Source organism: Cupressus sempervirens, chromosome 1 (genome assembly GCF_028749045.1).
Source record: "Cupressus sempervirens isolate cs-2001-9-10 chromosome 1, ASM2874904v1, whole genome shotgun sequence".
Lineage (NCBI taxonomy): Eukaryota > Viridiplantae > Streptophyta > Pinopsida > Cupressales > Cupressaceae > Cupressus > Cupressus sempervirens.
In genome coordinates, this window is record NC_143118.1 from 45,865,418 (window position 1) to 46,009,596 (window position 144,179).

Here is a 144,179-nt window from a genome sequence, read left to right on the forward strand (position 1 = left end):
AGTATGTGTAGGGAGATTTACTTCCCATGCAAGTGTGGCAGTTGATACCAAAACTTGTGTATGACTATTAGCAAAAAGCTCTTCTACTAGAGTTTGATCTACCTTGGCCATCCGTGCATGATGTATTGTGAATCCATAAGGCAATTATGATTCTAATGTAAAAAAGGGGGAATAACATGACTATATAGGATGTACATTTTTTCAACTTATTGGAACCCATGCATGCTATGATCAAAACTTAGAGCTTCCCTAACTAGTATATTACAACCTAATGCATGAGTAGAGAATAACACAGAAACTGCCGCTAAGGCCTTTTCAACCACAAATCAAGTAATTTGTTTCAATGTTCAATTTGACAACAAATCCAAGTGGCAACATGAGTGTTATGGTCAGCATCAACCACAAACATATTATCCTAGAATGCAACTATCTAATGATCCAGATACTGGTCCAAGCACTAACTCCAAAAAATTGTTCTATGGAAAAATACTCTAGAGGTGGCATTTTTTATGACATTAGAGACTGATAGTAGCATCTTGAGGACCAAATGGCCAAATACTAACCATTGCAATATGATAGAAAGGTTTTTACTATGACTTTCTTCATGAAAATTGCATAGATATGTCATAGATGTCCTAGTGAACTCAAAATTCTATCCTAGAATTAGTATCATGCATGTTCACATCTATATCTTATGTGGCTTTTGTAGAGAATTAGTCTCATCAAAATAATATAAAAAATTATTGCAGTCCAAAATAACTCCTAGACAAAAATTTTGCATTATTAATTTTTTTATTCTCTAAAAACTAAATAGAAAAGAAAATTTAAATTATTTGTCTAGGAAATCATAGAAGAACTCCTGGAAGCATCATTATTTGGCCTAACCAGTTAATTTAGAATGTTGCACTCTTAAGAAAAGAATGGATGCAAGCTATAAACATGGGAAAATGCTAAAAGATGAAAATGCCATATTGTATACATAGACAAGAAAGCACTTATAGAAGGAGTTCCTATCATATAATGTGCTAGCACATAACTAGTAGGATAGATAGCTCTATGACAATCTTCAAATTTGCAAAAGAGAATAAAACACTGCTAAACAATAAATGCTGCCTTTTAGAAGATCAATAGTATTCAATTCTAAATAACAAGGAGAAACAACAAATATCCTACAAAAGAAACATACTCAAACCTTATGATATTCAGATTAGGATTCAATTGTATAAGTTCTAAGTTAGCTCATTGTAGTAGACCATTCATTCTCATCCCATGAGCTATGGTCCAACTAAATGACTTGTACTTTAGTGAGAATGAATAAAATACCACTAATAAAACATGGGTCTAAGGAGTTTGCCTCAAAAACCTATGCCATTGAATCCTAATTTTAATATTAGAATTTGAGACACAATAAAGAATACTCCTTATAAGTTTACAAACCTTCCTTTCTTAGAAACTTTAAACTTAGAACAAATTTCCTGAATCAAAATAGATGATGAAGAAGAAGATAAGGCTAAGCATGCAATCCCCACTAAATGAGCTATAGACTCACAAGAGTCCATGTCTATGTGACCTATATATTGTTTCAGCCATGGAAAACATTCAACATATCTTGATACAAGTATCTTCACCTCAAGAAAAAAATAACAGCTCAAATGTGTTAGCAACTTCATTTAGTTTTACATTTTATAAATTTAGAGATCAAAATACTAAAACAACAGTGTTCACTATAGTTGGAGAATGGTTTTGGAGGGTTAAGTTAGAAGTTGTGAGGAAATGTGTGCAATTTATCACTTAAACATGTTTAGTATTGTGGAAAAGAGAGCTGGGGATTATACAATGTAGACTTTTGAAAAACGATTTCACCACTTAAAATGGGGAATATATCAAGGCTAGGTGTTTTGGAGCCAAAGGAAATGGTGCTTCTCCCTATGGAACATCTAGGGACAAATTGAGAAGTTGTGGAGGAGTATAAGAAGTGGAAGTGGAAAAGTGATAATTATGTTGCCTTCTCATAAGAATGTTTCATTAGGGATTAGGCAAAGCTCAGGAACAAAATTCCTCAAGTAATGGAAGTTGATTAGATGCTTATTTTCCAATCTGGTAAAGGAAGTTAATATATTTTTACATCATCTCTTTATAGGTAAAGAAATAAGCAAGTAATAATCATCATCTTATCCATGTCATCATGAATATTGACTTTTAAACAAAACACAACTCTTCAATGTACAACTGTGACATATGAAAAAATAATAGTAATTTCATCCAGCTTCCCCCCTTTATACCAATATCCTACTCTTTGATTAGCATAAGAAAAAGGAGTATCTTTATCTTTGTCTAGTGTATGCTACCTTGCAGATACAATAATTTTTTTGGCAGTTGTCTGAGGTCCAAAGTTATCTCCTACTACTTCAATGACTAGTACATTCAATTCACCATCATACAACTTGTCAAATAGTCCATCCATACCAACAATTATAACATCTCCATGTGTCACATTAATGGTGAAGGTCTGCAAGCATGCTTCCCAAATATGTTAAATTAGTGTAATTAAATATTAGGTATACAAGTAGAGCTGCAAGTCTAATACAGTGAATCAAAAGGCAAATAATATATGCTTCCATTACCTGAGCAAAACTTGGAAGATAAAAACAAAAATTAAAGCCATGTTGTTGAATAGGGGACTTTAATAGTGTATGCCCACCTCTTATTATGATGAATTCGCTATCACCTAGATTCGCTGCACAAAGTCCTTGGAAATGAAAATTAATGAATATATATATATATATATATATATATATATATATATATAGGTATAAAAGAAAACTTACTTAGAACCATGAAGAAGTAAATAAGTCTATATCAATAAATCTAGTTGTGAGCAATTTTTTCTTTACAAGAATCTTAGAGATTCTAATCTACAAATAATTTTATAATAAAAGATGCGAAGCATTTATGACAAAAACTAAAAAGGATATGTAGGATAATATAACAAATAAAATAAAAAAATGTAGGATACTTGGGAATTTTTTGTTACCTTATCTAAAAGTACTAAAATACAAGCAGTAGAGGATCCTTGTGAATTTGTACTCAAATAGGCCTTCTCTAACACCTTAATAGGATCAATTGAATTTTGAGGCTCCCCTTCAATGGAATCAATAGCATTTGCCATGAGTTCTCTAGCATAATCTCCTACATTATTGTCCACTTCTGCACACCCTCCCACTCCATCAGCAACCCCAATAGCTTGTTCCTCTATAAGGATAAAGTGAGCATCTGCTCCACCTCTATCCTCTTTGTTTGGATGTGGAAGGTGGTGTGATCTAGAAACCAATTTCAAAACTTTATTGTCCACAGATGCCCCGAATATTAAGCATAAGAGACCATGAACAAGACTACAACATAGTAATGCATATTTACAATTTTTTTTGAAACTTTATCAAGAAACATGTCATTTGATACTCAGATCTAATACAAAAAAATGATATATAAATGAAGGTGCAAAAATACAGAACACAAGGACTACTCTACTAAGAAATATTTTTGTTATTTGAATAGCTAACAGATAAGATCAATATCTGGAAAGCTTTTATCTAGGGCATATATATTGCATGTAATGTATCAACAAGTAGGGAATTTCTAAAAGCATCCCAAAAATATATGAAACCATCCAATAGAAGTTGAAAAACACCACAACTTGAAGACCAATTTGATCACAAATAATCTATGTGTCCAACAAAAATAAATAAGCTTAAGTTTCATATGTGAATAATAATTTTGTAAAAATAATATACATGCCTTATCTACTCTCAAGCTATGCCACAATTCATAGTGATTATAAAATAACAAAGCTTTTGGAAAATGTGCATAGGGATTAAGAAGACTAATATTTTAGATGATACTCTACCATTTTTCATCGAGACTATAGTGTTTAATTTACTCTATTTTTATTACTAAAAGCATGTAATTCAATTAGACATCACAGAATGAAGAAATCATATATGAATTGATGTCTTTTAAGAAAGGGCATGATTTAAATAAAACCCCATGGGAAAGGATGTGCCTCTTCCCCAACCAAGGGCAACTATAAATGCATTGGAAATATCCAACTCTATTAGCATCAAAGGAAGTTGGTAGTAGACCATGGCATGAAATGGTGAGGAAGTCTAAGGAAGATCACTGAAAGGTATCATGACTTTAGAAAGGAAGTTAAGACTAATTCATTGATTTCACAGCACAAGATCTTCATTTTTCTATTTAAAAGTTTGAACAGAAGTTATTCAAATTGTTGTTTATAAGTAGGGTTGTACATAAATGTATCTAGTTGGTAAATTATTTTTCTTGATATGATATCAATCTAGATAAAATGTATGAAAATTAAAGTTTGTTTGTGCACTAATCAAATGGAATACACACACACATCTAGAAGATAGACATAAAGACACAAAGGGCTCTATGTTAGATATTCATGGTATACAGTAAGACCATAATTCACATACTATAATTAGATCTATGTTACTATATTCAACATTTGTAATCTATACCGGTATGATGTGAAAGCATGTTTATCAATCCAATGACAATAATCATGGGGTGGGAGAAAAGGGTAGTAAGGGAGAATGGAGGGGCTTCACTAGGTACACCACTTCATTAAAATATGAGGCTGAGAGGAATAAGAGGTTCCACTCCTGGGCCTAGAATTGAGTTAGGGCACCCTATTGTAGTCTTTCCCCAACCTATATGGTAGGGTTTATACAATAGCTAAAGGACCTTAGCCGTGGTGGAGGGACTAAGATAGAATGATGAAGGAGAATGGCATAATGATTCTACTAGGTACACCAACCTAATTAGGTATGGGGCCAAGGGACATAGAATCCACCTTGGGGCCTAGAGCTGTGACAAAAAGGGCACCTCATCATATCTTGCTATTCATCCCTTACTATAGTTATGGCCCATAAAAGTTAATATGCTACAAATTTTTTCTTACCATATTTCTAAGTATATAATACATCTACATGTCTTTTTATTAATTCATGAGTTATTAACAATATATATATATATATATATATATATACACATATATATATGTATATACTTATTTCATGGTTATATATATATATATATATATATATATATATGTATATATATATATATATATATATATATATGTATATATATATATACATATATATATATACATATATATACATATACATATATAGATATACATATATATACATATATATACATACATATATATACATATATATACATACATATATATATACATATATATATATATATATGTATATATATGTATATGTATATATATGTATATATATGTATGTATATATATGTATATATATGTATGTATATATATGTATATATATATGTATGTATATATATGTATATATATATATATGTATATGTATATATATGTATATATATATATGTATATATATATATATATACATATATATGTATATACTTATTTCATTGTTGTAGTATTAATATTCAAGCATAGTGCAAGGGATTTAATACTCGGTAAGATAACTTCCTAACCCTAGTTTTTGTAATGGTCTTGTAGAATCTTAACTTGGCTATGTTTTAGAAGAAATATTATAGTTTGCCACTACAAATGATTCTCTCCATCCTCTTTGTTTTCACCTTTGTATAGCTAATTTGAGATCCCTTTGAGGACACCTATTTCCATCTTCTGTGAACTTAAATTCTATACTTTAATATTTCTTTTGAATACTCCTCTAGAGAATGCAAACATTATAATGTTGAGTTTCTTGATAATTTTGGTGCATGGAATGACTAGCATTTAAACTTTCAAATTCTTCTATCTTCAAGCTTTTCTTCCTCGCCAAGCCTTTTATTGTCATAAATTGTATACCCTTCACAACTTTACACTTAGCTTGGAACCTGCTTTAGTGTTCTTTCCTCTATAGATCATTTTAAAACTTCTTATCATCTATGTTACCTTTTAATTTTATTGTTAAACCTGCAACTTTATCATCATCAAAAGTTAATTATGTGCCTAAGTCTTCTATTTCTCACCCTGACACATCATTTCCCATTTTGTTGGTTCATTTCCCTCCAAAAGGGCCCCTAATTACTAGATTTGTGAGTTTCAACCTCCACCATTCATGATCTTGTCTCAATCTTTGCATTAGATTGTTAGTTGTTAACATACATTTGAAAATACCTTATCATCTCTATATAAAAGAAAAACTTCTATTATTCATGATGTCTAAGAAATTCTAAAGAGTTTATTAATCTAATACAACATTCTAATTCTAAGCTATCAACATATTCTGCAACAAGCTACAAGCATTCTCCATTTTAAGCATGGACTCATGTTTGACATGCTATTGCATTTACACTTGGAGGGCTTCCATAAAAAGCATTATATCCACAAATTTAGGTAAAATTTCATGGGGAGGTTCCATATCTATGGTATAATCATTTCATTTCAATATTTCATTATTTCTCTATCACCATCCTCCCTACGACACACATTTTCATCATAATAGTTGTTGTGGAGGTGGGAACACCAACATTGGATTTGACTTAGGCAAGCCCCCATACATCACAACTATATTTCCCCTTTTTTTGTGAGTGCAGGTTCAAATCCGACAACAAAAATAGTACAACACAAAGAAGATTGTTACAATTTGCAATAGACTTTGAACAAGCCAAAAAGCTTGAACTAATTTACTTAGAATCTCCATCCTAGGGTGTCAAACATAATAACCCAGCCAAAATAACCCTAGACACAATAACCCCACCATAATAACCCAAGGACATGATAACCTAGGGTCACAATAACCCATGGTCAAAATAACCCATGGACAAAATAACACATAGTCATTCTAGATCAAGATAGTATGCTTAAAAAGGGATTGTAAGGCACCATAGAGGATATTTAGGTCATTTTTAGACCATATCTCCATTATATACCCCTAAAATAGCCTTAAAACATCTTTAATATGCTTAAATAACTTATAAAATGGTAAATAATTATAAAAATAAAGACAAATTCTTGAGAATAAGCTAAATAAGAGTTATTATGAAAAGATGTAAGTCAAAAGGCATTATGAAGAGGCATTAAGAGGATATATAAAGTGGTAAAATTAAGAACTTAGAGAAGTAGAGGAAGGAAGAAGGGGAGAAGAATGAAGAGTGTGTGGAGTGATAAGAAAAAGAGAAATCAAAATTCATAAATAAAAAAAATTAAAAATTAATATAATGTTTTAAACATTATATTAAATTTTGCTAGGGGTTTCTATAAATTATACAAAATTAAATATACTTTTAGGGAATCAAAAAATTCTTCATAATTTTTAATATATACAATGCCTCTTCAATTTTTAACAAGTCAAAAAAAAAGAAATTACTCATTTTAAATGGTTACACATATTTGCTTCATCAAGAAGGTATCAATAAAATGATCTGGTGTTGTGCAGAATATTTTACAAATAAATGTTCAAGTCGGTGCTATACTACAACACAAACAAAATATGGTGATGTGATTAGCAGTACAAGACATAATCATGCTCCAAAAATTGAGATGATCACGGTGAAATAGAAGTTGAATGAAATGAAAGACATGGCATGCTTGACTCAAGACTCTACAAGAAATATCATTTCTACTACATGTTCCAATATTTCATTACTAGTAGCAGGAGTAATACCATCAACCAATGCATTATCCAAAATTATTTGAAGGAAAATAATAAGTTTTGAAGCACCACCACCAAATCCTCGAACATCGAGAGATCTTATCTTACCAATTGAATATACAATTACCAATAGAGGGGAAAAGATTCTTTATCATGATAGTAATTATGAGTATCATTTTTTAATATTCACCACCACACAAAATTTACAACTACTAAAAGAATCATAAAATTGGTTTAGTGATGGTACATTTAAAATGGTACCAAGTAATTTTCAGCAGTTGTACACAATTCATGGCTTGAAAAATGATGCAATATTTCCACTCATCTATATTCTTATGACCAACAAAACAAGATCCACTTATACACAAGTACTTTGAATTAGGTTTCAAGGGAGCTATTTCTGAAATTTTTCCAAATATCACTATTCAAGGATGTCTTTTCCATTTCTCTTAGTGCTTATGGAGGAAAGTTTAAGAAGTAGGTCTATAAATACATTATAGTGTCGATAAAGTATTTTCATTTGAGATCAAAAAAATGGTTGTATTAGATTTTGTGCCTCAAATATATGTAATCAACACATTTGAAATACTTCTACAATATCCTTATTATATAGAACATGAGGAGACTTTGCAACCCATAATTGATTATTTTGAAGACACATGGATTGGAAGACTAACTAGAAAAGACAATAGACGATCACCCAAGTTTCCAATCACAATGTGGAACTACTATTTGATGCAGGCGCATCTCATTACTAAATGATTTCAAAGGTCCAAGATTCTCCATATATTTTAAATGGTCAATTTTAATAATTTAGGATTATGTCTTAGTGGATAGAATTAGGTGTTTTATTAAATAAATGTTATAGTTTTTAGTCGGATATGTTAGAGAGTTAGAGGAAAGGGTTAATGATGTTAGTGTCGGTTTTAGAAAGGATAAAATTAGTAATAGAAATGCCATGTGGTCAATAATTCAAAGAATCTCATTAGAAAGTTGGTGGCAATTTTAGGAGTGTTCATAATGACGAAAAATGGCTATGGAATAAAATAAACCATTTCATATTCCTTCTATTTGGAGGAAAGTCGGTTTTCTTTAAAAAGCCAATCTGATATGTAAGAAGATCTTCCATGATTGCTGCATGGTATTGATGGTAAAGCATCTTTCAGATTCCTATTCTTACCAGTTACAAGAATATCCATGATTGCTACATGGTATTGATGGTAAAATGTCTTTTAGATTCCTATTCTTAGATGGAAAAGAAAACGTTTTTATTACTACTGGATAGCAAGACCAGTCAAACTTTGGTTATTAAAAAAAGTCAATCTTTTATGTAAAAAATGATTCAAACTTGGGGAGGAATGGGAAGTTTTATGTATCCTTTGGTCTCCTGTGTTTTTTTTTCAAGATTATGGTTCTACTGTTATGCTTCATATATTTCTCATGGCAATCAGTTTAGGGAATAACAATTGCAGAAAAATGTACTCTGATGTGGGGTCAATATCTCAGGTTTGAACCGTTGGATTTCTCTCAAATTTTTATATGTTGTTTGAAACCTAGTTATGCCAAAGATCAATGGTTGGATTGAGTAAATATTTTCTGTTTCGAAAGCTATTCATGTCTGAGTGCGGGTCTATCTGAAGGCAGCAAGAAGATATTTTCGGGGATTTATTTTCAAAAAAAATGTACTCTAATGCAGGGTCAATATCTCGGGTTTGAACAATTAGATTTCTCTCAAATTTTTATATGTTGTTTGAAACCTAGTTATGCCAAATATCAATGGTTCGATTGAGTAAATATTTTTTGGTTTGAAAGTTATTCATATCTAAGTGCGGGTCTATCTGAAGGCAGAAAGAAGATATTTTGGGGATTTTATTTTCAAAGTTTTGTTTATTGAATCTGGTTTTAGTGTGTGATCCTGAAGGTTGTTGATGCCCCTTGAAGCAACTCAGTTGAGTGACTGATTCCTCCTGAGTTTTCCAAGGTGTGGCTCTGCATCACTATTTAGCTATTCAGGATGATCTTCCCAAAACTAATAATTATATTCAGGGATGGCATAGAGGATTTAGTGAATCACTTCATAGGTTATTTTGACTCTAGGTTATTTTGGATTGGGTTACTATGACCCTGGGTTATTTTGTCCTTGGGTTATTATGGCTAGATTATTTTGTCTAGGGTTATTTTGGCTGGGTTATTATGTCCTATAATCATTTTGGATAAGTGAAGTTTGGCAAGTTGCATACTACATCATACCAATTTGGTTTTTTGATTTGGTATGATTTTTCAACAGTCAACTACATATATTTTGGTTAATTTACATTTTCCCACATTTCATTGGATCAAATAAACATGGTTAATATAGATGGAACATAGTTCATAGATATTCTCTTATGCTTTAACTTTTTAAGGGAATATAGATAAACATTTGCCTTTGAGTACTTGAAACTAATTGAATTGATGTGAAGTCATACTAAATCTTGTTTAGCATACAAACCAACTTGGGATTATTGAATACATACAACCACTACATATAATTATCTTCTAGACATGCCATAAAATTTTGATATGGAAACTATAAAGAAAATTTATGCCAAGAATGTACCACTGGTATGCATCAGAAATCTTCTCAACCTAACACATTACCTCCAAAACCAAGCAACATTGAAGATTGAACAAATGAACATTGGAGAAAGAAGTTATGCTTCCTTTGTGAAGAGCCATGAACTCTTGGACCATACATCCTTGGGTGAAGGACAGATACATTACATTGAAGTGGTGTTAGATAAAAATTTCAAATGCCACAACTTCATCCTATGAGTCCAAGTCTTTATCTAACACCACTTCAATGTAATATATCTGTCCTTCACCCAAGCATATATGGTCCAAGAGTTCATGGCCCTTCACAAAGGAAGCATAAATTCTTGCTCCAATGTTCATTTGTTCAATCTTCAATTTTTCTTGGTTTTGGAGGTAATGTGTTAGGTTGAGAAGATTTCTAATGCATACCAGTGGTGAATTATTGGCATAATTTTTTCTTTTAGTTTCTATATCAAATTTTTATGGCATGTCTAGAAGACAATTATATGCAGTGGTTGTATGTATTCAATAATCCCAAGTTGTTCTGTATGCTAAGCAAGATTTAGTATGAATTCATATTAATTCAATTAGTTTCAAGTATTTAAAGGCAAATGTTTATCTATATTCCCTTAAAAAGTTAAAGCATAAGAGAATATATATGAACAATGTTCCATCTGGATTAACCATGTTTATTTGATCCAATGAAATGTGGGAAAATGTAAATTAACCAAAATCTATGCAGTTGACTGCTGAAAAATCATACCAAATCAAAAAACTAAATTGGTATGATGTAGTCTGCAACTTGCCAAACTTCACTTATCCAAAATGATACCTATAATATCTTAAATTATATGTTGATAAAATTAAAAGTCATACCTGTAATCTAGTTTTCCTAAACACCACTAGCTTGTCTATTTGCAAATGCTACCAATGGAGCCATTAGTTTCCCTTTGTCATCATAGACAACATGCTGGCCAACTAGTTTATTGACATTAATCTTGAGTTTCTTTTTCTTTGAGACCCTTGTTGCTAGACTATAAAATATTTAAGAAAAATTTTAAGTGCCAAAGTATAAATAAAAATTGCAAATGCAATTCCCTAACCTAAAATATATCCATTTTTGATGGGGACACAACCCAAGAACAGAATGGACACAACAGAAAAGGGAAATTATATTAATTGAGAAAATAAGCTGGTACAAATAGTACAGAGAAAATAAACTTTAGAACATGCCCTAAGGGCTTACAATAGCATAAATCTAGAGAATATTTCTCCTTTTAGCACCTCCTCTCAAACTCCACTCCGAACTGCCTTTTACAATGCCAGAAATCTCCTTAAATAGACCCCGGAGGGTTAAGGACTAGGAGTACATTCTAGAAAGTGCTAGTAGGCATCCACCGACAAAATAGAAGGTTTCGAAAGCTGCATTAGAAGTCGGTGCAAATCTAGAAGAATCCAGAAACGGTAATCGAACTTCTGGGAGGTATAACTTTTGAACCGTAGCTCCGATTGACGAACCGTTTACATTTTCAGAAAGCTCTCAAAGTGCTCTATAGCCCTATGGACCAGCTTTGATCATCCCCCATTTTTTGACCCTTTTTGAGGTCATTTAATGCCCCAAACCTGACTTTGAAGCATTCTTAGGAGGTCTCCAAAACCCAAAAAATTGCAATAACTTTCAAACCGTTGGGCCTATTGACCTGATTCTTTTTCTGGAATGCTCTAAATCATGAGTACATTCATCTAGCCAATTCAAACCTTCTATTTTACCAAAATGATTGCCCAAATACATTCTCCTATTTTTTTGGGATTTTCAAACGCACTGATAGTTGAACTATGATAGTTGGAACCTTTATTTGAGCCAAATGGGTATCCAAAAATGTAAAGACATGAAATAGAAACTAAGTCTAAGTACATTTTTTTGGGTGACACAAGATTGCCCTTATACCTCTAGATGCTCCTACATCAGACACCCAGGGTAGATTGAAAAGTGACCCTGTCACTTTATGGATGGTAGAGGAAATCCCAAATGGGAAACCTCAACAGCTGAAATCCAAGTTGAGTCCTCGATCAGCCGTCCTTTCCATTTGACCAAATACTCTTCATACTGACTATTTTTGGTACTCCTACCCACACGATGATCTAAAATGTCTTCTATCTCCTCCTTCATAGAAGTAGGAATTGGACATGGCTCTAAAACCAGCTCCTCATCTGCACCATCATCATGATACTATGTTAAATCTGCAATGTTGAAAATGGGAGAAATGTGAATACCATCTAGCAGCTGCACCTCATATGCATTTCCTGAGTCATGTTTCTTCAAAACTTTGCAGGGGCCAAATTTTTTCATTTTCAGCTTGTTGTAAGTACCAACTAGAAATCTTTCTTTTTGTAAGTGCACCATGACTAGATCCCCTACTTGGAATTCCTTATGTCTTCTCCTTTGATCAGCCCTAGCTTTATACTCTTGATTCATCTTGATAATGTGTGCTTGAACCTCCTCATGTAAACACTTGATGTGTTCAGAAAATTCCTTAGCTTCAACACTTGTCCTCTCCCCTTGTTCTATCTTCCTCAATTCTGGTGCAGTCCTTGGGCTATTCCCATATACAATTTGAAATGGTGATTTTCCAGTACTCCTATTTACAGAGTTATTATAAGCAAACTCTGCCTGTGGTAGAATCAAATCCCATCCCTTGGGCTTATCTCCAACTAAACATCTCAGCAAATTGCCCAGACTTCTATTTACCACTTTTGTTTGGTCATCAGTCTGTGGGTGATGCATTGAACTGAATTTCAAGTCTGTTCTCAACTTCTTCCACAATGTCCTCTAGAAATACCCCACAAATTTAGTATCTCTATCAGAAACTATACTCCTTGGAAGACCATGTAGTCTTACCACCTCTTTGAAAAACAAGTCTGCAATATGGACAGCATCATGAGTTTTGTGGCATGGAATGAAATGTGCCATTTTGGAGAACCTATCAACCACCACGAATACTGAGTCATTACCCCTTTGTGTCCTTGGCAATCCAAGAACAAAATCCATACTTATGTCCTCCCATGGCCTTGATGGAATAGACAATGGCTGATATAGGCCAGTATTTTGACTAAACCCCTTGGCAACTTGACAAACCTGGAAACTCTGTACAAAATTCTTCACATCCTATGTAATTTGAGGCCAAAAATAATGTTCTCTAAGAATGGCAATGGTCTTATCCTGACCAAAATGTCCTGCCATCCCTCCACTGTGTTTCTCCTTAATAAGATTTTCCCTCATGGAACTCCTTGGAATGCACAATTGACTACCTTTGAACAACATGCCATCTTGAATCAAATAGTCTAACCACTTGGTTCTATCTACAGCAACAGGTTCTTTACAAGCTTTCCATGCTTCAGCAAAATCAGGATCCTCGGGGTACAAATTCTTGAGTTCATCAAACCCAACTACTTCAACCTGCAATTTTGTAAGCAACAACTGTCTCCTACTTAGTGCATCTGCAACCCTGTTAGATTTTCCACTTCTATGCCTCAACACGAATGTATAACTCTGCAAGAATTCTACCCACTTCATATGCCTTTGATTCAATTTACCTTGGCTATTTAGGTACTGTAATGCCTAATGATTAGTATACAAAAAAAATTCCTTTGGCAATAAATAATGCCTCCATTTCTTTAAGGCCTGAACTATTGCATAGAACTCTTGATCATAAACAAAATACTTCTTCTTTGCATCATTCAATTTTTCACTAAAATAAGAAATAGGCTTACCTTCTTGGCTTAATACAGCCCCAATAGCACTACCACTAGCATCACAATCCACCTGGAATACTTTTCTAAAATTTGGAAGTGCCAACACAGGCTGTTCAGTCACCTTCTTCTTCAGTAATTCAAAACTTCTCGCAGCTACTGCAATCCATTTGAACTCTTTTCTATCCCCTCTTATTGTATCAGTTAAGGGTGCACATATGCCACTGAAATTCTTAATAAACTTCCTGTAAAAACTAACCAGACCATGAAATGATCTTACCTCAGTAGTAGACCTTCGAGTAGGCCATTCCAAGATGGCTTTTACCTTCTCTAGATCCATTTTGAGACCTTCAGGTGATATAACAAATCCCAAATAGACTAACTCCCTTTTTGCAAAGACACACTTCTTTAGATTAATTAACAGTTTCTCTTCCCTTAGCCTTTCAAGGACACTACGAATATGCAGCAAATGTTCTTCCAAAGTCTTGCTGAAAATTAAAATATCATCCAAATAGACAATAACAAATTTTCCCAAGAACTTCTTAAGTACCTCATTCATGAGCCGTATGAAGGTGCTTGGGGCATTCGTCAACCCAAAGGGCATGACTAACAACTCATAAAGACCCTCCTTGGTCTTGAAGGCTATTTTCCACTCATCTCCTTCTCAAATTCGTATCTGATGATAGCCACTCTTCAGATCTATCTTTGTGAAGTATTGAGCTCCACTCAAGCAATCCATAAGATCATCCATCCTTGGTAAAGGAAACCGGCACTTGATGGTTATCCTATTTATAGCTCGAGAATTTGTACACATCCTCCACACTCCATCCTTCTTTGGTGCAAGTACTGTAGGTACTACACATGGACTCAGGCTCTCTCGAATCAAGCCCTTCCTCAACAACTCCTAAACCTGTCTATTTAGCTCCTCTATTTCAGTAGGAGTCATCCTGTGAGCAGCCTTGTTAGGCAAACTAGCTCCTGGAATCAGATCTATCTGATGACTGATTTGCCTTACTGGTGGCAATCCATCTGGAACATTATCAGATATAATATCTCCAAATTCCCCTAGTAAATTTGAAACTTCAAATGGTATTTCACTACTACCTTCTTTATCTTTTGTAGGAATCAAAGCATAGCACATATGCTAATGTTTCATGCTATCTAAAAAATTCCTTCCATCAACAAGACAAATCCTAGCACTGCTACATACCTTTTCACCTTCCTTTTTCATGGGCTTCAATTTGTGGCAAACTCCATCCTTTGTCAGAGAGTATGTGTTTGCATGTCCATCATGTATTGCATGTCTATCAAACTGCCATGGTCTACCCAACAATAGATGGCAAACATCCATCGAAATAGCATCATAGAGAACTTCATCATGGTAACTCCCAATTTTGAATTTTACTAAACATTGTTCACTTACCAGGACCTTATGATCATCTTTTACCCAAGAAATCCGATAGGGTTGGGGATGTTTCTCCCTCTTAAGCTTTAACTTAGAGACCATCTCTTCTGATACCAGGTTATCAGTGCTACCACCATCAATGATCACGTCACAACATTTACCCTCACACTTGCATCTGGTATGAAACAAACTCCTTCGTTGTCATGGTTCATTCTCACCATTTAGTAGGAATCTTTCATTTACCAAGGTCTCTCCTCTTTCTGCATCCTCTAAATGTGATGATTGTGCATCCTCATCCACATGAGCAACCCTAGCTTTGCCCTCAGCTCTCCTATCTGTCCTTCCTTGTCATTGAGGGCATTCAAAGGCATGATGACCTTCTTCATTGCAATGGAAACAGGTACCATGGAAGCCTCCTCTTCCTTGTCCATGTCCTCTACCTCTTCCTCTTTGATTTCCAAAGTCTTGATCATGGGAGCGATTGAAACCCTCATTCCTTTGGTTTTTTCTAGTACCCACATCTTCATCTTTCTTTTGAGTTTCATTGCGGCCTCTAGATGATCTACCGCTTCCCCTTCCTCCTTGACCGCACCCTCTTTGTCTTCCTTCAAACCTTTTATTCAGCTTCTCTTCAACTCGTAGGGCAAACTGGTATGCCTCTTCAACGCTGGTCATTCTTACCAGACTTAATTCCTCCTGGATGCTAGGTCGCAACCTATTGATATAATGAGAAACCTTCTCCTTATTTACTTCTGCATGCCCTGCTCTAATCAAGAGTCGATAAAACTCCTCTGTATATTCTTGGACTGATCTTCTTGCTTGCTTTAACCCATGCATCTTCTTAACCAGATCAAGCTCGTAGTCCACAGGAATGAACTGCTTCTTCAATTTGTCCACCATGCAATCCCATCTTGTGATGTTCTCCTTTCCTCTTCTAAGTCTTTCCAGTTGAACCTCTTGCCACCAAATTTTGGCATGGCCTTTCAGTTTGGCCTTTGCAAACTTAACCCTATCTGAGTCCCTTATATCCTCATACTCAAAGTATTCTTCCAGTTCATTGATCCAATCGATCAACTCATCTGGTTTCAGATTTCCTGAAAATATACCCACTTCAATTGTAGGTCTTTTCCCAAACTTAGTAATGGCCCTAAAAAGCCTTTCCTCTACAAGATTCAAAACTTCCCCATCAACTTCCTCTTCTAGTCCCATTACTTCCTCTTCATTGTCATCCTCACTATTGTCACCTGCGGCAACATTTTCTCCTCTATGAAGCTCCTCTTGCAATGCTTGTACCTACCTCTGGAGGGCTCTAACCTCCTCAGGATCAATAGCTCTAGCCCTTTCACCATGCTCTCTTCGTGGAGGCATCTTCTAACTTGAACCCACAACCACACAGTCCTAGTGCAAACTGCCTCACAGTCGGCGCTCTATCTACACACTCAGGAATACCCGCTCTGATACCACTTGATGGAGACACAACCCAAGAATAGAATGGACACAACAGAAAAGGGAAATTATATTAACTGAGAAAATAAGCTGGTACAAATAGTATAGAGAAAATAAACTTCAGAACATGCCCTAAGGGCTTACAATAGCATAAATCTGGAGAATATTTCTCCTTTTAGCACCTCCTCTCAAACTCCACTCCGAACTGCCTTTTACAATGCCAGAAATCTCCTTAAATAGACCCCAAAGGGTTAAGGACTAGGAGTACATTCTAGAAAGTGCTAGTAGGCATCCACCGACGAAATAGAAGGTTTCGGAAGCTACATTAGAAGTCGGTGCAAATCTAGAAGAATCCAAAAACGGTAACCGAACTTCCGGGAGGCATAACTTTTGAACTGTAGCTCTGATTGACAAACCGTTTACATTTTTGGAAAGCTCTCGAAGTGCTCTATAGCCCTATGGACCAGCTTCACTCATCCCCCATTTTTTGACCCTTTTTGAGGTCATTTAATGCCCCAAATCTGACTTTGAAGCATTCTTAGGAGGTCTCCAAAACTTGAAAAACTGCTATAACTTTCAAATCGTGGGGCTTATTGACCTTATTCTTTTTCTAGAATGCTCTAAATCATGAGTACATTCATCTGGCCAATTCACACCTTCTAGTTTACCAAAATGATGGCCCAAATACATGCTCCTATTTTTTTGGGATTTTCAAACACACTGGTAGTTGAACTATGAGATTTGGAACCTTTATTTGAGCCAAATGGGCATCCAAAAATGTAAAGACATGAAACAGAAACTAAGTCTAAGTAGATTTTTTTTGGGTGACCCAGGATTGCCCTAATACCTCTGGATGCTCCTGCATCAATTTTACATACCTTGTAGCCTTGGTGTCGCTATCTTCAACTACTCTCTTTTGGGTCAAAAAAATATTTTTTCCCCTTTATCCTCATTTTTGGACATCAATTTATCATACTCTATAGATGGAATATCAACATCCTTATCCCTAAAAAACTTAGAATGATTTTTTTTTAATTTTTGGGTTTCCACTTGCTACCTTTACTAAGACCTCTTCATTGTCATCATCTACACTGCCATAATCATCACTAATTCCCTCTCCCTCTTAAATCTCTTTTTTAGGTTCAGCCCCCATGTTTGTTCGTTTCTTTCCATGTCTTTTTAAGAAATAAATTTGAGGAGTAGTTGGGAGACCTAAAGAGACAAAGTAGTCCTCTATGGGTAATTTAGAGACATAAAAAAGTTCCTTATTAGAATGCAAATGGATTGACCATAAATATGTCACAAATTCCCATTGTGCCATGTATTTTAGATCTTGATCTTTTGATAGATTTCCTACTAGTGGACCTGATATAGATTGCAACTTGCTTTCATTTAGCTGCGTGGTCACCCAAAATAGATAAACAACACATTATCTTCGATATGACGTATAACATTGAAAATATTATGTAGAAATTTGAAAAATGAAGTGTAATAATGAATTCTATGGGAAACTGCTTTCATCTTTCCATCATAAACAATGCACTTTAATCACTTTAATTGGTATTTTAGCTACTTGGATCTTGTTCAACATTTTCAATTTTGAAGGCATTAGGAATGCAACAGAATGACCTCTAGCTATAAAACAAGTTGTATGACCAACACGATGAATTTAAGATGGTACATCTTCTAGGAAATCCACCTTAAATTTACAAATGAAAAACTAGAAATTAGTGCCATAGAATGCAACATACAAGAATAGTTTTTTTTTCTCATGTAGAATTGTCATATAATTCAAGCATTCACTTCAGCACACATAAATGGTAGAAAGGCATTTATGCCTCTACCTTAAAGTTAACTAAACAACCCAATCAATAGATGGAAAGTCCAAGCCTCTTGAAGCAATATCAATTGCAAAAATAATAGATTGTTGTTCCTTTGTATACTTGTAGAGTACCAATAATCATTGAGTCTATTTCATGTGCCCATGAAGGTATTTTATTGGGACATCGAGATGTAACTTCTTAAAAGCTTCATAAACAAACTTAACTTGTACCAAATATCAAATTATTGGAATAGAATCACATCATTTATTGTTACCTATATTAAGCTCTCATACTCTATCCCAGACAAATATTTAGGTAACCGAATATTACAAAAGTGGTGCAAGGAGTTATCCAATCTAACCTGCTTACAACTTGAAAGGAAAACCAATATCTTTGAATTAAGATGGCTCTTAATGAAACTCTATAGCATATCAAGTTTTTTTGAGAGAGGAATAATTATTCCAGTTTTTTGTAGGTATGTTAGAGTAGCTACTATAGACTTAGCATGGATAGCTATATACTTTGGATCTTTTAAGCTAAGTCTTGCTAGATTTTGGACTGATTTTGTCTGGGTTGTAGAGAATAGAAAATTTTGCATTTTCTTGGTAGTTGTGACAAGATTGCATTCAATGATTTTGAGAATCCCAAATCCAAAATGCGATCTACCTCATCAAGCACCAACACCTGTTGTTAACCACAAATAGTATAGTGTATATCAAAATAGGCTCATCGTAAAGATAAAGAGATATTAGGTAAAATTATAACATTTTCCTGTCTGCTTTTCTTAAAGTTAAGCAATTAGAAACCAAGTCGTATAATTCCTAAATTCAACAAGTTATCATGCAACTTGTTCATTACACACATACAGTGAGCCTTCACATCTTTGCTACACAAGTATAACCCTACCTAGAATTACACATACAATATTTTTAATTCTTTAAAATTCATCCCCATTATAGTGATATAACAACTTGCAAATCAAGTATTTTTTCTTATCCTTTATAATTTGCAAACTTTTCATAAATAGTCTAAAGAGAACTTACAAATTGTAACTTGGAGCTATGAATAGTCAAAGAGGAGAGTTTCATCCATATGCTGAAGAAAATGCCCTGGTGTGTAGACCAAGATGTTGAGGGCATTAACCCTTTCCTTTTTGATGCGTACATCTTTTTTCCAACCAATTAAAAGGCCTCTACTTATAGTATGGTGCTTTCCCACTTTCCATAACACCTTAAACATTTGAAGTGCTAGCTCTCTTGTTAGTGAGATAATAGTAGCACCAACACCATCAACAGGAAACCACCTTAATCGGTAAAGTTTTTCAATCACTTGAAACAAAGATGAGAATCATAATTATGGAAAAGAATCCCCAACAAAACTACTACCTGATGCGTGCAAGAAGCCTCGAAAAAACTACCCATGCAAATGAAGCCCCAACAAAATTGTGATTTTCAACATAAGGTCTTTTTTTGTTATAATTACATAATGTAATTTTCAAGTTGGCCAAAATTTTGACCAACTTGGGAAAACTTAAGTTGGTTGAAATTTTGACCAAATTGGGCATATAATTTTTATTTTCAACCAACATGGGAATCAAATTTTTTTTAAAAAGAATTCATAGCTTTGGTTGAAAATTTTGGTAGAAAAACAAGTGCAAATGTACTAGTGCCTTAATTATTTACTAAAATAGGGAGCTAAAATAGAATGGGTTCCCAAGATTAAGAAGCCATTCGAGGATATCAAAGTGGCCATTTCCATGGCCCCAATACTAGTGAGTCCTAACTATGGACTACTTTCAAAATATACTCTTTTTCTTTAGAACACTCATGTGTTGGGATTCTAATGCATAAGAAAGAAAAGAAAGATGAAAGACCTATTGCCTTTATGAGTTACCTTCTAAAGTGCTGAGTTAAACTATTCTAACTTCAATAAATAGTATTTTTCTCTAATCAATGTGGTAAAGAAGTTTTGCCATTATATTCTAAGGAGCAAGGTATATTAGATTGTTCCTAATCCAACAGTTAAGACGTTATTGATGCAAAATAAACTTGGTGAAAGATGAGGGAAATGGATGGCAGTACTTCAAGAATTTGAATTAGAAATTCAACCCATAAAGTTGGTAAGAGGCCAAGGATTATCAAAAATGATATTGGATAACCAAATCAAAGATGAAAATAAATTTAGATTTGACAGTGAAATAGATATGGAAGATCAGAAGAACATTGAAGTATCTCAAGTGGATATTGATCAAGGAGTAATAACAGATGTCTAGTACCAATATATTTTTTATTATCTTTTACAAAATTAGTACCCCGATTGAATGAAATATTCATAGCATAGGGGACTTGAAGTGAAAATCCTACATGTTGCATGATAGAAAATTATACAAAAAGAACTATGAAGGAATTTACCTAAAATATTTGGCACATGAGGATGTAAAAGAAGTTCTGGAATAGTTTCACAATAAGTATGGTATAGGACATGGTTCAACAAAAGCAACTACTCATATGATTTTAAGATCAAGTTATTTTTGGCCCATGATATTCAAAGATACTTTTAAACATGTGCTTAGTTGTCATATTTTTTAGACTAGTGCTAACAGAGAAAGACATCTTGCAATGCCATTACAACCAGTATTTGAGATATGCCCCTTTTCAAAGTGAGGGTTGTATTTTATTAGTCTAGTCAATCCACCATCGTCAACTAGACACACTTTTATTCTCATAGCTACTGATTACTGTACACATTGGATAGAAGTAGAGACATTTAGAAATTGCAAGGCTAAGGTGGTTACGAACTTCCTGGAAGAACATGTTGTCACTAGATTTGGGATACCATTCTCCCTAGTATGCAATAATGGATCAACTTTTGTATCAGTATTCATAACTCAATGGGCACTAGAAATTCAAGTCATTATCAAGTTCTCTTCAAATTATTATCCAAAAGGAATGGTGTGGCTAAATCTACAAACAAGAACTTGATCATGGTAATAAGAGGTTTGTTGAAGTAGAATCCTAAAGATTGGCATACACAACTAAAATATGCTCTATGGACAAACCAAGTTAGGGTCAAGAACACTTTGGGGATATCTTCATAGCTGCTTGTCTATGGACAAGAGACAATATTTCCACTTAACCTCAAGATTCCTATTTTGAAATTCATGAGTGGGTATGACGAAGATGCTAATAGAGTACAAATTAGGTTGATGAATCTTTTAGAAATTGATGAAAAATGGATAGCTACTTTGGAGCATATGCAAAAACATCAAGCTATCATCAAGAGGTGGTTTGGAAAGAGGGCCAAGATAAAGTCTTTTAGAATATGCAACCTTGTTCTACTTTGGGACAAGGCAAAAGAAAAGCCAAGCAGCCACACTAAGTTTTGATGCTTGTGGATTGTTCCTTATCAGAACGTAGAAATTCTGGGAGAAAACACTTTTAGGTTGAGTTCCTTATAGGGGGAATTGGTTTTGTTTCTAGTCAATGGGAAATTTTTGAAGTGTTACTTTGAAGCCTAAAAGAACACAAAAAAAAAAAACTTTATTTTCTGCAAGTGTATTTATTTCTACATGTGTGCTTCATTTTGGTTGCTTGTTTTCTTTCAGTCATGTGTTTGTTTTGAAAGTTGCATCAATCTAGGGGCTAGGTGTACTTGATATTTTATCTTGATGTATCTTACTAATTACTCTTTTGGTTCTAATTTTTGGGAAGAGGTATTTCTTTGTCAAAATATTTTTTATGATTTTGTGTCCTTTACCAACTAACGAAAGGATGTTACTTGTAATAATAGGGGACTTTCAATCTTGAATTTAGAATTGCAGATCAACAAGTCCTCAACACTTTGTAAATTTAAAGATCAATTATCTTAGGTTTTTTTGGACCAAGGTTGAAGGTAGCAAGGGACAGTCCAAATCCTACTAGTTCAAATAGAAGGATCTTCTCGAAGGAATTGCTAAGATCATTATTTGGCATGCGAGTTTTAAAAAAGTTCTTAAAAGAGGAACACAAGGGATGTTCACAAAAAATTGAATCTAAAATGACACCAATGTCTTGGCCATATAGTCTAAGCATGGTCAGGATACAAAAAGAAAATAAAAAAGAAAGAAAAGTTTTAAGAATGAAGGATTCAGCAAAGTCTGAGAATGGTAATCTGACTATAGGGATATGCTATCAACTTCAGACTAACATGCACTCTTTTTGTGCAAATTCAATGGTTTCTCCATCATCCTCCCTTGGAGAAAAGATGGTTACGAATCCTGTAGTGTTTAAGTTTCAAGGTGATCCAACCAAGTTAGGCTTTTAAGATGACTATTTAGAAATCTTGAACATTGAACTAGGCCACACAAATTTGGGAGCATTCCTAACATTATGCAATAAACCCACAGAAAGGTCTTCAATGATATCTGCCTTAATCTGACCAGGACTAGTTAATGCAATATCCCATCTAGTTTTAATATAGTCCTTATAATTGGTCATGACATTAGTAGAGAAATATGTTCCCAAAGAAAGGGTTGTGAAGAGCATAATTGGAGAGATCATCCTAGATCTCCAACCCAAAAATATAGAGAAGGTGTTCCATCTTCCAAGGGTAGAGTAGTTTATTAAATTAACTTATCACCTAGCCAAGAGATGGTACAGGGAACATGTGGATGAAGCTTTTGAAATCATTCATTCATCATACCTCATCAAGAAGAATCCTCTAGGGTGAAAAGAAAGAAAAAAGGATATGACAAGAGGTTACATGAAAGAGGATATTGGATATTCAATCATACTCTTGAGTAGAGTCATGGGTTTTCCCACTTCTAGAAATTTGAATATATGGATGGTCCATTTCATTTAGACTATCAAGATGGAAAAGATGCCAATTGATTGGGCTTCTATTATTAGTGAGAACTTGGGTGAGCATCTAGTGGTAGTGAAGAATAAGAGAAAATTTTACATGAAATCATACTTGGTGTGCTTTTTAGCTACAAGGGTGAAAAATTATCCAAGGCTCTATAAGAAGGGTAGCATGCAAGATGAAAATGCATGGCCCTACATAGTATATCCTTAGCTAGTAAGGAAGAAGCTTTTAGAGAAAAATAAGAAATATAGGATTGTGAATGATGCAGTTATATTTGCAACAATCTAGTTCATTGAAGGGGATTATGTGAGGAGGATGTTAAGAGAGGCAACTACTAAGATATCAGTGGTTGGAGCCTACTACATCTAGTTCTGAACATTTATATATTTGAGGCTAGTGGGTACAACAATTGACCCTAAAAGCTCCCTAGGTATCCTAGTGATAGACTCATTCTACTAGAGATCACTCGACAACTCTTGTCCATGTATGAAAAAATTAGGAAGCAACACAAAATATGTTGGATATGGCCTATTATTGTAGGACCTTTAAATGTGGTTTGAAGGAAAGACATTTTATCTTTTGAGTGTGAATGGGATCAATATCTTTTAGAAGAATATAATTCCCCTTGGCCCTATTTTGATAACATTAGAAGAGTGTAACAACTAGCTGGAAAGATATTTTAGCATGAGGATATGGTTGAGGATCACTGGATGAATGCACCAGATGACTATGATGTCTACATAAGCAATTACTGTAGGATGACTCTATATCTAGCAGAGAGTTCTTTGAAGATAAATATTACATTGAAGATCATCCAACAAGATACAAAGAATCTTCTCGATCCATTGTTTAATAGGCATAATATTGGTGACCAGCCTATCATGAATGTCAAGATTGATAAAGAAGAGAACTTAGACACTAATCATAGGGTGAGGTACATCATTAAACTAAAAAAGGATTGGATCAAGAGACCTTTCAAACATGATCCAATTTCTCAAATGGTGGTCTTTCACATGCAAGCCCACCCAGCTAAAGGTTGAGGAGCTAATGTGACAGTACCTACATTCATAACTCAATCCCTAGTAAGACCAGCGATAGTACACCAAACTTAATAGACCTATTGGGTATTATAGGGCTCAAAAGGGTAAAGGAAAGAGGAAGAGAAATTTTTCTCAATAGGCCAAGCCAGAAGAGGAAGTGACTTAGGCACCTCCATAGTAGGAAGAAGAAAATAGACAAGGGCTAGAGAATGTGGAAGCTACACAAGCCCAAGATGATCCTCTAGTACTACCAACTAAACAAGGCCAAGGAGAAGTAGAAACTAAAGTACAAGAAGTGTCTCCACCCCAAAAATAGGTAAAAGTGTCTCCCTCCTCTCCTAAGAAAAGAAAAGTGAAGACTTTAGTAAATAGGAGACAAAAGGTCATTAGCAAAGTGATTCCTTTCCCATTAGTCCTTGAATCTATCCTAGAAGAAGTAGAAGAAGAGGACAATAAGCAGGAAGAGGATAATTTATCTTTGACCTAGAGGACTCATCTCATAAGAACCACAGATTTGAAAAGGAGAAGAAGCTCCACAATCACACTGACATCTATTCTTGAGCAATCAATTTAGACCACAACATTATAAAATGAAATGCAATAGTGTATAGATGAGTAGGATGTGGAGGGCACTAATGTCTTTCATATGTCATAATTTGATTTCATGCTCCTAGGTACTAAATTGGTTGAGGATAAAATTAGAGATATTCTAACCAGTCAAACTCTATAGGAGGATTGGAGTTAGCTACTATCCAAACCAGAAGGACCCAAGGTAGCTCCATCATCCCCAATGCAAGTCACATTTTGTGTAGACAAGGGATTGGCTACCCCTCTTCCTCCAAGCACCAAAGGAGAATAGGTTCAGCCAGAACAAGAGGAAGAGCCACAAAAAGCATCCACTGAGGAAGTGTTAGAGGAATGGTAAATAAGTGAACAACCTTAGAAAACTTCCCAGGACACCGAGGTAAGGACTATGGACTCTACAAACATAGAGACTCCTAGTGTAGATCTCATATAAAAGGAGAGGACTCTAGAAAGGGGAGATAAGGGAAAGAGTATAGTTGAGCAAACTCTTTCATCCTCAAAAGGAAAATCTTCATTGAAACATATCCCAAGGTGGCTGAGGAATGAAGTAATAACAAATAAGAAGTAGCAATTCACCATAGAGGAAGAGGATAGGATGGAATTAATTGAAGTCCTAAGGAAGCATAAATCATCCCCAAAAGGTGCATGGGCATTAGCCTTCATTATGAGTGATCAGAACAAAGACTTATTTTCTCACATGGCTATCCCTCCTCTACATTCAAACGTTGAACAATTAACTCTATGGGATTATCAAATTAGGGAGGTTATGCTTGGGAAACCTACCTTGTATACTGTTAAGTTGATGGTTACAATAGGAATTAAAGAAGTATTCAGGATCTTGGAATAGGACGGGGCAGAATTAATAACACTTCAGCAACAAAATAAGATCCTAAAAGGATATTTAAGTGAATTTGTTGGTCCCTTAGAACCCACAAACCCTAAGGAAACCTTGAACATAGAAATTGAGAGGACAGATAGGGGTATATGCCAATTACATCCATTTTTGAAAGCTTGTCAGCAATGGCGAGAAAGTTTTGAGGAGAGAGGTGTACAAATTATACAAGGAAATCTAAAGTTGCTACATCACATGCAAGATAATATGGATAGGCTGGTTGCCATTTTGAATCAAGATTTTAGTCTAATGGATGAAGTACATACCTAGGGCAAAGATTTGCAAACATTACAATCTACCAAAGAACAAAGGTATCAGATGTTGGTGGAAGCGTATACAGTTGAGGAGTTGGATAAAATAGATGATTGGATAGAGAAAATTGTGGATGGCAATAATGTAATGGAAACATTACACTCAAAGATTCTCAAGCTCAAGGATCAAACCCAAGAGTGAATTTTGGAGGCAGAGAGGCATTATAGTGATGCATGTTTAGACATTTTTTAGGATGATTCTAGTGAGAAGTTAATACTAGTAGAGGTAGTAGTGGAGCAATTTTGAAAAACTTTTAAGGAAGCTGCCAATGATGATGACATTAGACAAACATTTAGAACAGAAGAGGCATTGTTAGAGTTGGATGTAAAACTCAGAGATTTTGCAAAGACTCATATTGACATAGGCAACTACACGTAGAAATTTAAAGACAAATATGAAACATTAGATTTTCTAGATGCATCTCAAGTCTCTAAGATCATCAAGAAATTCAAGGGTAAAATACCTAGACATAGCTCTAGTATAAAGGGGAACAAAATCCAAAAGCTAGAATTTCAATTTTGACACTTAGTAAAATTTTGCAATTTTTAGAACTTTATTTTGAGGTGCATTGGTGTGCCAAGTGTGTAGGTGCACTTTTTTAGTGGTGTTCTAGAAGATTTTGAAGAATTTAGAGCTGCACTAAAAGTTAACTTCTAGCTCTAAAACTAGAGCTTCCCATGCATCAAAAACACATTTTGATTGTAGTTAAACTTTGACAGATGCCTAGTGAAGATGGAGCTTTTATTTTTGGCAATTCCAAACACTCCTACATCGACCGTTGTCTCTCTCTTTCTTATTTTCTCATTCTTTTTCTTTTTTAAGACATGTAAAGGCTCATGCATCCAATTAATTATGTAAATATGGATGAAGTCATACTTAGCACCAATTAGAGAGTCAGTTTGTACATAAATAGATTTGTTTTATTAGTTTAGAAGCATATGATTGCATAAAGATATCTCTCACTCTCAACACAAATTGAGGAGAAGATTTCTTATAAATTCAGGAATGTAATATGTATTCAAGGATGCCATTATTTTGATGCAATAATATATGTTGTTCATGCTCGCATTTGGAGTGTAGTGATTCTTGCTTAAATGTGTTATATTTTGTGAATGTATGTTCATGAAGTGTAATTGAACCAATAGTTTTATTGTGTTGTTCTAGTTATGTGATCTTTTAATTCTGGTGTTTGCTATAGGTCTACAAATTCTACTGATGTACTTAGTTCGAGAAGAGATCATCATTTTGTTCCCACATAGCTTTTTGTCTCACATGAGTGCACTTTATGTGCCCTTACAATTTGATGAAAAGTGAAACATCTTATGATTACTAAATTCCCATCAACGATTGCATCAGTGGAATTAAGGAAGCACTACTCCTATTTTCATTGGTTACCTACTAATCTTTTCGAAAGCTTAACTTGCAAATGCATTATTTCCATGGGTTATCTTCATTAGGAATTTACTGTCATGTTATTTTCTTAAACTTCTTGTTACCCTATATTCATTTTTTTCTTTACTAATCCATTGGTTAATTTAGGAATTCATATAGTTGCATTGTTATATTGCATTCATCATAAAAATAGAAAAATAGAAAAATATATTTCTTTTTGTGTGTTTATTCTTTTGAAGTAAAAAGCTGATTCAAAATCTTATCTGAATTGTTAAATGAACTAGAAAAGGCCTCATCATGAACACTCACATTTATCTTCAACTAAGAGGATTCTAGTAGGTTACAAGATCACCTGGAACCTTAGAGTTGATCCTAGACCAGTTTTTCAAGAGATGAGTTCAAAAGGATTCCTTTTGTTAAGAATTGTGCAAAAAAAAAGCTCAACAATTTGTACATTACTAATTCACCCACCCCTCCCCCCACTCTCAGTAAGCCCTATTTCTAATGGGTCAAGATCTTCTTCTACCTATTTGCAAAACATACATCTTGTTGGCCCTTCATAGCCTAGCTTTATAAATCTATCTTTAGTAAGGATCTTGTTTTGTATCGATGGCCAGGAAAAGATTTCTGCTTTTGGAAGACATAATGAGTTCCAACAAAGGTCAATTGGAAAGGATTTGAGTGTGTTAGACCTGAGATTGGCTAAATACTTATAACCTTCTTTAGACTTATATTCTCCTATCTAGGAGCTAATCTAAACAAGTTTGTCCTCAACAGAAGAGAGTGTGAATGATCTTGTTGATAGCGAGGCTTTAAGGATTTATAGTTCACTATTTTGAATGTCATATCTATCCAAGTTTTTCCATTTCCATGTTCTACTTGTGGATGGATCTTCTTCCTAGTAATTGGCTAAAAAGATCCCTAGTTTGTTTGAAAGAATTATTTGAGCTTGGGAAAGATTTCCTATTTTATTTAGGGGTGGGAATCCTTCCGAGGAATCCATCTAGAATCTAACACTTTTTCCATTTGCTACTTGCCAAGATACTTTGTTGAAAATGATGTGTTAGAATTTTAACATGAAATTCTAAACTATCAACCCTTGAGGGGGGGACCTAGTTCTAAGGATACTAAGAGGATCATCTGAGTATAACTATTTTTTAGAGAGGGCTCATACCCAAGACAATTCAGGATTGTAGATCATCCTCCATATTAGCCTTGCCCCTAAAGCTAGGGCTTGGAATTTTATATTTTGGATTCCAAAGCCACCTTGCTCCCTAACTTGACAAATTTTGTTCAAAGTCATAAGGTTGAATTTTCTCTTATTATCAGTGCCTTGCTAGAAAAGATCTGTAAAGGTTTAATTTAAGGCATTGTCTATATAGGCAGGAGGATTATATAGTGATAATTGGTAGATAAGCATAATAGACAGGGCTGATTTGACCATTATTGTTCTTCCTACCAAGGATAGCCATTTTCCTTTCCAAGATTGAAATTTTTTTTTTCGGGTTTTGTTTACTAGGGGATCTCATAATCTAGCTTGCTTAGAAGATTCATTTAGTTGGAAACCTAGGTATTTACAAGGAAAGGATCATATTGAAATGTTAAGAATGTATCTAATTTTATATTGTAATGCTACCTTAGTGTTGAAAAAGAAAATTTTGGATTTTTCCCTATTAATTTCTTGTCTTGTGGCTAGGGAATAATCAAATAAGTGTTGAGTTTATAATTTCAACTTCTTTTTATTTTGCTTCTTCATAGAGAAGGTGTCATCTACAAATTGTTGATGAGTTTCTAGTTTGCTATTATTAGCAATCTTAAGCCCTTTAAGGGAAGAGTCTACTCATTTTTGTGGAGAGATCTACCTAGTGCCTCTAAAAGTAGGATAAAAAGAACTAGGATATAAGATCACCCTGTATAATGCCTCTTGAAGGAGAGAAGAATCCTTTAGGTGGGCCATTAATAAGGATTGAGAATTTACGTGTAGAAATACAATTATAGATTAAATTAATCCATGATTTTGTAAATCCAAAGGCTTGAAGCCTTTTACATAAAAATCCCCAATTGACTTTATCATAGGCCCTGTTGATATCAAGTTTGATCAGCATCCCCAGGTACTTGATAAGCTTTAATGAGTGAATTATTTCTTGATTTATTATTATACCATCATAAATAGATCTACCTTTGAAAAATCTAGATTGCTCCTTGCTTATGAGTCTAGGGAGGATGGTTTGGAGTCTTGAAGCTAATGTTTTAGTAAATAGCTTGTAGAGTGTATTACAGAGGGAAATAGGTAGAAAATCCCCAAAATTGTTGCAAAGCTCTAATTTTGGGATGAGTACCAAGAAGGTGCTATTAATTTCTTTAAGTAAATTACCAAAATTCCTCATACTTTCTAAAGCCTCAATAATTTCTTCCCCCATGAATTGTCAACATTTCTAATAAAAGAATGTTGGAAAAGAATCAAGTCCTAGGGCTTTGTTCGAGTTCATCTAAAAAAGGACTTTAGTTACTTCTTCCTTTGTAAGTTTGTTCATTAAATTTGTTCCCTCATCATTGATTATCTTGGGGATGGCTAATAAAAAATTGGACTGATCCAAAATTGATGATTCATCACTAAGAATGGATTTAAAGTAATCTAGGGCTTCGTTCAATATTTCTTCTTTATTCTCTAAACATTGTCCATATTTTGAATTTATTTTAGTAATATAGTTAACTAATCTCTTAATTTTAGTACAATTGTGAAAGAATTTGGTATTCTTATCCCCTTCTCTAAGCTAATCCTCTCTTTTTTTTTGTTTCCAATAAACTTCCTCCTTTGCTAGGATATCTTCTAATTTTAATCTAAGGTTTTTTCCTATGTATAAGTTTCTTCATTTATCTCCTTTCTATTACTATTTGGTTGAATTTGTCTAAAGCTTCCTCAATACCCCTTTTGGTATTAAAAATATTTCCAAATTGGGTTTTGTTCCATTGAATCAAGTTTTCTTTAATTGTTTTAAGTTTCTAGGCAACTTTGAATATTTTTTAGCCTTCAATTTTGGCATTGTTCCACCAAATTGCTAGATGTTCCATAAGATGGTCATATTTGAACCACATTTTCTCTACTCTAAAAGGGACTCTTTTAGGTTTCGCTTCCCATTCCATTGTTAAGAAAATGGGGAAGTGATCTAATCCAAAAAAAGGGATGGTCTCCAAAGTGAGTTTTGATATACTAGTGGGGAGATTACCATTATAAAAAAATTGATCTAGTCATTCAAGAATTGGGTCACTTCCTTGTCTCTTATTGGACCAAGTGAATGCATTATTTTTTGATGAGATTTTAGTTAGTACATTAGATTGAATCTAGTGGTTAAAGTTAGTTACTGCCTGTGGTAATTTCCTTGAGCCTCATAATTTCTCTTTTAGGGATGTTATAGCATTAAAGTCTCCTCCTAAAATGGAGGTGGTCTTGTCTTGCTGAATATGCATGCCTATATGTTCAAAAAAAAAAAAACTTTTATGACTTGTCATTTGGTCCATAGACATGGATAAGTCTAAAGGAGAGAGAGTTGTTCCAATCTACTACTTTCAAGCTAAGCCAATACTTTTCAGCACTTAAGGTTTCTACTTGAAAATGTTTTGGGTTCTAGATAATGATCAATCCACCAGAAGACCCTTTAGAAGGGACTCTAGTTAGTTTCCTCCAACCCATTATTTTTCTAAGCTTATCTAGTTCTAGGTTACCTAATTTAGTTTCTTGAATAAAAGAAAATTTTGGATGAAATTTACTAACACAATTTTTAAAAATTGTTCCTTGCTAGGGCCATTTAGGCCACTAACATTCTAGGAAAGGATATTCATACCTCTTAGGGAAGGATCTTCCCCTTCCCAGTGTTGAGAATGTTGGTTAGCTTTGTCTACCCTTCTATTGTGTTAGCTTTTTTTTGTAGTTCCTATTGAGATTTTCTCCCTCTCTTTTTGTAATTTTGTGTGACTTGTGGGACTTCAAAGGTCAGTTCTAACTATTCTATGCCCCCAATATCTAAATCTAGCTCAAAAGCTTCAACATCTCTCCTAAGGTCTTCAAAAGTATAGTTCTCTCCACCCATTTCAAGAATCTTTTTAACTAGCTCCTCTTTGTATTTATCCAAGCCTTCCTCATCCAATTCTTCACAAAAAGCATCATTGAGGTATGCTCTAAGTTGATCTAGGTAGTCAATCTAATCTCTTTTCTCTTCTAATATCTCCTAAATGTGTAGAATGTCCTTCATTTTTTCATCCTTCTTTAGTTCATCAGTAATTTCCTTCTCAGTTATTTTTGGTCTAGGTGTTTTCCAAAATTTTGAGTCTTTTCCCTCCAGTAATTGTTCTTGTTTCTTCTTGGTTCTTAATCATACTGTCCTCAGGCCTTTCCACTATCATTTGTGGAGCTACTACTTAAAAGAGGCACTCATTCTCCATTTCTTTAATGGTGGCTATGTTTGTATTTTTCCTTCCTTCCCAGTGTCTGAGTATTTCTCTTCTAGTGCTTCTTTTTCTTGGTTGACTACTTCTTTTGGGATTCACTCTTGTTCTTTTGAGTGCATTGTTGAGATAATATAATTTGATCAATAGTATTATTTATTATTAGTTCAATCTCTACCTCTAGAGATTTAATGTGTGCCAAGCTCTCTATTATATCAAATATCTTTGTTGATATATCATTCTTATCTACTCTTAGGAGTGAAACTTGTTGCTTCAGATGCTTCATAAGTTCTGAATATTTTTATACCTCTCTTGTGCCAGTTGGTAAACTTCATCTAGATTCATAATCATGGGCTCCTTGTTTTCCTCTTTTTGATTGTTCTATAGAATAGGTTCCATAACTTCTCCATCTTCTAGTGCATCCTTGATAATGATTGAACTAAGAACTATTGTAATTTCTTTTGTAGGGTTCTCTGTAGGTTTCCTACAGGGTGGAATATATGTGTTAGAATTCTTTAGAATAATTGAGGGGGGGGAGGTGAATTAGTTATTCAAGGTCCAATAATGTCCAATCAAAACTTTCTAATAAAATAAGAGTGAATTAAAAGTACTATCCTTTTTACTTTCTTATCATGTATGCAATTAAACATTAAAAAATCATGAAAAGAAAACATGCATCACACCATAACACAAATGATTTTGGTGACTTGGAAACCCTCCAAGAATAAGAAGGTAAAATTGGGGTGGGGATGATAGCCACAAAATAACTGCACAATTAATTTTAACCACTTTTGATGGTTTGCCCTATTAAAGGCCCGCCCTGTTAAAGGCTTTACACACTATCAGATGTGACCCTGTTAAAGGATTTCTACACCCTGTTAGGAGTGTGCCCTGTTAGAGGACTTAAGAACATTCAACTTAGAATGCCACCCTGTTAAAGGATTTACATAGAGCTATTAGGCCCACCCAAGTCCATGGGATTTACAGTTACATTCTCAAAAGAATTTTTAATCCCTCTCTAAGGATCTCCTATCCTCCTCCTAAGGATCACCTATCCTTCTCCTAAGGATTTCTTATCCTCCTCCTAAGGATCACCTATCCTTCTCCTAAGGATCTCTTTATCCTTCTCCTAGGGATCTTCTATCCTTTTCCTAAGGCTTATCCACCTAGCTGTTAAGCTAACCTAGCAATGTAGGATTTCAATATCTAATACAATGGTAAGAAAGTATTAGAAAGGTTTTGACATGATAAAGATTGCAATTTTAACCTTGTAGATTTCAAATCACTCTTCAGTTCTTTCTTTGCTTGGATTTTCTCCCTTGCAGTGCTGACAACTTGTTCACCCTTCAAGATCTATCTCCTTGAGTTATTCCACTCGTTATGCTAATGCACTCTATGGTCACTTAATCAACTCAGAGTCTTGATGCTCTGTTCTTACTCCTCACTGTGTCCTCTTCTTAACACTTCACACTAGCCTTCTCTTGGCTTCTTCACATGACCACACTTATGACCAACTCCCTCTCACATGCTTTTGATCTCTGACCTGTAACTCCTTATAAAGAAGTTTTGTTCTTCATTTCCTGCTCAAATTATGATTTGATATTGAGAAAATGGTATTATTTTCCCTCCATTAGCATTTGCCTTGAATTGGTTTGCATGGTTTACATAAAATTCTGTGACATCTACTCATCATCCTCATCATCCAACTAATTCACAAAATTTAATGTAACAAACTTATCGTCACTGATCTAGTGAATCTTTTGACTTAACAAATAATGCAGCAACTAGACATTATTGGTTTACTGATCCTCGACACCTTCTATGTTACTCGGCTTCTATTGTTTTTTTACTAGCACTCGAAACCTATAGCATTTTTTCTTTTCTCGGTACTTGAAGACTTACTCGACATCCATTACCTTTTTTTGATGCTCAGCACTTAAACAATTCTGTGTTACTCGGCACCTAAAGGATGTCTTGGCACACACTAAAGTTGAACTTTCTTGGCACTAACTAGCTAGCTCAGCTCTCTCCAAGGAACTTAGTTAGGATTTACAAATGACTTAGTTAATCCTTACATCTTTGATGTGTCTTGATGTGTCCATTCCCTGTGTCTTAGAGTATTTCATCAATACACTATTTCATTAATGACTTAGCTGATCCTTATAATTCTTTATAGCATCATAACTTCAACCTTTCTCTAGGTGCTCTAGTTACATCTTATTGATTTCCTCCTTGTCAATCAACCAATTGATAGTACTTGGATCACTAAAGCTATTGTCATTCCTACAAGTAGCAAGTTTGACATCAATGAAAAAATAATGATTGAAAACATTCTTTACCAATTCCATTCTTCATTCATGATCTTTTCAATTATTTTCAACAATCTTCCTCCTTGGCATTGATGGCAAACCAAATTGATCAATTGATTGAGCTGATCAACTTAGTTACCACCAAAATTAGATATGTTTTTTTTTGGTATATAACTTCTTCTTTTTCTGATACAAACTAAATCCTTTGTTCTGCTTCTCCCTCTTGACTATTGCATCCTTACTATTGATCTCATATATCTCCATATCTTTTCTTTTCATTGATCAATTTTTCATAAATCTCCCTCTTTGACATAAATGCGAAAGATGTAGCATCTTCAACATGCTAATTATAAGCTTTGCATCTTCATGTTTTCTCCTTTATCACCATGCTTGTGACTGATCTAGAATTTTTGTTCTTGTTGTCATCCTCTACATCATTCTTCTAATATTTCAATGATCTATTCCTGTTGATGTAGGGCAGCTTCTTTGTTACTTTAGACTGGTTGAGTTAGGGGCATTACCCCCAAATTGCCTCTAAGATATTCATAAGGATCCTTGGGCAATGGTTTGGTGAAGATATTTTTAGTTTGTTCCTTTGTGTGAATGTACTCCATCTTCACTTGTTTGTCTTCCACCAATTCTCTTACATAGTGATACTTGATTGCAATATGCTTGGTTTTTGCATGCATTACTAGATTCTTGGATATGTTTATAGCACTCGTATTATCACAATACAGTATCATAGGTTTGATTACATGTTCTTTCATTCCTTTCAATAGATGTTTAAGCCATGGAATGTTTGTGCAATTGACTGTTGCTGCCACATATTTTGCTTCTGTTGTGGACTGAGATGTGCATGTTTGTTTCTTGCTAGTCCAAGTAACTAGCCTTTTACCTAAGAATAATGCTCCTCCACTTGTGATTTTCTTGTCATCAATATTTCCTCCCCAATCTATGTCTATGTATGCATTGAGCTCAAACTTCTCATTCTTTTTGTAATATAGGCCAAAATCATCAGTTCCTTTGAGATACCTCATTATCCTTTTTATTGTCATGAGATGATTTTCTCTAGGATTAGCAGAGAATCTAGCCACTATTCCAATTGCTAGTGCTATGTTTGGTCTTCTATGTACAACATATTGTAGTTTTCCAATCATGGATTTGTATATTGTTTGATTGACTTTAGCTAATTCATCATTTTTGGATAGCTTATGTCCTGTTGCCATTGGTGTGCTGACTAGTTTGGAGTCTTCCAATCCAAACGTCCTAAGTATCTCTTTGATGTAATTTAATTGTGTCATGAATATACCATGTTTTAGTTGATGTACTTGCAATCCAACAAAGAACTTGATTTCTGTAAACATAGACATTTCAAACTCATGTTCCATTTTGTCAACAAAACTCTTCCAAAGCGCTTCCTTTCCTCCGAAAACTATGTCATCCACAAAGATTTTAGATACAAGGATATCCTTACCTTCTTCTGATTTGGTGTATATGTTGTTATCATCAGTTCTTTCAAATCCTATTTGCACTAGATACTTGTGAAGTCTCTCATACCATGCTCTAGGGGCTTGTTTTAATCTATATAGAGCCTTATGTAATTTGCATACCTTATTTTTGTTATTTTCATCAACAAATCCTTTTGATTTCTCTACATAGACTTCCTCTTCAAGTATACCATTCAGAAATGCAGACTTATCATCCATTTGGTAGACTTTAAATCCTTTGAAGGCTACATATACCAGTAAGGTCATTACTCCTTCCATTCTGGCAACTAGAGCAAAAGTTTCTCCATGGTCTAGTCCTTCTTCTTGTGCATACCCTTTACAGACTAGTCTTGCCTTGTTCCTTGTGATTTCACCATTCTCATCTAACTTGTTTCTAAACATCCACTTGGTTCCAATTACATTCTTGTCAGCTGGTCTTGAGACTAAGGTCCATGTCTTATTCTTCTCAATTTGTTCTATTTCTTCTTTCATAGCATTGTACCAGTCATCATCTTTTATGGCTTCACTTACTATTTTTGGTTCCATTTTGTTGAGTAGACATGTCTCAAATCTGAGTCTATTCCTTGTCATTAGTCCTACCTCTTTCTTTCCAATAATTTGATCTGCAGGACGATGTCTTCTTACATACCTTTCCAATATTGGTTTTTTCCTTGTTTGCATGTTGTCTCTTTAAAAATTTGAATCCTTGTGCATATTTTCATCAAGTATTTGTTCATTTCCTTCATTTTGGCTATTCTCAAAATCTGAATGAACATTCTCTGTATTCTACAGCTCAAGTTTTAAATGTGTCTACTACTCAAAATTCACCATCTGTGACTCAACAGATGCTAGATTTTGTTTTTGATTATCATTATGAGTTGCAACTTCACCATTATTAGGTATACCTTCATAAAAGTATACAAAAGGTCTTGTATTCTTCTTCTTTCTTGGTGTTCTCAACACTTTGAACTTCTGCAAGCTCATCAAATTTCACATTTGTGCTTTCTACTACTTTGTTAGTGTTAACATTCAAACACTTATAATCTTTTCTTCGAGTAGAATAACCAAGAAATGTGCCTTCCTCACTTTTTGCATCAAATTTTTTGTTTCTAGATTCTTTATTTATATAGCATTTGCATCCAAATATTTTGAAATGTTTTACATTAGGAGAATGCCCATATCATAATTCAAAAGGTGTTGCATTTGTACTTTTCTTGACTTAAACTCTGTTGAGTGTGTAGATTGTAGTACTTATAGCTTCGCTCCAGTACTTGAGTGTAACATTTTTTTCCATCATTAAGGTCCTGGCACAGTCAATAATTGATCTATTCCTTCTTTCTACTATACCATTCTAAGGTGGAGTCCTAGGTGCTAATGTCTGCCTTTTGATTCCTCTTTCATTGTAGAATTCTTCAAATTCTCTTGATGTGAATTCACCTCCTCTATTAGATCTGAGACATTTTAAGCTCTTCCCAGTCTCTTTCTCAACTTTGGCCAAGTACCATTTGAACATTTGGAATGCATCTAATTTTTGTTTCAGGAACATGACTTTCATCATCCTTGAATAGTCATCTACAAATAGCATTATGTATCTATCACCTTTGTAGCTTCGTACTTCAATAGGACCACACAAGTTAGTCTGAACTAGCTCTAATACTTCATTAGAAGTATAAGCCTTTCTTTTGAAAGTTGACTTGGTCATCTTCCCTAGTTGGCATTGTTTGAAAATGGTGTTATCAGGCATTTTCAACTTTGGTAGACCTCTGACTTTCTTCATTTTGCTGATGCTTATCAAATTTTCAAAATTTACATGACATAGCCTCTTGTGCCATAACCATACATCATCAGTTTGAACAACGAGACAAGAAGCATCTTCCATGTCTACATAAAAAAAATCACTCCTAGTCTAATCACCTTTTCCTAATTGACTTCCTTGGGAATCATAAATCTTGGCAACTCTATTTTCAAATTCAACCTTCCATCCTATGTTTCCTAACTGTGAGACAATTAATAAGTTATAATTTAGGCCTTCAACATAGTATGCATTATCACATGTTATCTTTTTAGTAAGCTTGATACTACCTTTCCCTTTGATCTAACATAGTGCATTGTTACCAAATCTAACACTATTTCCTTCATATTGAGTAAAGGAAATAAAGTTACTTTTATCTCCAATCATGTGATGAGAGCATCCACTATCTATGATCCATTTATCATTCTTGTTCATGCAGGTTACTAGGGCAGTTGCTTCATCTTCATCTGATTCATCTTTCATAGCCACATAGACTACTTCATCATCATTCTCATCAGAGTCTTCTTCAACAATGTAGCATCTTTTGCCTTTACCTTTGTAGTCCTTGTTGTCCTCCCTTTTATTCTTGAAGTTGCCTCCATCCTTGTAATTTTTCTTTTTGTGCATCTGGCTGCAATGTGACCAACTTCATTAAAATTGAAGCAAATGATTGGAAGCTTGCCTTTGAATTTTCCTCTTCCTCTATAAAATCTTCTTGCTAGTAATTCCTCCATTTGATCTACATCATCTTCATCAGTGCTACTGTCAAAGTTGGATAGCTCAAAGGGAGTGAGTCTTCCAATTATTCCTTCAAATGACAATGCATTTCCCGGTACACACCTTAGCTCTTGGATGGATGATACTCTTATAGCATAGATAGGAAGCAAATTTTTCAGGTATTTTCTACATACTATTTCTTCTACTAACTTTCCTCCTAGGCTTCTTATGGCACTTACCACTTCCTTCATCTTTGCACCATATTGAGCAACATTCTCTCCTTCTTCCATTTTCATGTCATCAAACTTTCCTCTTAGGGTCTCTCTTTTGGCTCTCTTGAAATTATCGTCTCCCCCATAGATTCTTGATAATGTTTCCCACATCTGATGTGTAGTATCACATTCTTTGATGTCATCATACTTAGCATAGCTTAGTGCTGAAGCAATATCTAGCATCACTTGATTATGTTCTTCTTCTTACTCATATCATCTGCAGTGAGGGGTCTTGTAGGGTCTACATGATCAACTATGATTGAGGTCTATGCATGGCCATCTATTGATCCAATGTGTAGCTTCATCAAACTTTGCCATGCAAAAAAGTTGTCTTTGTTTAGCTTGGGAACTTCTCTCTTACACATTTTGATCTTCCTGCTACTAGTACCTTGAAACAAATCAGCAGTGTGCTCTGATACCAATTGTTAGAATTCTTTAGAATAACTGGGGGGGGGGGGAATCAATTATTCAAGGTCCAATAATGTCCAATCAAAAATTTCTAATAAAATGAGACTGAATTAGAAGTATTATCCTTTTTACTTTCTTATCATGCATGCAATTAAACATTAAATAATCATGAAAAGTAAACATGCATCACACCATAACACAAAGGATTTTGGTGACCCAAAAACCCTCTAGGAATAAGAAGATAAAACTAGGGTGGGGATGATACCCATAAAATAACTATGCAATTAATTTCAACCACTTCTGATGGTTTACCCTATTAAAGGCATGCAATGTTAAAGGCTTTACACACTGTCAGATGTGACCTTGTTAAAGGATTTCTACACCTTGTTTGGAGTGTTCCCTATTAGAGGACTTAAGAACATTCAACTTAGAATGCCACTCTATTAATTGATTTACATAGAGCTATTAGGCCCACCTAAGTCCATGGGATTTATAGTTACCTTCTCAGAAGAATCTTTTATCCCTCTCTAAGGATCTCCTATCCCCCTCCTAAGGATCACCTATCCTTCTCCTAAGGATCTATTTATCCTTCACCTGAGGATCTCTTTATCCTTCTCTTGGGGATCTTCTATCCTTTTCCTGAGGCTTATCCACCTAGCTGTTAAGTTAACCTAGCAATGTAGGATTTCAATATATAATACAATGGTAAGAAAGTATTAGAAAGTTTTTGACCTGATAAAGATTGCAACTTTAACCTTGCAGATTTCAGATCACTCTTCAGTTCCTTTCTTTACTTAGCTTTTCTACCTTGCAGTGCTGATAGCTTGTTCACCCTTCAAGATCTGTCTCCTTGAGTTCTTCCACTCATTATGCCATGCACTCTATGGTCATTTGATCAACTCAAAGTCTTGATGCTCTGTTCTTACTCCTCACTATGTCCTCTTCTTGACACTTCACACTAGCCATCTCTTCGGTTCTTCACATGACCGCACTTATGACCAACTCCCTCTCATACACTTTTGATCTTTGACCTATAACTCCTTATAAAGAAGTTATGTTCTTCATTTCCAGCTCAAATCTTGATTTCATCTTTAGAAAATGGTATTATTTTCCCTCCAAATTGCTTCTTCTAGAACCTTCATGATAAATCTATTAGCATTCACCTTGAATTGGTTTGCATGGTTTACATAAAATTTTGTGACATCTACTCATCATCCAACTAATTCAGAAAATTTGATGTAACAAACTTATTGTCACTAATCTGGCGAATCTTTTGACTTAACAAATAATGCAGCAACTCGGCATTATTGGTTTACTAATCCTCAACACCTTTTGTGTTACTCGGCTTCTATTGTTGTTTTACTAGCACTCGAAACCTATAACATTTCTTCTATTCTCGACACTTGAAGACTTACTCGGCATCCATTACCTTTTTTTGATTCTCGGTACTTGAACAATTCTATGTTACTCAACACCTGAAGGATTGCGTGGCACACACTAAAGTTGAACTTTCTCAGCACTAACTAGCTAGCTCGGCTCTCTCCAATGAACTTAGTTAGGCTTTACAAATGACTTAGTTAATCCTTACATCTTTGAGGTGTCTTGATGTGTCCATTCTCTATGTCTTAGAGTATTCCATCAATACACTATTTCATCAATGGCTTAGCTGATCCTTATACTTCTTTACAACATCATAACTTCAACCTTTCTCTACATGCTCTAGTTACATCTTATTGATTGCCTCCTCCTTGTCAATCAACCAATTGATAGTACTTGGATCACTAAAGCAATTTTCATTCTTGCAAGTAGCAAGTTTGACATCAATGACAAAATAATGATTGAAAACATTCTTTACCAGTTCCATTCTTTATTCATGATCTTTTCAATCATTTTCAACAATATGCTCCTCCTTCTATATCTAGCTATTGTTTTGCCATATTAGTATGCAAATCCTGTTCTTTGAAATATGAGGTGTTGATTGCCTCTTTTGTTTATCTCGAAGGATCTTAATGTTATCAATTGAATGTTTGTAGAGTGAGTAATTGATTCTATATATGGATCTATTAGAAATGATTTTGATGAAGTTTTGGCCATAGAATTATGGTTGTAGACACACCAATAGTTTAATTGAATTCATATTGACATTATGGGCTTCATATCCCCATAAGCCACCAAGAGCTTCCACAATTTTGATGAATAAATTTATATCAATAAGCTCTGCTAGGGTATTTTCTAATGTAATCTAGACTAGAAACCTATAGGGTGTTAGTGAATCTACATTACAATTTGGGAACCACTTCATAAAATTCAAGCTATGCCCTTTATGAAAATAGAGGGGATTTTTTAGTAGAGACCTACTATATTTTGCATCCTTACTCTCTAGATAAAGTAGATTATCTAAGAGAGAGGTTATACTTAACTATTTGCTGAAGAGGGTGTTAGAATAAATTATTATTATTTATGCTTTTACTTAAGTTTACTTAGGTTAATGCTTTTATTTAATATTTGTAGTCTAGGACTTGGTGACAACATGGGAGTTTGTTCCTATCGAAGTCATACTTATCTCCTCACCTTGATCGAGGACATTCTACCTTTTGTGGATGTAGGCTTAGCTATCATTCTCATCTCCTAGCATCATCTAGCTTGTTCTAGAAGTCTCCTAGAGGCCTTTATATTTGGTCTCTCTCATTTTATTTCTCAACTCATTTTCAAGTCATATTGTATAGCAATACATTTTTCTTTGTTGCAATATTTTCTCTCTTAGTCCATTTAGTTTCTCCAAGCTCCACCCTTCCTTCTTTGGTTTCCCTTTAGTAGGTTATTTGCATGCAAGTGATCTTGGTGAGCTGTGAAGTTGGATTTCATCAACTTCTACATGGTATCAGAGCCTCCCTATTGCTTTCAGGTTGAAGGATTTTTAAATCCATGATTCGAAGACACAAACCCTAGTTTGCTTGTGATTTTTTTCTTCAATCCAGGGGAAGAGCATTTTTTGGAGCACTTTGGACCTAAATGGACACTGTCATTGAGTTTAGAATATTTTTTATAGTCAAGATCCATATAAAATTTGTCCATTTTAGACATAGTTGATCTAGGAGGAAAAAAAATTTGTCTGGGAGGCCATACAGGCCATATGGACATGATTTTTCACAAAAAAAAAAAATTTAAATTATTTTGCATAGGGCCATCACAGAAAAAAAAAAGTGCAATGTGGCATGCCACATGGTAGTGCCATGTGGTAGTAAGCATATGTAGCAGGGGCCATGTGGCAAGTGAGCTGGAAAAATCTGACGTGGATGTTCTTCAGATCAGCAGTTTCTTTCTAATAGAGTTTGTGGCTTCTTCATGCTTCAGTGATGCTCTTCATGATCTTCTCTTTGTTCCTATTTTCTGGGACATTCCACTAGTTTGAGGCTTCCTCAGTCCTTCACTAGGTTTTCTTATCTCTTTTTGGGGGAGGGTTTTTCCCATGTGGTTTTCTCTCTTTCCCCATTTTTAGAGGTTGCATTTCTTTGCATTGTACATGGGTACCTAACATGGCCTAGTTTCCAAGACCCATTCTTTGTTTCATCTTAGCTTTTGTCAGCTTAAGTGCATTCCCCTATGTTTCACTTAAGGGGGGGTGTTAGAGTAAATAATTATTATTTTCACTTTTAGTTAAGTTTACTTAGGTTAATGCTTTTATTTAATAGTTGTAGTCTAGGAGTTATTGAATACAGGGGAGTTTGTTCCTATCTAAGTCATACTTATCTCCTCACCTTGATCAAGGACATTCCACTTTTTGTGGATGTATGCTTAGTTGTCATTCTTATCTCCTAGCATCTTCTAGCTTGTTCTAGAAGTCTCCTAGAGGCCTTTATATTTAGGCTCTCTCATTGTATTTCTCAACTCATTTTTAAGTAATATTGTATAGCAATACATTTTTTATTGTTGTAATATTTTCTCTCTCAGTTTGTTTAGTTTCTCCAAGCTCCACCCTTCCTTCTTTGGTTTCTCTTTAGCAGGTTATTTGCATGTAGGTGATCTTTGTGAGCTGTGGAGTTGGCTTTTATCAAATTCTACAAAGGGACTTTAGTTTCTTCAATAAATTCTTGTTATCAGATTTAGGGCCCATCCCAAAAGTCTAAACCCCTTTCTACTCACAATTAACCCACATTTGTTCACATATCTTGTTGCTAAATATGATCATCAGTGCTTTGACTCTATCATTTTGTCTTTGAGAGACTTGGTTACTATAATTTTTCCTAGGAAAACTTCCAAATTGGAAAATAGGTTTTGATAATGCTTCTAGACTTGGATGTGGCACCTAGCAGAGAATTCTGTTAATAGGGCTAGAAAGGATGTGCTGGGAAGATTTAAGGCACACATCCTGCCTTTTTTTTTGCTATGTTTGATGGCATTGCATCTCTCCAATGGTCTTGTCTTTATTTTTAAAATCTTTTCCTTGTGGATTAAGACCTAGAGGTATGTTGTTCACATTAGAAATTATATACGGCTTTAGGTTGTCAGTAGCCTTACTAATTTTCAATTGTTTTCTTGATTGTATAGAGATTCCCCTTGCACATTTATTTTGAGCATACTATGTTCTATTGAAGAAGACCTCTTATCTATGGATTACCTCCTTGGAGGTGATTTCCACAAGCCTCACTCTGGTTCTTTGTGGGGGTTTCTTCTCTTTCTTCTTTCTTGTTACAAGATCCTAGTTCCTTCCATCCTATTTAAAACTTCTTGTGTTTGTGATGTGCTAGGCAATTGTTGTTTGTTTGATTTCATGTGCCCAAAAGAATGATTTGAAATTTTTGTATGATTCACCTCCTTGTAACACTTCCAACTAATTTATCTTCTATAGGGGAAGGAGACCTAATTTCTTGCCCTTGATGGGGATGCTTGGAATTGATCATTTGGCAAGGATTTTTGTCTACGCCTTTAAATGTTCGATGTTTAAATTTTTGGTCTTCTTCATTCTATCTACATTTTTTATGTTATTTGCATTTCCTTCCATTTTTTTCTTGTAGAATTTTAGAGTTATTTACAATCATTATATTGAGGAAAATATAAATTATGTATTTTTTAAGATTTTAAAATTGTTGTTAATTTTTGTGATATATTTTTTTTGATAGGCAATGAGCCAAATCATAGATTAATTATTATTTATTGATCTTAATTATTATCATGTGTTAATTCAAGTGGATTTGAACCCAAGACCACATCGATGAGATGCTCACAAGTTATTGTTGTGTTATAGGCTCTTCCTAGTTTGGTTTTGTAATTTATAAGTTTTGTAATTATTTTTAAAAACTTTTAATATAGATGCATAAGGAATCCAAGAAAACAAGTGAGAGAAGAAAGACCACCTTGTACACAATCAAACCCTCCACCCATCATGACACAACCACAAAACACTCCCCCTATTGTGACACAACCACAAAACCCTCCACTCAATGTTCTTGTTCAACAACCACCACCTCCTATAAACCCTCTACACATACAATTACATAATTTAACTACAACACAAGAGGACCTCATAAACCACCTCTCACAAAATAGTACTAGCATTACTCAAATGGTCAATAGATTGCAGTCATCTACACTTGATCACCACTCAACCTAGCGAATACATTTGAATAAATCACCCAAAATGAAAATGATGTGTCTAGGGAGGTTATAAAATGGGGTACATGGAGGGATAGGTGTTGTGCATTTTATGCCAATGGATTATCATATTATCAAGTGAAAGATAAAGACATAATAAAAGGTACCATATGTTCTCTTTTTATTGATCCTATATTTGGCAACTCCCTATTACATGCAACCAAAACTTTTCCTATTCATCGGTGCACTCATACTAGGATGGGATCATGTTTTTGGGATAGGTGGTATATGGTATTTGTGTTGGAATTTACAAGTGGGAAGATTTACTTTTGAGAGGGGGGGTGAATAAGAAGTGACTAACTTTAACCTTTTCAAAACCTTTTAGCTAAAATCATTGGCATGCATCTAATTCATCTAATAAATATGAAAGTAAGGACATGCATGAAAATAGATAAAACAAGAATTTGGTAACCTAAAAACCTTCCAAAATGAGAAGGTAAAATTAGGGTGGGGATGACACCCAAAAAGTATCATTGCAGAAATATGTAACTATTTAAGATTACAAATTTTGACCACTTCCAATGGTCTGCCTTGTGAAAGGCCTATCTTGTTAAATACTTTACACCTTATTAAAAGAAACCTGGTTAAAGGATTTAAAAACACTCACTTGGAATGTTACCCTATTAAAAGATTTAGCACCTTGTTGAAAGGCTTACAACATGGCTATTAAACCAACCTATCATCATGGGAATTTCATTCCTAATACAATGGCTACAGAGTGTTAGACAGTCTTGACTTGATGACTTGCAATCTTCAATTGTTGATTCTAGATCCTAATTCTACTCTATTTTCTTTTATCCTTGCTTGATCTAATATGTCTCTCTTCAAAATTATGATACTCTATCCTTGATCAACTAAATTCTACAATGCTATTTTGTTCTTTCTAAGTCTTTACACCCCTCTACACTTCACTAACATTCTACCATAAAATGTTACTAATGCATACACACAATGGGGTTTTGTCCTCCTTTTAAAGGATTCGAAGACTTAGGGTTAGGTATGAATCTACAATCAATATTCATTCTTCATTTCTCACTCAATTCTTTCACTTTTCCTATTGGTTGCATGCCTTCTCCATTTTTCTTATTGGCTACATGTTGATTACATAGGTAATGCAAAATATTTGATCTTATCTTCAAGATCCTTCAAGATTCATCCTAAGTCAGCTCAAAAAATTGTTTATATCTGAGTTTATGAAGGCACAAACTCATATGTTGATTATGTGTTACTCGAAACTTACTAATTAGTGATGCTCGAGTTATATAAGAATTCTTTCTAACTCGACTCCTATAGTGATTCTGTTTCACTCAACATCTATACTTTGTTCAACACCTATAGTGACTCAGCATCACTTATCACTCAGCACTTGAACTTCACTCAGCACCTATTGAATCTCTAGATCGACACACATTGTAGCTCAACTTCTACATTATACTTGGAATCGACTTAAGAATTGGTTAAGTCTATTGACACTCAATTTTCAAAACTAATCTGAGAGAAACAATCTCCCCCTTTAACATGAGTGGAAATAACACTCAACTAAACATTATGAGCTTATCAATTGTCAAAAATAATTATCTCCTACTTATCAATTAATGAGCTTAAGGGACTTTCTAATGAATGGTTCATAAGGCACAACACTTGGTGAAGGTTTTGCAAATAGGGTTGTAAGCTTTGGGTTTAAACATTGAGGAAACTCCATAGTTAAGTGCACTAAGGCTAGAGTAGTACTGGGATGGGTGACTTCTCAGGAAGTCCCAGTGCTTCATCCCTGTGAGCATCACCTAGATCCAATGAGTGCTAATTGTTCCATTTATTCTCATGAGAGATGGATTCATGTTGAATCACTTCTCATGAAACATGGGTCAATGAGTTTAACTCAAAAATCACACAGTTAAATCCTAATAGCAATATCACAATAAACATTAAGAATCTTATTTCTATGAGTATACTACATATTCTATTTGGTATATGTATAAAACTTCAAAAACTTGTTTAAAATTTTGTAGAAGACTATATACCTCAAAAATTTGTAACTCCCCCTAAGCTGATGTGCTAATTTTGTAACCAAAAACTCCCTTAAGCTGAATTTGTCTCATGCTAGTATTTCATTATCTAGCTTATTATTCATTTGCCTCTATTTTTGTATACTTTGTTTCTGCTTTGTTTGTACTCCCCCTTTTTTTCTACTTTCCTTATTACATTTTCATGCACTTTTTGCATCCTTTTGGCTTTATTCCCTTATTTCTTCTTCAAAATTGTGTTACATGAATATCTCCCCCTTTGGATATTCTTTATTACCTCCATCAAAGAATGCATTATCTCCCCCATTCTTATTATATGCATTAATGAATATCTCCCCCTTTTGACACTTATGCCAAAGGGTCCTAAGAATGAAGAGAATATTTAGTCAAAAATGTTTTATTTACCTCCATTATCATCTTTAGAGAAGCATCCCAATTGTCCAATGCTATTTTTAGTGCTTTGAGTTGGATGGTTGTCCTTGCTACAAGATTTACTAGGCCTTATAAGGTACAAAGATTAGGGTCTTTCTTTAAAACATTTTTTTTGCATAGGCCACTTCTTTATGCAGTAGTTCCACATGTGGGGTAATAGCAGATTGAATTTGTATTAATTTGGCCTTAACATTGGCCTCTTCTGCTATCAATATAGCTAACTCCTTCTGAGTGTAAAGTGTTTTTGCAAAATACTTCTCGCTTTGAGCTGGATCTTTATGTAGCTTTGTGCTAGATATCTTAAGATTACATTCCAAACTCAGTATTCTCTAGCTAGTTTCTTGTGTCAAGTATGATGAGTAACACAATTTGGAGTACAATGAGAATATGTTCTCAAGTATTGTTTTCCCTTTCTCAACCTTCTTAGCTAGTTCAACTTGTGACAATGCTATCTCACTAGATATCTTCTCATTAACTGTCATTTGAAAATTCTTTTCAGACCACTCTAATAACTTGACATTTGTATCAAGGTCTTTATTTTGTACCTAGTCCACTATGTTCGATAGTTGCTCCACGATGGGATTTGTTTCATCAGGTAAATGCAAGCTAAATGCATCAAGGAATATTTCTTTGATTTCTACCAATTCTTGCTTTTGTCTATTCTCATTTTTGAGTATCTCATGCTTCTTCTTTCTCTCCAGTGCCTCTTGCACTTCATTTATCTATGCCAGGTTCATTGTTTTGTAGTCATAACTAGGTATGACTATTTCCTCATCAATTTTACGATATCCATAGTGAAGTGCCCTTGCTACCTTGGTGGAGCTCAAGCCTGGTGCTGAAATTTGTATTGGTACTACATCAGTGCTTGGCTACTTGGTAGGAGTCCCTGAGGTAGGCAAATTTACCAGTGTCTATATTGCCTCTTGCTCTCTTTCTTTGGGGGTTTTCCCCTCTTCTTTTTCTTCTTCTCTACTACCTTGATCAATGATAATTATTTGAGGAGGTGCACCTTGGCTTTGTGCTGTAGGAACATCTTGTCCTATCTACTCCTTTGTTGGCTCCTCAGTAGTTGTTGTTGCTATTACTATGGGATGAACCTTAGCAGTTGTGTCTTGTGCTACTTGCTCTTTTGGTTGATCATCTATAGTTGTGGGAGGTTGTGAAGGTGGTTCTTGTGTGTTCACCTTATCCTTAGTAATCTCTACTATAGCTTTTTGCAATTCTTCCAACTCACCTAAACAGGATTTGTACATAACTATGATTGCAATGTTGTTTGCTGAAGGATCCTTTTGAGATCCCCTACAGTTAGTGGATTGACATTCTGACCTGAGGTGTCAAGAACATCCTTGACAATTATAGTTTCTATAGGTGCTATATGTGGAGGACTTGGTGGTGGCAATTAGGTATCTTGGACACTCTATTCTGATTGTTGCTCCTTAGCTATTGCCTCTTCACCTTGTTGTGTCTTCTCCATTGTTACCTCTTCTTTTTCTTTCTCTCCCTCTTCATTCTTTTCATTCTCTTCTTCTTCCTCATCATTTATTCCCTCAAAGGGATCTTTTATCCCTTCCTTGAAAGTAGTCAATCTATAAATCAATTTCCATATTTGTGTAGATTTCTTTACAAAATCCTATATTTTATTCTATAAGATTATAAAGGCTCTATATTTGGGTCCAAATTTACTCCCATGTTTCTTACTGGCCTTGCTTATTTGACCTTGAGTAAGCTTTTCCATCACATGAGCCAATGTTGACTCCCTTATTTCCTTCTCCATATTAAGGTAGTAATGCCATTTATTTTCTAAAATGGAGCTTGCTACTTAGGCATAGAATTTTAAAGTTCAAGTGGGGTAGTCTTGAACTTGCCCATCATAGTGTAGATAGACTCTTCCACTATTTTTGTTCTTCTCTTAAAAATTTATTAAAATCAATTCCTTTTAATCCGATTAGATTTGCATTATCCCTAATGTTATCACAAATATTTTCTAGATTTGATTTGGTAGAATGTCTTACCAATCTAAATTGATCATTGTCAAACTCTATCTTTTCTTCATTTGACTCTAGGGGTGCAACATATTTTCTTCGTTTCCTTTTTTTCTATAGGCCCTCCTTGCTCTATGGCTTTTTGCTTCCCCTATTCCTTTGCAAATTTTGTTTTTTTCCTAGTATGTGCCCTTGTAGTTGGCTTGACTGGGCTTGGCTTTGTTGCTTTCTTCTTCCTCTTGGGTTTTGCAGCAGGCAATTTTCTTTTCTTTTCTCTTCTTAATTTTTGGCTTTGGTGCTTCCTACTTTGCATCTGCTTCTTTTTCTGCATCCTCACCCATGCCTTGGGTCAAAGAAATTTTTTCCTATCCTTGTTCTTCATCATCATCTTTTTCTTCTTCACCTTCTTCTTCTTCTTCTACAGTGCCCTCACAAAATTTTGCCTTTAACTTCTTTACAAGTTTTTCCTTCTTCTTTAGTATGGATGTAGTTTTCAACTCCATATTCACCTTTGATCTAACCACATCAAATGTACCAAAATGTGGTGTACTCTTGTCCACTTTCTTAGCTAGTAGTGCAGTTATAGCTGGTTATGCCTTATCTATATTTATTTCATAGCTAAGAGGTCTTAACCATCTAACTCTTGGTGTAGCAGCTTGAATATAGGTGTATTCAATATCTACAAGAAAGCATACATCATTTGCATGCTTTTCTATCAATGAAACTAGTATTCTTAACATCTACTTCATGGTCTTCTTGAAGTCTTCAAAATAGCTAGTCATAAGGGTCTCAAAATTAGCTCCCATTTGTTCGGTGTATTCATTTACTTGAGCTATTATAGACCTATTTTATTTCAAAAAAAAATTACCAAAAGATGGAAATTCATTTTGTACATAGAAGAATATGAAAATCAAAATTGCACCAAACTATTAGAAATACTTTAGAATAACTAAGAGGGGGGAGGGGGGGGGGGTGTTTGGTGAATCAATTATTCAAGGTCCAACATGTCCAATTCAAAATTTTTCACTATGTGTAGTGAGCCCATTCAACCTTTCATTCATCCAAGCTTTAACCTTCCTATTTAGCAAGTTACTATAAATCAACATGCAAGCATAACACATAAAAGATCAACTCATAACACAGTGATTTACGTGGAAACCCAATTCGGAAAAAACCACTAGTAACATGCTACTCAATTCTCACTCTTCTAAAGTGATACCCTATGAAAGGCCTACCCTGTTAAACACTACAACACACTATTAAATGCAACCTTGTTAGAGGATTTAACCACCCTATTAGAAGTGGGTTTGGTTAGAGGACTTTAGAACATTCACTTGGAATGCCACCCTATTAAAGGATTTACAAATGGTTGTTAGGCCAACCTAAGTCCATAGAATTTTCCTTCTATCCTAACTCATACAATTGCTAGAGAGTAACAATTAGGGATTTTGACCTAATTACAGCATACAACTCAACTTGCAAATCTCAAATCACTCTTAGGCTATTCTCATTGCCTGGCCTTCAATCTTTACAACTCTTGACAACTTGCCCTCCTTTCAAGATTTGTCTTCTTGAGTCTCCATGCTCAATGTACTAGTGCAATCATCTCTTCTTGACCACTTGTAGAAGTACAACCTCTTTGCTCTTCCTTCTCCTAGATGGCTTTGCCTTGACACCCTTCTAATCACTTCACAATTTGGCACTTTAGCAGTAACAACATTAGCAACATTTGCTTCCTAGTCTATGAATCCTTAAATAGAAGTCTTGGAGTTCCTTTCCCCCTTGATCCTTCCATTCTTTAATTTTAATTCATATGGATTAATTAGGATTCATTGTATCTAACCCATATTTTGTTTCCTCTAGAAACTTCTTGAATAATCCTTTTGAATTCGCCCATAAAATGGTGTACAAAGAATTCTGTGCCATAAACTCATCATCCTTATCCTCCAATCGGTTCACAAAATTTAAGATAACAACTATGTAAGCTCAGATTTGGTGAATCTTCATCATTTAAAATAATGCAGCAACTTGGCACTATTGAAATAGTAGTGCTTGGCACATACTATGTTACTCAGCATCAACTGTGTTTTTATTGATGCTCAACACTTGAAGTTCACTTGGCACCAACTAAGATTTTCTAATGCTTGGCACTTGATACTTTTCTCAGCACTTGAACTTCACTCATAACCTAAAGATCACTGGACACATAGTAGATTTTCTTTTGCTCAGCTCCAACTAAGAATTTGCTTGGCTTCAACTAGCTTGCTCGGCACCCACTAATGAACTTAGTTTAAGCTTCGTAGTCAACCTTATTACAACTTATGCTTCTAATGTTTCTAAGTGTGACCGACCTCTATAACTTTGAGTATGTTATCAATACATCATTTAACTATTGTCTTAACTGATCCTTTCACTTCATTACAACATCATAACTCAACCTTTCCCTTAGGTACTCTTGTTACATCTTGTTGATCAAATCCTCTTCATCAATCAACTAAGTGATAGTGCTTGGATCTTATAAGTAAATGGCATTCCTACAAATATTAGGTTTGACATCAATGACAAAACAATGATTGAAAATATACTTTTAACAATAGACTTCCTTCTTTGCAACAATCTCCCTCTTTGATCTTTAACAATGAGCTTTTCAATTAGATTTCCAACAATCTCCCTCTTTGGCATTGATGGCAAACTAAACTGATCAACCATTAGATTAAACTATTCAACCATAAGGTAACTAGGTTAGAATAGTAAGTCAAATGCCAAAAAGTAAATTGTGTTACCATTAGTTCTCACATCTCCCTCTTTTGATCTACTATCCTAATTGCTTCATTTCTATTTCTCTCTTAGCTACTGTATCTTTTTTTTATTTTTTTCCTGTTTACATTTTCTCCCTCTATATGCATTGCTCATCTTCTGCTATTTTCTAATTAGCTTCTTCATCTTCTCTAACCAATTGTTGATCATCTATGTCTACTTCTCCCTCTATCTTTATTTGATCAATTTCTGCATTTTCTTGGCATTTCTCCCTCATACTTTTGATCAAATGTTGTTGATTAGTTTCTTTGACATTTTTCCCTCTTTGACAACAATGCCAAAGACATATTAACATCTTACCATGCAAGTGTAGCATTTTCAAATTCATTGAATTTCTCCCTCTATCACCTTGCTTGTGATTGATTTGTAACTTCTACACTTTGATTACTTTAGGCATGAATCCTAAAGTAAACATCCTCTGCATCAATGTATAAAATCTTCAACAAACAGCTCATTTGATGTAGGCCAGTCTTTCTTTTTCTTAAGTAGCCTTGGCTAGGGGTATCACCCCTAACTTACCTCTAAGATACTCAAAATCATCTTTAGGTAGTGCTTTTGTGAATACATCATCAATTTGTTCCTTTGAGCTTACATATTCCATCTTCACTTTTTTATTTTCCACCAATTCTCCTACATAGTGATACTTTATTACAATATGCTTGGTTTTAGCATGCATTAAAGGGTTCTTTGATATGTCGATAGCACTTGTATTATCACAATAAAGTATCATAGGCTCATTCACCTCTTCCTTCATACCTTGCAAAAAATGTTTGATCCATACAATATTGGTGCAATTGATAGTAGTTGCAACATATTCAACTTCTGCTATGGATTGTGAAGTGCAACTTTTCTTTTTGCTAGTCCATGTAATCAATGTTTTTCCCAAGAAAAGTGCTCCTCCACTGGTGCTTTTTCTATCATCAATGTTACCTCCCCAATTTTCATCAGTGTAGGCTTTTAGCTCAAACTTTTCACTTATCTTGTAATACAAACAAAAGTCATTAGTTCCTTTTAGGTACCTTAGTATTCTCTTCATTGACATCAGATAATTTTCTCTTGGATTTGTAGAAAACCTTGCCACTATTCCAATACTAATGCAATGTCTGGCCTACTATGTACAACATATTGCAGCTTTCCAATCATTGATTTATACAATGTCTGATTTATTTTAGTAGACTCATCATTCTTGGATAGCTTATGTCCAATTGCCATTGGTGTGTTGACTGGTTTTGAATCTTCTAATCCAAATATCTTAAGTATCTCCTTGATGTATTTTGATTGGGTCACAAATATGCCATGCTTCAATTGATGTACTTGCAATCCAACAAAGAATTTGATTTCTCCAAACATTGACATCTCAAACTCATGATTCATTTGATCAGCAAAATCTTTGCATAGAACATCTATTCCTCCAAATATTATATCATCAACAAAGATTTTAGATATCAAAATATCTTTACCCTTTTCAAATTTGATATACAAGTTGTTGTTGTCATCTATTCTCTCAAATCCTATCTTCACAAGATATTTATGTAGTCTCTCATACCATGCTCTTGGTGCTTGCTTCAAGTCATAAAGTGCCTTGTGCAGCTTGCAGACTATATCCTTGTTCTTCTCATCAATAAATCCCTCAGGTTGTTCTATGTAGACTTTCTCTTCTAGTATACCATTTACAAAATTAGATTTCATATTCATTTGGTAGAATTTGAAACCTTTATATGTAGGATATGCAAGTAGCGTTCTTACTCCTTCCATTCTTACAATAGGGGCAAATGTTTCCCCATAATCTAGTCCTTCTTCTTGTACATAGCCTTTGCAAACTAGTCTGGCTTTATTTCTTGTTATCTCACCATTCTCATCAAGTTTGTTTCTAAACACCCATTTTGTACCAACTACATTCTTATCAATTGATCTAGGAACTAGGGTTCAAGTTTTGTTCTTTTCAATCTGATCTATCTCCTCTTTTATAGCTTTATACTAGTCATCATCTTGTAATGCATCATTCACTATTTTGAGCTCAACCCTTCTCAATATTCATGATTCATTTCTGAGCCTATTCCTTTTCATGGGTCTAGCATCCTTGTCACTAATGGTTTGATCCGCAAGGTGATGTCTTCTTACATACTTGTCTAACCTTGGTTCTATCATTCTTTCTATGTTTGGTCCTTTAGCTTCAAAGTCATTTTGTTATTCTTCATCTGGTACTTCATCATTTCTCTCATGTATAGTATTTTTAGAGTCAAAATGTGCATTTTCCTCATTCTGCAATTCAGCTTCTGAATGTAGCTTGGCATTCACTCACTGTGACTTAGCTGATACTAAATTTTTTTGCTGATTCCCAACTTGATTAGTAGCATTGTCTTTAGAAGTCATTCCTTCATAGAAGTATACAAAGGATCTATAATCCTTTGATTGCTTAGTTCCATCAACCTGAATTTTTTCATGCTCATCAAAATTTATATTTGCACTCTCTACAATTTTGTTAGTGTTAGTATTCAAACACTTATATGCTTTGCTTCTAGTGGAGTATCCAAGGAATATGCCTTCATCACTTTTTTCATCAAACTTACCATTTCTAGTATCTTTAAGAATATAGCATTTACAACCAAATACTTTAAAATATTTTACATTAGGTGAGTAACCATACCACAATTTAAAAGCTCTTGCATTTGTACCTTTCTTGACTTGGACTCTATTCAGTGTGTAAACACTAGTGCTTACAGCTTCTCTCTAGTACTTTAGAGCAACATTTTTCTCCATCATCAAGGTTATAGCATAGTCAATCACTAATCTATTCCTTCTTTAACCAATATCATTCTATGGTGGATTTCTTGGTGTTGATGTTTGCCTTTTAGTACCTTTATGATTGGAGAACATCTCAAATTCTTTTGATGTAAACTCACCTCCTCTGTTTGACCTTAGGCATTTCAAATTCTTCCATGTTTCCTTCTCAACTCTGGCCAAATACCATTTGAACATTTGAAATGCATTAGATTTTTTCTTCAAGAACATAATAGTCATCATCCTTGAATATTCATCTACAAATAGCATTATGTATATGTCTCCTAGGTAACTTTGTACTTCTATTGGACCACATAAGTCTATATGGACTAACTCTAGTACTTTTTTGGAATTGTATGTTTTTCTTTTGAAACTAGAATTAGTCATCTTCCCTAGTTGACATTGTTTCCACATTATGTTTTTAGGTTTCTTCAATTTGGGCAACCCTCTGACCTTCTTCTTTTTGCTGATGCTAATAAGATTGTCAAAGTTAACATGACACAATCTTTTATACCACAACCATACATCATCAAGTCTAAAAACAAGATAGGTTGCATCTTCCATATCCAGGTAAAACAAATTACTCCTAGTTTGTTCACCTTTTCCTATCAGATCTCCATCAGTGTCATAGATCTTGGCAGTGTTGTTTCCAAACTCTACTTTGCAACCTATATTGTCTAACTGTGATACACTCAACAAGTTGTAATTCAATCCTTCAACATAGTATTCATTATCACATGAAATTTTCTTACTAAGTTTAATTGAGCCTTTTCCTTTGATTTGACATGGAGCATCATTACCAAATCTAACACTATTTCCATCATATTGAGTAAAGGTAATGAACTTACTTTTATCTCCTATCATGTGATGTGAGCACCCACTGTCTATGATCCACTTGGCATTCTTGTTCACACAAGTAACTAATATTGTTGCTTCATCTTCATCTTTATCAGATTCATCCTTCATGGCCACATAGACTACTTCATCATCATTCTCATCAGAATCTTCTTCAACAATGTATCATCTTTTTCCTTTTTCCTTGTAGTCTTTGCTATCATCTTCTCTTTTGTTCTTGTACTTGTTTCCTTTTTTGTAATTCTTCTTTTGTGTACACCTTGTAGCAATATGACCTACTTCATTAAAATTAAAATATATAATGGAGAGCTTACCTTTGAATTTACCTTTGCCTCTATGGAATCTTCTAGCCAGTAATGCTTCCAACTATTCCACATCTTCCTCATTTGTGCTACTATCATTGGATGCATGCTTTCCTTTTCTTCTCTTCTTGCTTGATTTCTCCTCCTTACTATCTTTTATTGTCAACTTGGCCTTGAAAGTAGATTCAAGGTTCTCAGGTCTATTGTTATCAAAGTTGGATAACTCAATTGTAGTAAGTCTTCCCAATATACTTTCAAAGGTTAGTGTCTTTCCTTGTACACACCTTAGCTCTTGGATGGCTGAAACTCTAATAGCATAGATAGGGAGTAGAGTTCTTAAGTATTTTTTGTTGAAAATTTCTTCTTCCAGTTGGCCACCAAGACTTCTTATTACACTTACCACTTCTTACCACTTCTTTCATTCTAGTAGCATATTGAGTAGCATTTTCTCCTTCCTCTATTTTCATGTCATCAAACTTCCCTCTGAGGCTTTCTCTCTTTTCTCTTTGAACATTTTGATCTCCTGCATAGATATCTAATAGGGCTTTCCACATCTTGAATGTAGTGTCACAATCTTTAATGTCATCATATTCTGCATAGCTAAGTGCAGAGGCAATCTCTAGTATTTCTTGATTGTGCTCCTTTCTTTTGCTCAAATCATCTACAGTAAGAGGTCCAGCTAGATTTACATGTTCTTTTCCAAGTGAGGTTTGTGCATATTCACCTATTGATCCAAGGTGCAATTTCATCAGACTTTACCATGCAACAAATTTATCTTTCTTGTGCTTGAGAACTTCTCTCTTAGACATCTTGATCTTCCTACTTCTAGTACATTGAAACTAAATCAGCAGATGTCTTTGATACAAATTGTTAGAAATGCTTCAGAATAACTAAGGGGGGGAGGGGAGGTGGATGAATCAATTATTCAAGGTCCAACATGTCCAATTCAAACTTTTTCACAAAGTGTAGTGAGTCCATTCAACCATTCATTCATCCAAGTTTTAACCTTCCTATTTAGCAAGTTACTATAAATCAACATGCAAGCATAACACACACAAAATTAGCTCATAACACAGTGATTTACGTGGAAACCCAATTTGGAAAAAACCACTAGTAACATGCTACTCAATTCTCACTCTTCTAAAGTGATACCCTATGAAAGGCCTACCCTGTTAAACACTACAACACACTATTAAATGCGACCTTGTTAGAGGATTTAACCAACCTATTAGAAGTGGGCTTGGTTAGAGGACTTTAGAACATTCACTTGGAATGCCACCCTATTAAAGGATTTACAAATGGTTGTTAGGCCAACCTAAGTCCATAGAATTTTCCTTCTATCCTAACTCATACAATTGCTAGAGAGTAACAATTAGGGATTTTGACCTAATTACAGCATACAACTCAACTTGCAGATCTCAAATCACTTTTAAGCTCTTCTCATTGCCTGGCCTTCAATCTTTGCAACTCTTGACAACTTTCCCTCCTTTCAAGCTTTGTCTTCTTGATTCTCCATGCTCAATGTACTAGTGTAATCATCTCTTCTTGACCACTTGTAGAAGTACAACCTCTTTGCTCTTCCTTCTCCTAGATGGATTTTCCTTGACACCCTTCTAATCACTTCACAATTTGGTACTTTAGCAGTAGCAACATTAGTAACATTTTCTTCCTTGTCTATGAATCTTTAAATAGAAGTCTTGGAGTTCCTTTCCCCCTCGATCCTTCCATTCTTTAATTTTAATTCATATGGATTAAGTAGGATTCATTGTATCTAACCCATATTTTGTTTCCTCTAGAAACTTCTTGAATAATCCTTTTGAATTCACCCAAAAATGGTTTACATAGAATTTTGTGCCACTAGCTCATCATCCTTATCCTCCAACTGGTTCAAAAAATTCAAGATAACAACTATGTTGGTTTAGATTTGGCAAATCTTTATCATTTAAAATAATGCAGCAGCTCGGCACTATTGAAATATTTGTGCTCAGCACATACTATGTTACTTGGCATCAACTGTGTTTTTAATGATGCTCAACACCAACTAAGATTTTTTGATGCTCAACACCTGATACTTTGCTTGGCACTCGAACTTCACTCGACACTTGAAGATCACTTGGTACACACTAGATTTTCTTTTTCTCACTCCAACTAAGAATTTTCTTGGCTTCACCTAGTTTTCTTGGCACCCACTAATGAACTTAGTTTAAGCTTTTTAGTCAACCTTATTACAACTTATACTTCTAATATTTCTAACTGTCACCAACCTTTGTATCTTTGAGTATGTTATCAATACATCATTTAACCATTGTCATAACTAATCCTTGCACTTCATTACAACATCATAACTCGACCTTTCCCTTAGGTACTCTTGTTACATATTGTTGACCAAATCCTCTTCATCAATAAACTAAGTGATAGTGCTTGGATCTTATAAGTAAATGTCATTCCTACAAATAGTAGGTTTGAAATTAATGACAAAACAATGATTGAAAATATTCTTTTAACAAGAGACTTCCTTCTTTGCAATAATCTCCCTCTTTGATCTTCAACAATGAGCTTTTTAATCAAATTTCCAACACAAACTTGCACTATGCTCCCTTGGTTCACCTTATAGCTACTTAATTTTCATTGATTTTTTGCAGTCGTAATTTTTCAAGATCATAAGTATGATCCTTTTTCACTAATTTGTAACCCACATCCACTGCAATGGATGGTACATTGTTAAGTTTGCTGAATTGGTAAAAAATTTGTGTAATAACCCTAACAGAAAAGTCAACAATAAGGTCTTGGATGGTGTCTATTGTCATTCCTCTCTTGTTCCACTTGGTGCCAATGTTCTTTTCACTTTCTTCCTTAGAATCACTCCTAAGGGTCTTTGGCCAATCTAGGGTTGGGTACCCTATCACTCTATGTGCAATTCTCTTTGTTATTTTTACTAGAATATCTTCTAACCATAAACTTCCATCATGTATCATGCTAAGCACTATCCTGATGAATTCAATTTTGAAAACTATGGAGAATTCTAGGGAACATGTTAAACCCTTCTTCTCAATAATTTGATATTCTTCTTTTAAAACTCCATTTTTACACAATTTTTCATAGGCTTCCCTCATCTCCATATTTCCTATTGCTCCAATTTTTCAATTGTAACATCTTCTAACATCCTAACCATAACTACCTGAGGGGGTATAATAGATAGGGCTCCAGTTGGGCTGTTTTTGTATGCCACTTTAGGGATTGGCCAAAAATCTAGTTGTTTCACTTCATTTGATACTAGTCATACCTCAAATGGCTCTTTCTCCTATGTTTTCCTAGAGCTAGAAGTCATTTGTGTGATCTAGGGTTTTAGCACAAAGAAAATATGAAACTACATAACTCAACACATATGTAAATACCTTGAATTCAATGAAACTATGTTGAATCACTGTTGAAATTAGCTCAAATGTTGGATTCTCTACTTTGAAGTCATTTTGCACTCTTCTTCATATTTTATCTTCATTCACAATGAAGAAAAATGATTCAAAATGCTATAATATAACCTATTTTCATAGCATTTAATGCTTAGTGTGTTTATAGTTGTCCACTTGGCTTCTTAAGTATTTTTGCATTGCTCAATTTCTATTGTCTTTCCACCACATGGAATCCACAAAAGTATCCCTCACTCAGCTTCAACTAAAATTTCTTTTTACTTGCTTTCCACTACCAACTTGGCTGCAACCAATTATTCAGCTTCTACTAATTTTGACTGTCAACTCAACTTGTATTGGAGTTTTACTTAGCATCTAAGGGAAACTTTTCTAACTCGGCAACACTTATGAAATCTTGAAATTTTAACTTTTGCATCTATATTCATGTTGATCTCTTCTTTTCAGTACTTGCTTGTTTAGGAACTGATGTATGATAAATATTTTTATATCAGTCACTCATAACTTCTTGTACTTAGTTTGATGAAGTGTGATCACTTGACCTTTTAGGTGAAGTGATCCCTTCATGTGCTGTGCTACTCCCATCTATCTTCTTCCATGTCCTATTCATTTTTACTATGATGTGGTCAACATCTACCTTCTCTTTACTTTGTTGTTTTGTGAATTGGGTGCCTTTGACCTTGTTGGGCAATTCCTACTAATATGACTAGTCTTCAAACAACCAAAACATATGATTTGACTCAACCATCTACCGTAAATTCTACTGAAATGTGTTCTTATGCAATTTTTAGGAATGTGTCCATATTCCTAATAGTAATGATAGCTATACTTGGTGTTGTGGTCCCAATTGTAGTGATGTCCATGGTTATTTCCCTTTGCTAACTAATTAGGTATCCACATAGGCTTTGATCTGCACTCAAAAGCTCTATATCCATATATTTTTTCAATTGTAGCAGTGACCTTCAAATCTTGGTGTTCTAATAGTCCTAGTTTTGTAGTCATGTGCTTGATGTCCTTACTTTTTGCACTTATGACAATGACTCACATTCTTAGGTTTGTCATGTTGATGGACATTCTTGATCCTACATACATTAGAGGTATGTCATTTTTTACCACAGAAATGACAAGTAGGTTTAGTGTTCTTACCTTTGTTACTCCTTTCTTCTATAGTCTGGGATGACTCTCCTTATTCAGTGCTAGTGTATCCTAGTCCTGAAGTATCATTGCTAGCCCTTGGTGATTTCAATAGCTACTCAAAGTACTTGATGGCCTCATTGGGTTTTTCGAAGCTCTCTGTAATCTTCTTCTATTTTTTCAAGTCATTTTGTATTTTTTCATTTTGCATCTTCAGTTTCAAGATCTCAATGTCCTTGACATTTAGTTCATGATGTGCATTCATCATCTAGCTTAGGGTGTCTAGTTACATGTTTGAAATTCTTGCAAGCTCAATTGAATTTTCTTTCAATCTATTAGCAAGGTTTCTCTTGTCTTCTTCTAGCATAGCCTTATCTTCAATGGCTCTTTTCTTCTGTTTAGTTGCTTCACAAAGCATCATGGATTGTAATTCTTGTTCATGTTTGAGTGTTGTAATTTCTTCTACTTGGGCTCTATTTTTCTCTATTAGGTCTTTTATTTCTACATAAACTCTTTGGAATCTCTATTTGCAAACAATTTTAGGTGTCAATCTCCTTGTATTCCATATCATTCTCAGCTATGGCAATCTCTCTTCTTCTCTTTAAGGATTTTCTCAACTCCTTCATGGCTTCTTCCTAAGTGTGTAAAGAAAGTAGTATATTAATTGCCTGATTCTCTATGATCTTCCCAAGTTTATAGACTTCCATTTCTATATCTTTTTGCCAAGTTGTAAAGCTCCTTCTTGTGAGAACTTGGCTCTAATACCAATTATTGGAATTTACAAGTGGGAAGATTTACTTCTAAAAGGCACGCGGGGGGTGGTGAATTAGAAGTAACTAACTTTAACCTTTTAGCTGAAGTGATTCACATGAATCTAATTCATCTAATAAACATGAAAGTAAGGACATGCATGAAAATAGATAACACAGGAATTTGGTAACTCAAAAACCCTCTAAAATGAGAAGGTAAAACTGGGGTGGGGATGACACCCACAAAGTATCACTATAGCAATATGTAACTATTTAAGGTTAGAAAGTTTGACCACTTCTAATGGTCTACTCTATGAAAGGCATGTCTTGATAAAGACTTTACACCATGTTAAAAGTGACCTGGTTAAAGGGTTTAAAAACACTCACTTGGAATGTTACCCTATTAAAGGATTTAGCACCTTGTTGAAAGGCTTACAACATGGCTATTAAACCAACTTGTCATCATAGGATTTTCATTTCTAATAAAATGGCTAGAGAGTATTAGAAAGCCTTGACATGATGACTTGTAATCTTCAATTGTTGATTCTAGATCCTCATTCTACTTTTTCTATTCTGATCCTTGCTTGATGTGATATGTCTCTCTTCAAAATTTTGATACTTTTTCTTGATCAACTAAATTCTGCAATGGTGTTTTGTTCTTTCTAAGTCTTTACACCCCTCTACACTTTGCTAGAATTCTCCCATAAACTCTTACTCATGCATACACACAATGGGGTGTCATCCTCCTTTTAAAGGCTTCAAAGACTTAGGGTTAAGTATGAATCTATGATCAATATTCATTCTTCATTTCCCACTCAATTCTTTCACTTTTCCTATCGGTTGCATGCCTTCTCCATTTTTCTTATTAGTTGCATGCTAATTACATAGGTAATGCAAAAGATTCGATCCTATCTTAAAGATCCTTCAAGATTCATTCTAAGTTGGCTCAAAAATGGTTTACATTTGAGTTTTTGAAGGCACAAACTCATATGTTGATTCTTTGTTATTTGGCACTTACTAATTGCTGATGCTTGGCACATATGGGAATTTTATCTCACTCGGCTCCTATAGTGATTTTGTTTTGCTCAGCATCTATACTTTGCTTGGGACCTATAGTGACTCAACATCACTTATCACTTGGCACTTGAACTTTACTCAGTACTTGAAGTTCACTCAGCACCTATTGAATCTCTAGCTTAGCACACACTGTAGCTTGGCTTCTATATTGTACTCAACGTCAACTTAAGAATTGGTTAAGTGTGTTGAAACTCAATCGTCAAAACCAATCTAAGACCAACGATTTGACCTACCACCATGTAATAATTATCAGGTGCCTCTATATTTTTTGAGAAATTTATATTATGAGTTCATCCTTGGAAAGAAGCCAAATTACTTTGACATCCATTAGTTCTAGGGTAGAGGGAGAGGCTCTATGTAGGATCAACCTGAGGCTCATAGGGTGGTATCACAACATGAGAGGAAATGTATGACATGGAAAATCATGCCTCATGTTGTGTTCTCATCAATTGTAAAGGATTCTATTGACTTACAAACTCTTCATGTGGTTGCATAATTGATAGATGTTATCATTCAGCATGGCTCATAGTTAGGTGGTTTTCCTTCACCTATGGCACATTGACCATCATCAGATACACCTTTAAGGCCATCACTACATGTGATAGCTCCATCATCATCACCTATGGCACCAAGATCATCACATCATGTGATAACTCCATCATCATCACTTATGGCACCTTGGTCATCATAGCCTACAATAGCTCCATCAGCATCACCTACACCACCAGTGTCATCTCCACTTGTGTCACCTACACCACTAGTGCCATCTCTTCTTGTGTCACCTGTACCAAAAATTTCATCCTGTCTTGTGCCACTTGCATCACCATCACATGCATCATTATAGTCTTTGAGGCCCAATCAACATTTTTGTTTTAGCTATCAGAACATATGTGATGGGATAGATATATATGCATTTTAGGATGGAGTATTATCTTATCCATGTATACATTATGGGCATACTTGTTATTCATGTAGAGGTGGGGATTTCACACTCACAAATTATTTGATGGTGATGGTCTTTGGTAGATAGGGGACATAGTTTTTTTTGTTTGTTTGAGTTTTGACATGATATTATTTAATCACCTAAATATTGTAAAAGTTTTAAAATATATATTTTATAGATCACTCTAGATTGATATGTGAACAATATTCAATGTAGGGTTCAACAAGTAGTACGTGAACACCAAAAAGTACCTATTTTACTAGAGGTCTGAGGTTAGGAGCAAGAACACCCGAGGTAAAAAAAATTAAATATTCTTAAAAGTACAATAATACATTGGCTTAATTTTTTTAAAAATTGGTATGACACTAACAACCCGCTTATAAATCCTCTTTCATCTCCTACTATTATTGAAACCCTCCCATTCATCAAATCCATCCAATTCCCATCCACATCTCTTGCTCCTAGCATTACCCAAACCCCATCTAATGAACCTCATTAGTTTTGACATGATATTATTTAATCACCTTGAAATATTGTAAAAGTATTTTTTTAAAAAATTTATAGAGAACTTTAGATTGATATGTTCGAACAATATACAATGCAAGGTGTAGCAATTGGTATTAGAACACTGCATAGTACCCATTCTACTAGAGGTGTGAGGCTAGGAGCAAGAACACCCAAGATAAAGTTTTTTAAATATTCTTAAAAGTACAATAATACATTGGATTTGAAATATTGTTTCTTAATTGGTATGACACTAACAACTCACTTATAGATCCTCTCCCATCTCCTACCATCATTGAAACCTATTCATTCATCAAATCCATCCAATTCCCATCCACATCTCTTGCTCCTAGCATTACCCAAACCCCATCTAATGAACCTCATTAGTTTTGAAATGATATTATTTAATCACCTTGAAATATCATAAAAGTATTTTTTTTAAATTTTATAGAGAATTTTAGCTTGATATGTTCAAACAATATGCAATGCAAGGTGCAACAAGTAGTATGAGAACACCATATAGTACTCATTCTGCTAGAGGTGCAAGGCTAGGAGCAAGAACACTTGAGGTAAAGTTTTTAAAATATTCTTAAAAGTACAATTTAATACATTGGATTTGAAATATTGTTTCTTAATTGGTATTCTTAAAAGTACAATAATACCTTTCCATCTCCTACCATCATTGAAATCCTCCCAAATTCATCAAATCCATCCAATTCCCATCCACATACCTTGCTCCTAGCATACCCAAACTCCATCTAATGAACATAATTTGAGTTTATCCTCCATATACCCATTCAAAAATAACCTCCATATCACATAGGGTGTCTTTTAGGAGTGTAGAGATCATGAATCTCAACTTTTATTTCTTGACAAGGTGCCAAAAGTTTATTCACATATCTCTTTTCCTTCTCAGTCTCTTTGTTTTCAATTTCTAGGCCTTGTACTATCCTTCCAATACCATCCTTCAATTCCTTTTCTCTTTTTTTCCTCCTATCATATTCTTGTTGTTATTGTTCCTTCTTTCCATTTACAACATTATCTCATATTTATAACAATACTCTTTACTATTTTATAGGGCTTGTTGGGGGCTGAAATTTCTCAAATTGATGATGCCATGCTTTCTGCCATTAACTTTGGCCTTGAGAGCTATGTGGTATCATAGCTTGCACACCTATCAAGTTTATTATTTGAGTTGAACTCATGATGTAACTTATTGATTTCTATTATGTTATATTTGTTTCTTCTTTATGGTACTCCACATAGATGAAGGTCTGGAGGAAAGGGAAAGAAATTTGCAAGAACACCAAAACAAAACAAAAAAAAGGTATTAAATACATGTCAAGTTTATATTTTAAAATTTAATAAGAATGAATATATATACATGTACTCAATAATGATGAATACATGTTGACTTGTTTTTTGAATATATGTAGAAACAATTTAGTTTTGTAGAATTGATGAATGCTCCCAAGACTACTGATGTTGAGGCAATGAAAGATGTAAAATTTCATAATTTCCTTCTCATAAATTTTAGGTTATAGTATGCATTTATTCTATATACATATTAAATATTTTCATTTACAAATGAGTACATTTTTTTTTCAGTTTTATAATAATTATCAATAGCTTATATTATTAACGTGTGTTATATATCTTTTACCTATTACAACAATCTTTGAGACTTCATGCAAAGCCTTTCCGATTTCATTTTGTTAGGAGTCCTGAGCATCAAAGATAGGGTCAAACACAATAGAGGCCAAAGGTATGTATGTAGAGTCTTAGTTGAAGCTCTTTTGTGATCTCAATTTGGATTGATTATGTGTTTGATAGAAAGCCCTAATGCCTACTCTATAATTCTAACATCTTAATGCTTACCATATAGGTTGTGCCTCATAGCAATATTGATTCATCAATGCTTGTACCTCCTAGTAGCACTAGAGATCTAGCTCAAGCTATAGTACATTTTTTTTTTCTAACTCTATTTGTAATTCCTAATGCCACCCTATAATGCTAACATTTTATTACTTATCATATAGGTTGTGCCTCATAGCATAATTAATTCATTAGTTCTTGTACCTCCTACTAGAATTAGAGATCTAGCTCAGGCTATAGTACGCTTTTTTTTAAAAGTCTAATTGGCTATCAGCTAGTTTCTCAAACTCCTCATGCAAGTTCTTGGAAATTGTGTCATCTGTCCTGTGAGAAAATCTGCCAAATAGAAATCCAGTCAACTTATCCACCTTAGCTGGGTCAGATAACATGTCATTTATACGGTGGTGCTCAACCAACTGTTTAGACATGTCATGGCTTATTTTCATAAGTTTATCTCGAATGTCTAAATAACCATCCTTTCTATTATTTTGACTCTGGCTATCAATTGTCCAAGATTGTTCCCTCTGAGACTCTGTACTATACCTGTCCATTCTGGATAAAGTAGAGTGTAACCCCAATAGGATATAACTTCTTCAAACACCAAGAACTAACATGCAAATGATTAGAAGTAGCATGCAACCATAGATTTGGACATGCAACTGATTAGAAGCAACATGCAACCACCAAATTATGACATGCAAGATCTGGGTAGTTGTCAAAACTGAAATGCAAACTTCTACAACCACCAAATTCACCAAGAACTAACATGCAAATGATTATAAGTAGCATGAAACTATAGATTTGGACATGCAACTGATTAGAAGCATGCAACCACCAAATTATGACATGCAAGATCTGGGTAGTTGTCAAAACTGATATGCAACTTCTACAAACCCTCAGGCTGGCAAGATCATGGCTCTGATACCATTGAAATGTCCCTTTTCTGATTTTACATGATATTTCCAACCTTTAATCAGATCTTTAAGATCAAACAACTAATATCACAAAGATCCTCCAAATTTCTCAAGAAACCCCAAATCGGGTATGCCAGAAATTGTGCCAAAAGCTTCACAGCTTCACCAATTACTAATAAATCTGAAAATGGAAATTTTTACAGAAATTTCAGCAGCATAAAAGCCTACAAATTGACATTTCCAGATCCGTATAGCCTTTACACAACAGCTCAAAAATGTAGGACCAAAACTATGCTCATCGGGCTCCTGAAATAGCACAAAATATGCCCGGAAACACCACAAGAACACTAATAATCTATCTCAGAAGTTTAATCACGTCCCAATATATATATTCAGATCTATTTTAATAGCTTAAAGTCTAAAATACAGCAGCAACCAAAACTGATATGAAATACTCAACCGGAAACACCAAACTCTTACAAAAATACACCCGGAAACTCACAAATCTGCACTGTTCAGCACAAAGGCAAACTCTGTATGAGCATGCACATGGAATGGCTTCAAACTCCCATCCTTAGCCTTCCTAGAAACCTGCAAACTCCCGTTCTTGGGTCTCCCTGGAAACCTGCAAACTCCCGTTCTTGGGTCTCCTTCTCCACAGGTTTGGCAGCCTCTGAAGAATAACAAAGAATGAGCGAAAATCAAGTCTGGAATCCCCCCCAAAATGCCTCCAAACCTCTTTAAAAAGGGCATAACTGTAACTCATGTCCAAGAGAGGTTAATGAAACATATTTTAATAATAATTATCATTTATTAGTCCAACGGTTTCCAAAGATTAACTCCCTTTTTCCGAAACTTCACTTTCTTGGGCCTGCCTGTCTTAGCAAAGATTATTATTTTTTTATTATTTGAAAAGGGGACATGACAAGTCCTCCCCTCCCAAACATTGCTTGTCCTCAAGCAATGGCTGAACAATAAACCAATCAATCCTCCTGGATCCCAAATGTAGTCATGAACTATACTACTACCAATTAACACAGACTCCTGCAAGATCCTCTGCAATATGACCAAGAGGAATCCATAATCAAACTGGCAATTATAGCTCAACCAAACTCCAAAATCACCATTACCACAGTAAAAAACCCATGAGACACAAACTCTTAGAATATCAAAACCCAAGTAAAGTGGACTACCAACATAGTAAATACCATCAATGCATTCCACTGGCCTATATGGAATGTACAATCCAACTCTGCAACAATGGTGAATGCTCTCAAATGAAACTATACCAAGTATGGAGAATCCACACACTGTACAACTCCTGCAGTCAACACAACTCTGTAGATCATTGGCCACTGTCTCATAACCATAACTCCCATGCACCCCTAATGGTGAAAATCCATCACAAGATAAACAACAAGAAATGGAACCCAAACAAAATTTTCCTGCCATCAACTCCTCAGCATAAGGATCAATTGTTAACTGATGTACATACCCTGCAATATAATGTTGATTAAAAAAACCAACCTCAGTCAATAGCTCACCATGAACAAGTGATACAACCCACTGTGACTGATCACTAGCTAAGTCAGGAGATGTCATAGCCAAAGGAGTAGAATCAATAACAAAACTTGCTGAAGCATCACTCCAAAACTCCTGCTCTAAGTCATGTATTATCAAGCTATCAACTATAGAACCTGTCGCCATGTCATGCCCATCACAACTCTCATCTCGAGGCATCAAACTATTCCATAACTGATGATAAGCACTAGGAACCAAAGTACATCTCTGTATCATAATCTCATCAACATGGTCATCAAAGGTAAATTGATGAGCGTACCTCACAGTATAATGCCGATAGAATGCGCCAATCTCAGTCAGTGGCTCAGACTGTAATCTAGATGAAACTAACTGCAATTGATCATCAACCATGTTGGAACTGACTACTACCTCCAAAGATATCACCAAGGGAGTAGTATTACTAGCAGGAACCATGCCAACTGTCGACTCACCAACATCACACATGACCTTTGATACATCTCTAGTCTCTGTGCCTTTAGTACTAGAGGCCACCACCCTGTCAGGCATACAATAATCTGCTACAATACCCAACTCAACTAAACTTGACTCTAGTGGAATGAACCTGATATGCCAATGTTAGTATCAAGGATGGATGCATCCCCATCTCCACTGTCTCTGACAATATCAGCCATGGACATCCTCGAATCACCAAACACCATAGCTTGTGACTGTATAGAATCAGATAAAGACTGTAGTCGCTCTAACTCCATGGTCACCTTAGCCAAATGAAATTGTGACTCCTTGAAAGCCAACTGTGTACTCTCAAGAATCTCAGAAATCACCTCAAGCTACTCAGTAAGCTCACTCACCTCATCTTCCTTGGCCAACAATGCATCATATGCTGTACTACCCCACTCCATAAGATAATCTCTGTCAGCTACCAACTGCATATAATTCTGTCTCAAAATCCGAATAGCCTCCCATAAAGAGTGGATCTCTGTCAAGGAAAGATAACTTCCTTCCTGCTCATCACTAGTAGGAGAACCCCATCCATAAATTGCTAATAACTGACGAGCAGCATCAAAATGTTGGCAAGTGATAGCAATGTCTCGGTCACTAACTCTCAACTGATTAGACACATGATGGCATTGGCTTGACTGTCTCCTACAAACCTCCTTTGATGCACTGTCTAAAGGAGTATCCTCAAAGTTACTAGTCTCTAGAGTATTACCATCCATGTCCCGTGAATCAACTCTAAAGCTCATATCAACATAGAGAGTATCAAAAACTATAGCACTGCTGTCCAACTCCTCTGTACCCAAAGAAACTAAGTCTTCAAAATTGCCCACTACATCCTCCTGGATGTCATCAATGCCAATATGATCCTGGGACTCATCTATACACATTGCCAAATATGAAATATCATCAACACATTCCAACAAGTATGGCCGACTGGATATATGAACAAGGCCCAACATTGGTGTATAAAAACTAATACCAACATCAGACAAGATACTGGCACAAGAAAAGACAACACCATGTAATCTGCTAATCAAATCCATGATAGCACCCAAACAAACACTACTACCAAAAAGTGTTAAAGATATCCAGTCAACTGAATCCCAAATGCCAATATAACAATCTCGAGTCCATATCCGTAAACTAGAATCAACTGGTAACTCAAGAAAACTCCTCACCTGAGTAATATGACCAATACCAACTAACTCCACATACCTATCATGATGAGATAATGAAGTCACAATACTATCTTGGTTCACCTTCAGCTGGCTGGACAAATCATGTGAAGTACTACCAGCCTCAACCTCATGTGATGAAGCATCTAACTGTGCCTGGTACTCTTTCTCAGCAAAGTCATGAATGCTCAATGTCTGCTCATCTCTACCAGGTATCTCACCATCCTGCACAACAACATCCTCATAATCATCATCTGAACCCACTACACTGTTGTCACTGCCTGTTGTAACTATACCATCCTGAATACCTGTGGCATCACCCTTTGACAACCTGTAAACAATTGTCTCAATTTGAGTATCAAGTTGACCGTTACTATCAGTCTGTGTAATATCCTTTCCCACCACCTCCTGTGGCAGAGTAGAATCTGAGACCTCTACCTGGCTATCAGCTAGTTTCTCAAACTCCTCATGCAAGTTCTTGGAAATTGTGTCATCTGTCCTGTGAGAAAATCTGCCAAATAGAAATCCAGTCAACTTATCCACCTTAGCTGGGTCAGATAACATGTCATTTATACGGTGGTGCTCAACCAACTGTTTAGACATGTCATGGCTTATTTTCATAAGTTTATCTCGAATGTCTAAATAACCATCCTTTCTATTATTTTGACTCTGGCTATCAATTGTCCAAGATTGTTCCCTCTGAGACTCTGTACTATACCTGTCCATTCTGGATAAAGTAGAGTGTAACCCCAATAGGATATAACTTCTTCAAACACCAAGAACTAACATGCAAATGATTAGAAGTAGCATGCAACCATAGATTTGGACATGCAACTGATTAGAAGCAACATGCAACCACCAAATTATGACATGCAAGATCTGGGTAGTTGTCAAAACTGAAATGCAAACTTCTACAACCACCAAATTCACCAAGAACTAACATGCAAATGATTATAAGTAGCATGAAACTATAGATTTGGACATGCAACTGATTAGAAGCATGCAACCACCAAATTATGACATGCAAGATCTGGGTAGTTGTCAAAACTGATATGCAACTTCTACAAACCCTCAGGCTGGCAAGATCATGGCTCTGATACCACTGAAATGTCCCTTTTCTGATTTTACATGATATTTCCAACCTTTAATCAGATCTTTAAGATCAAACAACTAATATCACAAAGATCCTCCAAATTTCTCAAGAAACCCCAAATCGGGTATGCCAGAAATTGTGCCAAAAGCTTCACAGCTTCACCAATTACTAATAAATCTGAAAATGGAAATTTTTACAGAACTTTCAGCAGCATAACAGCCTACAAATTGACATTTCCAGATCCGTATAGCCTTTACACAACAGCTCAAAAATGTAGGACCAAAACTATGCTCATCGGGCTCCTGAAATAGCACAAAATATGCCCGGAAACACCACAAGAACACTAATAATATATCTCAGAAGTTTAATCACATCCCAATATATATATTCAGATCTATTTTAATAGCTTAAAGTCTAAAATACAGCAGCAACCAAAACTGATATGAAATACTCAACCGGAAACACCAAACTCTTACAAAAATACACCCGGAAACTCACAAATCTGCACTGTTCAGCACAAAGGCAAACTCTGTATGAGCATGCACATGGAATGGCTTCAAACTCCTGTCCTTAGCCTTCCTGGAAACCTGCAAACTCCCATTCTTGGGTCTCCCTGGAAACCTGCAAACTCCCGTTCTTGGGTCTCCTTCTCCACAGGTTTGGCAGCCTCTGAAGAATAACAAAGAATGAGCGAAAATCAAGTCTGGAATCCCCCCCAAAATGCCTCCAAACCTCTTTAAAAAGGGCATAACTGTAACTCACGTCCAAGAGAGGTTAATGAAACATATTTTAATAATAATTATCATTTATTAGTCCAACGGTTTCCAAAGATTAACTCCCTTTTTCCGAAACTTCACTTTCTTGGGCCTGCCTGTCTTAGCAAAGATTATTATTTTTTTATTATTTGAAAAGGGGACATGACATTTTTGTAACTATATGATTGATATGACATAATATATTATTCATTTTGATATACATTAAACTTGGATTTCCATCCAACTTTTTCAATGTGTGCATACAAACTTGTATTTCACCTTACTTTATTCTAATTAATCAAACACATGAACATTCATTATTTTATATAGAAATTGTAACATGTTTATCAAATTCATTATAACATGTAATCATATGTCACTTAATTTAATGTAATAAGACATAAAACGTAAAAATATGTCATGATTTTTGTTTTTGTGTCAAAGATCACAACCTGATGGTGCTTAGGGACCCTTAGGGATGCTTCCATTTAGTGTGGTCAATATTATTAGAGGGAAATTGTGGCTAAAATGAGGTTGGTACTATCCTAAACCTAACCAACCGGAGCTAATAGAGAAAATTATTTGATCCTAGGACCAACAGTTTGAAATATACACAACATTGCAACTTTTGGCACTAGGCAAGATATGGGTGCCAAATCCAAACAAAGTAGAATATCCTAAAACATAGATAGGTTGTTGTGGGCCTAGATAACATGATCCTATAGTACCTAAAAATTTTTCAATACATTGCATGAGTTCAAAGAAATGTCTAATCAAATATCACAGCCTGATGGTGCTTAGCGACCCTTAGGGACACTTTCGTTCAGTGTGGTTGATACTATCTATGGGACATTGTAGCTGAAACAAGGTTGGTCCTAGGCTAAACTCAACCAACTAGAGCTAACAAGGAAAATGATTCAATCCTAGGACCAATGGTTTGAAATATACACAGCCTTGCGTATTTTAACTTAGCAACATTGCAACTTTTGGCAATAGGCCAGATACGGATTGCAAATCCAAACAAAGTAGAATCTCTTAAAACTAAGATAGGTTGTTGTCAACCTAGATAATGTGATCCTATAGCACCTAACATTTTTTAAATACCTTGCATAGGCTCAGAGATATGCCTCATCAAAGATCATAACCCGATGGTGCTTAGAGACCCTTAGGGATGCTTCCATTCAGTGTGGTCAATACTATTGAAGGGATGATGTGGATGAAACAAGGTTAGTCCTAGGATAAAACTAACCAAGTAGAGCTAATAGAGTAGATGATTTGATCCTAGTACCAACAGTTTGAAATATAGACAACCTTGATCATTGTAACTGAGCAACATTGCAACTTTTGGAAATAGGCAAAATATGGGTGCTAAATCCAAACAAAGTAGAATCTCTAAAAACTAAGATAGGTTGTTGTGGGCCTAGATAACACAATCCTATAGCACTTGGTAGTTTTTTAATACCTTACATGAGTTTAGAGAAATGTCTAATCAAAGATTGTAGCCCAATGGTACTTAGAGACCCTTAGGGACACTTCTGTTTAGTGTGGTCGATACCATTGGAGGGAAGTTGTGGTTGAAATGAGGTTGGTCCTAGGCTAAACCAAACCAATCAAAGTTAATAGAGTAGAAAATTTGATCCTAGGACCAACAGTTTGAAATATACACAACCTTGCTCATTTTAATTGAGCAACATTACAACTTTTGGCAATAGGCAAGATACAGGTGCCAAATCCAAAAAAAGTAGAATCTCTAAAAACTAAGATAGGTTGTTGCAGACCTAGATAACATGATTGTGTAGCACCTAATAATTTGTCAATACCTTGCAAAAGCTTAGAGAAATTCTCGATCAAAGATCACAACTTGATGGTGCTTAGAGACCCTTATGGTTGCTTCCATTCAGTGTGGTTGATACCATTAGAGGGATGTTGTGGCTAAAATGATGTTGGTCCTAGGGTAAACCTAACCAATTAGAGCTAATGGAGTAGATGATTCAATCCTAGGACCAATAGTTTGAAATATACACAACCTTGCTCATTTTAACTGAGCAACATTGCAACTTTTGGCAATAGGCAAGATACAAGTGCCAAATCCAAACAAAGTAAAATCTCTAAGAACTAAGATATGTTATTGTGGACCTAGATAATATGATCCTGTAGCACCTAATATTTCATCAATACCTTGCACAAGCTAAGAGAAATACTTGATCAAAGATCATAGCTCGATGATGCTTAGAGACCCTGAGGGATGCTTCCATTTAGTATGGTCAATACTATTTGAGGAATGTTGTGGCTGAAATGAGGTTGGTCCTAGGCTAAACCTGACTAACTAGAGCTAATAGAGAAGACGATTTTATCCTAGGACCAATGGTTAGAAATATACACATCCTTGCTCATTTTAACTGAGAAACATTGCAACTTTTGGTAATAGGGGAGATATGGGTGCTAAATCCAAACAAAATTGAATCTCTAAAAAATTATAAGAATTTTCCTTAGGGAAAAATCACCCAAGATCAAGAAGCTCAAGCACTATCACAATATGGACCAATAAAGTATGATCAGAATAACAATTTAAAAAATGAATTGATGTACATACACACTAGAAGTTCCTGAATATAAAGGCCTCTAGAATGACTAGGAGTCAGCATAGTGATAAGTCTAACAACTAAGAACATGTCCACTAAGAGTGGATTATCCTCCAATGAGCATAGAAGTTAGTGTGATGATGAGAGGATAAGATTAACATGGGTGTGTCAAGTAAAATTATGTTGTAGACACCATTTACTTTAATTAGAGTGTGAATAACTATGTTTTCTACATGACAACTCAGATGATTATGAAAGCTCCAGTGTTCTAGACACCATGTGTTAAAATGAGATGCTAACTCCTATGTTGTTAACAAGACAACTCATATGAGTATGCATACTCCTAGGTGTCTAACCTAATAAATAATAAAATAATGCATTAACCTAAGTAAGCTTAAGTAAAGTGTAATAATAATTAATTATTTACACTAACAAAAATAAGATAGGTTGTTATGGGCCTATATAACATGATGATAACATGATCCTGTAGCACCTAATAGTTTGTCAATACCTTGCATGAGCTCAAAGAAATGTTCGATCGCAGATCATAGCACGATGGTGCTTAGAGACCCTTAGGGATACTTTCATTAAATGTGGTTGATACCATTAGAGGGGTATTGTGGCTGAAATGAGGTTGGTCCTAGGCTAAACCTAACAAATTTGAGCTAACAGATCAGTCATGGATTGCTAGGAAAAGCCAAAATTGTTGATTAGGTCCTAAGTTGGTCATAAGTTGCTTAATGAGCCAAAAGTTGTTGAATTGGTTAAAAATTGTTAGGTATAAGAAATTGAGGTATTAGGTTACTTAATACATCCTAAGAATCTTAGATAGGGTCCTAGAATAGTCCTAAATGAACCCATTTGACCAAAAGATGTCAAGAGCAAAAATTTCTCAAAAGTTACAAAGTTGCTTGAGCAACTTTTGCAATGTTTGCAAAAAGTTACAAGTTGACCCTGCGTTAAACTTAACCAAAACCATACCTATTGTAAAAACCTAACCCTAACTCTTCATGGACCCTATTGACCTCATGATGACATCATCATCATGCCTTGTGCCAATTAGAGGGTTATTTTAAGCCTAAAATGGGGTGACATAGTGTGACAACAAGGACGTGGTCCAAAACAACCCTATCCAAGTTTTGCATATGTTGTGGAGAATCCAAATGCATATCCAAATCTATAATTTATTTTCTTAGTGTTTTGGGAAATTTGGAAGAAAAATGCAAGAGGACAACCATCTAAATCCATTTAAGTTGAAAATAATTAATTTTTTTTTAAGGATATCATCAAACTCATAAAAAAAGAATAGATGGCATTCAAATATGCACATGTTACATGTCTTCTCTTTTTTATATACAAAATTTGTCATCTAAATATGCACATGCGACATCTCTTATCAGATTTTTATACAAAATATGGCATACAAATGTGCACATGTTACATGTCTTCTCTTTTTTATATACAAAATTTGGCATTAAATATGCACATGTGGCATCTCTTATCAAATTTTTATACAAAATATGGCATACAAATATGCACATGTTACATGTCTTCTCTTTTTTATATACAAAATTTGGCATCTGAATATGCACATGTAACATCTCTTATCATATTTTTATACAAAATATGGCATACAAATATGCACATATTACATGACTTCTTTTTTTATACAAAATATGGCATATAAATATGCACATGTTACATGTCTTCTCTTTTTTATATACAAAATTTGGCATCTAAATATGCACATGTGACATCTCTTATTGAATTTTTATACAAAATATGGCATACAAATATGCACTTGTTACATGTCTTCTCTTTTTTATATACAAAATTTGGCATCTACATATGTAAATTACTATGAAGTTTCAACATTTCACATTACATATATACAAAATTTTCAAAATTATTCTACCATGTGTAGAATGATTTAGCTATATAGCACACAATCAATCAAGGGAACCTTCTAAATCAACTTTAACCCTTATTGTATCAAGTATTGCCTCATGATTAGATTCATGTACTTTCCATAACTTCTTGTTAAGAGGCCTACTTAGATATGGTATCAATTGAATTATTTTTGCAACAATAAGGTTAGAGTAATGAAGAATATGTCTGTGTGTCTTGAAATCCTCAAATAACCACATGGTAGATTTCTTGATAGGGTACCTAATTGTAAAGAAAATTTAAAGTCAAAATTTTGATACATTATATATGAAAAATTGACTTAAATAGATATTCATAGTAGGAGACAAAAATATACTACCTTCTAAGCCATGTGTCTGTCATAATGACGAATCCTATTGGGTACTAAATATCCTCACCATCAATGAGTGCAACAATCAGTTTCTTTTTTATCTCAATACACCAACATAGAAAGTAATATGTTCTTTCATCATTATTCTCATATGTAATAACTACATATACATGACTTGCATTATATAGAAGGATAAGTTAATGGAAAAATTTAAAGTAATCTATTTTAACCAAGTATTAAATTGATAACTTAGTATCTGGTTCAACTAGGTCGAATATATGCTCAAAATCTATTGATGCTTCAACCTGGTTGATTTGTAGTGTTGTAGGAAGTTCATATGAATCAATTAGATGCAATCGTCTATGAGACCACTGGTCAACACACTCTATTGATTCACATTCATCCCATAAATGATGTGTACACAAAGAGCAAAAGCATGCAAGATTTGTAGTATGAATAGCTAGTGATGTTGCATTTGAACTTTGAAATGAATGCATCTCACTTGATCCTGTAAGTGTACAACAATCTTGCAAATTTTTAATGTTAGGTTCATGTATCAACCAAAAATATCTAGAAACAATAGACTTACCTCTATTACCTGGTCCCATCATAGAATTGCACCATTGGACAATTGTTTCAGCATTTTCTAATATTACACCACCTTCATACTTTAATTCCTCTCTACTAAGGGCTCTTTTCACACATGCTCCAGCACCATCATGCTCTCCCTCTCCATGTCTCACCTCAATGAAATTCTAAAAATGTTGCACTCCACTTGTCACATGCATCCTACTTAACCAATAGAACATCTTGAATTATGTGATGCAATTGGCTAAACATATAATTTGTTGATTGTATCTTTCATCTATTTCCCTCAAATTGTCATAGAAAACTCTAAAACATCCTTGCACAAACTCTGATGAATGAGTTCAATCATCATTGATATAGAAGTGATACTCTCCTAATATTTTTCTATCATCCTATATGCTATCATGTGCATGAATAAATCCTATGTGTACAAAAATTAACACTTGTATAGAGTTGTAATATATGGGTTGCACTTCATTTTGAGGTTTTAGTGTATATTTTTCAGTAAAGTCAACAACAGACACAATTGTACCCAAGGGAAAAGTGTCCTTACACAACTTGAATTTCTCATCTAACCATCTAGCTATATGTGTATGACCTATGTAGTCATAAACTATTTTCTCTTAAAACCATTTCGTAAAATCAGCTACAAATACATCACTTTTCACTAATTCAAACCTTTTTATTTATCTTTAACACCATATATAACTAATTTGTACTTTCCAAGAGAAAATAGTGTCTTACCAATTTCATGTGTGCTATCTAGATGTAGGCATCTATGCAACTTTTGCAAACCACCACATTGAGGGAAAAAACCTTTCAAACACATGATCTTATATTAAATGCAGCCATCATCTTTTTTGCATTGTATATTTGCAATAAATTCTCTCAATGACTTAGGAGGTAATTCTAGACCACATTCCTGCAATATTTCATTAGTATGAAAAGTACAACATATACAATGATAAACATCATAATGCATAGAAAACTCAACATGAACCCTACAACAACATGTAGTGTGTGTATGATTTATCTTAACGTAGAATGCTTTTGTCATCTCAAAAAACTTTTGGCTAATTTTAATTTGAGAAAACCTTTGAAGAAACATTTTATAAAATTGTGTTTGAGTTGTATCCAAAAATTTTTTTGCATGTGGCTCATGGTTTTTTTTTCCAATTTTTCTTTTTACAACATATTTTTGGTTTGGTGAAGCCCTTGTGTTGTCATGCCAAAATTTTTCCATTAATGTTTTTAGTACATCAACAATAACTTTATCCTTACATGGTAATCTACCTTGGAATGACCAAGAAGAAGTCCCATTGGAATTCTCAATTTTCTCTCACCTCACTAAGGCTTTGACTAAAATTGTCCTATTTATCATTAATGATTGACTTGCTTGGCTTACCATATGATTTTTTGCCATTTCCTTTCCCATTATGGTTGATGTGAGGACTCGTTGAGTTGTATTAGCATCTTTACTATGTGCTTTTTAACCAATGGATTTGTATGCATCAAAGAGATTTCTAACAATGGTTCTTTCACTACCATTTTCAGATGTTCTTAACCCCAAAATTCTCATTGTTTCTCTAAATTTAAGATTTTTAACCATTTCAACAACAATTTGGCATCTTCAACTTTGATTTAAATTTTCAAAATAGTTATTCCAAATCTTTTGAACAATTCTCCTACAATTTCTTTCTAACATTTTATCATGCATTGTCTTCAAACTATTTTCATCAATGTCAATTAGAAACTTTGGTTTTCTATGAATTATTCTAGGAGACGTTGATGTGCATGCATGTTATATATTTTCATTACTTACATCATGTGCATTCATCATTTCAACTTGAGATGTCAAATTAGGGGCATTAGGTGATGTAATTGTATCTGTCATAATCATTTCAATTAGGGTATGTTGAACATTTTTGTTTGTCAAATTAGGTGTGTTTTTGACATCAATATCAATAGGTAGATTTTCATCACTTACATTGGAGGCATTTGATGACCTACCTTCATGTAATCTCCTCATATGCTCCCTTGTTTTTGTATTTACTACCTCTCATTTTTCAATCATTCCTCTCTTGTTCTTTCCCATGATTGTCGATGCAAATTACCCTATAGACAATAACATGAATCAAATAAACAATAAGATACTAATATGATTATTGTTATGCTCAATCATAAGATACTAACATAAAATAACATTTTTCCACATGAAAAATATCAAATTTAGCATATTGAAGCACAAAAAAACTTAAACTTGCATACCTGGTATCCAAATACATGTAAACAACAATAGAATTTGGACCAAACCACACTAAAATAGCATAATAATATTGACATGTTATTTTATTTATAGTTTTCAATAACCCAATCAGATTTTATATAACCCGATCAAGTTATTGAATTCTAATTACATTGGACAAATAACTTGATCATGTTTTACATAACTCGATCAGGTTATTAAGTTCTAATTGCATTGGAAAAATAACCTAATTGATTTTTATATAAACTGATTAGGTTTTGTTTTACCATTCCACAAAGGTAGATAAATATATAGAAGGGGATATGAAGAGGGAGAGTGAATAAGAGATATGGAGAGTGAATGGGGGTGAGAGAGAGAGAGAGAGAGAGAGAGAGAGAGAGAGAGAGAGAGAGAGAGAGAGAGAGAGAGAGAGAGAGGTTAGGGGATAGGAGAAAGAGAGAGGGGAAATGTGTGTGTGTGTGTGTGTGTGTGAGAGAGAGAGAGAGATTATGGGATAGGAGGTATGGAGAGAGAGAGAGAGAGGTTAGGGGATAGGAGAAAGAGAGAGGAGAAATCAGAGAGAGAGAGAGAGAGAGAGAGAGAGAGAGAGAGAGAGAGAGAGAGTGTGTGTGTGTGTGCGCACGCGGACGTGCGTGAGAGAGAGAGAGAGAGAGAGAGAGAGATGGGGTTAGGGGATAGGAGAAAGAGAGAGAAGGGATATGAGAGTGAGAGAGAGAGAGAGAGAGGGAGAGAGAGGGAGAGGGAGAGCGAGAAAGTTTAGTGATGCAAGAGCATCTAGTGGTGTAAAGGCAATCTTGTATCACGTAAAAATATGCTTAGTGTTAGTTTCTATTTAATTTTTTTTCATTTCTAGATACCCATTTGGGTCAAATAGAGATTCCAACTCTCATAGCTTCACTATTAGTTTTTTGGGTTAGAGTTTTTTAGCACCTTGGGATATGTGCCAATGTAGAAAATAGGTTATTTTGTAACTAAGCCATAATTAAGATTCTTTAATGGTGTAATTTGGAGGGATTATTACACTTGTAATTTAAAGCACTCCAAAAAAAGAATCAGGTCAAAAGGCTTTATAGTTTGAAAGTTATTACAGTTTTAAGTTGCCTGGAGACCTCCTCAAAGCACTTCAAACTCAAGTTTGAGTTACTAAACATCCTTGTACAGGCCTAAAAAATGGGGGATGAAAAAATATGGTCCATAGGGCTATAGATCACTTGGGGAACTTTCTAGAAATGTAAATGGTTCGTCAATTAGAGTCCTCGATCAAAAATTATGGCTCCCGGAAGTTGGACTACCATTTCTAGATTCTTCTAATTTTACACTAATTTTTGACATATTTTCTAGAACCTTCTATTTTGGTGGTGGATGTCAAATGGAATATTCTAAAATTTATTCCTAACCCTAAACCTAATTTGGTTTACTTAAGGATATTTCTAGCATTGTAAAGGCAGTTTTGGGTGGAGTTTGGAAGAAGGTACTATGAGAAGGGTTTTTTCCAGAATCTGATAACATTCTAAGCCAATGGGGCATGTTGTGGAGTATATTTTTGTTTTACTAAATGTAATAGCATATCATTTCTAATAAAAATGTTATCCTTTTTTATTGTGTTCATTTATGCTTGAGTTGTGCCCTCATCAGTTAGGAGAGAGAGATGGAGAGAGAGAGAGAGAGAGGAGGGGGGGGGGCATATGAGAGTGTGTGTCTATGTGTACATGTGTGTGTGAGAGAGAGATAGAGAGGTTAGGGGATAGGAGAAAGAGAGAGAGGGGATATGAGTGAGAGAGAGAGAGGGGGGGGGATTAGAGAGAGAGAGAGAGAGAGATTAGGGAATATGATAGAAAGAGTGAGAGAGATAGAAAGAATGAGAGAGAGGTAGAGAAGGGGATAGTAGAAAGAGATGGGGGATAGGACAAAGAGAATGAGAGAGAGAGATAGACAAACAGACAGATAGAAATAGGATGGGATGGAGAGAGGGGGGGATAGAACAAAGAGAGAATGAGAGAGAGAGAGAGAGTATGAGATAGAAGAATTAGATGATATGATAGAAAGAGAGAGAGAGAAGGCAATGAGAGAGAGAAGGGGAATATGAATGTTTGTGTGTGTGTGTGTGTGAGAGAGAGAGGGGGGGGGGGATGGGATGGATAGAATAATTAGAGGATATGATAGAAAGATTGAGAGAGAGAGAGAGAGGATGGGATGGATAGAAGAATTAGAGGATATGATAGAAAGAGTGAGAAAGAGAAGGGGATGTGAGAGAGAGAGAGAGAGACAGAGAGTATGGGATGGGTAGAAGAATTAGAGGATATGATAGAAAGAGTGAGAGAGAGAAGGGGATGAGAGAGAGAGAGGATGGGGTGGATAGAAGCATTAGAGGATATGATAGAAAGAGTGAGAGAGAGAAGGGGATGAGAGAGAGAGAGGATGGGGTGGATAGAAGCATTAGAGGATATGATAGAAAGAGTGAGAGAGAGAAGGGGATGAGAGAGAGAGGGAGGGGGAGAGTGAGGTTCAAGGAAAAGATAGAAAGAGTGTGTGTGTGTGTGTGTGTGTGTGTGTGAGAGAGAGAGAGAAGGGATAGGAGAAAGAGGGAGGGGAATAGGAGAGAGAGGATGGAGAGAGAGATTAGGGGATATGATATAAAGAGTGAGAAAGAGAAGGGGATAGGATAAAGAGATGGGGATAGGATAAAGAGAAAAAATGAGAGAGAGGGAGTGATGTAGAGAGAGGATGGGATGGAGACAAGGATATGATGGACACTTTTTTATTAGAATACTATTGGTACCCAATATGGACCCATTATTTCAAATTTTTAAATTATGGTTTTGAACCTCTTTCAACCAAGGTTCAAAGAATTTTGAAGTGGGTTAGTGGTTCAAATGATCCATCTTGCAGGATTGGTACAAGAAAAGTTCAAATTCATGTGTTGGAATGTAGATCCATTAATTCAGAAAAGTTCAGAATTCATGTTTAGTTTTTAGGCTCAATGCCAATTCAATGGTTTAGGTTCAGAGTTTAAATCCCATTTCAAAAGCATTGTTTGGGTTTTTAGATACAGGCCCATGGATCTCATATTCTTTTTTAATAGTTCAAGGTTCAAAGATGGAAATGCTGAAGCAAAGTTTACATCCAAGTTTTGAGTTTGAAATGGGAACATGAATTCAAATCTCATGTGAAGATGTGTCTAATAAAGTCAACTTCTCAAATCGAGCATCAAAGAATTTGTATATTTATGAAATGAGATAGAGCATTCAATTCTTTTTATATTCTTAAAAGAAAATGATAAACTTGGGTCAAGCATCAGTTGGGCAATTCAAAGCTTTTCCAAGCATGTCTAAAGATAATCATGTCGGCTATCAAACTAATGCCTCTTATGAATTGTGCATTAAGAGGCCTGATTGATTTTGTTTACAAATCCTAGCCAAAGTGACCTTACTAGTTTCATCACATTAAAAACTCAACATGATGTGAAAGAGGAAACGGGTTCATGTAATTCAAGCAAGTCATAAATGGGACTTTGACTTAGTATATGACATAGGCATTATCACTATAGTGAAAAATTCAAAGGAAATGAGCAATCAATAAAATTCAAGGCTCAAAAACATTATCTTTTCCTATTTGATATTCTTTTTTTAAGAATGGTTAAGTGCCTTAATTACCAAGTGTAGAAGATGTGAAAGATTGGCGATAATATTAAAGAAGCTTGGTTATTCTGGCAGTTTTATATACCTCCACTCAGTCTTCAATAACTTTTGACTCGAACATAATTTTCTTGATCGCTCTAGTCAAGTTGTGTGAAATTAGGATCTCTCCAATATATTCAAAAATGAAGGAAATCCAATAGTGAAATAATTAGTTATGGCCCCCGCACTAAGACCCAATTTGACTGTCAAAACAAATCCACCCAGCAGCAAATTTTTATTATTATTTTAGATTGATTTATTCATTTTCAACTTGTCCAAACATGCTAAGATGACATTTGATTTAGTGAAAAAAAAATTTAAGCTGAATGTCATAAAAGTCAAAGGAAAGCTATCAAGAAAGGTGAAAAGAAACAGTTTCAAGATTTAGTTGCAAAACTAAATGGCCTCGATTGATGATTATTTATGGTAACTTCAAAGGAGGTCAAGAGGTTCCACTTCTTCTTCCCAAAACTAAAAACTGTGTGCTACAGCAAGAGGGAAAGAGTTGTTCCAGATTATTTCATTCCTTGTGAGAAAGGGAAAGTAGAGCTTGTTTCTAAATTGTGTATTAGAGAAAAGGATAAATTTTGATTTGCTTTATGCAATGCAAGGGAAAAGTTTTAGGCTTCTTTAGATAGTGACTTTGACTGTAAATGTGTAAGAGGATCTTTGTTGTCTTTTACACTTTAGAGAAGGGAGACTGGAGGATAATTGCATCAAAACTTCGATTATGAGGTAGTTTCTTTCCACTGATCATGATCTTTGTATTGTTTCCAGTTTTCTCTAAAATACATTTTAATGTCATTGATTTTTTATTACGCTATCATTTCAAGATATCTTTAAAAGCTCTAATTTTTCATTTTCTCAAGAGGATGGAAGATACATTCTTCGCTTTCACTTTGTGATGCAGTATCTTCATAAATGAACTTTGTATTATTTGTTATTCAATTTCTTTCAGTTAGTTAATCTTTCACATCTATTTTGTGTTTACGAGTGGATGTTTGTAAACCTTTCATGCTTTCTAGTTAAAAGCATCCATATTTGAATTCATTGTAAATCATATACGAAGAGCTATACCTGATAAAATTAAAAAGAAGATTATCAATCCAATGATAACCTATCCAACTATTATTGCTGATTCAATCTTCCTATCTGGGCATTTAGAGTTAATTTGTGTTTATTTCTTCGGAGGACAATCTATTCACTAACAAATTTTTGGTGACTCCGTTCGGGAATTGGGAATGATAGATCAATTTTTTTCTTTCCTCGATTAAATTTTTTATCTCTCCAAGTAGAGATTGGAAACTCTATTATAAAATTTCATAATTTGTGGTTAAAGAGTCTAGTGTTTTCATTTTTAGAATTTGAGGTACCTCCTCAAGAATGGAGGTTGGTAGCTCTGTTGATGAAGGATAGCCAATAGCCTTCATTATATATAAAGAAATCTTAAAAGAATGGATTCTAGCAAGAGATGAAGATACCTCCAAAATATTTATCTTTATCCTATCATTCAAAGGCAATCCTATTAGAGAGTTTACCAAAGAAGTTGCAACACAAGTAGGCTGGCTGAAATCTTTTTATGGTGCCATCCTCATAAAGAAAAGATCCCAAGTGCAAGATCTAGAAAAAAAAGGGCATGCATGTGAAAAAGAAGAGACAACTAAAGTGGAATACATGCAAGAAAAAGATCTTGAAGAGGAAGGAACTAGAAGCTAACAAGATGATGAATATCTAGATGCCTTTTAGTCGCACATGATTCTCATCTCCACATCACCTCTAGTAAATCCTAAAGTTGAGGTAAAGACTTTAGATTGCTTATCATTATTTTTATCTAATGAAAATTTTGAGTGTATACAGAAACAGGATGATGTTTCTTTTCAATTGGCTTCTATAACTATGGAGACTTGTATAAAATCTTTGGATGTGACTTCATTCCATGTAGATAGTTCATATTTTGATACTCGAGGAAACAACAGGAGTATATTATGTTCACCTATAGAAATAATGGAAGATTTGAGCAAGGAACCATGTTTAAAGAATGAAAATCCATTGAAACCTTCCCTTATAAATGATTCTTGGCTATTCAAGGAAACTAAAGGGCAGATGGTTAGTGATTTCCAAGAGACTACAAAGATACATGATGAAAATCATACAAGTGTGGCTGAGGTAAAACATAGTTTCTGTTTGATACCTTTGATTTTTGTAGCTAAGGATGTAGATACCTACTTTTTTTATTCTAAAGTTGGTCATAATATGTTGATTGATGAGTTAGAAACTAGGCCTCATACATTCTATGAGAAAGATGGATTAAAGATCTCTATGTAGATATCATATACTCACTCTACCAGTTTTAAAGTATTTATGTTTGATGATGAAAATGAGTTAACTAAAGGCAATCCTATGCTGAAACCCTTTTGTTTAGAAATAGACATGACTTGTGCCTTCTTGGAATGTGGATTTTCAAAAAAAGGATAATCAGATTTCAACAAGAGCTGGCCTATACAAAGAGTTGCTGAAATTATCAAACATCGTATAGATAGCCCAACTAAAACATGGAGAGGCACATTCCTTGATCAAAAAGAAGGAATCATATGAAAATTCTTATTGTCTCTTCAGCCAAAAAACCTCTATCAAGTTAGCCCATTTGATGATAATCTAATTCTTTAAAGAGATGAGTAAAGATGCCTTTGGATGAGACTCCTTGTGCTGATTTTCTTCTTGAGGAAAACAAAATTATAGACACATTCCTATCATCACTCAAGCTAGATCATTTCTTTAATGACGATTTAGATATTCATTCAAATCAGATCAAGAATGAAGCATTCGTTGATCATTTTTCTTTCCATTCTTCTATGTGTGGCTTTACTGATTTGGATTGTGGGAGTAATGTTGAAACATGTGATGGCACTTTGAAAAAGGAAAAAGATAGAATGTGTGGCATGTTTGATGATAGTTTGGGTTTTGAAAGAGATGAAGAAAATAGATACTCAAGGGTTGATGCCATCTTGGATGAGGTATCTCTATAGCTACAAGTTGACCATGACATTAAGGACCATGTGCAAGAATTAAAATCTTGATGACAACATTTCTAGGTATTGTACATCATCTATTGGTGAGGTTTCTGCATTTTCTTTTTTATAGTTTGAAATGGAATCTGACCCTATGGATATTGAAGATCAATCCTTAAAAGGGAAAGAATTCTATAATGAGTTATGGCTATTTGAAAAAGAGTGTTGGATCAACATATGCATGTGTGCTTTTAGTTTGAGTTTTAGCATTGAAGAAGTTGCCATTAAGTAATGGTATGGAGTGTAGGAAATGATTGAAATAATCATAAGAAAAGTTGAGGGAGATTGTTGGAATAAAATATGGAACTAGTAAAGAATGTCCTCAATCATTTTTTTGTCATTGATGTCAAACTTGCTACTTGCAGGGATGACAATTGCTTTAGTGATCCAAATGCTATCAATTAGTTGATTGTCAAGGTGGAGGCAATTAATAAGATGTAACTAAAATACCTAGAGAAAGGTTGAAGTTATGATGTTGAAATGAAGTACAAGGATCAGCTAAGCCATTGATGAAAGAATGTATTTGATGACATACTACGAAGAATGGGCACACTGAAACATATCAAAGATTTAAGGTTTTAACTAAGTCTTTTGTAAAGCTCAAACTAAGTTCATTAGAGAGAAGGAGCCAGACAAGCTAGTAAGAGCTAAGCAAGTTCTAGTTAATGCCGAGTAAACTTTAGATGCCGAGTGGTTCCGAGTAGAATCAAGTGCCGAGTAAGTTCAAGTGCCGAGTAAGTTCAAGTGCTGAGTAAGTTCAAGTGCCAAGCAAGTTCAAGTGCCGAGCTGGTATAGGTGTCGAGTAACACAGAGTTGCCAAGCACCAGTAAGTAATAATGTTGAGTTGCTGCATTATTTAGGAAATTGAAGATTTGCTAGATCTAAGCTGACAAGGTTGTTATCTAGAAATCTGTGAATTAAAAGAAAGATAAGAATAATGAGTTGGTGGCACAAAACACCATGTAGAACATTTTTAAGATACAACTAGCGAAGTTTCAAAAAGAAAACAAGATATGGGGCAGATACATTGTATCCTACCTAATCAATTTTGAAACCCTAAAATTGAAGAGGGAAAATTGAGCGGTAAAGGCAAATCAGACTTCTATATAAGAAGACATAAGTTAATAAAATAAAAGTGAGAGAGCGAGAGGGGAAAGAAGAAAAGGAGACAGTGGTCAAGCATAAAAGCATAAAATGGTGAAGAATGCGACTGGGAGAAGATAGCGCAGAAATTCTATTTGTATAGATGACCACAAAGATGATTGCTTTAGCAGAATGAGTGAGAAGACTCAAGGAGACGAAGCTTGAGAGGAAGACAAGCAATCAGAGCTAAAGAGATTAAGGCCAAGCATAAGGATTGAACTGAAAGTGTGATCTAAAATTTGCAAAGTATGTTGTAAGTTATATCAGATCGAAAAATCATTATTGTTACTTTATAGCAATTGTAACTATAAGTCTAAATCCTATGGACTTAGGTTGGTTTAACAGCCATTAGAAAAATCCTTTAACAGGGTGACATTCCAAGTGAATGTTCTAAAGACCTTTAACCAGGCCCATTCCTAACAGTTTGGTGAAATCCTCTAACAAGGTCACATTTAACAGTGTGTTGTAAGCCTTTAACAGGGCAGGCTTTTAATAGGGCATCACTTCAGAAGAGTGAGAATCAAGTAGCATGTTACTAGTGGTTTTTCCCAAATTGGGTTTCCACGTAAGTCATTGTGTCATGTGTTGATCTTGAGTGTTTTATCTTTGCATGAGTGATTTACTGTAACTTGCTTATATGATTGATTTAAGTATGGATTCATTAAAAGTAGTAAAAAGGTATTAATAGGTCATTTGGACCTTGAATAACTTATTCACCCCCCCTCTCAGTTATTCTAAAGAATTCTAACAATTGGTATCAGAGCCTGACTGCTGATTCAGTTTAAAGGGACTACTACCAGAAAAGATCAAAATGCCAAAAAGAGAAGTTCCCAAGCTCAACAAAGACAACTTTGTTGCATGGCAAAGTTTGATGAAGTTACATCTTGGATCCATAGGAGATTATGCCCAAAATTCAATTGTCACTAAACATGTAGATCCAACAGGTGCTCCTACTGCAGAAGACATGAAAAACAAACAAGAACACAATCAGACAATGCTGGAAATTGCATCTGCACTCAGCTATGCTGAATTTGATGATATAAAAGGATGTGACACTGCATTCAAAATGTGGAAAACACTATCAGACATCTATGGAGGAGATCAGAATGTACAAAGAGCAAAAAGAGAAAGTCTCAGAAGAAAGTTTGACGACATGAAAATGGAGGAAAATGAGAATGCTGCTCAGTATGGTGCAAGAATAAAGGAAGTGGTAAGTGCAATAAGATGCCTGAATGGTCAACTGGATGAGGATACTATTAATAGTAAGTTCTTAAGAACCTTGCTCCCTATCTATGCTATTAGAGTATCAGCAATACAAGAACTAAGATGTATACCAGGAAATAATCTAAGCTTTGAAGGTATAATAGGTAGACTCACAACATTTGAGTTATCTAATTTTGACAACTACAAACCTAAAAATGTTGAATCTACTTTTAAGGAAAAGTTATCACTGAAAGATGTCGAATAGGTAAAATCAAAGAAAGGAAGAAAAATGAAGTATGTATCTAGTGATAGTAGCACTGATGAGGAAGATGTGGAACAATTGGAAGCATTGCTCACTAGAAGATCTCACAAGGGCAAAGGAAAATTCAAAGGTAAGATGCCTATTATCTATTTCAATTGCAATGAAGTAGGTCATATTGCTGCAAGATGTCCACAGAAAAAGGATTCCAAGGAAAGCAATAAATACAAGAATAGAAGAGATGATGACAAAAGAAATTACAAAGAAAAAGGTAAGAAGTATTATATTATTGAAGAAAATTTTGATGACAATGATGATGAAGTTGTTTATGTAGACATGAAGGACCAATCTGATGAAGAAGAAGCCACAAGATTGGTGACATGTATAAACAAGAATGAAAGATGGATCATAGACAGTGGATGCTCACATCATATGACAGGAGACAAAAGTAAGTTTGTCAACTTTACTTAGTATGATGGAAATAGTGTTAGATTTGGTAATGATGCTCCATGTCAAATCAAAGGAAAAGGTTCCATTAAGCTCACAGAACAAATTTCATGTGATAATGCATACTATGTTGAAGGATTAAACTACAATTTATTGAGTGTCTCAGAGTTAGGCAATATAGGTTGCAGAGTGGAATTTGGAAACAAAACTGCAAAAATCTATGATACTGATGGTAAACTAATAGGAAAAGGAGATCAAACAAAGAGTAACTTGTTTTACCTTGATATGGATCATGCTTCTTGTCTATTTGCAAAATTTGATCATGAATGGTTATGGCATAGAAGATTATGTCATGTCAATTTTGATAATCTAGTCAACATCAGTAAAATGAAGAAAGTCAGAGGTCTACCAAAATTGAAAAAGCCCGATAATATCATGTGCAAACAATGTCAGCTAGGAAAGATGACAAAATCAAGTTTCAAAAGCAAGAACTATACATCTAAAGAGATACTTGAGTTAGTTCACACTGACTTATGTGTCCCAATGGAAATACAAAGCTATAGAGGAGATATATACATAATGCTATTTGTTGATGACTATTCCAGGATGATGACTGTTATGTTCTTAAAACAAAAATTTGATGCTTTTCAAATGTTTAAGTGGTATGTGGCCAAAGTTGAAAAAGAAACTGGAAAAAGCCTGAAATGCCTAAGATCAGATAGAGGTGGTGAATTTACATCAAAAGAATTTGAGATATTCTGTAATGACAATGGGATCAAAAGACAAACGTCAACTCCTAGAACTCCCCCACAGAATGGAATTGTTGAGAGAAGAAATAGATTTGTGATTGACTGTGCCAAAACATTAATGATGGAAAAGAATGTTGCTCTAAAATACTGGAGAGAAGCTGTAAGTGTAGCTGTTCATACATTGAACCGAGTACAAGTCAAGAAAGGTACAAATACAACACCTTTTGAATTATGGTATGGTTACTCACCCAATGTAAAACATTTCAAAGTGTTTGGTTGCAAATGTTTTATCCTGAAGGATACTAGAAATGGAAAACTTGATGCAAAAAGTGATGAAGGTATATTTCTTGGTTACTCCACTAGAAGTAAGGCATATAAGTGTCTAAATGTTAACACTAACAAAATTGTGGAAAGTGCAAATGTAAATTTTGATGAGCACACAGAAGTCCAAGCTGAAGAACCAAAGAAAATGGAAGAATACAGAACCTTTGTATACTCTTATGAAGGAATGACTACTGATGAGGATGATGACAATCAAATTGAAAATCAACAAAAAGTGTCAGTTTCAGCCGATTCACAACCAGTGAATTCCGAGTTGCATTCAGAAGCCGAGCTACAAAATGAAGAAAATGCACAATCTAATTCGAAAGACAATACACATAATGAAGAACAACCTGACAATGAAGTGCATAGTGATCCTGAATCTGAAAGATCAAACATGGAAACAAGGATAGAGCCAAGATTATCCAAATATGTAAAAAGACATCACCCTACTAAACAGATAATTGGTGACAAAGATGCAAGACCAATGACAAGGAATAGACTAATACATGAATCATGTCTGATCAGGAAATTTGAACCCAAGACAGTATATGGTGCATTATAGGATGATGACTAGTATAAAGCTATGGAAGAAGAAATTGATCAAATAAGGAGAAACAAAACTTGGAGTTTGGTTCCTAGACCAACTGACAAAAATGGGATTGGTACCAAATGGGTATTCAGAAACAAACTAGATGAGAATGGTGAGATTACCAGAAATAAAGCCAGATTAGTATGCAAGGGTTATGCTCAAGAAGAAGGAATAGATTATGGAGAAACATTCGCTCGTGTTGCTAGAATGGAAGGAGTAAGAACTTTACTTGCATATGTTGCCTACAAAGATTTCAAAGTCTATCAAATGGATGTCAAATTTGCCTTCTTAAATGGTATACTAGAAGAAGAAGTCTACATTGAACAACCAGAATGATTTGTTGATGAGAACAACAGGGATATGGTGTGTAAACTACATAAAGCACTCTATGGTTTGAAACAAGCACCTAGAGCATGGTATGAGAGACTTCACAAGTATCTAGTACAAATTGGATTTGAAAGAACTGATGATAACAGTAACATGTACATCAAAGCTGAAGAAGGTAAAGACATTATTGTATCTAAAATTTTTGTGGATGACATAGTATTTGGTGGTAAGGAAGTACTTTGCAAAAGCTTTGCTGACAAAATGAAACATGAATTTGAAATGTCTATGTTTGGAGAAATCAAATTTTTTGTTGGATTGCAAGTACACCAACTTAAACATGGAATATTTGTTACACAATCAAAGTACATCAAAGAAATTCTTAAAATGTTTGGATTGGAGGAATCCAAACCAGTAAGAACACCAATGGCCACAGGAAATAAGCTATCCAAAAATGATGAGTCAACTGAAGTCAATCAAATAATGTACAGATCCATGATTGGAAAACTACAATATGTTGTGCATAGTAGACCAGACATAGCATTAGCAGTTGGAATAGTGGCTAGGTTTTCTACTAATCCTAAAGAAAATCATTTCATAGCAGTAAAAAGAATAATGAGATATCTCAAAGGGACTAATGATTTTGGTCTATACTACAAAAAGAATGGAAAATTTGAACTCAATGCATATACAGATGCAGACTGGGGAGGAAACATTGATGACAGAAAAAGCACAAGTGGAGGTGCATTATTTCTAGGCAAAAGGTTGGTTACCTGGACTAGCAAGAAACAAACATGTATATCTCAATCCACTGCAGAATTAGAATATGTGGTAGTTGTAGTCAATTGTACAAACATTGTATGGCTCACACATCTATTGAATGGAATGAAAGAAGAAGTAACAAAACTGGTGATATTGTATTGTGATAATACAAGTGCTATAAACATATCAAAAAATCCAATGATGCATTCAAAAACCAAGCATATCGCAATCAAGTATCATTATGTCAGAGAATTGGTAGAAGACAAACAAGTGAAGTTGGAATACATTCACACAAAGGAACAAACTACAGATATCTTCACCAACCCATTGCCCAAGGATGCCTATGAATATCTTAGAGGCAAATTGGGGGTCATACCCCTAACCCAAGCAGTTTAAGGCAACAAGGAAGTTGCCTTGCATCAACAAGAACAAATCATTGAAATATTAATAGGTTGATGCAAAGGATGACAATAGGTACAAAAACTCCAAATCAGTCACAAGCATGGTGACAGAGGGAGAAAAACAACAAGAAGCCAAAGCTTATATTTTGCATGATAAAAATGCTACATCTTTGGCATTTATGTCAAAGAGGGAGAAATATGCAGGGAAACTGATCAATGCAAAGAAAGAGGGAGATATATATATGAAAGAGGGAGATATATGAGATTAGTAGTGAAATACAACAAGACAATGTATATAATCTTGGTGGTAACTGAATTGATTACTTGATCAGTTTGGTTTGCCATCAATGCCAAAGAGGGAGATTGTTGGAAATGATTGAAATAATCATAAGAAAAGTTGAGGGAGATTGTTGGAATAAAATATGGAACTAGTAAAGAATGTCCTCAATCATTTTTTTTTCATTGATGTCAAACTTGCCACTTGCAGGGATGACAATTGCTTTAGTGATCCAAATGCTATCAATTAGTTGATTGTCAAGGTGGAGGCAATTAATAAGATGTAACTAAAATACCTAGAGAAAGGTTGAAGTTATGATGTTGAAATGAAGTACAAGGATCAACTAAGCCATTGATGAAAGAATGTATTTGATGACATACTACAAAGAATGGGCACATTGAAACATATCAAAGATTTAAGGTTTTAACTAAGTCTTTTGTAAATCTCAAACTAAGTTCATTAGAGAGAAGGAGCCGGACAAGCTAGTAAGAGTCGAGCAAGTTCTAGTTAATGCTAAGTAAACTTTAGATGCCAAGTGGTGCCGAGTAGAATCAAGTGCCGAGCAAGTTCAAGTGCCGATTAAGTTCAAGTGCCGAGCAAGTTCAAGTGCTGAGCTGGTATAGGTGTCAAGTAACACAGAGGTGTCGAGCACCAGTAACTCAATAATGCCGAGTTGCTACATTATTTAGGAAATTGAAGATTCGCCAGATCTAAGCCGACAAGGTTGTTATCTAGAAATCTATGAATTAAAAGAAAGATAAGAATAATGATTTGGTGGCACAGAACACCATGTAGAACATTTTTAAGATACAACTGGCAAAGTTTCAAGAAGAAAACAAGATATGGGGCAGATACATTGTATCCTACCTAATCAATTTTAAAACCCTAAAATTGAAGAGGGAAAATTGAGCGGTAAAGGCAAATCAAACTTCTATATAAGAAGACATAAGTTAATAAAATAAAAGTGAGAGAGTGAGAGGGGAAAGAAGAAAAGGAGATAGTGGTCAAGCATAAAAGCATGAAATGCTAAAGAATGCGACTGGGAGAAGATAGCGCAGAAATTCTATTTGTATAGAAAACCACAAAGATGATTGCATTGGCAGAATGAGTGAGAAGACTCAAGGAGACAAAGCTTGAGAGGAAGACAAGCAGTTAGAGCTAAATAGATTAAGGCCAAGCATAAGGATTGAACTGAAAGAGTGATCTAAAATCTACAAAGTATGTTGTAAGTTATATCAAATTGAAAAATCATTATTGTTACTTTCTAGCAATTGTAAGTATAAGTCTAAATCCTATGGACTTAGGTTGGTTTAACAACCATTAGAAAAATCCTTTAACAGGGTGACATTCCAAGTGAATGTTCTAAAGACCTTTAACCAAGCCCATTCCTAACAGTTTGGTGAAATCATCTAACAAGGTCACATTTAACAGTGTGTTGTAAGCCTTTAACAGGGCGGGCTTTTAATAGGGCATCACTTCAGAAGAGTGAGAATCAAGTAGCATGTTACTGGTGGTTTTTCCCAAATTGGGTTTCCACATAAATCATTGTGTCATGTGTTGATCTTGAGTGTTTTATCTTTGCATGAGTGATTTACTGTAACTTGCTTATATGATTGATTTAAGTATGGATTCATTAAAAGTAGTAAAAAGGTATTAATAGGGCATTTGGACCTTGAATAACTGATTCACCCCCCCTCTCAGTTATTCTAAAGAATTCTAACAATGGAGCTGCTCTATTAAGACATGATTTGATGATGTGGAAAGGTTCCTACTTCTCCCTATGAGTAAATGGATTCACATGATTCTTTTTATTTCTCTTGCTTTTGTGGTAGGTTTTTCTTACTACCTATGTATATATTATGTAAATATGTTTTTGATGTGTATAGTGTTTGTTTGAATAAGGTGCGAGCTTCAAGCTTGTTGGTAGTTTAGGTGTTTTCGTTAGTTGGCTTTGCCCTGCTCCCCTCTACCCACTCTACAAGCAGCTCCCAGTTGTCTCTTCTTGGTTACTCTATTTGCCCAATGGATAAGGCATTTGTCCTTTCCTAGAGATTGCTAGAGTTTTCTATTTTTGCATCAAAATTAGTCCCACAGTTAGAGTCCCTGTTGGTGCCCAATATTTAAAAATTTTAATTTATGATTTTGAACCTCTTCAAACCAAGATTCAAAGAAGTTCGAAGTGGTTTAGTGGTTCAAATGGTCCATCTTGAAAGATTGGTACAAGAAAAGTTTAGATTCATAGTTTGGAATGCAGATCCGTTAATTTAGAAAAGTTCAAAATTCATGTTTAGTTTTTGAGCTTAGTCTTGATTCAATGGTCTAGGTTTAGTGTTCAAATCCCATTTCAAAAGCATTGTTTGGGTTTTTAGATATAAGCCCATGGATCTCATATTTCAATTTAATACTTCAAGGTTCAAAGATGGAAATTCTGAAGCAGAGTTTAGATCCAAGTTTTGAGTTTGAAATGGGAACATGAATTCAAATCTCATGTGAAGATGTGTCTAATAAAGTTGACTTCTCAAATAGAACATTAGAGAATTCATATATTTATGAAATGAGATAGAGCATTCAATTCTTTATATATTCTTAAAATCAAATGATAAACTTGGACCAAGCATAAGTTGGTAAATTCAAAGCTTTTCCAAGCATGTCTAAAGATAATTGTGTCAGCTATCAAATTGATGCCTCTTATCAATTCTGCATTGAGAGGTTTGATTGAGCTTGTTTACAAATCCTGGCCAAAGCTGCCATACCAGTTTCATCACATTATGAACTCAACATGATGTGAAAGAGGAAACGGGTTCATGTAATTCAAGCAAGTCATAAATGGAACTTTGACTCAATATGATACATATGCATTATCATTGTTGTGAAAAATTCAAGGCAATGAGAAATCAATCAAATTCAAGGCTAAAAAAACATTATCTTTTCCTATTTGATATTCTTTTTATAAGAATGGTTAAGTGCCTTAATTACCAAGTGCAAAAGATGTGAAAGATTGGTGATAATATTAAACAAGCTTGGTTATTCTAGTAGTTTTATATACCTCCACTCAATCTTCAATAACTTTTGACTCAGACACAATTTTCTTGACTGCTCTAGTCAATTGTGCAAAATTTGGATGTCTCCAACATATTTGAAAATGAAGGAAATCCAATTGTGGAATAATTAATTATGGCCCCCACACCAAGACCCAATTTGACTATCAAAACAAATCCACCCAATAGCAAATTTGTATTATTATTTTGGATTGATTTATTCATTTTCCACTTGTCCAAATATGCTAAGATGACATTCAATTTAGTGAAAAACCTTCAAAAGTTGAATGTCATAAAAGTCAAAGAAAAGCTATCAAGAAAGGTGAAGAGAAGTGGTTTCAAGATTCAGTTGCAAAACTAAATGGCCTCGATTTCATGATTATTTATGGCAACTTCAGAGGAGGTCAAGAGGTTCCACTTCTTCTTCTCGAGGCTGCAAACTATGTGCTATAGAAAGAGGGAAAGAGTTGTTCCAAATTATTTCATTCCTTGTGAGGGAGGGAAAGCAGAGCTTGTTTCTGAACTATGTGCTAGAGAAAAGGATAAATTTTGAATTTTTTTATGTAATGCAAGGGAAAAGTTTCAAGTTTCTTTAGATAGTGACTTTGACTATAAATGTGTAAGAGGATCATTTTTGTCTTTTACAGTTTAGAGAAGGGAGACTGGAGGATAATTGCATCAAAACTTTGATTATGAGGCAGTGTCTTTCCACTAATCATGATCTTTGTATTGTTTTTTGTTTTCTCTAAAATACATTTTAATGTCACTATTTTTTTATTACGTTATCATTTCAAGATATCTTTAAAACCTCTAATTTTTCATTTTCTCAAAAGGATGGAAGATACATTCTTCATTTTTTCTTTGTGATGTAGCATCTTGGCAAATGGACTTTGTGTTATTTGTTATTCAATTTCTTTTAGTTAGTTAATTTTTCACATCTATTTCATGTTTACGAGTGGATGTTTGTAAACCTTTCATGCTTTCTAGTTAAAAGCATCAATTTTTGAATTCATTGTAAATCATGTACTGGGGGTTGTACTCGATAAAATTCAAAGGAAGGTTATCAATCCAATGATAACCTATCCAACTATTAGTGCTTATTCAATCTTCCTATCTGGACATTTAGAGTTAATTTGTGTTTATTTCTTCGAATGACAATCTATTCACTAACAAATACATAACTTGATCTCTCTCTCTCTCTCTCTCTCTCTCTCTCTCTCTCTCTCTCTCTCTCTCTCTCTCTCTTCTCTCTCTCTCTCTCTCTCTCTCTCTCTCTCCCTCTCTCTCTCCCTCCCTCCCTCCCTCCCTCCTTGAATCTAACCTTGTGAGGTAGTAATACAAAACCCAATCTAGTTTTGTAGATGTTAGTCTTAGATTGGTTTTGACATTTGAGTGTTAACACACTTAACCAACTCTCAAGTTAATGTCGAGTATAATACAAAAGTTGAGCTATAGTGTATGTCAAGCCAGTGAATTCAATAGATGTCGAGTGAACTTTAGGTGCTGAGCAATCTTAAGGTGCCAAGTGAAGCTGAAGTGCCAAGAAAAGTATAGGTGTTCAGTCACTTTAGATGCTGAGAACAGAATTGCTATAGGAACCGAGTGAGCCATTTTTTTTATATGTGTTGAGCATTAACAAGTAGTATGTGTCGAGTAACATAAAAATTAGCATATGAGTTTGTGCCTTAAAAAACTTAGATGTAAACCATTTTTGGAGCCGACATGGGATGAATCTTGAAGGATCTTGAAGATAAGATCAAATCATTCACATTACTTATGCAATCAACATGCAAGTAATGAGAAAATGGAGAAGGCATACAACCAATAAGAAAAGTGCAAGAAATGAGAAGGAAATGAAGATTTAATATTGATCGTAGATTCATACCTAACCCTAAGTCTTTGAAAATCTTTAAAAGGAGGATGAAGCTCTATTATGAAAGAGTGAGGATGTGAAGGATAGAAGTGTATGGGTGAAATATAGCAAAGAATAGAGGGTAAAAGACTTAGTGAAGAATAGAGCAGCATTGCAAAATCCAATTATTGAAGAATAGAGTATTAGAACCACGCAGAGTGACATATTAGATCAAGCAAGGATCAAATCACCAAGAGAAAAACAAGGATCTAGAATCAGCAATTGAAGATTGCAAAGCTATTAGGTCAAAAAGATTTCTAATACTCTCTAGAAATTATATTAAATAGGGAAATCCTATGGACTTAGGTTGGCCAAGCAACCATTTGTAAATCTTTTAATAGGGTGGCATTACAAGTGAATGTACAAAAGTCCTTTAACCAAGCGTACTTTTAGCAAGGTAGTGAAATCCTTTAACTAGGTCACTTTTGATAGAGTGTAAAATCTTCAACAGGATAGGCCTTTCACAGGGCAGACCATTGGAAGTGATCAAACATTGTAACCTTGAATAGTTACAAATTGTTGCAGTGATATTTTGTGGGTGTCATCCCCACCCCAGTTTTACCTTCTCATTTTGGAGGGTTTCTGGGTTACCAAATTTGTGTGTTGTCTATTTTCATGCATGTCTTTACTTTCATGTTTATCATGTTAACTAGATGCATGTAAATGGTTCTAGTTAAAAGAATTTTAAAAGGTTAAATTTAGTTACTTTTGATTCACACCCCCCTCCCCCAAAAGTAAATCTCCCCACTTGTTAATTCCAACAATTGGTATCAGAGCTCAGTTCTCACAAGATGGAGCCTTACAACTTGGAGAAAAGATCTGGAAATAGAAGTCTATGAACTTGAAAAAATCATAGAGAATTAGGCAATTGACATACAACTTGCTCTACATGCTTTGGAAGAAGCTAGAGGAGAATTGAAGAAATCCTTAAAAAGAGGAAAAGAGATTTCCATAGCTAATAATGACACACAATACAAGGAGATTGATACCTCAAATCTATTTTCAAATGGAGATTCCAAAGAATTTGATCCAGCAATAGTAGACTTCATGGAGAAGAATAGAACTCAAGCAGAAGAAATCAAAATACTCAAGATTGAACAAGAATCACAAGCCACAATGCTTTGTGAGGTAATTGAACTGAAGAAAAGAGTCATTGAAGAAAAGACTATGCTAGAAGAAGACAAGAGAAACCTTGCTAACAGAATAGAAGAAAAGTCAATTGAGCTTGCAAGAATCTCAAACATGCAACTAGACACCCTAAGTCAGATGATGAATGCACATCATGAACTAAATGTCAAGGACATTAAGATATCTACACTAAAGATGCAAAATGAACAACTCCAAAATGACTTGAAAAGAGAGTCAAAGATTTTAGAAAGCTTCAGCAAACCCAATGAGGCCATCAAGTACTTTGAACAACTACTAAAATCACTAAAGGCTAGTAATGATAATTTAGGACTTGGTTATATCAGCACCGAACAAGGAGAATCATCCAAGATTGCAAAAGAAAGGAGTAATAAAGGAAAGAACACTAAACCTACTTGTCATTTCTATGGTAAAAAGGGACATACTTCTAATATATGTAGGAGCAAGAATGCCCATCAGATTAACAAGCCTAAGAATGCAAGTTATTGTCACAAGTGTAAAAAATAAGGACATCAAACACATAACTGTAGGACTAGGACTATAAGAACACCAAAATTTGAAGGTCACTGCTACAATTGCAAGAAGTATAGACATAGAGCTTTTGAGTGTAGATCAAAGCCTATGTGGACATCAAATCAGGCAACAAGGGAAGGTAGCTATGGTCATCACTACAATTGGGACTACAACACCAGGTATAGCTATCATTACTGTCAGGAATATGGACACATTCTTGAAAATTGCATAAGAACACATTTTAGAGGAAACTACAAAAGATGGTTGAGCCAAACCGCATGTTTTAGTTGCTTGAAGATTGGTCATACCAGTAGGAATTGCCCAAAAAAGTCAAGGGCACCCAACTCAAAGAATGACAAAGGTAAAGAGAAGGTAGATTCTGAACACATCAAAGGAGAAATGAACAAGATATGGAAGAAGAAAGATGGGAATAGCACATCAAATGAAGCGACCACTTCACCTAACAGGTCAAGTGGTCACACTTCATCAAATTAAGCATGAGAAGGCATAAGGAATTGATTTACAAAGTTCTACCATACATCAATTCCTAGAAAAGAAAGTACTAAAAAATAATAGATTAGCATGAACAAAGATGCAAAGTTAAAAAAATATTAAAGAGATCACTAGTGTCACCGAGTAAAAATCCAGTAGAAGCCAAGTTGATAGAGGAAGTCAAGTGAAGAAGAAATCTCAGTTGAAGTTGAGTAAGTAATACTCCTATGGAATTTGAGTGGTGAAAAGATAATTGAAGTCAAGTAATGAAGAATACTTCAGAAGCCGAGTAGTTGTAAACATACTAAGAATTAACTATAATGAAAATAGGGTATATTATCGCATTTTCATTCATTTTTCCTCATCGAGAATGAAGAGCAAAGATGAGAAAGAGTGTAGATCAAGTTCAAAGCAAAGAAACCAATGTGTACAAAGATTTCAATAGCATTTTAGCACGATTCCATCAATTTTAAGGTATAATTTACGACTATGTTGATCTATGCAGTTCATGTTTTCTTTGTGTTGAAACCCTAGATTGTGTAAAATGGCATCTAGCTCTAGAAAAGATCAAGAGAAGGAATCATTTGAAGTTCAATTAGTGTCCTAGGAGGTTAGAAAACTAGATTTTCATCCAATCCTAGAGGTTGCATATAAGAATGACCCAGCTGGAGCCCTTTCCATCATTCCCCCAAAGGTTGTAATGATCCAAGACATAAGGAAATGTTATAACTACAAAATAGGAGCCATAGGTGACATGGAAATGAGGGAGGCATATGATAAATTGTGTGATAATGGAGTATTGAAGGAAGAATACAAAATTATTGAGAGGAAGGGTTTAACGCATGCCTTAGAATTCCTTGTTGTATTCAAGACAAAATGGATTAGATTAGTGTTGAGCTAAGTGCATGATGGTAGTCTATGGTTGGAGGATGGCCCCATAAAGATCACAAAGAGGATTGTACATAGAGTGATAGGGTACCCAACCCTAGATCATCCAAAGGCCGTTAGAAGTGATTCTAAGGAGGTAATTGAGAAGAATGACAATTGACACTATCCAAGACCCTCTAGTTGACTTTGTTGTTAGGGTAATTACACACAAATTCTACCAATCTAGTAGACTCAATAGTGTGCCTTGTATTGGAGTGGATGTAGGATACAAACTGGTGAAGAAGGATCTTGCAAAGTTGCAACTACAATAGATCAATACAAATCTAGTAGCAATCAAGAGAACAAAGGGAGCACGGTGTAAATTTGGTGCAATTTTGATATATATTTTCTTTTATGTAAAGAATGTATTCCCTTCTTTTGGTAAAGTGGCATGGAAAAATGATAGGTTAATCATAGCTCAAGTCAATGAATACATAGAATAGATGGGAGCTAATTTTGAGACCTTGATGACTAGTTATTTTGAGGATTTTAAGAAATTAATGAAGCAAAGGCTCATAATTCCAATTTCTTTAGTAGAGAAACATGTAAATGAAGTTTTTTTTCTTGTAGATATTGATTAAACATACATACAAGTAGCCATACCAAGAGTGAGATGGTCAAAACCTCTTGGATATGAGATAAATATAGATGAAGCATCAACATCAATAACTGCTTTATTAGCAGAAGAAATTGACAAGGATGCATCACATTTTGGGACATATGATGTGGTGAGATCCAAAGCGGATATGGAGTTGAAGACTACCTCCACTTTGAAGAAGAAAGACAAGCTTGTTAACAAGCTTAAATCCAAATTTAGAGAAGGCATTGCAGAAGGAGCAAAGGAAGAAGGTGAAGATGTTGAGGGTGATGAAGAAGAGCAAGATCAAGGGCCACTTGCCCTAACCCAAGGTATGAGAGAAGATGTAGATGAAGAAGAAGGTGCTGAGAAAGAAGCACCAAAGGATGAGCAAAGGAAAAGAAAAGCTTAGAAGCATCCAGTTGTACAGCCTAAAGGTAAGAAGAAGAAACCCGCAAAGCCAAGCCCAGCCAAGCCACCTACAAGAGTCGACACAAGGGCTACAACACAAGGGGTAAAGGAACAAGAAAAACAAAAGGCAAGAGAACAAGGAGGACCTAACGAGTAAAAAAAAGAGAAAAAAATATGTTGCACCTCCAGAATCAGATGAGGAGAGAATAGAGTCTAATAAAGATCAATTTTGATTGATAAGATGCTCTACCACATCTAAATTAGAAAATATTTGCAATAATATTAGAGATAATGTAGATTTATCTGGTCTAAAGACCATAGATTTTAATAAGTTTTCAAAAGAACAACAAAACATAGTGGAAGAGTCCATCTACACTATGATGGCTAAGTTCAAGACAACCCCACTTGAACTAGACACTTCAATCCCTAAGGAGCTAAGCTCATTAGTGGAAAATAAGTGGCAATACTGCCTCAAAATGGAAAAAGAAGTAAGAGAGTCTATAATGGCTCATGTAATGCTAGACCTTACTAAAGGTCAAATAAAAAAGGCTATTAAAAAGCATGAAAGAAAATTTGCACCCAAATATAGAGCCTTTAAAATTTTGCAAAATCAAATTGAGGATGTTGTCCAAAAATCCACACAAATGTGGAAATTAATATATGGTTTGACAATTTTAAAAAAAGGACAAGAAGACCCATTTGAGGGTAGGAATGAAGAAGAAGAAGAAGAGAATGAGGAAGAGGAAGAGAGAGAGCAAGAAAAAGATGAAGGAGAGCAAGAGATAGGAAAAGAGACAATGGAGACAACACATGGTGAAGAGGCAAAAACTAAAGAACAACAAACTGAACAAAGTGTCTAAGAAACCCAACTGCCACCACCAAGCCCTCCACACACAACACCTTTAGAAATAGTAGTTGTTAAGGATGTTCTTGACAATTTAGCTCAGAACATCAACCCTTTAACTATAGAGGATCTCAATTAGATCCTTCACCAATCAACATTATAGGCACAAATTTGCACAAATCTAGTTTTGGTGAGTGTTGATGAGTTACAGAAAGTTGTAGCAAAAATAACAAGGGAGAGGGAAAGCACACAAGAACAACCTACACAACCTCCCACATCTACAATAGATCAACCCAAAGAGCAAGAAGTGCAAGACAAAATTGCTAAGGTTGATTCTCCAATAAAAGTGACAGCAATTGTCGAGGAGAAAACAAAGGATCAAATAGGACAAGATGTTCCTATAGAAAAAACCTAAAGTGAACCTCCACATATTGTCATCATTGATCAAGGCAATACATGAGAAGAGAAAGGAGAGAAAACCCCTAAGGAGCAGGAGGCAATACAAACATTGGTGAGCTTACCTACCTTAGGGACTCCTAATAAGAAGCTAAGCATTGATGTAGTACCATTGCAAATTTTAGCACTAGGCTTGAGCACTACCAAGGTTGAAAGGGTACTTCACTATGAAGACCCTGCACTTGATGAAGAAATACTCATACCAAGCTATGACTCAAGAAAAATGAACTTGCAATAGATAAATGAAGTGCAAGAGGCACTAGAAAGGAGAAAGAGACAAGAGATACTAAAAAATGAGTATAGGCAAAACCAAGCATTGGTAGAGATCAAAGAAATATTTCTTGATGCATTTAGCTTGCAAGTACCTAATGAAAACTAGCCCATCATGGAACAACTATCCAACATTGTGGACTAGATATAGAATGAGGGCCTAGAAACTAATGTCAAATTATTAGAATGGTCAAAAAAGAAATTTCAAATGAAAGTAAATGAGAAGATATCAAGTGAAATAGCACTTTCATAGGTTGAATTGGCAAATAAAATTGAGAAGGTGAAGAAAGTACTTGAGAATGTATTATCATTGTACACCAAGTTGTGTGATTCTTCATACTTTATGTAGGAAACAAGCCAATGAATAATGAGCTTGGAGTGATATCTAAAGATTTCCAACACTCAACTACCAAAGGATCCAACTCAAAGTGAGAAGCATTTTGTAGCAACACTTCAAACACAAAAAGAGTTAGTTGTATTGATAGCAGAAGAGGCCAATATTAAGGCCAAATTGATGTAGATTCAATCCTCCATAACTCCACATCTAGAAGTACTCCATAAGGAGGAGGCCTATGTACAAAATTTACTAAAGAAAGACCCAAATATTTCAACTTTAGAAGGCCTTGTTCATCTTGTAGCAGAGACAACCATCCAGCACAAGTCATTGGAGATAGCTTTAGACAATTAGGATGCTTCTCTCAAGATGATTATGGAGGTAAATATTTTTTTTTAGCAAAGTATTCTATTCATCCTTAGGACCCTCTGACATAAGTGTCAAAAAGGGGGAGATATATTCATTATTGCATCTAATAAAAGGGGGAGAATAATACATTCTTTGGGATGTAATTCATTATTTATTGTATCTAATAAAGAAAGGGGAGATATAATGTTTTGAGGGAGATGTGAATAAGAATGGTTACATAATACATTCTTTGATGGAAGTAATAAAGAATATCCAAAGGGGAGATATTCACATTCACATTTTTAAGGAATTAATAAAGCCAACTGCAAGAAAATGTGACTGTATATGAGCAATGCTAGTATGCTAATAGAAACCAAATTTAAATAAAGCTTCTACAAACTAAACAAAATTCATAAACTTCAAGATAGACTAAGATGAGCTCTCAATTGAGAATATGAGCCATTAATGGACTCTCTCAATGAGAAGCTCTCTTGTTGAGTGGCTTTGTCTAAATAGATAGGATGTATGCTCAAGCTTATGCTTCAAAAATGGCTTCAAATGGAGTTGGAATTTGGGTGTGAGTGTATGGTTTTGATGTAAAATGGCTTCTTAAAATGGCATTATGACTTTACTTTATGGATTGTGTTAAAATGGCTTGGGAGAGGATTCCTTAAATAGGCAAAAGGCTTGAGGGATTGAGGGCTAAGATGCAAGGATGGGAAAAAGCTCATGGAGGGCTCAGATTGCATGAGAAGAGAGCACATGGATTGTGCTTCCTTATAGCCAATCAGGGAGTGACACATGTCACAGGGTGATAGGATGGAGGAAAGGGGAATGATGAGTCAACAAAGGAGGCTCAAGGGATAAAATCTTCATAAAGACCCTCATAATGACTTGTAAGAGCAATAAAAGGGCTTGGAAGAGTCATTTATGGCCTAGTGGGCTTCATAAAATTTTATGGTTGAGATATTTTGAGGGAGATGAGAGCAATTTCGACTTGGGCTTGATTAGGAGGGTTTTAAGCTTGCTTAGGATTGTGCAAATGATTAGAGGATGGATTAGATGGTTTAGGATTAGCTTAGGGATAAGCAAGTGGATGGCATTTAATGAGGGTGGGTGAAGGAGGAGATATTTGTTAACTTTGGCTTGGGTTAGTAAGTCTTAACCCATTTTTAGGGAATGTGATAAGGTTAGGAGGGGATTAGGATTAGGTTTAAAGACATCTTGTAGAAGAGTCTAGACTTTGGATGAGGATAAAGACTTTCTAGAATAGTCTAGAATTTCCTAGGATGAGGATGAAGACTTTCTAGAAGAGTCTAGAACTTCTTAGGATGAGGATAAATTAGATTTTTAGGAAATAAATAAAATTTTATTTATTTCAAGGGTTTGGGTTGAGGATATATTTATTAAAACTTTTTTAATAAACATGAGGATTAATATTTAATCTTAATTAAATATTTTGAGTTGGGATTAGGGGTAGGAAATGATGGGATTAGCCTTTAATTAAAATTTAAAAAGGATTAGAAGATTTTGGAAGAGGTTAGTGGTCTTAAGGAAATTGGCCAAGTTTTGGGCAAAAAATAAATTTTTTATTTATTTTGGGTTTTTTGGTCAATTTATTAATTAAATAAATAATAAATAAGGAAATAATGTTTAAATAAGATTTAAACATTTTTGGGAGGGATTCCTTAATTAAATATTTTTAATTAAGATAAAGGGATTTAATGGCATAAAAATTAATTAATTAATTAATTAATAAATGATGATGTCATCAGTAATTTTTCAAAAAATAAAAATACTTTATTTTCTAAAGGTTTTTAGGTGTCTACATTTTGCCCCTCTTTGATGTGATGCCGCAAGTGGCATGGCATCAAAGATAAGAAAATAAGATGCCCAAGGCTAGAGCAGAAGAGGAGAGAATGGACTGTGAGATGCCCCCTCAAGAAGGTGGCGGGGAGAGAAAGCGAGACTCAATGGCTTCTTGAAAAGTACAAGAATTCAAGATGAGCAAGAAGACTCAGATTGGCTTAAGAGAAGAGGTTTATTTAGCTCAAACTCTCACTACGGGAGAATGATAAAGGGAGAATCAGAGGCACAAGAGTAAGCAAGCTTAAGATCTCAGGGATTGTAGAGGATGAAGGAGTGGAGCACTATAAAAGGAATCCAGGATGGGGAGATGGATGAGGGGATTAAAAAAGCTGATGCAATAAGATTTCAAAGAGTCAGATTGGCGGAAGATGGGTTTCGGAGATCCCTAGGACTAGGATTGTGGATCTCGAAAGATGAGACTTGGTGGATTGATTTGGATTGGTGGATCCCTAAGACTAGGATTGTGGATCCCTAAAGCTAAGAGTGATGATTGATTCTGAGAGATACGGTTGCACAAGTTGGGGTAGGAGAGATAGATGCTGGATATGGATGGGGGATAATGGAGATGAAGGGAAACCATTGAAGCTTTTTGAGCGGGAGGATACTTCAAAGAGAAGTACCACCATGTAGTTGAGCACTAGATTTGCTATAGGACTGTTGGTTGATTGCCAAGGTTACCAAGAAAATCAAGGCCTTTTCACCAACTGTCCAGAGGACTGACGAACTGACTCAAAACAAACATGCAAGGATTGCCCCAGTATCACACATGAATCCTAGAGGAAGCATTGTGCAAACGACACTAGGTAACCCACAAGCAAAAGACATGATCAAACCTTACGTTCTGATTGCCCCATTCGTAGTATACCATGATATGGAAGATCATGGCAACCTTGAGGAGGGAACAAGGAGATTGCTTGGAAAAGATATTTCAAGACCCAATAGGGAAGAGTCCAAATCAAAAGAAAGCAAAAATCCAAAAGAGAACCGTTTGCCAATGAGATGGGTAGGACGAGGTACTAACAGACCAAGATCAGACATGAGGAAAGCTATATCATGCAAGGACCTATCGAAGAGCACCTAAGCTGGTGGATTTGGATGAGTGATGCATCTGGCAAGCTGAACTAAGAAAGATAACACTTTGGTGACAGGAAATCTAGCTAAAGGATACATTGGAATAGCTAACCAAGATGTGTGATGTGTGCAAGATGTTGACCAAGGAGGAACTGACACAAAAGCTGGATAGATACAATGGTACTAAGCTAAAGAGGATGTAAAAGCTAACGGACCAAGATATGTACAAGCTGAAGCTAACCAAGATAGTTACAAGCAGGCAAAATCTCAGGATGATAGGATAGTGGGATGGTTTGATGTTGTGCAAGATGCGAAATCTAAGGGTGGGGTGATAGCGAAAGATATGGATTTGGTAGGATGCATCCAATGATGATGAGAGATTTTGTGACCAAGGATAGCTAGAGGAGTAGGATGAGATGGCTAGATAGGATGGTAGATAGCTAGGATTGTGATGGATATAAAGAGATGACATTGGGTTTGCATGAGGATAGCCTGGAGCTAGATACCAATGACAAGGGAGGATGGACAAGACAAGATCTCCAAGGAATATAGTGCCCCCAATTAGAAGATAACATGCAGAAGGAGGTCTTATGATGGATGTGATAGGATTGAAGCTAGGATGGAAAAAGCTAAAGGAGCTAGGGAGATGGATGATAGCTGGGATGGTTGGCTGAAGCTACAGGAGATAAGTGGATGGTGTGAGATGGAAGATGGAGGGTGGAGGATAGGTGGATAGATTGGAAGATGGAGTTGGATGTCAAGAGATGACCAAAAGCATGAGGGTGATAGGCTAAGCTGGGGATGGTGGGATTATGCATGACGCTTGTTTGCCAAGTTTTCATCATGGTACTTGTCCAAGGCGCTTGAATTGCCAAGTTTTCACCAGTGGATGCTTTATTTTTCTTTATTATTTTTTGACTTTTTGACTTTTCACTTAGCTGGAATGATTTTGGCTTTCTTCAGCTATTTTTGGCTCATAGATGTTGGTAGGATGGATGAAAAAGGATTGGATTGAACAAGTGGAATGGTGGGTGGGAGTCTGACAGATAATGGATGCAAAGACATAAGTCTTGTGGGTAAATGGATGAGGAAAATGGAAAGATCATCATTGGCACACACCTTGAGAGGTGATAAAGTAGTGGGAAAGATGGTTTTGAGCGAGGTTAAGGAGAAAATGGAGGAAGAGAAAGATAAAGACTAAAAGTAGAGTTGGAAGATGGAGGATGGGAAATTTAGAATAAGAAGCATATGGACTAAAAGTGGATTGGGGGGATGAAGGATGCTTATATGGGGATTTGGATGAAGGATGGATGGATGATGCTTTTTGAGTAGCATGAATGGATGCCAATTGAGATTTTTCTTTGGGATGCATTTCTTTTATGAGCATCTTGGGTATCCATATGATTTTTGACTTTTTTAGCTTGGGCTTTTGTGGCTTCTTGACTTTTTCTTTGATTGGGATTAAATGTTTCTTTTTTTGAACATGTATTTTAGAAGGGACATGTTGAGACTTGGATTTTTGTGGATTTTTGGATTTATGCTTTTGTATTTTGGCATCCAATATGCTTCTATTGGCCATGGGATGGGAACAAGAGCATGGAGGAGATGGAGGGATAATTGATGGAGTGATAGGGTTTAAAGGTTGGAAGGGATTCAAGGGTGAGTGCCTTTGATGATCTAGCTAGTGGATTTGAGGGGATGGAAGGATAGATTGGAACATAGGATATGGATGGATATAATTGCCCAAAATGGATGGAGGGAAGGAAGGATATGGGCCCAAAATAGATGGAAACGGGGAAGGCGTAGGTCCCAAAATAGATGGAGGGGATAAAGGATTCATATTAGGTATGTAAGGACCCAAAATGGATGGAAAGGGTGTGGGATTTAGATAAGGGATATATGGAGCCAAAATGGAGGGTTGGAGATAAGGAGTAGGATGAGGGCCCAAAATAGATGCAGAATAAGATGGATGGGAACTTTGGGGTGGAGATGGAAGGACTTGGGACCATGCAGGAATAGCGGGGATACCAACATCTAGAAATACATTTTCATTTCTTTTTTCAATATGATGTTCATTATTTGGAACACAAGATGTGAGTCCATTACTAACTGAAGGAGTTGGAGCTTCGGATATGATAATTAGTTCTTTTTCGATGGATCTATCATCATGGATTATGGGAGATGTATGATCATGAAGCAGAGGAGATGGGAGGATAGGATCTTGAGTTGGGTGGGCTGAGGGAAAGGGATCTTGAGATGGAGTAAGTAAGATGGTAGGATTTAGATATGGAGGGGATGGTAAAAGTGGATCATGTAGGGGAATAAGTGGGATGGCGGGATCTGTTGTTCTGTCGAAGGGTATTTCAACATGCTTTTGGACAAGATCTTGACAGGAATGGATGGAAGTGGATGCATGAGGTTCATTATATGGGATTTGGATAATGCTTGGAGGAGGAGATGTGGATGGGATTTGGAGCGATTCGATGGGTGGTGGGATTTTGATGCTTGTGGGAAGTGGAAGGATTTTAAGAAATTTGATAGATGGTATGGGGATGGTAGCTATGGGAGATGGAGGTGACATTATAGATGGGGAAGCTTCATCACCGACTACTTCACATGGTTGGATTAGATGACATGGCTTATCGACTGTTGGAGGCGGCTTTTCTTATATTTCCTCTAGGAGATTCCTTGGAGACTTGTGTGTCAGAGGTGGAGGTGGTGGATTGATAGGAATAGCTGGTGTGATGAGGGTGGAAGATTGGAAGCTTGGTTGATTGGGTGATGGAGGAGAACCTGGGATATTAGATGGCATGACTAGATAGTTTGGAATAATGCATGGATTTTGTGGGATGCTTGGGGGAATGTTTCTAAGGCTTTCAATATACCCATCATAGTCAACAAGATTTTCATCATCATTGGAATAGAAGGTGGCGGGAGCAAGGACAATACGACCGAACACATCATGATAGGTTTGGGATTTCATGTTTTGATGATGAGTCAAATGGGGATGGGGTCTTGCATATGGATGAACACGAAAGCTCATGGTTGGATTTGGATTAAGCATGGATTTTGGATTAGCTGATGAAGGATTTCCTAGGGAGAGTCAAAGTTGTATGACAGACCTAAGGAGGATTGGCTGGAGATTTTTGGTTTTCCTATGGATGGAATACTTCAAGGGCATGCTGTCAAAAAGTGAGAGTTTTTCTTTCCTATGCGTTGGATTGGTGGAGATTGTGTCAACTTAAGGATAGACTAATGATCTTATGGGCATGGCACGAGATTGACCACTTGTGGATCCCAACCTTTAGCTCAAGGTGATGAGGGATAACAAGTGACAAAGCTAGATTACCCTAGAAAAAACTCTACCAAAGGGATAACCTTGGTGAGGCTGGTGGATTGGTCGGATTGATTAGATAGCAAATTCTAGCAGAATGACAACAACTCTCTAAAGGCTTGGGTGTGATTTTGGATTGGGTTGCTAGCTAGCTAGGGGGGATGATTTGGAGAGACTTTGGATTTGGGATTGTTCTAAAGCAAGGAACTAGATAGATTCGGTTGCAGCGGGGGAGCTCGGATGATTTTTTGATGAGGCAGTGACTACGCTAAGTATGCCTTGAGCTGGGAGATTTCTGCTTTTTTGGGATTTTGACCAAAGTTGGCAAACATTCATTGAAAAGCTATGAACAAACAAGCAGAAAAAATTTTGGAGCAAGCACATCAAACACACCAACATCCTAGGAAGCTTTCTACAAGGATGAAATTTGGTTTAGCTAGGGAGTCCTCGATATATGCAAGGTACGTGAGGCCCAAATCCATAGATGAAACCAAAAATATGTCACACAGCCGAGAGGAGCGGTAACCCACTTCTCCTCTTTCACTTCTCAAGGGTATAAAGTTCCTTGAGGCTTAGCCTGAGTGACAAAATCTTGATTCCAAGAGAGGTTTCTTTGGATTCACCTCCTGATTTTTATACTCCACCGAAACGCTGGAGTTGAGGTCGTCCCAAGGGGTGATGAAATCCCCAAGTAGACCTCCTAAAAAGTGTAAAACAAGACCACATGCATGATCTTGGGCTTTAAAAGACACGCGTTTATTCCAATTGATGATTTAGATTTTGTAAGCTATAATTGAAGACACTTGTGATTATGGCATACAATGTTCATTCCAATTTGACAGCATTGTCAGCATAATGAAAGTCGAGAGATTGTCAACATAAGAAATGCAAGCGTCATTGAAAATGCGTCCAAACCATGCAATGTTCATTGATTGTTAGGCATTCAAGATTGAGTGTGAGTTTTTTTTAAGCCCAAAACAAAGATGTGTGAAACTCGATTGCCAAGCGCGTGTCCGGAGGCCCTCCACGTTGAGATTTGTCCAATTTTTATGCCCAAATGAAGTGTGAGTGAGATTAATGCGCATTCAAGGAATTTTCTAACTTAGAAAAACCACTAAAGACCCAAGTGAGTGGAGTTTGATCTTTGTGGAGCACTTAACACCCTCTTAGGTAGACCCATCCCCATAGATGGCGTTGAGATTGCAACCAATGGTTAAATTGATGGGTGATTAAAGAGGGTGAGTCCAACTACAAACTCACTTAAAGTGTCTTTATTTGGTTTTAATAATTTAGGAAGCTTCTAAAATGTAGATTCTTTTTATGCCCCAAAAGATGATTATTTGATCTATGGCATTCAAAATTGGATTTGTTGTTTTAATCATGCATTCATAAAAAAAAGAACTTGATTTTTAATCCATGGCACTCAAGAGTGATTTTAGCAACATGCATTCAAAGACAAGTGATTAAAGATTCAAGTTTTTTCCTTTGAGAATTCAAGATTGATATTTTGTGTGTTTTTTTAAGAACTTTGAAGTGCTTTGTTTTAACCTTAGATCATTCAAGATTTTTTTGGACTCAAAAGTGAAAATGACTCTTTGGACTTTGGTTTTCATTCAAGATTTTGTATTCTAGTTTGCATATTTTAAGCCCAAAAATGATATTCCTAGATTGTTTTGATGCATGAAAAACCTAAGAAACATTCAAGATTTTGCAACAAGACATTTGTTTGGAACAAATAACAAAGCTTTTAGGACAATTTTTGGCAACCATTTAGGAATCTTAGTTTTCATGAGATTTTTAAAAGAACTTTAAAATATTTTCAAATGAGGTTCATTTTATCCTTGATTGATGCTTTGATTTTGATTTAGATTTTAGTGTGCACTTAGTGTTGATTTTGAACCTTTTGAAATGGAAATTTGATATTCTTTTTAAATTTCCAAAAATGAAGTGTTCCTAACTTTGCATGAATGCATCTAAAACCTTGATGTTGCAAGGATGCAAATGATTGGGTTGGTTTAGTTTCACTTGTTAAAAGATTTTTTCTTTTTGGCAAATTTTTAATTTTTTAATGGATTTAAGTATGATTTGGGGGTTCATTTTAAGCACTAAAAAGAAGTGTATATGATTTTGCTTCCTTAAAAAAAATGGCCAAGATCTCCCACAAGAAGAAGAAGAAGTAGTAGATGGAATAAGAAGAATATAGACAAGAAGAGGAAGAAGAATTCCAAGTGCTTTGTCCACCTATAAGCTTGAAAAATCTGCAAATACTATGAGATAGACTATGAGTTCCTTTGTCTTCTTCATGCTCATGTGGACCTACAAAACCAATTTATACAATCCTACCAATCACAAAAACAAGCAAAATTAGCCAAAATTAGCAAATGACATACAAAACTTGACTAAAAAAGCTAATGAAGATGACCCATGCGGGGTCCCACCGGGTGTGCCAAAATGTATATGAGCAATGTTAGTATGCTAATAGAAACCAAATTTAAATAAAAGTTTCTACAAACTAAACAAAATTCATAAACTTCAAGAAAGACTAAGATGAGCTCTCAATTGAGAATATGAGCCATTAATGGGCTCTCTCAATAAGAAGCTCTCTTGTTGAGTGGCTTTGTCTAAATAGATAAGATGTATGCTCAAGCTTATGCTTCAAAAATGGCTTCAAATGGAGTTGGAATTTGGGTGTGAGTGTATGGTTTTGATGTAAAATGGCTTCTTAAAATGGCATTCTGACTTTACTTCATGGATTGTGTTAAAATGGCTTGGGAGAGGATTCCTTAAATAGGAAAAAGGCTTGAGGGATTGAGGGCTAAGATGCAAGGATGGGAAAAAGCTCATGGAGGGCTCAGATTGCATGAGAAGAGAGCACATGGATTGTGCTTCCTTATAGCCAATCAGGGAGTGGCACATGTCATAGGGTGAAAGGATGGAGGAAAGGGGAAGGATGAGTCAACAAAGGAGGCTCAAGGGATAAAATCTTCATAAAGACCCTCATAATGACTTGTAAGAGCAATAAAAGGGCTTGGAAGAGTCATTTATGGCCTAGTGGGCTTTATAAAGTTTTATGGTTGAGATATTTTGAGGGAGATGAGAGCAATTTTGACTTGGGCTTGATTAGGAGGGTTTTAAGCTTGCTTAGGATTGTGCAAATGATTAGAGGATGGATTAGATGGTTTAGGATTAGCTTAGGGATAGGCAAGTGGATGGCATTTAATGAGGGTGGGTGAAGGAGGAGATATTTGTTAACTTTATTTTCTAAAGGTTTTTAGGTGTTTACAGTGACAAGGAACAAATACAAAGTACAAGAAGCAGAAACAAGGTACACAATTACAGATAAAGGAAGATAAGGCAAAGAGTATCAGATATATCAGCACAAGAATATTGGTTACATGAATGAAAAATGGCACATCAGCTCAGGGGGAGTTACAAGATTTTGAGGTATACAAAATTTTGAATAAGTTCTTTTGAAGTCTTGTACATATGCTAAATAAGAATATGTAAGTATACTCATAGAGATCAGATTCATAATGTTTAGTTAAGTGTTTTTGCCACTCATGTCAAAGGGGGGGATTGTTAGTCTCAGACTGGTTTTGACATTTGAGTGTCAACACACTTAACCAACTCTCAAGTCAATGCCGAGTATAATACAGAAATCTAGCTACAGTGTATGTTGAGCCAGTAAATTCAATAGGTGCCGAGCAATCTTCAGGTGCCAAGTGAAGTTCAAGTGCTGAGAAAAGTATAGGTGTTGAGTCACTATAGATGCCGAATGAAACATAATTGCTATAGGAGCCAAGTGAGCGAGTTTTTCTATATGTGTCGAGCATCAACAACTAGTATGTGCCAAGTAACACATAAATTAGCATATGAGTATGGGCCTTCACAAACTTAGATGTAAATCATTTTTGGAGCCAACATGGGATGAAACTCAAAGGATCTTGAAGATAAGATCAAATCATTCACATTACCTATGCAATCAACATGCAACTAATGAGAAAAATGGAGAAGGCATGCAACCAATAAGAAAAGTGCAAGAAATGAGTAGGAAACGAAGATTTAATATTGACCATAGATTCATACCTAACCCTAAGTCTTTGAAAATATTTAAAAGGAGGATGAAGCCCTATTATGAAAGAGTGAGGATGGATAGAAGTGTATGGGTGAAATATAGAAAAGAATAGAAGGGTAAAAGACTTAGTGAAGAATAGAGCAACATTTTAGAATCTAGTTATTAAAGAAAAGAGTATCATAACCATGTAGAGTGACATATCCGATCAAGCAAGGATCAGATCAGCAAGAGCAGAACAAGGATCTAGAATCAGCAATTGAAGATTGGAAAGCTATCACGTCAAAAAGCTTTCTAATACTCTCTAGGAATTGTATTAGATATGGAAATCCTATGGACTTAGGTTGGCCTAACAACCATTTGTAAATCCTTTAACATGGTGGCATTCCAAGTGAATCTACAAAAGTCTTTTAACCAGGCCTACTTTTAGCAGGGTAGTGAAATCCTTTAACTAGGTCACTTTTGACAGAGTGTAAAGTATTTAACAGGATAAGCCTTTCATAGGACAGACCATTGGAAGTGGTCAAACATGGTAACCTTGAATAGTTACATATTGTTGAAGTGATATTTTGTGGGTGTCATCCCCACCCCAGTTTTACCTTCTCATTTTGGAGGGTTTATGGGTTACCAAATTTGTGTGTTGTCTATTTTTATGCATGTCTTTACTTTCATGTTTATTAGATTAATTAGATGCATGTGAGTGGTTTCATTTTTTTAATAAATTTTTATATACTTCACCAAATTCAAAATAAATTATATATTACTATTCTTTACTTGATTCTATATACCTTTTTTTTTTTTTTTTTTCTAAGTTTTCATTTTTCAATTATTTTGATGAAAGTTATGCTCAACACACAAACATGTACCAAAACACAAACTTGTACTAAAATTTCAGGATGTAGTCAGTTCAATAATTCATAAATAAAAAAATATTCATCATAAAATTACAAAAAAATACACAAATTGTAGATATGACTCTTAGCTATCATCCTACCAAAGGGATATGCAAGATACTAAATATAACTTGATCTTTTGTGTTGCACACGAAAACAACTATGTTATGTTTTCTAAAAAAATAAGAATTATTTTTCATGTGTGCAGGGTTTGACCCACCTAATCTTATCCATTTCATAAAAACTCTAGTTATTTAGAAAGTAGATTTAGAGTACTACAATTTATATGTTTTACACATCTTGTCATTTTTAGTGGATGACCCTCAAATGTCTCGTCCAAGTTTAGGTTTACCTGATTTTAGGAAAAAAAGTGTCCACTTATATTCTCCTTTTTGTACACCATCTTGGTGCACTCACCCTAATATAACTACTTTCCTTAACCATAAAACCATAAACCCTATTCACAATCCTAACCTAACCTTAGCTCTCACACTAACACTCACTAAAAAATTACACATAAATCCTAAACAATATCATAACCCAAACTTTAGGCCCAATTCTAATTCTAACCATTGCATTAACCTAAACTCTCACCTAAGCCTAACCTTAAATATTAATCCTAATCAAAACCTAATCCTAATGATGATATAAACCTTAAACCTAACTATTAGCTATTTTGCCCTCCCACCAAAATTTATATTTCATATTTAGAAAAATGTCTAACAATCACTTCCCACTTTTGAATATTTAATGCCAATAGAATTATAAAAATAAAACCTTTTTTGTATTTCCTTTTCCTAAGTTATCTTTTTTGACCCCTGCAAGTTTTTGTTCACCGTCAGATCTCCCAAGATCAAAGATGATCTACAGTTGCCACTTTTTCGCTATTCAAAGTTGTGAGCACTTTAATTGATGCGACATAGCAATGATTTGACTTTGATCTTGGTGGACCCCCTTTCATGTTAGAACAGTTGGGCAGTTGTCAGAGAATGTTGGCATTTTATTGGTTTTTCATTGGCTATGGTAATGACTATGCAAGGAGTGGGCCAGTTCCTTCGGTGCACCTTGTTCACCATCAAATCTTTCATCATCAAGGGTGGTTGCTTTGTTGCTTTGTGGAGTTGCACATTCTTTATGTCATGTGACAAAGTGACATCACACAACATGTTTATGTGGGTCCGAGTTTCTTTGGTGGGTCATCTTCTGACCGTGCTAACATGTCAATATCGTGTTGTGTGGATCGCAATCTGACAAGGTGATGAGTCAGATTGATCTAGTGTACAGTGGGATTTTCATTGGCCTAGTCTCTGACATATCAATATCGTGGGCCACATGTTCTTAGTTTCTACCTCCTACCGTCTGATGCAAGCAGGTCAAGGGTGGTCACTTTGTCACTAAGGGGAGTTGCTTGATATTTAGTCATAGCAAGAAAGTGACAAGTTGACATTTGGCAGGTGCAGTTAGGTTGACATTGTGGTTAGAATTGATAATATTATAAATCGTTGGCAATTAACTTTAGGAGTTGGCACAATCAAGGTGATATGGTGGTCAAACCTATGAAGACCTTGCAGGGTGGTGGAAAGATAAAAGACTATTGGCCTATGTGGCTCATCTTGGTTGCGGGACTCAGTTGACCTATTGAACTCACTGATTTGTAAAGCCAGAAATGAGGGAGAGATGGTTTCTTGCATGATCTAGTCTTCATGATCGATTCCAACTAGTCTTGAATGAATGTCATGCTTGGTAAATGAAGGACAACACTCCACCACCCTTGATTTTATCAATCTACTTGGTGAAAATGATTAATGGCATCATTTTTGTTTTCTTAGGGCTTTTTTTTGGCAAAATATTGGATTTAATTGCATCTAAACCTGTGCTTAGATTAGATTTTCTCCAAATCTATATAATTGTTCTCTGTAATCTTAAATGGTAGTGGTTGAGTTTGGTTTAGGACAAAAAATATCTCGGTTATGCCTAAGCTATAAAGGCAGTTTGAACCCTCTCTATTTCTCTAGCATTGCTTTGGCATGCTACTGTAAATCCCCTTTGCCTTTAAACTATATGACATTCTACCTTATCTCGTTCAGCCATTGATGTATTGTGCAATACCTATTTTCCTCTCATTAATATATTGTAGATATCTACAATCTTGCATGACTGTATCTCCTTTTGGCCTATGAATGATATATAAGTGAATTCTCTTCTTCCTTGTGTCATTTATTTGGATTTTTTGATCTACATGTGATTGTTAGATTAAAACAATGTCTAGATCTGTATATATTTGATGTCATCTTAGTTCAAGTGTGCATGTATGGGCAGAGATCGGTTCAAACACTCTATTTTGGTGCATCACCCTTTAGGTTAGAGTACATAGATTTGTTTTCATGCATTCCATCTCCCTTTTCCTCTCCAAGTGTAGTTAGGTGCACATTTAAAGTAAAGGAAGCCAGCCTTCTCTGGAGACTCAACCTCACAGTTTAAGTCCCACAGCTTGGAGGTTGTTTCCATGTTTCACAAGGTTGTCCTTAGGTAAAAACTTTGGACATAGGTGCAAACTTGTGTGACAACACTAACCATAATCATAATTCTAAACCCTAGTCCTAATTATAATGATAACAAGAATAATAACAATTTTTCAAACCTCAACCCTAACTCTAATCCTACTTCTAGTCCTAGTCCTACTCTTGAACCACTCTAACCCTAATCAAAATCCTAACTCTAACCATAATACTAACCATCATGTGAATCCTAACCATTATATGATGTTTATTATTTAAAAAATATACTTTCTAATTTAATAAACAATAAACTAATTTTATTATCCTTACAAATTAAAGATAGAAAGAAGAAAGATTTGAAACTTTGAGATTAATCGAAAGATAACTTCACAAGTAACATTATTATTATTATTATTATATGATTTGTTATAAATATAATTATACATAATAATTTCTAATAAATAATATAACAATCATGTATCATCATAAAAATAAATTCTAAATAAAGTTAAGGAGAGACTAAATTTTAAAAATAGAAATTAACATAATTAGTGTGAGAAAGTCAAACTACTTTTTGTCAATATCATAAGGTATGAATTGTTCAAATAGGAGGCTCACTTAGAGGTTTATTGGTTTGTCAAAAAAAAACAAAAAAAAACCATTCCTTCAATTTCATGAAAGTTCCAAACTTATTTCATAAATAACGAGACACCACATTCAACAATGAAAAAAAAAAATTACAAACAAAATATTGTCTAAAAAATAAAATATAACAAAATATTTAAAAATGAAATAGTAATTGACTATTATATTTTAATTAGAGAGAGCAAATAAATAATTTTAACAATTTATTTTGCTAATTTTTTCCATATAAAAAACAAAAGGAATTTATTCATGAGTATAGAATCTATATGTGAAGTGCATTTAATTTACATATATTATGACATAATAACTACATTCTTCTATATCTCCAAACATAACATATTTGAACATAAAAATACAAAACATAATAATAATGATCCTTATTTGTCAATATTGATGTGCCCCACCTTAAAATAATTACATAAAAATTAAAATAAGAACTCAATGGCCAGCATAATTCAGATTGTTGTCATTGTCTTGCAAGCATTAAGATGTAGCATGGATAGTTGACGTAGAAGTCAATCGATTTCCCCCAGTATAGTATGCCTTAGGTGTAGTAAAATAAAATAAATTAATGAATTAAATTATGAGTAAAGATATAAAGATCGTAAACCGATTTTATGTTGGAATATGCCACTTAGGCTGGGGTCCTATAGGCACTTGCTTCCTTAAAAGTAGAGCGGGTGCCAGAGATTTTTTAGGCATATTTAAAAAGGGAAGCACTCTTATGGATTTATATGTGAATCCGTTTTAAAAATTAGTCCCTAAATTCAAGGAAGATGATTGTCTCATGCATTTTGAAAATAAATAAAAAAAATTCTTCACAAATTTGTTTACTGGGAATATTTCATTTTGGTGGGAAAATAAAAAGTAGGTTTGAGAAATGGCATAAATCTTCCCTAAGGTGGGGCTAAATCCAGCCCCACCCCAATTTCATCCATTTAAATCGAGAGAGCTATAAATTTGAGGCTCCTATTTTGTAGGAAAAGGTTCCAATTAAAACTTTAGCACCCTCTAAAATATTACCATAGAGCCACTTGCTCCACAAAAATAGAGCACAAGCCCCTCTCATAGAACCCCTGCCTTAGAATGGGAAAAAATTTGGTCCCCAATGTTCTCCATTAGGTACCAAAATGAAATGTAACAAAAACTAAATACAATCTGAGTGAGCGCCAATTTTAGGGATATTCCTATGACCAACACGAATATTCCCGTATGTATAAAAGGAAAGGTCGTACAAATCGCCGTCGAGGACAACAGAGCATGAAAACGACATAAAACGTATCTTTTGGGGATTCACGATGGACCTGATTTTGACCGTTGGTGTTGTTTTGTCTGGTTGTGTGATAACATTGGAAACCGTGATTTTGCGGTCTAAAGTGCAATAATACATAATAATTTAGCAATAACAATAATTAGAATAATAATACTTTGGCTTAATGTAAAATTCGATTGTTTCTTTCAACTTCAACATTACATTTATTCTCGCTGCATGTAACCCATGAAATAAATTATTTACTTTGTCTCTTTCACGGGCACCGCCCCTTTACCCGTGCACCGCATTTTTATTTTCTCTCTTGTATGAAGAAGATGTTCCATCGATTCTCTCACATTAAATGGCCTCCCTACTATATATGGTATTATTTTATTATCTAATGTGACTTTACTCTAGCAGAAATAATTCACATACATTTATTATTATTATTATTTATTTCTAGGTCAATGGTTTTAAATTAAGGTTGTTGCCAAGTAAATATGTTGCTGCAATGTTTTTTTAACATTTGATGTGATTCATTTGTACTTTCATGGTAGTTAAAAGAAACTATCATTGAGAGAAATTTATTTAGCTTTTATCTCTTTCTATATAAGGATGTCTAAAAGAAGACAAATCTTAGACAGATCTAACATAGGAAATTATAAATACAAATAGTACATATATGAGTTGGTCTAAAAATAGAGAACTTGTATTCTTGTAGAGATGTCACAAGTTCAAATCTTATAGACATAAGGCATGTACACCTCATATTTCAAGCACAGTTACGAGTCCTCTAGTTGCATGAAGAATCTTTGTAGATTGAAAAATGATAAAACACCTCCTTCATATTAGAAGTACAAAGAATCTCATATATTGGAAATAATTTCTAGAAGATTAGGTGTCCCCTCCCAAATTATGAGAGATATATTTCAAGTAATTTGTAGTAGACTATAAAACACAATTGATTAACAAGAGACACATTGGGTCAAAATTCCTGACACATACCAATAGTTAGAAGGAGGAATGAATAAAAATTGAAATAAGGGGAGAGGGGGAGAAATAACAATAAAGATAAGATAGAGATTGTTATACAGAGAAGTGAAAATATAATTAAGTTATTTTTAGATTTGAATGCATAACATTTGTTATATAGAGATCTCACATAATTGTCCTCAAAATATTATCAAATATAATGACCAATGATCAAGTATTATCAAATAATCTAATCTTTAAAAACAAAAGATCAAAAATTCCAAAAAAAATTTAGAACATAGCTTCATGTTTTCATTTGTCATGCTAAATATTAAATTTTAATAAAATTATAAATTGTATAACAAAGTATGAGAACTCTTAGTTTAAATATAAGAACTCTTAGTTTTTACTTTAGAATTAAAATTGAGAATTTATTAAAGCTTGAAATTTTTTAACTCAAATTTTTAAGCTAAATATGAGAAAAAGCTTCATTTAATAAATCAAACAAATTCATTGAATTTAGACTATTTTAAAAAATTATATATTTAAATTAATATATAATTTTAAAAATATACTTAAAATTTACAAAAAGTAATTATATTATTAAAAAAATGTAAATTGTATGTGATATATATATATATATATATATATATATATATATATATATATATATATATATATATATATATATATATCGTAGATCAAATTATATTATATTTTAATGTATAATTATTAATATTCAATTATAGTTGAAAAAAAAAACATATACATTAAATTTTAATTCTTATGAACTATAGTTGTTCTGAACCACAACTTATTAAACATGATAATATACAATTAACAATTTATAGAAAATACTATTATTGCAACTTTAGTTGTGTTGAGAAGAAGGGGATTTTTTTTTTTTAAGTAACCAAGGGTGAGTTATTTGAGCTAATCTAGGACTAACACGATGGAGAAAGACAAACCGTGGGAGTGGTGTAACAATTGATGTGAAGTTGAAGACAAAAAAAGGTAGTGATGGCACCTAATGTGGGAGTGATTCATAGAGAATGCCAAATAGTAGAGCCCAGTTGGTACAAATTGCTAAGGGGTGGGTATGAGTAAATTTCTACCTATTCCATCAATCATATGGTATTGCCATATTTAAGGTCAACCAATTATCTTTGTTTCCTTGACCACCCCACCCCCCCACCCCCAACACACACCCCTTGGTATCCTTCTTACGCTTCACAAGGCATGTTTGATGGGCAATGTCTATGAAACTGACAAAAAATCTCCTAAGAAATTAATTTTGATGATTTAAAAATAATTTATAAATTATTTTACCATAGCTTTTTTATTTTGTATTTATTTTTAAAATTATATAAAAGAAGATTTAGTCGGCTAGTTAGCCACTGGCTGTTTGATGTGCCCCTCCACATTTATTCTTTGCATTCCTTATAAACCGATTTCCCACCCTACTTTTTAATATTTCTAATTGCTAATGAATTTTGACAAGGTTGCAAACATGGTACAAGAAGATAAGACTTTATTATTATTTGATTTATTAACAATATTAGTACCAAAATATTTTGTTGTCTAAATTTTTTGTATTTTTATGTTGATGAAAATTAATTTTCTCCCCTACAAGTATAGTCCAATAGGACTCTAGAAAATTGAGATTATAATTTTGAGTAAAATAAAATGTAAATACAAACCATAGAAACTTATTTAATTTTGTAATATGATTGGTCACTTTAATTGAATAAATGAATTCAATGAATGAATTAGAATCTTGTCTTAGGAAGGAAACTAATGAAAATGAAAATGAAGAGCAATCTACATACATGTAGAATCAACTAAAAATGTATTATTAATATGCACACTTTTTCTAAATAGACCCAACCTAGATTGGCATTCATTTTTAGTAATTTTTAGGCTTTTCTAAATAAAATCATTTGCAAAGATTGCAATAAAGAGATACATGTAAGAAAGTACATAAAAAGATAAGGACCTGGTTGTGCACACAACTAGCATTTTATCTACAAGATGGTCTACTCTTGAAAATCGACAAGTCATGTTAAAAGTGAGAAGATTCCGCTCTTTAGAGAAGCAAACCTAATAATAGAGTTTGGGCTCATATAATTCTTATTGTTAAAATTTACAATAACTATTTTTTGGTGAATATAGAATATAAGTTTAGGTATACCTCCTCTATGTTAATGTGAATATTCAAATCATTTGCTAGAAGCCAAAATCTTTACATATTGAGAATGCTATATGGTTTTGGTTTTGATTTTGTTTAAAATAAAAAATGTTACTTTAAACTTTTTTTTCTAAACTCTTTGGATGGAACATGTGTGATAACAGGGACATGAACATGTATGATTTATTTAAGATAATAATTTAGGTTTGTCTTACGGGTACTTAATAAATTTTGTATGACAAGAGTATTAAGTTTGATCTTATTTTGCCTCTATCATGTTTCATAAGTCTTTGGGTCCTATTTCTATAAGAAAAAATATTCTATATCAAAATATATGAGTCATGTTGACTATTACAAATGACGTATACATTAATTGCTCTTTTCTTTGTCCACCTTTCAAAATTTAGACAATAAAATGAGATTCTATCATATAATAGAATCATTGATAGGAATTAATGAGCTTGACCCTAGGGTATTTATATAGTTTTAATGAAACAAATGATTTAAATATTAATACCAGTGGTTAATGGGCCCTTGGTCTATCAGTGAAGTTGAAAGGTTCCTAAAGAGCCCACGAGGGATAAGTCTTGTCGAGTGTAAGGCTCCAACATCGAAAATGGATGAGGGTAGGATCGTGCCCTAAATGAATTTAGAGAATGAACACCCCTTAATCCTTGAAGAGCTTCTTCCATTGACTCATGCTCCCATATTAAATAATTAAAATGATTTCACAAAGAACCTCCATACAAAAATATTAATACAAGTAATAATCCTTTTCAGCAAACTTCTTAATTAGCTTAACAAACATACAATTTAATATGTCTACATCTATAAACATTTCACATGTTACAAATCAATATTAAATTATAACGCCATTTAATAAGATAAAATGTATTTATTTGAAATAGTCTTTACCTATAAATGGGTGGAGAGCCTTTTCTCAATTAATAGGTATTATGAAAAGATTTTCAATGGTGGGTCTACGTTTCTTTGTGATTCATTGCCATAAACGAATCGAGGGCCTCTTTCGCGATCAACGGATCTTACTTGGATCTTTTCATGAACACATTTTCCATCGTGGCTCTGCATCATGCCATTTCTCCAACCACATGAAATAGGAATTCATTATTACTCATTATTGTTTCTTGGTGAGGCCGGATGTATATGTAATCCATTCTCTTTGAACAGTAATATCGTTCTGAAAATATTTAATTGCCCACTGAAAGACATGGCAGGGTGGTCCTCAACAATAATCGAGTAGATTCTGGTGGGTTTCAGTAGACCCAACGATGAAGAAAAGAAGTGATATTTGACGTGTGTATAAATTATGAGTGGATGATGTGTTGCATGTCAAGCAGGGTGACGACCGGTTTTATAGAAGAAGCAGCTTCATACTTTAATATTTCCAATGAATGAAATATTGAACAAATAGCTGCTGGTTTAGGACGCCAGGTAGACGTAGTAATACGATGGGAGGAAGAAGAGTTAGGATCAGAGAGCTTAAGGACTTTGAGTCATATTAAAGTGGTGGATTTTTTTTATTTTTATTTTTAAATAGAGATAATGTTGTAGACTATCTTTGAACCATCAACCTTCTGTGATAAGTCTCTTTTTGTTCTGCTCTCTCCGACCTAAATTACACATTGACCCTATTAATATATCGCGATAATCTTTTCTCACCCTTAAGTGCGATTATTTTTTCAGCATCCACCTTTGTACTTCAAGAATAGTAGTTTGGCTTGGCTTCTGTAGCTTAAATTTTGATATTACATTTAGCTTTTAATAAACGAATCAAAAGTCAAGCCCAAAAACATTCTATTGGTTGTGGTGTGCTTAGCTACTAAGCTACTTACCTCCCTTAAATATGTCTTTTTAAAAATAAAAAATTGATATTTGTAGATCTACGTAAGCTCAATACGAAGTCAATAGGACATATGAATAGAATAATTCAAGAATCCTATAAGTGTGATGATGTAGATGACGAGGAGGATCACCTAACTAGCAGAATTATGATTGTTAGCGTGATTGTATGAATACTTTTAATGGTCAAGTTGAAGATAGGAGTCGTGAAAATCAAGAAATTGTTAAGCATGTCGAAGGAAGGGTGACGACTTTGGCCCATCCAGTGGATTTGAAAAGTGTAGTAATTCATTGCTAAGGACAATGATGGAGCCTTCGGATGCATCAGAGTCAAATATGCTATTGAAAACCCTAAAGACTTTTGAATACTTGTCTATCATTGCCCTTAGCAACGACTTATTACACTGATTTGAAAAGTGTAGTAAGTCATTGCTAAGGTCAATGTTAGATATGTACTCAAAAGCCTTTGGATGCATGTAGAGAAACTAGAATCAAATATGCTATTGAAAATTTAAAGGCCTTTAAATATGTCGGGATAAGGTGACTCAGTCTTACCACGATTTATTGCTTTATTTGTGCTTTCTTGGAAAGTTGCTAAATGGAGTTGGATTCTTCCACAAGAAAAGACTTGGAATAGAAAAACAGAAAGCTTCAATTTTTTGGTGATTTATTCTCTTATGTTTTTTTTTATGCAAGGGTCGTGCATAAGGAAGTTTCTAAAATAATTTGTAGATGTGTTGAATATAGACGCTTTAGAAACTATTTCCTCTTGTATGAAAACTCTATAAGTCCAAGCATTGTTGTAGAGAATAAAAAAGAGAGAGATGAAAAGTTATTTGCACAGGGTTATGTTGCAGGATTTTCTCTAGAATAGAGCAAGATGTAAATCTCCATGTGAAGGCTAAATTTGTATTGTAACTTGTTGCTGAATAATACATTAGCTTGATGGTTTGGAGGGTGGGGTTTTTACTTGGAAAGGTTTTCCCCACGTATATCTGTGTTCTCTATTCAGTCTCATTCTTCTAGTTCTATGACTATAGAATAATAATCTGTATGTCATAATGGTGTTGAATTTTTTTTAGATCTGTAAATTGCAGTCACTTTCCTTTAAGGTTTTAATTGTGGGAAATCAACTATGGGTGAACCCACAATAAAGGGTTCCACTTTAGTGGGACGAAGAAACTTGAAAAAAATGGCAAATTTTCGCATCTCAATTTTTCATATGTTCGTGCAAACACTCGAGACATGTTCGCACGAGCATGTACGTAGCGCGTGTTTGCGCGAACATAACAAGGCATGTTCGTGCGAACACGCACTATGTACATGTTCGCATGAGCATGTATGGACCAAATTTTCGGCGCCTTAAAACATCTCTTTCACTTTCCAAAATTCAGTTTTACAGCGAGCACTGTTGATTGGGCGTTTGGGCAAATGTGTGGCTTGAGAAACTTCCATCCACGTCATCCTCTCGTTTTCGTTCTCATTTTCATTATCGGGTATGTCAAAATAATATTAATTTAATGTTTTTAATGTTTTTGAAGTATTTTTTAATATTATCAAAATAGATTTTAATGTTTTCAATGCATTTTTTTTGTGTTTTTAAAACATATTTGAATGTTATTTATGTTTTTAATAGTTTTGAAAACATATTTGAATGTTATTTATGTTTTTAATAGTTTATAAAACATATCTAAATGTTAATTTAATATTTTTATTGTTTATTTATATTAATTTAGAAAATAGAAAAATATTATATAGAAAACATTAGAAAACATTAGAAAAAATATATAATATAAAATTTAGGGAAAACATTAGAAAAAACATTATGAAAACATTAGAGAATTTATAATTTAATATAAAATTTATAAAAAATTTATTAAAAAAATTACAAAAACATTAGAAAATTTATAATTTAATATAAAATTTAGAAAACAAATAGTTAAAAATTAGAAAATTTAAAAAGAAATTAGAAAATTTAGAAAAAAATATTGCAAAAACATTACAAAAATTAGAAAACAAATTTAGAAAAAAAATTACAAAAATATTAGAGAATTTATAATTTAATATAAAATTTTAAAAAAATATTAAAAAATAAATTTAAAAAAAATTAGAAAATTTATAATTTAATATAAAATTTAGAAAACAATTTTTTTAAAAAAATTGCAAAAAATTAGAAAATTTAGAATTTAATATAAAATTTAGAAAATAAATTTAGAAAAAATATTACAAAAACATTAGAAAATTTATAATTTAATATAAATTTTAAAAAACAAATTTAGAAAAAACATAAGAAAAACGTTAGAAAATTTATAATAATATAAATTTTAAAAAAAAAAATTTAAAAATTTATAGTTTTCAAATATTTTGAAAATAAATTTAGAAAATCATTAGAAAAAATATTTAAAAAAAAATTAGAAAAACATTACAAAATTTTAGAAAGCAAAAATAAATAAATAAATAAATAAATAAATAAATAAATAAATAAATATATATATATATATATATATATATATATATATATATATATATATATATATATATATATATATATATATATATATATATATATATATATATATATATATATATATATATATATATATATATATATGTTAAATGTAAATATGTCAAATTCACTTTAATGTCTTAATCTTAGAAGTTTAATTAAATGACATATCTTAAAGGTCTAGATCCTGAATTGTACATGTAAAAATATAGATTAAAATGTATAATTTTTTATTTTGAACATAGATGTACATGTATATTTGTTCATGGTTAAAAGTAGATGTATGTACATATTTTTAATAAATTCACATTTTTATATGTATAATTTGTGTATATGTTAACTATTGATCTTAATTTATCTTATAACTAAGTGTAATTAACTATATTTAATAACACATGTCTTAAGGGGAGATCCTAAATTATACATAAGAATGTAGATTAAAATCTATATTTTATTTCATAAATGTACATGTAAATATGTTCATGTGGTAGATATAGATTTACATACATATGTTTTCAATATTCATGTTTAAATGTACATATGTTATTATTTTTAATGTCTTAATAATTAGAAATATATAATTAACTATATAATTCAATGACATGTCTTAAGGGGAGATCCTAAATTATACATATATAAGAATGTAGATTAATTTGCATTTCTACCTGTATGAATATAACATACATGTACATCCAAACCCTAACCCTAACCTAACCAAACCCTAACCCTAACCATTATCCGAAACCTAACCCTAACCTTGACCTTAAAATTTAATTTCTAAACCCAATATTATAAATGATAATAAATACCCTAAATCATAATCTTGAACCAAATCATAAACTTCATATGCTAAGTTCCCTTATCCTAAATTCTTATCCATAGACTTTAATATTAACCCCTAAATTTAATGCTAGAAATTATGTAAGTTCGTGTAAACCCTGACAGTGTCATAAGGTCTTAAATCTTACCCTAAAATTGAGCCTAATTACACTAAAACCCTATTTGAAAACCTAATTGAAGCCTAACTTACATAAAATTAAAACAAGTTGACCCTAATCCTAAATTGTTAAAAATTACATTTGAGATACATGCACATACATTCAAACACATGTACATACATGAAGTATGACCCTTGTTTTAAATGATATATATGTAACCCATTTTGAAACCTAAACCTTGAAACATTATCTTTTTTTTTTAATTTAAAAAAAGGGGTAAAAATTTATTCAATTAAAACTAGATTACAGAAGGCCTCAAGCCCAACCAACCAAAACACCAACCCAAAACCAATTACATTATGTCCTTTTCCACTAATTGCTCGAAAGTCCCAGGAAGATCATCCCTAATAGAAATATCCCAACCAGCACCTTTCTCTGATGCCCATTTTGCCAAGACATCAGCCACTCCATTCCATTCCCTAGGAATATGACAGAAAGAGATCCCATCCACAAAGCTACTCAAGTGGAGAATCTCTCTAACAATAGAGGCAATTTGCCAGCTAGATTCATCCACTCTCCGATTGTTTATCATATCCACAACAATCTGAGAGTCAGACTCACACACCATTCTCCTCCAACCAAGAGAACAAGCCCGCTCCATAGCCACCTTAATGGCCAAAGCCTCCATCACGTTATTGGATTGAACTCCTTTGTGAATAGAGAATATGAAAATAACATTGCCATCTGGATCTCTCCCAATCCCCCCCACTCCAGCCAGTCTAGGATTCCAATGGGAGGAGCCATCAGTGTTAATCTTTAGGACTGCATCAGGAGGAAGACTCCATCTACAAACCTTCCTCTTTTGTGGATGAGATCTCTTACTGCTACTAGTTCCAAATCCTTTATCCACTCATCCTAAATTCTTGACAATACGAGAATTACCAGGATCCACCAGCTCTGACATATCACATTTAGTAGAGATAGTCTCTTGAAGCCTGGTTAGGATCAACTGCCATAGTTTAGTGGCTCCCAAGCTGGAATTACAGAAAATCCGACGGTTATGCTCCAACTAAAGATTCCACAGAATGAAAGAAGGTCCAATAGCCCAGGCCACTTGAAGGAATTAAGTTTTCGTAGGGAGTCTGCCAAGGCTGTCCCAAAATTCAATAAGAGATTCAACATGAATAAAGCTATGGCACCACGCCTCCACCACTTATGCCAGATCTCTCTAGAGAGAGGACATAAGAAGAAAACATGAGAAACATCTTCCCCATCCAACATACATAGGGGATAGAAAGAGGGTCCCTGAAACCCTCTTCGTTGGAGATTATCCCAAGTAAGACACTTATTTTGCGCAACCAACCATAGAAAAAAATTACATTTCGGCCAAGAAAATTTATTCCAGACCTTCCTCCACCAGGGAACCACCTGAACTACATTACATTGGCTATCCAGTCGAGCATATCCCTGGGCCACACTGAACTTACCTTTTGGGCAAGGACCCCAAGACAAGATGTCTTTGTCTTTAGAAGAGTTGCAAAGCCTAGTAGAGAGATGATGCGCCAGTTCAGCCCGAATCTTTGAGGAGCCCCCTGTGGGCCAAATCTGTGGATCCTTCCAACTAGCGACCTCCATCAATCCACACCTCCAAACAGTCTTGAAGTATGCTACTATGGTCCAACCTGCAGAAGAAAAAACCTGAAACAGAGGCAAAAGGTGGGAAAAATTGGAGAGAATAGGAAGGTGGTCATCCCAAGAGTCCTGCTAGAATAACACACTTGACCCCTCATTACAGATCCAGAAAAGGCCATCCTTGATAAGAGGAGCACCCCTTTTAAGGGTGTCCCAAATAAAGGACCCCTTACCATCAAGCTCAAGTCTAGGAATATCCTGGACCTCCACTCCTGAGAAATACTTATGGGTCAGAATCTTGGCCCAATCCCGATCTTGATTCTTGCACCATCTCCAGTATAAATTTGTAGCAAGAGTTTTAACACCGAGAGCCATACATTTAAGGCCTAGACCCCCAGCAAACTTAGGCAAACAAACAGTGTCCCAGTTGACTAAGCTCCATTTAGAGGATTAGAAATTGCCTAACCAAAGGAATTGTCATGAAAAAGCATCAAAATCTTTCAAAACTCCCACGGGAGGTGTTTGCACTAAACACCTGTAAATAGGAAGAGGCTGAATCACAATCTTGATCAGGGTAACCCCTCCCAGTAGATGAGAGCCACCTATGAGTCCAATGACTGACTCTACTAATAATATCAATCAAGAATTTTAAACCTCGAAACATTATCATTTAAGAGTAATATAAATAATTTATTAGGTACCCTTTGATTGAATTCTCTAATAATACCCCCCAAAATATAATAAAATCTTAGAATGACAAATTAACTCTAACCATAACCAAACTCTCAACTTTAAAGTTATCTTATACTTATATGCAAATTAATCTAGGTCTGGATGTGTTATAGATTATCTAGGTCCATGATGTGTGATGTATGTTTAATTACATGTGTATAATTTTTAATGTTAAAAATAAAAAAGTATGTACAACAGGCAATTTAGCTCTTCATACATTTTTACAGATATGGCTTCACACGATATGCTTGATGCGGCTTCTAGTGCGACACCTGATGTAGTTCCTACTATGGCTCCTACTACAGCATAGGTTGATGCAGTTCCTATTGCAGCACTTGATGCAGTTCTCGATATGGCTCCTCGTGTAGCTCGTGGTGGGGATCATGCTATAACTTCTGGTGGGGCTCCTCGTGTACCTCAACATAGGGCTCGTCGTGCAACTCATGTTCCAGCTCCTGGTGCGTCTCATGTTCTAGGTCAGGCTGCACCTGTAGCTCCTGCTAGAGATCCTACTGCACCACCTCCACGCATCGATATCAATGCATTATTTGCATTTTTAGAGCATGAGGTTGCTAGACTACAATAGTCTATATTGACCTTTGATGATGGTCTTTATAGAGACATATGTACTATGATATGTAGGAGTTTATAGGATTTGACAACTAGGTTTAGAGGTCACCATTCATTTACTCCTACCATATTAGCTTCCATATCTACGGATCTTAGGGCTGAGGTTTCAAGAGATGCATCATTCGATGACGTCAAGAGGGTAGCCCCCAAAGACGTCATTCGGAGAGAGCTATTTCTAGCTTATGAGGGGACACAGGGTAGGGTGAGAGGCTACAGAGTCACACAATGCAAAGACCCTATTATTGCTAGCATGATCTATCCACGATTTTTAGCTGCATATGGTCGTTATCCTAATAATGACCAAATACCCCTTTATTTTGCACATTAGTTGTATGCTGAGTTCCATATAGGGCTCAACGTCAACTACTTGGATATTCCTGATTATTACGAATAGGGGCGTGGTTGGATCACAGATCGTGACCAGTACCATAGTGTAGATCGTCTTCCACCTGCAAATCTTAGACAGTTTGTTGGACCAAGGATGCCTCCTGTGATTCCTACACATGCACCTATTGCTGATAGAGTCGTCATTGCTTCCCAGAGGGAAGCAATTGACACTATTGGGCACATTGCATCTGTGGCAGCTAGTATCACATCAGATTCTATTGGTCGTTATCTTCATAGTCGACGTCCTTGTCCACTTGGTCTACCATCTTCATAGGCATCTAGTAGCACTTTAGGTGCCTCCTCTGATGATGCATATAGAGTTGTTGGGCTACCACTGCCAGGAAATTTTCATGGTCTTTCAGGATAGTAGACACATATGGATATGGCACTGTATTTTTTGGAGGATATGTTGCACTTTATTAGCTATATTTCTGATACACAGAGGATTCCAATACACGCGGTGATGGATGTTGTTAGACAATATCAGAGCCTCGACACAGTTCCACAGACACAGGCCGCCACACTAGTGACAGATGATACACCTGTGCATAGCTCACAACATTCGACACCAGACTCACGACACTCTACAGATGACTCGAGCATACGAGTTGGAGATGTCCATATCACAGCTGAGGGCCTTGATGATTTTGGTGAGCAGTTGCGAGGCCTATCTGAGATTGATACTAGTTTGACCCTGGGTCTTTCATCATACATGGACCTGTTATTCAAACTTGGTAGCACTGATTCTACACTAGATGTACTCAACCAGTTACACAATCCACTTCACTCAGATTTACTAGCAGTTGGACATGGAGTTTCAGGCTTAGGTGCATCAGTAGATGATATGATGGAGTCTATTGATCATCCTCTACCTCCGAAGACCCAGGTACATATATAGTTTATTTTTAATTTTAAATATATATGAAATTAAAAAATATGTTCATTTACTGAAAAATTTAGTTCAGATATATATGTAGATATTTAATTTAATCTTTAACTCGTAATAAATCATGTAGGCATAGGTCGCTGAGCACATGGTTACACATACTATTGGTTCAGGGCATCATATACATGAGAGAGATGATTCTATTGAGGCACCTAGTAGTGCTCAGGTACTTGAGTTTTAAATAGTTTGTTTAAAGTTATTTAAGTATTTTGAAAACTAGATATATATCTATATATATGCAAATTTGTATTTAATTTGAATGTATATGTACATGATGCACGTATGTATATATATGTTTTAAAGATAGAACTCTAACACATGTATGTATATATGTATATATATTTGCAGGGCTTGGTTGATGCGCCTTGGTGAGAAGATGTACAGGAGACTCGATCAGAGGGTCGTTCTATTCATATGCGTCTTGAGGGGTCCTTCTAGTAGTAGATCAGATTTATATATTTTTTGATGCATATATATTGGAGGTCCAGTTTACATGTACACATGTGTATTTCAGTTCCTTGATGACATCCATGTACTTTCACTATTTGTTTGATTATTGAGTATTTCAGTGTTAGATACCATCACATGTATGTATATATGACTTTTTATATTTTGCTATATACGTATATTTATTCGAGATTTACAGTTTGCATTTCAGATACATAGAGATATATTAGATCTGTAGATGTTTATTCTTGAGACATGTATATGTGTACAAGTTGATAAATGAATTTAAATTATTAAATTCATCCATAGTACAATTAGTTTAAATTATTAAATTATATAATTTTTTAATAAACTAAATTTGATAATTAAGAACTTATGATCGTACAATTAAAAACACATTTAATTCAAGATGAAATTCAATAGTTTGAAAAAAAGTTGATATTTAAGAATTGTAACATAGATATTGAAATTGTGTAAGTTCGAAATTGTAACATAGATAATGAAAGTGTTGAAGTATAAAAAATACATAGAGGGTATGCAAGACAAGCAAGCAATGTTTGAAGTATGTGATGTAATCCCTAATTTGTGTCCCAAGGAACTAATTGGTTTTGGAGTTCCTGGGAAACCTATTGGCCAGCGTTCAAAGGAAATCAATGTGTTCATGCAAGGGCCACCTTTCTTCTACTATGAGAATGATGCTTTTGCATCGAAGGATATTTGCAAGACAATATCTGAACAATTTAATAGTGTTGAACCAGAGTTGGTGGACTCAATGTTCTTTTCAACTTCTAGAAGAGAAAGAGGGTATGTACATAACCTTCCAATAGAAGAGCGATTTCAAGAAGAACCTCTCCCCCCATGACTATTCACGAAGCACTTCTGCAAATAAAAAAGTATTGGCCTTCGTGGGATCAGATGGCAAAAAAAAATTCCATAGACTCAAGACAATGTGGCACTGTCCTTATTGAGTTATGATTCAGAATGCACGAGGGCAACTGCAAGATAGTGCGCATAAATATATACTTCAAAAGTGTGAAGAGTGGAATTTGGTATGGGTGGGGCCAGGTGACCTCGTCCCTCTAGAGCTCCATGAGATAGAGCTTATATTAAAATTTGATAGAGATCACACTCGTAGAACTTCTTGTCTGAATGACCGCTTGTGTTGTTTGGGTAATTCATTCCAAATAGATACAGTTGCATATCATTTATCAGTCTTGAAAGCATTATATCCTGATGGCGTCAGAGTACTTTCTCTATTTTCTGGTATTGGTGGAGCATAAGTTGCTCTTCATCGATTTGAAATACATTTAAGTTGTGTTACATATCTGTTTTAAATTATGAGTTTCCTCGCATTGTGATGGAAGTGAGAGAAATAATGCACTCAAAAGCCTCAGCTAGTAATTTTTCCTGATCAATGTGTAGGCTCATTTTTTTTGTAAATAACTCAACGTTAATAGACTACCTGAAAAATAGAAAATGATTTTAACAGAACAGAATGTTCTCTACTGATTTTAAATTGTCAAATCAAAGGATTACATACCCTTACTAAGAATAGTAATTTTTTTCATTTTCAAATTAATTTTATAAAGGTCTATAATCATAAAATACTTTTTTTTTTAACGAGAGTTCAATTTTTAGTCGTCCAACGAATTTTTTTGAACCGACTCTAAAGTGGTTTTTTGTGGAAGCTTATCGTAATAATAATGTTTCTGATCTTCTTTAATGGATGGTTTTTAATTATAACTTTTGGAGGACCTCCATGGGCTTAGAGAGTATGCGTTTTGTTTTACAATGATACAAAATCACCATATTTATTGTTTGCAACTACTTGAATTTCCTTGGAACTTTTTAAGGTGGAGTATTATTAAATTCATCCATGGTACAATTAATTTAAATTATATAATTTTTTAATAAATTAATGAAAATTAAGAACTTATGATCGTACAATTAATCTAGAAACATTTAGTTCAAGATGAAATTCAATAGTTTGAAAAGAAGTTGATATTTAAGAATTGTAACATAGATAATGAAATTATGTAAGTTCGAACTAACTTCTAGCCTATTTATATCGAGTTGTTAAATTATTAAATTCATCCATAGTACAATTAATATTATAGTTTTAAAATAAACTAATGATAACTAAAAATCCGATATTCAGATTAAAAACACAATTTCACCAAAGTTGATATTCACAATTTCACCATAGTACAATTGAAAACACATTTCACCAAAGTTGATATTCAGATTATTATAAAATAAATCTCAAAGGTCTAATCAACCATGATAAACACTTATAAAATCCAATATTTTTTCATGATCTTCACTGTCTAGTCTCCACTTGCGACATACACGCTTAAGTTTGACTGGATGTAGACAAAGCCCTGTAGCAACGACCAGGTGGCTATATTGTAAAACTTTGTTGTCAGGTTGATAATCAAAAAAGTGTATTCCATGTTGGACTATTTTCTCTTGCTTCAAATATGTTCCCTCTATCACAATAGAACCTGTACCACAAATTTAAGTGTTTTAAAATTTGACAGATATGAAGTTACCTAAATATATATATTTATTTAAATATATATGTGCATGTACATGTATATGTATAATTTACCCATGGGGAACAACATTCCATCACTTTCTTCAGGGTCATATAACTTTGTCCTCTCTTTAGTACATCACAATAAATAATAACTGACACATTCATGATTTCTAGGCTCAACAATCACTGCAAAGACATCTCCTGCATAACAAGTATACATGAATGCATGTGTACAATATATATAAGACAGTTGAAATCGATAATTAAATAAAAAGTTGAGATTAATTTTTATGATACTCACCCACTTTTACCAATCCAGAGATATGATTATAATCATCAAAAATCAATGGAATATCATCAAAATTTTCATCTTCTTTATCAAATGTATCGGTAACATCAAGTGGTACCGAAATCCATGCACCTGTATATCCATGTGTCTGATTGATGCATTCTTCATAGTTTTCATCAATGCAACTATCACAAAAACATGAGTATTCTCTTGTCTTCAATGTCCAATTGCAATTATCTGTACTCATGACTAAATGTAAGGAACGTGTCTTTTCTATCCTCTTGCAACCATGCATGTTTTTTCTATTGACACCTGAAAGTTTGTTAAATTGAAAATATAAAAAAATTAAATTTAAACTTCAACGAATTCAAAAATAAAACTTAACAATAAAATTTTACAATTTAATTGTGCATAAAAGTTAAATAGACGTACACATCCATACCTGTTATCTCCCAGAAGACTCTATATGGTATCTGTCAACTCATTGTTGATGATGTCCCGACCTCATCTAATGCAAAATGAGTCTTACACCATTCAACAACATCATGTGCATCATTTACACAAATTCCCTGATAATTCATTTGATACTTTCGCAAAGCACGTTTGATGCAAGCTCCAGCACCATTATGTTCACCTTTTCCATGGCCACTCTCAAAGAAATTCCATATGTGTTTTATATTCTCATTGTGATGATATCTACACAATGCATAAAATGGTCTAGATGATTTAAACTGCACGGCACATCCATCAGACCAAACATAATGTTTATCAACATTTATTTTTCTTTATTTCAAATAAGAAAAGAACGTATTGAAGCAATGTTCTACATACTGAATGTCATGTTCTTTATCATCACTTATATAAAAATGATATTCTTTTATAATTACTCGTGCTTGAACTGTACTCTGAATACCATCCAAATCTAACTGTGCATGTCTATAAAAAACATGTACCATAATAGTGACCTACTTATTAAAGTAATAATCTAATTGAATTGCTTTCTGATGAAAAAATGAATAGTTTTCTACAAAATCAACAACTGATACAATTGTTCCAAGTAGAAAATTATCTCTCAGAGTTTAAAACTGTTGTGCTTGCCACTTTGCAAAAAATGCATGACAAATATAAGGTTGAATCAATTTCTTAAATCTGTCCATAAATGTTAGAATAGGCAACTCCTCTTCAACATATTCCAACCTTTTTGTTTCTTTCCCCAACTTTGTTTCATTCTTGACATACTTGTAACTTTTGCAATTCAATATTTTTGTTACATCAATATTTTTAGTTTTCAAAGGAAATAGAGCCAATTCACCACATGTTTCACATAATCCTTTGATGCAATTTATTTGACCCACTGGATCATCTATGTTGTCACACAAAATGGATGATATAAACTCACTTCTCCTACTAGGAGGAGCAGCATGAAAACCATATGTGTCTTCTACAAACTTTCGAAATACCTGATAGTGGAGATCAAACTCAATATGATGACGACAACAACACATTTCAAACACTTTTTTTGACCTCACAAAGTATGGCTTCAATTTTTCAAACAATGTTTGCCCAACTTTTACATTAGGATGTTGACTGCAAAACAACACATATAACTCATCCTATGTTGTGTCCAACCAATGTTTTGTATGATGTTCATATTGACCAGGTGCAATCCTATGCCTGATAACATCTCTACTATTTGATGAAGGACGAGTGTTATCAATCCAAAATGATATGATTAATTTTTTTAATAACTCTTCAATCCTATCAGAACAAGGTGCTCTACACATGATTGCCCAATTGCCCTCCATAGTATTGTCATCCACAATTAATCTTCTCTTAACATATTCTCTCACTGTTTTCCTACTAAAACCCATTTCAGACGAAATTGAAGATATTTGTCTATTTTGGGTCATATTCTTACTTACAATAGACATCAACATCACTTTTCTTGCTGTAGACTTATCTTTAGTTCGAGAGTGTCTTCCTATGTTTCTCAAACCTTGTTTAACATTTTCAATCAAATCAGTTTGCATGTTAGAAAATCTTCTCTTCTTTGATGTTGTGTTTACACCTAACAATTTCAATGCCTCTTGCAACTTTTTTTGTGTAAGAAAAAGTGAAAGCAACTGAGCTTGTTCAAGTGTTTCAGTATTATCAAATTGAGTCATAATTTCTCTTATCTTCTTCTTCATTGACCTTCTCTTAGAAAAACTTAATGGTTGAACACTGGCTACAAGTTTTCTCAAGTTATCTACATCCATTTTAAGTAAATGATCTAAATTCTTATGAGAAATACCATACTTTACAGATTGGACAATATTTAAGAGTTCATCCATACTAGTTCATGCACTTGATCTCGACCCTTCTCTGATTTCTATTACTGAAATTTCTACAGGGGACCGATCTTGAGCCTTCTCCAACATCCATTATTTGAGATTCAACAGGGAAAGATTTTGACCCTTCTCCGACTTCTGTTATTTGAACCTCTGTAGGAACTGATCTTGAACCTTCTTCAACATTCATTGTTTGAGATTCTATAGGGAGTGTTCCTGACCTCTCTCCCATAGGCACTACTTCTACTTCCGTTGAGCCTTCTTCAACATTTCCTTCACCTTGTTTAATTCGATGATAACGTGTTGTAGTCTTCTGAATATTTCTTTTTTCTGCTTCATCAGATCTTTTCCTTGCATATTTGTTTTGCCTTCCTCTCTTGTTTCCCATCATAAAATCAAAAAAATAATAATTTATCCCTTGCGTCAAGATAAATTTCGCGCAATAACTAGATAAAAAAATCACTATACGGATTTGTCTGTCGCTGTTAGTACTTTTCAATTATTTGATAGAAATCAATAGAATTCAGTCGTCTGCAACAAGGCATAAATATTCTTCATTATATGACTAAAATCTGTGAGTTGCATTCTTTACAAGTAGCAAAGCACCAAATCCTTCTTACGCCATCATTGAATCACAAACCAATAACATGGTATGAATACTAGAATGTTTGTCCTAAAAGATAAATTTTTCTTGCTTATAAAATATATAATTGTTTTGTCTCTTTAATTTTTTTGTTCTTATTGTAGGACTAGAAAAACGGGTTAAATGCATAACATACTATGAGAAATCACAAAACTCAATCAACATACATTAGCACCCACTAGTCTACCATGAAAGCCAAACTAATCAAAAGAAGCAAACACAAGGTTAGAAACCCCCTCTTTCGTTTGTAGCTCCCATGTCCTTCTTTCTTCTGCAAATGATGTAGCTCCAAAGTTTCTTAAAATGCAAATTTTGAGTGTTTTGAGTGATTTAGAGTGTTTCCTAAGGTCTTGGGATGCAATGCAAGGTGTGGAAGTGTAGATTAGGGTTTTGGAACCTAGAATGAAACACCTAATTACCAAGTGCACCCTAAAACTACCAAGTGTTCCCTGAAACTACCAACTGCGCCCATGAAGTGTGCAGTTGGTAAAACAGGGTTGCAGTTGATAAAATAGGTCAAAACTTGATAATTAAGATGTGGGTATGCAAGATATGAGTGTTTTTGATATTTTTAAGTGTTTAGGGATGTTATGCAATGTGAGGAAATGTTAAATGACCTAGGGTTTTGATATGAAAAGTACAAATGTCCTAGGGATGTTATACAAGTGCAAATGCAAGGTGTCATTTTGAAGGTATGCAAGATGAAGATAATGATGTGCAAAATGAAGGTTAGGGTTATGTTTTGGACTTGGTAAGGATGTTAAAGGTAAGTGTACGCAAAGTGGACTATGCAAGGGATGGTTTCCTGGGGTTGATAATGACGTTTATGCTATGCAAAATGAGGATAGGTGATCAAGAAGACAAGTTGGTTGATGGACAATTTGATAGGGTTTGATAGTGAAAATGATGCTAGGGTTTGAAAAATGTAATATGAGGGGGATATACCACTAGGGTAAGTCAAAAATGACATTGAGGAATATGATTATGCTAATGATAGCTCGGTATACATAAGGTTTTTTGAACTTAGGTGAAATCTTTACAAGGTATTAACCTAAGAGTTTAACATTATGAAAATAGACTTTGGATCTTGACCAAAAAAATGACAAAAAAAGATAAGATCAAAATGACAAAGCCAAATCTACCTTGACATAGGTAGCAGTTGGGAAGCTGGGCTGAAACTAAGGCAATTCTAAGAGCTATGTTTTCCAGATTTTTTGTTGAAAAATGGGTCAAACTTTACTAGTGTCTCTATAGAGAGATCCGTAAAGGCCCAAATGCTGAAACCTTAGCCTTAAGCTTTTGAGTCACTATGGAGGTACACCAAAAAATTAACATAATTCAACTTATGATTTAGGAGATCTAGGTACCTGAAGTTAGCCTAAGCGACTACTAGGTCTCTTTCCCAAATTGGTGTCGTTGTTGGTGAATGCATTGATAGGCTCCACAAAAGGACTAAGATTGTTTTGGCCTAGTCATTTGCATTGTTTTTTATTTCAATAAAAATAGCTTTTCACATTTCTAACAAAATAAAAGTTTATTGTTTAAATGCATTATTCATCTTCTTCTATTTTAAAATATATTATTTAATATATATTTAACCAAAAAAAAGGTATCTATGTAAATATGTATATGTATCATATTACTATTTAATATAATTATACCTAATCTATTTAATCTATTATTAATTTTTACTTGAAAATAATAAATAAAATATATTACTCTTAAAATACATCTAAAATAAAACATGTCTTATAATATAATTTTTCTTATTCAAACATAAATATTTTCTTATTATGTTAATATTCACTCAAAAGGAGATTTAAATTTGAAATATTAGTAATATAACAATGTTGTAAAAGCTTCAAAAATAATTGAAATTCTTAAATATAAATTTATTCAATTAAATAGGTTGCATTAATTCTTATGTTTATAATAATTTAATGAAAAAATAATTTACAATTAAAATGTATACTTATTAATTATATTATAATGAATGTAAATATTTACAATAGTTATATAGAGATCACTACTCCAAATGATAATTAAAAGATAATATAGATAAAAAAATGTCATCTAACAAACTTAAACTTGTAATATTAAATGATTCATAATAACATATTTTTTAATTTAAATATATAATTATTTGATATGTTATAATTGACATAAAGAAAAAATAATAATTAGAGAGAGAGAGAGAGAGAGAGAGAGAGAGAGAGAGAGAGAGAGAGAGAGAGAGAGAGAGAGAGAGAGAGAGAGAGAGAGAGAGAGATGTGTTTTGGTAGGGTGGGGGGTGGAAAGGAGATAGAAAGAGAGAATATGCAAAGGGAAGAGAAAGAGAGAGTAAGGGATTGAGAAGAAGAGGGAAATGGAGATGAAAGGAAAAGATAAACAAAGATAGTGAGAATGAAATATATAACTAAGAGAGGGTAGAGAGGGAGATATAGGGATAGAGATGGATAAAGGGAGAGATGAAGAAGAAATATGGATATAGAGGAGAGGTGTATGTGGAGAAGAAAAGGGATAGGTGATGAGAGAAGTGAAAGGGGTAGACAAAGATGGAAGGATGAATATAAAAATGAGACACAAGTAAATAGTGTTTGTGTGTGTGTGGGAGAGGGAGAGAGCAGTGAGGGAGAGACACATTCAAGGAGATAATTCGAAATGAATGCTCAAAATGATGTGTAGGACATCCAAAATGATGGTTAAAGTAATCAAGATGAGGGTTGGGTATGCAAAGATGCAAGATGGAAGATGCAAAGTGATAATTTTTGAGGTGAAATGCAAAGGATGCAAACTTAAATGCTAATGATTGCAATGTGAATATGAGGGATACTAAAAAGGTGCTATATGAAGTCTATATGATGCAAGTATGAGGCTCAAACTATGAAGAATGCAAGTGGATGCTATGCAAGAGTGAAATCTATGTTTTGCCAAACATGTTTAGGAGCACAAGTTGCCATGTTTTCCAAGGTTTAAATGTATTGAACCAACGTTTGTGATGTTTTGACAATGTTTGATATTTTGACAAGGTTTTGCAAGTTTTCAAGGTGTAAATTTGAATGTTGGCTTTTATCTTGATTATGTTTTACACACACGCAAGACACATTAAGACAAGAATAGATGTTGTTAAAAGTGAACAGTCACACCACAACCTAGGCTTTAAGACTGTATCCACTGAATTCCTACTTGAACCAAAGTTCAGCCACGCTTATCCAGAGTAGACAACTTAGGACCTTGGCACCACAGGCTCCCCCTTACAGCCTACTCACTTCTCGGGGCTACCAAGATCCACTTCCCAAGGGACTGTTGTCTCTACTAAGGATCGCAAGAATGTAGGATGTCTTCATGGGCATGGGTGACCCCTTGAGCTAGTGGATAGAAAGGATTTTGGCCACTAAAACATGGTTTTTAGCAAGGGAATTCCGTTTAGCAAGTGAGTGATAAACTTCCTCAGAAGGTCTCCCAGCCCCGAGAATCGGGGTTTGACGCACCACAAGGGTACTGGAGGAGAGCTATCACTTAGCAATACCGCCGACATGGCTTTCATCATAATCGAGTTTTATATAGCGGCTGGAACGTTGACCTAGCTTTTGGCCCATTACCACTCTAAGGTCGTCCCCTAGCATACCCAATATCGAGTATCTTGGTCCAAGGCAGGCCTCCTATAGAAGTTACATGGATTTCTCTTACACCCAAGATCCACAAATGGCAAGGGGAGAGGATATGTCCAATGCAACTCCTAGGGATTTAAACACTGTAAATACACCAAGAAGAAAATAAAAAGTTCATTTAAAGCACCAAATGAAGTGTTATTTAATCTAATAAATCGACACACATGGTTTTGACAAACACACAATGGTCTTCGACAACATCCTGCAAAGCAAACATTAGTAGTTTACAGTTATGATCATGTCTTCATCCCACAATTGCCACATGCTGCAAGGAGACCATTAGTAACACAAAATCATCTAATCTATGTTCTAGAAGGAAATGAAAACCTTAGATTATTTCTTTATAGAAATTGAGAATTCATAAAGAGTTATGGCACATTTATTTTTATTGAATGAATTTTATTTGAAAATAAAATTAAATATTTTTCATTAATTCAAGTTATAAATTAAAAAATTCAATTAAATGTAACTGAACAAAGATAGGAAATATTGATGAAAGCGTGAACGAAGATAGGAAGAATATTAATTTGCAAATATTGAGAAATCTCTCACCTGCCTTCGATTTATCTGTGGACAAAATTCGTGGCAAAGACAGGCCTGCAATGCACTATCAGGTCTATGTCTATTTTTGCTTTTATGGCATAGTAGTATGCACTTGTATTTATTTATTAGAAGTTGTATAAAAAATTATTGTATACAGGATGTGCATACTGATCTCAAATGAATTTCTAGGGTGCTCTCATTTCCCTTCAGAATATGTGTCTATCATTGCCCTTAGTAATGACTTACTACACTTTTCAAATCCACTGGGTGGGCCAAAGTCATCACCCTTCCTTCGGCATACTTAAAAATTTCTTCATGTATCCAAACATCTTAGTGAGCCATTTTGTTTCTCTTCAAGAGATAATCATTGGTCCAACTATTTTTTAAGCTATCATAATCTATCTTATATTTGAGGTTTCTTCCCATTAAATATGGTCTCCATCTTTGGATTGCATAAAGAATATCTACCATATCATTCTCATATATAGGCTAGATTTGATTCTTACCCTCAAAAGGCCAACCAACCTAATTCTAAAACACTCCAATACTATTACCAGAGGCATCACATTCCACACTAAATTATTTAGTGGAATAAAGAGTAGAAATAAAAAAATATAAACCTCTCAAAAGCTATATTAGGTATCCATTCCATTAAAAAAATCCTTCTTCAATGAGTGGTGCTTATGTAAGACCATAGATAGATAAATATGTTCTATAGTACCTATTCAAATCCAAAACCTCCCTAGCTTCTTAATGGATTTATAGCAAAAGATTAAATGGTAGACTTAGTTTTTCTAGGATCCACCTTTACTCCATGTGCAAAAGTATGTTCCAAGTACCGCACCTCCTTTAGACCACTTGAAAATCTTAGAATATAGTTGGTTACCTTGAAGGACTTATAGTAATATATTGAAACATGACATGTAAATGTTTCTCCCATGCCTTTCCATAAACTGGTACCATCATAGATTGCCAAAACAAAATTTCTCAATTTTTTTTTAAAGATGGATTTCGTCAAAATTTGCAATGTATACAGTGTGAATTAGTAAGACCAAAAATTCTCACCATAAACTCCCAATGGCACTCATGAATCATAAATATTGTCTTAGTAATATCCAAACTTACTTAATGAGGATTAGTAATAATCTAATATAAGATCTAACACTCTAAATAATATGGCTCCATTCAATTCATCTAAAAAATCATCAATTATTGGAATAGGGAAATGTACGTTTGACGGTGTACATGTTAAGAACTCTACAATATAGGAAAAATGTCATGTCTCATTCTTCTAACTTACACCACTATAACTAGGGAGAGTAAGTGATCTTTGGATATGCTTGATAATTCCTACTTAATGATGCAGGAGCATCTTTCATGGAAAAATTTATATTAAAAAAATAAA

General features: G+C 34.5%; 1 pseudogene; it reads right to left on the minus strand.

Annotated features, from left to right (window-relative positions):
* Nucleotides 1-2,218: 2,218 nt before the first annotated feature.
* LOC149576091 (putative protein phosphatase 2C 55) lies at nt 2,219-119,829 on the minus strand (annotated as a pseudogene).
* Nucleotides 119,830-144,179: the final 24,350 nt, after the last annotated feature.